At 37.6% G+C, this 144179-nt stretch overlaps 5 protein-coding genes across 9 annotated transcripts; 3 read left to right on the top strand and 2 right to left on the bottom strand.

Annotated features, from left to right (window-relative positions):
- The first annotated feature begins 1395 nt into the window (after positions 1-1395).
- LOC148078024 (radial spoke head 1 homolog) lies at positions 1396-5037 on the top strand. Its single transcript, XM_087793459.1, has 8 exons — positions 1396-1726; positions 2122-2235; positions 2657-2762; positions 2962-3052; positions 3581-3716; positions 3828-3899; positions 4072-4183; positions 4381-5037. The coding sequence occupies exons 1-8, from the start codon at positions 1676-1678 to the stop codon at positions 4428-4430; spliced, it is 732 nt and encodes a 243-aa protein (XP_087649585.1). The 5' UTR covers positions 1396-1675; the 3' UTR covers positions 4431-5037.
- A 1074-nt stretch (positions 5038-6111) lies between these two features.
- On the bottom strand, positions 6112-35416 carry dnah9 (dynein, axonemal, heavy chain 9). Its single transcript, XM_087794593.1, has 78 exons — positions 35054-35416; positions 34179-34375; positions 33953-34111; positions 33082-33212; positions 32752-32963; positions 32380-32613; positions 32127-32294; positions 31829-31933; positions 31560-31710; positions 31285-31399; positions 31123-31191; positions 30862-30988; positions 30531-30677; positions 30273-30381; positions 29559-29800; positions 29357-29492; positions 29020-29210; positions 28679-28935; positions 28313-28474; positions 27932-28154; positions 27634-27800; positions 27381-27524; positions 26616-26775; positions 26318-26473; positions 25978-26110; positions 25559-25836; positions 25209-25339; positions 24974-25100; positions 24588-24740; positions 24341-24466; positions 23989-24228; positions 23706-23866; positions 23136-23292; positions 22912-23016; positions 22552-22709; positions 22352-22490; positions 21927-22214; positions 21599-21809; positions 21398-21525; positions 21035-21143; positions 20805-20952; positions 20551-20725; positions 20297-20470; positions 19908-20115; positions 18646-18811; positions 18267-18369; positions 17903-18142; positions 17643-17804; positions 16619-16815; positions 16145-16307; positions 15866-15989; positions 15442-15584; positions 14977-15138; positions 14632-14865; positions 14482-14562; positions 14081-14260; positions 13728-13958; positions 13467-13661; positions 13252-13371; positions 12510-12698; positions 11354-11589; positions 11168-11290; positions 10879-11083; positions 10576-10740; positions 10363-10503; positions 9687-9857; positions 9469-9591; positions 9195-9388; positions 8963-9111; positions 8765-8892; positions 8299-8526; positions 8037-8228; positions 7784-7975; positions 7465-7635; positions 7225-7407; positions 6887-7140; positions 6675-6810; positions 6112-6395 (listed from the first exon to the last, which is right to left on the bottom strand). The coding sequence occupies exons 1-78, from the start codon at positions 35414-35416 to the stop codon at positions 6168-6170; spliced, it is 13383 nt and encodes a 4460-aa protein (XP_087650719.1). The 3' UTR covers positions 6112-6167.
- Positions 35417-36390: 974 nt separating this feature from the next.
- Positions 36391-39546, top strand: adprm (ADP-ribose/CDP-alcohol diphosphatase, manganese dependent). Its single transcript, XM_087794592.1, has 3 exons — positions 36391-37065; positions 38505-38630; positions 38736-39546. Exons 1-3 carry the CDS (start codon positions 36513-36515, stop codon positions 39026-39028), a joined length of 972 nt encoding a protein of 323 aa, XP_087650718.1. The 5' UTR covers positions 36391-36512; the 3' UTR covers positions 39029-39546.
- Positions 39547-40359: 813 nt separating this feature from the next.
- On the top strand, positions 40360-50790 carry map2k4b (mitogen-activated protein kinase kinase 4b). Of its 2 annotated transcripts, XM_087794591.1 has the most exons (12): positions 40362-40536; positions 41700-41735; positions 42755-42857; positions 43043-43217; positions 43441-43560; positions 43638-43757; positions 43829-43880; positions 46187-46314; positions 47998-48075; positions 48157-48305; positions 49163-49208; positions 49319-50790. In XM_087794591.1, exons 1-12 carry the CDS (start codon positions 40431-40433, stop codon positions 49430-49432), a joined length of 1227 nt encoding a protein of 408 aa, XP_087650717.1. In that variant the 5' UTR covers positions 40362-40430; the 3' UTR covers positions 49433-50790. The 2 variants fall into 2 exon arrangements, with proteins under 2 accessions (XP_087650716.1, XP_087650717.1); XM_087794590.1 differs by lacking the exon at positions 41700-41735 and having other exon boundaries at positions 40360-40536.
- Positions 50791-51625: 835 nt separating this feature from the next.
- On the bottom strand, positions 51626-69921 carry myocd (myocardin). Of its 4 annotated transcripts, none has more exons than XM_087794588.1 (11): positions 69429-69921; positions 63726-63791; positions 57748-57929; positions 57143-57247; positions 56778-57070; positions 56533-56686; positions 55656-56177; positions 54556-54822; positions 54289-54420; positions 54005-54062; positions 51626-53914 (listed from the first exon to the last, which is right to left on the bottom strand). In XM_087794588.1, exons 1-11 carry the CDS (start codon positions 69481-69483, stop codon positions 53307-53309), a joined length of 2442 nt encoding a protein of 813 aa, XP_087650714.1. In that variant the 5' UTR covers positions 69484-69921; the 3' UTR covers positions 51626-53306. The 4 variants fall into 4 exon arrangements, with proteins under 4 accessions (XP_087650714.1, XP_087650712.1, XP_087650711.1 ...); XM_087794586.1 differs by having other exon boundaries at positions 54005-54059; positions 54556-55023; XM_087794585.1 differs by having other exon boundaries at positions 54556-55023.
- Between the last annotated feature and the right edge of the window lie 74258 nt (positions 69922-144179).

Consider the following 144179-nt stretch of genomic DNA (forward strand, 5'->3'; position numbering starts at 1 on the left):
AGCATGTGTCCTGTTGCCATCTCTTCTGCACTAAGTCTGAGAGCCCAAAAATGAATTGGAAGCCTGGACTAGAACCTCAGGTGCTTGGTACGTCATGGTTCCACCACAAGTATAGATTGGCAAGACCTTGACATGAGTTGGGAATCCAAAGTTGATGATGTTGACCTTGATTGGCTTCTGGTTTCAAACCATAACCATTATAGTTTCCAGTTTAGGATCCCTGGAATACGACTGGTACAAGCTCGCTGATGGTACAAGTGTGTGATTTTTGTACAAGATACTCAATTACTCAAAGTTCATACAGAGCTGCTCTTTGAATTGAAGAAGAAGAAGCCCTTCCATCGGATGATGTTGCTGACAACTAGTTCAAGAAACCTGCAACATTTCCTTAGAGTTATTTGCGCTTTTGCTAACTGAAAGCTTTTCAGGTGTTTTTTATTTATCTTGATGGCCACTGTCACTTTATCCTTGCGTTTGGCGACCACACCAAACACACCCTCTCCCAGGGGAAGATATTACCTTAAGGCTGTTGCCCAACATATTGCCTTTGGAGATCATGTCTTGTAGCATTTTGGGTTCATGTTTCCAACTTGGTTGAGGAGAATTCTTAGCAACATGAAACCAGGAAATAGAGGCGTAATGTCTTAAAAGTCAGTTTAAGTAGCATGACTCTTATTTCTTTCATGCCCTTTGAACATAACATTTGCCTTTGATCATTGCTAAATTTCACTGAGTTGTGCTTGGGTGTGTGTGTGCCTTGAATGGGATGCCACTATGTTTTTAGACTGTTGAAGGAAACCGGAATGCCCGGAGTAAACCCACGAACACAGGGAGAACTTTCCAAATCCACACAGATATTCGCAGAAAATGGACAACTTTTTGTTGTTCTTCTCATAAATTAACATTTAAATGTTTTATAACATATTTGATTTCTTCTTACCTGTATACATATGGAATACAGAACATGCTTGGAAAAAAATATATATTTGGTTTTATATTTTTCATTTGCCTTCATCGGCTAAAGAAGTTGATTTAGTGAACTAGGTATCATTTATTTCAACATTTTTCTCTTATTTTCCTTGCTTGTGATGACAAACGTTCAACAACGTTCTTGTTTTTTAACATAGTTATCTGTGTGATAAACTAGCGGAATTATTCTAAACAAAAACTTTTTTCAAACATGGAAAAAGTGAAGCTCATATCATATTCTGTCATTTACAATGCTAAATTTATAATGATTTCCAAAATAGATTTCCTAAGAACATGTGTATATTAACAAACAGAGAACCGTGTGACATCAAAGGTAGTAAGGAATTGACCAAACATATAAAGAAGAAACCCACAAAATTAATTTGCATCTAAAATTAAGACACTGAAACAACTCAATGTCTTACGCTCGATACACAATAAAATAGTAATATAAAGATTTTAAAATATATTTTTCGTGTCGAAAAAAAACGTAATTTCCGGTGCCGGCCGTGCGACACGTTGACGGTTGTCATAGCAACGTAGAGGACGCCAGGTTAGAGCTAAGAAACAGTTTGCGGACACAAATAAAAGTTAAGAATTATCCGAATTTGAGAAAAAGCGTGTATAACGCGTAGATAAACGTCTGACAGGAGAATACCAGAAAGCCAAAAACCATTCTGACTGAAATTGACGGAAAACCTCCGACATGTCGGAAGCGAACTCCGAGGAGTTCGATGATAATCCCAACAAACTCGGGGTGAGTAAACACATGTCGTTTCAAATGATGTAAGAGGAGTCTATAAATCTTTAAATAATATAAACAACTTCATAAAGGCTAGAAACCTACAAGAAAACCTCCACATGAAAAGTTTATTTTTCTTAAAATGAAATAAAACATGTTTTCTCATGTAAATAAAAGAAGGTTCAATTAAATTGATCGAATTAGTTAATGTACCTGTTAAAATATTTATCAGCGTATTAAATAAATATTTGAGAAATGTTTGTGAAGGTGATGCTTGAAAAATAACAATAATAAATCAAATTAAATTACTATATATTATGTAAGTGTCAGTCAGTTTTTACAAAGTTCTGGAGAAAAGAAAAAGAAAAAAAAGTTGGAACTTTCTGTCCTAATGTGTTGTTGCTGCGCAGGAATATGAAGGAGAAAGAAACGAAGCAGGTGCGAGACATGGAGCAGGAAAAGCCATCCTTCCCAAAGGAGACATTTACGAGGGAGAATATGAGCACGGAAGAAGACACGGAAGGGTATGGATGCATCAATGTTCTTTTTTTTATACACGAGCCTTATTGTCCCAGACAAAACAGATTTATCAGATGAAAAAGGTTGTTTCAAATTCAATAAAATAATAATTATAGCATATTCAGCTTGATTTTATTAGATTATTTTTGTTGTATGTAATTGATTTTATTTGATCTTTTAACCTTAATATATAAAGGCTCTTCGCTCCTTCATTTTAGCTTGATGGCCCCTCAGTGAAGTCACTGTAAAAAATGAGGCCCCTGAGGAAGTTTAATTTTCCACCGCTGGAGAATCATAAATCTGCATTATTTTCCGAGATCAGTAGGTGGCGCTCTAAGCTTGTTTTAGGTTCATGAAAAGACAATGTTTCCAAAAGTTTCCAACACACGGAGACGCTGCAAAGCATGTGAACGTTCTTTGTTTCAGGGAATTTACTTCTTCAAGAACGGAGCCAGATATGTGGGTAGCTACGTTGACAACAAGAAGCACGGCAAGGGCACGATGTACTTCCCAGATGGCTCCAATTACGAAGGTGAACACACAAAATCTATTTAAAATACATTTAAAAGTGTTTAAAAAGTCAATTAAAGTAAATATGAATAAAACAACGAAATACATTAATACTACAAATTAATATGGTAAATGATCCAATTACTTTATTTATACTGTTTAAAAGTTTTTAGTCCACGCCATTATATCAACAAATCTGTGTCCATGTTGTCAACCATCAGGCTCCTGGGACGACGACGTGTTTCATGGCGTCGGGGTTTACACATATCCCAATGGAGACACGTATGAGGGCGAATGGAAGGACAACAAGCGGTAAACTTTCACTGATTCACACTGTTTGAAATCATTTTAAAATAATTTTCACCGTTTCTTCCTGCATTAGAAACTAGTGTTGTGTATCGGCAATAACCGGGTAATACAATAAGTGATACAGGGGCAAAAAAAACTATATTGAGATACTGTAGGAACATATTTGTAGAGAGTACTTGACTCTAGTATTGCAGAATTTAAAGCCCCCATGACTCTTGACAAGAAAACAAACTGCTCTTATTTGTTTTGAAACCAAAACATCAGCTTTTAAAAGCTGCTAGAGTAAACTGGACTGGAGTAAACTAATCCTCTAGTCCTCAGTCATCTCTTTGCATTTGCAGTATCCTACTAGAAACTGAGCAGCTGTTTCCTCTGATTATTTTCAGAACAGCCTTCTCTGTATCCAAGCAAACTTGTTTGTTTCAATTATCCAAGAGTGTGGATCGGAGAGGGCCACCTAATGGGCTCTGAATATTACTGCTACCCAACTGTAAGACAATAAATGTAAACCTCCATGTGTTTAATTGACAGGCATGGGAAGGGGACGTACAACTTTCTGGAGGCTGGCTCGAAGTACACTGGGATGTGGGTGAACGACAGCATCGAGACGACTGGAGACTACGTCCACACTAACTTTCGGTACAGAGGGAAGTTTGTTAATGGACAGGTGAATAACTTTATCCATTTTTTTCTTTTTTAAAGACATTTTTTTCTTTACTTTTGTGTGTCCGGCCAGCACCAAACATTTAAATGTTGTAACTGCATGTTTGTGTTCTAGCCCAAAGGTCCGGGGAAGTTTGTATTTGATGCTGCTTATGAGCAACATGGAGAGTACAAGCACAAGGAGAAGGTAACCCCACACGAGCAGATCCACCAGGGATCGTTCAAAAATGCATTTTAGACGATTATCGTGAGGTCATGATCAAAATGGTTGTCAAGATAAGCTTCATTTTAAGTCGCAGATCAGGTGTACAATTAAAAAATGATTAAATAAGAACTTAAATGTGAAACAATGTGTGCAGGAAGAAGAAGAAGAAGAAGAGGAGAAGACTGAGCAGGTCATCACATGGATTCCTAAAAGAATCACTGGCCTGACAAATACTATATTTCAGGAGATCTACGAACCCTTGGAATGTAAGTTTCTATGCTTGTATATGTTCAAATTGTGGGTGTGTTTGCTTCAATGCTGCAATAATGAAACATATCTTGACACAATCTTTGTATAAATATGGTAAACCTTTCGCAGAATGTTATTCATTATTTTACGAACAACTTGAAAGATCTATAAGAAAAAGTACTGATGTTTGCTCTTGTCTCCGTTTCTTTCTTAGTTGAAGAAGAATCAAGAGATGAAGGCGACACAGCTCAACAAAAAGACTAGTTGTGAATTCAAAGGAAGAAAAAGAGGTTTATATCTGTTAGATTGGAAATTATTCTACACTATACGTATACGCCATAAGTTAAATTAATGCTAAAAAGATGATCAAAATATAGAGTATAAAATACTAGCCTCATCTAAGAGCTTAAACGTTTAAATACACATTCACAACCAACATTTCACTTTCATACTGATATACACTGTGTCAAGGGTAGCTTGAAAAAGACTAGAGATTATTCAGCGATTTAATGAAGGACTGTCTGTCTGCTCAGTTCACACCTGTGGACGTGAAACAAAAGGGCAACACGGAACACACCCAAAAAAGGGGGGCTGGAAGACAAAGGAACTTGCCCACACAACAGGCAAGGAAGGAAGTTACTCTCCAGGTGACTCGAAACAGGAGTTAACATAAAATAACCACTGCCCCGGAATAGGCGACCCCCTGGACAGGAAACTTTCCCTTAAATGTAGAGACGACCCATAACCCAAGACCGTCTTTCCCGGAGCTATTGACCTGTACAGCTGCCGGCAAAGAGCGAGTCCGATCGATCGTGAAAGTTTGTATGTTTGTTTGTTTTGAAGCGGTGAATAAACGACCGTACACTCTGAATTGATCCTTTTTTCTCCATAAAGCAAAGTATTAAGACCCGGAGGTGACGTTGTGTTGGAGCGACGGAAACGGACTCCAGTTTTATCCGTTTTATATCCAACAAGTCAGCCACTTGTCATCGAACACTTGACTACCAGTCAGATTGAGCCCTGAGACCAATGACGACTTGAATGATGTCTCAAGTTTTATCCATAGGAAACTTTGCAAACCACAACTCAAGAAGACAAATGACGGATGATGGATGGGAAAAGAAGAAGAACAACAAAAAAAACAGGCAGGAAATCAAACACAATTCAAAATAATAGGTAGAAAATGAAAGAAAGTGGTAAGAATGTTTTTCTGTGTATATTTTCAAAATAAATATGTACAAATTGAATTACAAATAATAATAAAAAAAAAAAATTGAACGCAGAGAATGATAGAGCCTCAGATCTAAGGTTTTAAACTAAAGGAAGAACAGAGCCAAATATTATAATGCATAGAGAGTGCCGTCTAGTGGCCTTTCAAAAGTAAGCATCATGATACAGTATCAAACAAGTGATGCTGTATACTGAGGCCAATGAACAACCTATCATTAGTATTAACCAATAGCCAAGCTCGGTTAGAGGGTTGGAGTACTTTGATGGGTAAATCCCCACGTTACAGAGCTGCCCACCCTTTTGAGTCTCAATAGAAGTGCTGCTGCAGAAGATTAACCAATAGAGGGTTTCATACTAACATAACAGTAATTCACATAACCTGGATTACTTAAATAACTTGGGGATTTTTCTTCACGTAATTTTACCAATCCTAAAGTCAGCAATGATGCAGATTCATGAAGCCGTCATACAGGGTTAAAAAATGTCCAACTTGGCGGTTAAACATTGGGACACCTGTGAATCACTCAAAGAATCTTGTCGGATCACGTCCGCTAATGCACAAGTTCTTAAGTGATCCATTTGGAATTCAGGCATGATTGATGGAGGAAGTAGGGTTTGTGCAGAAGGGAAATGGAAAAAAAGTCCCTCCAGCTTTATAAAACATGTTTATTGATGTGGATTCAATCAGTTGGTGGACATGATCTTACCGGCTCAATATTGTACCAGCAGAAGTAAAACATAAGTGAGTGTGAAGATTGAAGACTAAAGGTGTTAGATCTGGAGGAGCAAAGCGACCCCTGCGAGGGTCCACTTTGCCGGGTTGTCTTTCGTCTTGAGATTGAACGTCCAGATGTAAGTGAAGCCTCGCTGACGTGTCTTGTAAACGGGACACTGGTAAACACATTTGTTTTCCACTTTGTCTGCTGGGATGGCTCTGATGAAGATGACCGGCATCGCCGGGGTCAACTCCTTCAAACGAGCGTCGACAATCAAGCCGGTCTGCACGAAAGATGAGACTCCACTGAAGCAATTGCTTTTGAAGACATTTTCAACAACTTTATTATCTATCTTTTAATCTAAACACCTGCTTTTTTAATGTTAAACGATATTTAATGTTGGCTATAAAGGGTATTTTAAGAAAACATTAAAAATTAATAAAAACCTTTTGTGTTTTTTCTGATTCAATAAATGCCAACATTATTTAACATCTCAAAAGCCATCACTTATACAAAAACTAATGTTTATGCTCATTGATAAACAATCAAATAATGATGGTACCTGTGTGTCCCAGCGAGCACCTTCCATGTAAAGACCATGAACGTAAGCCCCTTCTCGTGGCGGCCCACTAAAGTCCTCACGGTTCTTCTTGGTGACATCACACTGCAGGGTCATGCTGTCTAGAGGCCACTCATTCCTGTCGACCACATGGACAAAAGTCAACATAATGTAAGTGCAATTGTTCGTCCAACATGTTAGGCTGGAGGCCATACCTGCGAGCCATGGCCTGCATAATTGCTGTGAGAAAAGACTGTGGATTGAAGAAGCCTGCCAGCCACACCACTGGGGGCAAGGCAAAGTCAGTCGACCAGACCTCCAATTCTTTGATCCGGCAAATGAGGTCGGAGAACCAGACGGCCAGTCCCGACAAGGATGGGTACGCTCGCTTGGTCCAGCCATCTGGCACTTGGTCAAAAAACACAGCATTCTGGAGGTTTTCCATGTCCGTGGTCATTGTCAGCTCCCCCTATAATCACAAGTTAGAATATATAAGTCAGTGATCAGTAATTCTCTTCCTAGGATGCGAAAGAAAAAGTCTGTTGATACTGACCTTAAGTCCCAAGCCAAGCTCATGGAGGGAACGTCTGATCTCCTGAGTGAGGAAGTTCATTCTCTCACACTCTTGGAGCGCCACCACCTGGTAGGGAGTGCGATCCTCCGCTTTTTCTAACAGCTCCATCATGTTGAACTCATCTGGGAGTTTTCCCATGAGCTCCTCAAGTTCAGCTTGGACCTTGAAAAAATGAGATGTCCAGTTAGGCAGGAACTAACACCGGAACGGGAGACTCACCTTCTCCTCCCGCGTCATTCCTCCCCCTTCTCCCCCGCCTCCGTCTCTGGGCTGCATCTCCAGCAAGGTGCGGAAAAGGTTCTCTGATGTTTGTGTGAGGAAACCAATCTCGGCATTAGGATGGAGTCCGTACAGATAGGGCGACTCGGGGGGAAGGTTGTCGTCGATGTACTGTGACACAGTAAGTCCATGTTTATGAGAAACATAAAATAACATGAATTTATGAACTGAAATTATTTAAAGGATCTGTGTGGTTGGTGGATGGAGTACAGCTCAGAATATTTAAAGCAATCCTTTGGTATAGACGTGCGGTCATCACCTGGTGGTAGCCATTATAGTCAGTGTTTTCGGGGATGATAAAACCAGGAGCCAGGGTCATATCTCCTGACATCATCTCTGGCTTGATGTACTCCTGCAGGTAGGTGATGCACAGGCGGCGATCCCAGTCATCTGTGATGTGTCCTCCATACATGATCTCCCCAAACAGGTAGCGCAAGTCGTCAAAAGGCACCTGCCACACAAACATTTTCTTAACTGTCACAATCTCAGCTGTTAATCTAACTCAAATGTACCGCAGAGTTGGCCTCCAGGTAGTTGTAGAGGACGTTCACAGAGATTGTCAGATCTCCAGTGTTGAAGGGATAAGACCTGTTCCAGCCTTGAGGCCCGAACTTCCTCCTCTCAGCCACCACAGCGTGAAAATAGCAAAGAGCAAACAGAATACTCTTGAACTCATTGTCCCAGGTGCACTGTTCTAGGGTTTCCTAAAAGAAAGGGAGCTGTATTAGTATGATGATTAGAAGAAGCCACAGTCATCACATATTCTGGTGATACCTGGTTAAAGTTGTCCAGGGCCTTGTGCAAGTTGGCGTGCATGCCAGTGGGCGGTTCATTTGTGATCTTAATGGAGTTCTCCAGGATGCCTTGAGGGATGATGTGTGATTCAGGGGTCCCTGAGGGCTCGGCACTGACAAACACTCTAAAATCCGAGTGGCTCCCATCCACCAGCTGCTCCAGGAGCTTTTCTAGATTGCCAAGCCACTTAGCCACCAAGTGGATGTTCTGCATAGACAGAGGAGCAAAATAATTGAATTGAGTTACTGCTAGCTTCAATAGGAGAGGGAACCACCTTTCTGTCCAAAGCTTGTTTATAACTTAGATCTACTGAAGTTGAGATAACAGAGCAATTTACAGCAAATTCCATCATTTTGACATTTACATTATTTGAGAAAACTTATATAAGCAAAATAAGAAGATTGATGGCAGAATGATACTTGATCAAAACATGAACAAACTCTACCTGTAAGATCACCCAGTGTCCCTCTTTAGCTGCAAGTATGAGGGCTTGCTCTGCAACAATCTCTTGACCCTGACCCAGGGACACATTGTGAAAGTTCCTGTTGTCAAAAGTAAAACCAATCTTCTTCCCTGAAAGTACACACATGTTCAAATGTCAGCTGGTGTGATCACAAATGCACATTTGGTGAGCAGGAATTACCATGTTTCTCCACATCTTTTAAGGGATCCACTCCAGGGGAGAGAATGAAAAACATTGGTGTAGCTGGCCCAGACTCTTCAAAGGACACTGCAAAATCTAGTGATCTGCCAGCCACATACTGGTTCCCCAGTTTCTCCTCAACAAAATTACTGTTTAAAGATTGTCATATAGATTTGATCAACAACTGCACCTTAAAGGCGAGAATTTGACAGAGCAATTCATCCCCACTTACCTGACGGCATACATCATGCGATCAGGCCTCAAAATTCTCATCATGCACATCCTTTGTAGAGAGTTCTTGTTCTTCCAGTCCATAGGAAACTTCTCTTTTTCTGGACACTCACACTCCACAAACCTCTTCCAGCGATTGGCTGAGCCTTCAATGTCTCGGTCGAGGTTCCTGAATTCATCCATGGAACAGAGGGACTGATGTTGGAAGACAAAAAAAAAGGGAAAATCAGATTTGGAATCAATAGTTGGCTGCAATGTCCATTATCACATAATACCTTAATTCCACCCCATGCAAAGTGTGATAGGAAATCCACCGGAGAATCAACACCTGTTACTACTGGGTATCTCAGAAGGAAATCCAACTCCTCCGGGTTCAATTCCTTATTCATCAGCAAAATCTGGAGTGGTAGAAGTGATTTTGAAAAAAAAACAGTAAAACTTTTTCTGAATAAATAAAGGCGTTTTTTGATGAAAGGTTGAATGAATTAACTACCTGGAAGGCCAGCTGGGCGATGTACGTGAGCTTGTCACACTCAAAGAGTCCCCTGGTGGTATACTGGAAGACTGAAGAGGTGATGCTGTCAATGAGGTTTGCCACTCTCACCTTCAGTTCGTCATCTGGTGTTGCCTTCTGAACTGCTTTCTGGAAAACCACACTAAATGCCTGCAGATACCAAACATTCAGGATTAGGCAACATGTAAGTAAGTAAGTAAGTAAGTAAGTAATATTTATTTATATAGCGCTTTTCGAGACCAGGGTCACAAAGCGCTTAGACAATCAAAACAATACTCAAAAAAGTACATACTTTAAAGATCAAGATAATACTGAGAACAACACAGGAGTTCGAGAAATTCAAGGAAAAGCCTGAACAAATAGAAACGTCTTAAGGTGTTTCTTAAAGGAGTCAGTAGACTCCATCAAGCGCAAAGAGAGAGGAAGATCGTTCCAAAGCTTAGGAGCAACAGCCTGAAAAGATTTCTCTCCTCTGGTCCTGAGCCGTGTGCGTGGAACCTGTCCTATTCTCCCAAGCAAAGGAAGGAAGATCATGTTATTCAACAAATTGTCAAAAACAAAGTATGTTCACTTATAAAGGGTCCCAATTTACAATGATATTATACCTTTTATCATTGCAAAAACAACTTTAAAAGCGTTCATACACCCTTCATACCTTCAGAGAGAACTGGTACATGGGATGTATTTTGCATAGGTCATTCATGATGAAGTATAGTAACGAAGCTCGTGCTGCTGCTGGCCGGTAGCACTCCCGGGCATCGTTAATTTTCACCTCCGTAATCTTTGCCTCTTTCACCTACAGGTGAGACGAACAGTAACACATTTTAACAATCTGTCCTTTCACATTTCTGCAGAAAAACTCTGAGACCTTCTCTTCAATTTCAGTGGCAGTTCGTTTTGTCGTCTCCAGATTAGAAACCAGTTCTGTGTCACCCAAGAAGTTCCCAGAAGCTGCAGACAATCGGGACAGAAGATTGTCCTCAAGCGTCTTCAGAGTGACCTTGAAACCGTTCTGCTGCTTTGTGAGGTTAGCCTAGAAAAACATGCAAGCATAACTGAGCACTGAAAACAGATTAAAGAGTCTGATAGTATGATCAAATCTCATGAGTTTGTGGTTTATTTGCACCTTCCTTTACAGTTTCTAGGTCAAATCTTTCATCTAATAACTCACCTTTAGTTCCTCAAGGTCTGGTCGCTCCATGCTGACCACAGCTGCGAGCAACTGGTCCTCCAAACCGTCTCTGGTCACAGTGAAGTTGATCAATGTGCACTGGGCCTGCAACTCGGGTTGGTAATGTGGGTTGGCTAGCTTGGTGTGTAGGATAAGGCGAAATTTAGGATTGTATTCACACTCTTTGTCCCCCATCTTTATGTACCTGTCACAGACAATAAAAAACAATTACTGTAATGTTATGATTAAATAGTTATGACTATTTATTTACATTTTGTTTGACTCTTACCTTCCCTTTTTAATAGTTTCTCTACTCAACAAAGGACCCAGAACAGGATCCATACTTTCCTCCAAGTTTTCAATGAGAACAACATTTCCCTCACTAAGACCTCGCTCAATGGAATCCAGGTAACTTCAAGAAAACAGACATATTTATAAATGTTTAATTTCACCTATTGACCAAGAGTCAACTTACCCTTTCTGATCCATCCGGATGACTTGCAGATTCTCACTGTATCTTTGTTTGATCCACTTGATGCCCTGAAGTTGGGGGTCCACCATCAGCGGCCACCGCTCACAGGAAGTGAGAATGGTGGCATTCTCAGTGGACATCCTGTCAGCCGGCAGCCCTTCATTCTGCCAGGCTGCAATATCTGCATCATCCGTCAGCATCGTCAGAGGATCCAAGTCATCAGTGACTGGTATAGGAACCTTTAAAAAAAAAAAAGTGAGGTCATTCACAACTGCTTTGTCTAGATTTAAATAATCCAACCAAACAAAACCTTAAACCCAACATTCTGTTTGTCCAAAATATTTTATTTCATATTTCTGCAATTATTTTTTTTTTAAATTTTATTAATCATGACTGAAGTAGTAAAGACTCAAGCGTTTTGACCTCCGTATGCGTATATGTAGATGCAGATGTAGATGTAGATGTATATATATATATATTAGATTCAGATAAAGTTTCCATATAAAATACTAAGAGGCTATTTTGAAATTACCAGAATGATAAAACCAGAAACTGATACATCAAGAGCCTTTATCTTGTTTTGTAAACAAATTTACATGAAGTAAAAAAAATAATTTCATAATTTGTGTTGCTCTTTTCTGAAACAAGGTGAAGTCAGAAACACAATTTTTGCGCCTTAAATTCAAATTCCATTGTAGAAATAATCTTAACCCATTTATTAGCATCACTGCTTGTTTTTTTAAGAGAATATTACACACAAAGGTTTCTTGTGAGGCTGTTATTATACGTGTAAATGAAAAAGAAAAGAAAACATTATTAACTATCCAATATTTGAATCCACTTACTATTTGAATTACTCAAGTCATGTTGATATATCAGTTCTGTTGTTAATCATAAAACTCAGATCATAGTTCTGAGTTTTATGACGTTTATGAATCCCTTCATTTTTTAATTGTCTTATTTATGCCTTGACCAGAAAACATAATTTATTCCTATAACCAGAGTACATTATTGCTGTGCACATAAAAGCTTGGCCTGCTGATACCTTACCTCTGACACAAATTAAAGTTTATATTCGGTTTTAACCAGTTATGTTGAAATTGTCATTGTTGGTTGTGTACACCAGCAGTAAAGTTATCTACAGTCTGTATTTTCCCACCTCGAGTTGACTCAGATAGGGCCTCCACATTTGGTCCAGGAGCTGCAGCCTGTAGGCTTTTGTAAAGTAACCCAAGTAAGAGATGAAGGCAGTGATCAAGAGCACATCACCACACATAGTCCTCTCTTGCTTCCTGAAATTGTTGACAGCATCGGCCCATCGGACATTCTCTGACGCCAGACCACCGACCTAAAGGACAAGATCATCGTTAGTGACCTCATGAATTATATTTGCGATAAAATTGAACATATAAAATAATATTGAAGTCATTATTATGTCTGTTTTACAGATGGCATTGTTTATGTTTACCTGCAGTAAGGTCATTTATTGTGTTGTTTTCTTCCAACATTATTCTACACTTTCAAAGTGACAGCTTCTATTCAAAACATGAAAGTATGACTGACTTATGTGTAAATGTACTGTAAAACACCGAAATAACTTGATAATTCAAATATATATATATTAATTTAAGTAGATTTTTGAATTGGAAATTTGAATATAGCTATGAAAGAAAATGGATAAAAACCTACTTATTAAGATATTTTAACTAGTCCTAAGTAACCATGACTTCTGTCTTCTTATTATCTGAATTTATTTCCTGTCAATTGCTCCCAATTATAATAAGGTCCTAGCATACTTAACACAATGACTCTTGTTTTCTTTCCTCAAGTTAGTGTTGTTGATGTATGTTGGAATTAAAAAAAAAGAAGGTGTAATTCTGTGTTTAATTCGTCCTCCTTACCAGGCGATTGGCAAGGGAAATCGTGCCCTCGGTTTCTTCTGCTTCTTGCTGGCACTTCAGCTTGTCTGAAGTAGCTTTCTCAAATTTGGCGGTGAGCTTGGCCAAATTTTCATTAAGGCGCTGATCAGATGAAAACATCATAGAAGCACAAAACAAGACATGTTAATTAAAGCAAAGGGAAAGCTAGAAGGCAAGAATCATAATGTGCCACTTACATGAATCTTGCTCTTGATTCCAGCTAGCTTTTCTTGTGCAGCTGCATACTCGGAGTTGGCTTTGGCCAGAGCCTGACGCTTGGGCTCCACTTCGCAGAACACATTATAGAAGGTGACGATGTTGATGACCCAGGAGCACAACCCTGCTGCTGCACCTGATTTGGCCTTTATAATCTCAGGATTGAATTCTGCATCCTGCAAATATTGATTTATTAAAGCAAGTGTTGAGTTTTAAGTGACACCATGTGAACAATAACTCACAGCCAAGTACGGGTCAATTGCTTTCAGGCACGTATCTGGAATGTTCTCTTTGTCGAAGTTTTTTAACTGGTCCAGAAAAGCATCTACTTTGGCCATCATGATCTTGGCAGCTTTCCAACTGCGATCCTTGGGAACTTTGCCCTTTGGTGCCATCAGTACCATGACGGCTGCTGTGACGTTGGTAACTGCAACCACCGGTGATCCAAAAGATTTTAACTCCGTCAAGTTGTTCTTAAGTGGAAGTGACAACAAGGGGGAAATTATCAGTATCAACCAGTGTCAACACCTTAACAGCTTGCATCAGGGATAGTTGATAAATTATAACGTTTTCCCAATTAATAATCACAGGTTACCTTATCAAGAGTGTCCAGGGCTTTTTGTGCAGCTTCCAAAGCCGGTTCGGCTTTAGCCAAATCTCTCTCACACTCTTTCCGTTTGCCAGTCACCACAATGGCAAATTCTCCCACCTTCCTCTCCTCATCGTCAGCCACTGCCTTCTTCTTGGACACCTTGTCTGTTTCAACTCCAACAACCTACAGGGTATAAACATTAATATCTTTAAAACTTGGTTTCTTATCCGAGACGAAAACAAGTGTGTATGTCGCTTGCTTTGAAAAACTGTTGCACTAAAACCTCATATTTTTTAATTGGAAAGCACGTCGTTCTTAAGATGAAGATACTGCTTCAGGAAGCTTCTTCAGTCCATTAGGAATATTCTTCCCAATATAATGTCAGTCAGAGTGAAGGATCTTACCTGGATCAACTTGTCAGCGTCTTCATTCTTCGTCTTGAGTTCTACCTCTTGAGCAGCCAGTTTGGCTTTGAGGTCATCCACCTATCAGAGGATAAACGTATTTATTTTTTTTTCTCTTGAATTAGAGTCAGAGGCTGAAAAGGCTCTTACCTGAGCTGTGGTGCTGTTAAGCTTCTGCAATCCATTCTCTAGACGCTCCACATTGCTTGTGAGCTCTCTACTCTTCCGATCCAACAGACTACGATACAGCTTGATCTGCTCTAGAAAAGACTTAGGGGTGGTGTAGTTGTAGCGACGGTCATTCACCAGGTAGGCCTTAGACATCTGATTGACAGTTGTGTGGACGTATGCCATGAATTTACTGACTGAATCCTTCAATTCAGGCTGCAGAAAAGAGACAATTCTTAAAATATATTTGATGAACGAATGTCACTGTTCAGAGTTTCTTTCTGGAGTAGCGCTGCAACATATCAGGTAACCATATTATTCTCTTACCGCAATAGTTTCTACTTCCTGTAAAAATTGAAAGCTGACAGACTCCAGAGCATCTTTTGGCCACTCATGGAACCAATCTAGTGTTGCACAGTTGACCACTGCAGGGAACTTTCTACTTCGAACTCTTAGTGTACTTCCAACTGGAGAGAAACATAGAGCCACCTGCGTATACAGAACCACACTGTGAATGTTCATGTTATGTTTACCCTAAATTCCACAGTGTAACTACCAAACTGCTTTTCAGTAGTAGGGTGGAGACAACAGTTACACACATTTTAATTATTGCTGAGGTACTTTTTTAAACATTCAGGAAAATACAACCTACAAAATTGTGCTAACAGAAGGCTAGAGTATCAACAGTCTACATCGTTGCAGTCATACTGGAAATCACATTATAAGGCACACAAAACAATACAATTAAGATGGTAAACTTTTACCACTTGCTTCTTAGTTTGAGACAATCACCTTTAGCTGTCTGCGAACCCGATCGATAAAGAACTTCCAGCAATTTTCATTTGTGTCGATGATTCCTGCTCCTCTAACTTCTGACCTGACCCCGTTGATCATTTTATCCACGTCATCATCGGGGAACAAATCAGGAATCTCTCCTGAAATGTTCAAAAAAGGTATTACAGTAAATGTTTTTATATATCTTGTCCCAGTCTTATGAACGTTCATGTCAACGTAGAATGACGTATGATGAGAAGTTCTTAGAGAAACTTATGTGACTAAGTTTTACGAGTTTAGTTCAATGCAATTTATATACTTAAATATTAATAAGATGACACATATATTAACCCAAAATCTTATTTCTTTGTCAAATGTTCGGTATATATTTAAGTGACTTAAACAGATAATTCAAGGTTAAAGATTTGTTGTCCGTTTGTACCTGTAGCCAGAAGGTCATTTACTAAAACCAAGAACTTCTCTTCTGCCACTTGAGCATCAGTCACCAGAAATACAGTCCCAATATTCTTTAAGCCAGCCTTAACATAGAGGGCACCAATGTCGGTCTGATCCACAGAGAAAGAGAGAGAAATGCAATAGGTCAGAGGCAACCGACCATTGGTTAGATTTTCAACAAGAAAGTTAGGCAGTTTAACGTCACAGGTTTTACACTATGATCTGACAAGGCATCTTGAATGACAATTGGTGATACTGAACTCACCTTGAGGTCTGGGATACCATATCCTTTTCTCAATGTTATTTGGAAGACCTCCAAACTGGAGATGAAGGCAGCCATTCGTGTAAGGCTCTGTTTACCGCTGCCACCTACCCCTACCAAGAGTGCATTGCCTCGAGGAGACTCCAGTATTCGATTAATACGGCATCTGTAGGTAGAAGGTCAATATATATGAAAGGTCAATTTAATATATGATGATTTGCCATTGATCAGTAATATAATATCAGATAATTGGCTAGTAAAGTGTGTGCCTAGTACAGATAGAAATATAGAGTGTATAAAAAAGGAGGATATAAACATACATAGCATAAATAGAAACAGCCCAATTTGCTCATCTTTGTGATTATTAGACTACAATTAATTTTCATACGAAACACCTTTTGTTCATGTTTATCAAAGAAGAAACTCAAGAGAAATTTCTAAACTATAGCTAAGATATCGAGATACCAGATTCCTTACATGTGTGCCATGGCGTCCTCAAACAGCACAAGGTTTATTATAGCATTGACCTCATTGTAGGCTTCCAGCACCTCCAGCAAGTTTTTATTAAGACTTTCCCAACTATCCACAGGGAGGTATTTGGCATCTCCGAGTCCCTGAGCAAAGTGGCAGTACACGTTCATCTTCTTGACCTCCGCCAAAGTTTCATCGATGTTCTAGGAATAAGGGGGGTGGGGGTAATATAAATTATGTTATTCAGGATTCATGTCATCGTATTAAAAAAAAAAAGATTTGAGCAATCTCACAAACTGAAGGTACATTTTTTGATACCAATAAGGATATGATACCTTCACTTTAATACAAGTTCCTTAACAATACTTTTTTTCTGATTCCAACTTTATAAGATCAATAATTTAAAAAAGTGTATATATTGTACACATCTTAAGTAAATGTTTTAGCTTTGGTAAATTTCCACTCCAAGCTGTTTTCTTACAGCAAATGTATAACAATTCACTTCCAGTGCTGAAGAGGATAGAAGTTTATCTGATCAAGTTCACTCCCTTTGTACAGTAAAGACAAAGCATGTTTCAATACTTCTAGTACCAACAAAGCATTTAACTTTGTTCTACAAAAGAACCAAATCTCAATACACAGCCCTCCCAAAGACCTTTGAGGTCTTGATCCATTCCAATTATTTGTAAAGTAACAATTTAAATTATTTAACAGAAATAAAGGGTGAAACGTTAGCAAGATTAATACTTAAGTGGCCACCTGTTGTTATAAACTGCTTTTAAAAGTAATGCAAAATCCAGGTCAAGGTTACTCAGAAGAAATGTGTTTGAGGTATCTCTTGTTTTGTCTCTCTCTATTTCTGGATGCCACAGAGGTTGTTAACCTTCAACCAGAGGCAACATAAGGGATACCTTAAACACGTTTGTTTTCAGGCCTTCGGCTCACCTTGACCCAGAGATAACACAAGGGTTAAAATGCTTTATTATCTCACAGCTGCCCATTTATAAATTGAAATAGTATCTTCACGCACCTCATAAAACTTTTTCACTGTGTCAACCTGCAGTTTGTCAAAGGTTTCAAAGTCCATTTCATCAACCATATGGTCCCTGTATACACGGTTGGACTCGTGCAGGTAGACTTTTAATAGGTCCTGAGGTGTTTTCAGACAATCGGCAGTACAGAAGAGAATGCCCTGAGAATTAAAGAAAATATTGATGATTTACTTTAACACATAGTGAAATCAACCAAGGAATCTAGACATTGCAGATTGCAAAATAACAATGGATTCACCTGGAATATGTTGGAGAGATCTCGCAGGGTGAAGACATAGTGGAATTTGACTGCAGTTGGAAGGAACATAGTCGAAATCTTCTGGTGTATTGACAGGGCTAACTGCACCACGTTAGGGCCACTCTTTTGCAAGGCAGGAGGAAAACAATCATACTTCAGGTGCTGTTCCAAGATTGAGGTGTAGATTGTAGCGAGGGCCTCTTGGCCAGGAAATGACAGGGCAAAGACAGAGAAATGGCGCTGTGGAGAGAAGTTTAAGTGGAGGTGGAATTGGCAATATTTCAAGACCCCTGATAGGAAGTTTCCAGTTCATATCAGTTGAAAAACAACTCAAAATATGCAAAAGATAATGAAAGAAGTTTACCTGTAGACGGGGATTGATTGTGAAGCTGCCAGCTGTTGGGTTCATACAGGACACGTATTGAACACTGTATATGTTCTTCAGACTGAGCTTATAGCGGTCGTACCTAGAAACAGAATGGACAAGTGAAAAAGAGAACAGCCTTATTGTGTTCAAGCCAGTAAACCGCATGAATAAATAAAGACAAATCTTGATAAGTCATCCTTTTAAACAGAGTATCACAGCACAAAAAACTATAAAAGAGAGAAACTTTTGTATCATCTTCTTTATATTGTAGGGGGGCTTTTGCTATAAAGCTGCTAACTTTACTTATCCATATCATGTCAGTAAGGTCTCAATTAATCAAACACAATAATAAAAACATATCTGAATAATATTGTACCAGTGGCTGTAGTCCATGTGTTGGCGGAGGAGTGTGTGAGGCTGTACTGTGTAATATTCATCCACTTCAGGCATGTTCATGTCGTCAACAAAGTAAATGAGTTTTCTGGTTCCTGGCGGTCCATAGTTGCGTCCAGCTTTCTTTTCCAGGGGCTTCTCCAAAATTGCTATAGAGAAGAGGCATAGACCAAGCATTAATTTTTAGGACAGACTAAGTGAAAGGCAATCTGATTTATAAAGAAAACAAGCCTGTTTTTATTATTGTTATTATTATTGTTATTATTCAGATGCAATTACAATGGTCATCCCATTCCACACTAAAACACAGAATAGGGTTTGGTTAATAAAGAGTCAAGAAGCAGATAAACTATATTACTTTAAATACTTAGAACGTTACTAAATAAGTAACACAGTTGATCACAAGGTCTTGCTGACAAGACTGTGTACAATCGTTCTTGTCATGCCTTTTCAGACGCAGTTTCAGTGTGTCACCCAATCAAATAAGGTCTCAGCCGATCTGTTGTGTGGAATCCCTCAAGGTTCTGTATTGGGTCCTTTATTATTTTAGCTGTACTTGATTCCCTTGGGTTTAATCATTCAGATATTTCCTGATGTTTCTTATCACATTTTTGCTGATGACATCCAGCTCTACTGCTCATTTGATCCAACCCCCAGATCAAAGAGCCCCAGAGGCTGAACAGCTTAGTCAATTGTTTGCTAGAAATCAAACAATGGCTGAGTGAAAACACTTTATGCCTTTTAGAGTCTTTAAATGTATAGTTATTTTTAAATGTGTATCGCTTTTCATTGTTCAAGCACTTTGTGACCCTGGTCTAGAAAGGCACTTTACAAATAACTATTACTTACTTACTTACAATTACACACTTTGTGTGACCATAACATAAAACCATCATTTAAGGTTGGATAGGTGAAGTGGAAAACCGTTCAAGCAAGCTATATTTTAAATTAACGACAACCCCATTTCTTCAGACTTTTCCCTGAAGCCACACCTCCAGAGCTGTGCGGCAAGTAAATCGTATAATGATGGTGGGGGTGGAGCTTACTGCACCATTGGCAGTTGAGTTCAATTTACATATACTATTCCAAGCCTCCTATTGGTCACTTAAAAAAGATTGGACACCGATCTAACTGTACTGTCAATTTCATGGGGAATTTAAGTTTTGTTTTTATGCAGTTTAAAGGGGATTCTTTTGGACTAAAGGGTAAAGCTGTTCTAAAAAAAGTGTTTGATCAGTAACCTACCTTGAAGCATCAGAGATGTTGTGTAGAAGTTGAATGGAACATTTTTGATCATGTATTTCTCTTGGTCCAGCGCACCGAGTTTGTTTCCAACCAGAACAGACTTCCCTGTACCGGCATTTCCAACTAACATGACGGGTCGCTGTAATTCTAACAGGCGGTCCATGAAGTAGCGGACTCGGATGGTTTCAGTTGTGTGGACTAGACATGCCTATGACGGAAATTGACATTAAAAAAAATCAGATATCAAATTTACTCTCTATCAACAAATATATCTCTAATTTTAATTCAAATTAAAAGTTGGTTAAATGTAGATAACAACTCCTTTTTAAACAATTTATTCAATGCAAAATAAAATTTACTAATTTCTTATGTGGTCTGTTGCATTTTACCTGTAGTGGCATGTCAGAATCCATCTCAAACTTAGGAACCATCTTAGACCAGGGTTCAAACTTCTTGGTCTCAGGGTCAATGTAATAGTCAAAAATGGTGCCCTGGTTTGGAAACTTCAGGCCTTTGAATGTTGCCACCCACCACTTGCTGAATTCTACCCTGTAGTCGATAAGCTACAATAACACACATACATGGAAAGCTTTAAGCAAAAACACTTTACAAAAAACTTCATTGTAAAGTGTCATCAGCAGACCTGGTCTTGAAACAGCGCTCCCCCAAATGCCCAGATAGTGGCAAAGACAAAATAAAGTTCATAAATATCCTTGGGGGAGTCAGGGGGAGTGTGTTCTGGTGTCAGCAGACACTCCAGTAAGTAACACAGCATCTGCACCATACTCTGTTCTGGAATTGGGACAATCATCTTGAACCTAGGCACAGACAACCCCAATTAACTCCAATCTCACAGTTGTCCAGCAATACACTTTAAGAGCTATAAAGCTACTTCACCTAGACCGCAGGGCATCCAAGGTGGAGGGGAGGTACTTATCGAACAGAATGGTCAGAATAGCCTTTTCTGATTGCACCTCCCTCTTGTCAATCCAGCTGGAAACGGGCGGGTTCCAGCCAAGGTCAGCTGGGTTAATGTACAGGATGCCTTCAGGAGAAGAAGCAAATAATTTACATCTCGGTGAAGTTTTTGTCAGTCAAGTAACAAGTGACGTGAGGAAGTAAATTACCTGCTCGTGACACCGTGGCAGGTGTGGCAGTGCGCAGATGACTGATCTCAAACACCAATCTCATTGTAGGATTCAAAGGGATTCGCTCATTGCTGGCCAAAGTCAGAACCTAACAAAAAGACGTCTATTATGTTAACAGTGTTGAATCCCAACCAACTATTATTAAAAATAATGGGCTCAAAATATAATAGAACACTTTGGACTAACATTGAGATGATTACATATTTAGTGTCGTAGAGTTATCAAGTACTAACAAAACATTTAACCAAAATATTTAAATTGTTAAATACAATAACTAGTAATTTGTACTTATTTTCTCTCCACCTCTGATGTATTCATACTATAAAACAGAACCTGTCGCACCTTGTTATCATCCATGACTGTGTTGAGAGATTCAATCCACATCGGATCAATGTCTCCATCCAACACAATCCACTTCGGCCCGTTGTGAGTGACATTTGCCGTGTCACGCATGATACAGGAGAACAGGCCTTTTAGAACAGAGGATTGAATCATTATTCTACAAACTATGATTGTCAAACCTTTTTCATTGCAGAAAATTACCATCTTTCCACTCTCTTGTTGCTGGATTAATAATTCCAAACAGTTCATCGTTTGTTACGGCCTTTGGGTTTAAGTCGACCCACATCGCTTTACGTCCCATGTTCCTGTATGTCTTTTGGAGGGACTTCCAAACTTGACTCTTTCCCGTTCCAGCATTACCAATCACGAAGACAGAGTGGCGCACAGCCAGAAGCTCCTCCAATTGAACCACCTGGAAAAAAACAATGTTAATTCAATGTAGGTCAAATTTAAAAGCCACATTTCATTGTAACTCAACAGGTATTAAAAAACAAAATGTTCACTTGATAGAATCTAAATAACATCAGACCTTGAGGACAAAGTTGTCGTCAGCCTGTAGTTTCAGTTCCACCACCGACTTCTTGACTGTCTCCTCAAGGTCGAGGTCTCTTTTTCTGGGTACGTCAACAGCAGGAAACAAGTCCCCAATGAGACCCATGAAGACAGGCATGTCGTCTGTCACAATTTTTGGGATGTTGAAATCTCTCAGCGCTCTCATGAGCACTTGGTCCTCTGCTCTACCGGGATCTCCTCTTTTAAGGGAGCCAGCCACTACAAGCACAGATTTGATGGCACGAAGACCCCAATCGTAGTGGTCCTGTGGCAAAAAAGGGAGGAAAGAAAAAACCTTTGGTCATTTTTTTTTTTTTTAACTCAGATTGCACTTTATTTTGTTTTGGATATACCCTGTATACCTTTTCATGTTTATAACAAAGTAATTAGGTGATCATGTACCTGTTTGGACAGCAACTCTTTGCACAGTGTATAGAGTGTGATAAACTTCCGAGCTAGGACGCGGGCGGTAAGGAAACCCTCAGCCACCAGCATAATTTCACAAATCAACTCAAAATCCGGCACGACCATGGCACACGGTCTGTAGGGCAAAAGAAATACAATGACCTTTTTATAATCGTATTATTCTTTTGAACACAAACCTGAACAAAGCCTTGAGGTTCTCAGGGAGTTCTGTTCTGCCAGCATAGCCAGGATTCATGGTGATGAAGATGCCAACTGAGGTCACAAGAGCCACATCCTCTCCCATGAAATTAAACCTTTTCTTCTTATCCCGAACAGCATCTTGGATGCTTTTCACCTGCACACATGTATTGATAAGACAACTAACACACGCAAAGCACAATGCTTTATAACTGTTTTATTTATGTTTGAATGGTTTAGTAATAAAATGAAACATTTTTCAAACTATGCATGTCTTTAATAACAACCAAAATAATGGCACAATTTATCCAGTCCCAATTATTGCCAGTGAGAAAGTGATGATTTCAGATAGTGTTTACCTGCACAGCCACCACAGACAAGACCTCCACTGAGATCCTGTTGAATTCGTCAAAACATCCCCAGGCACCGGTCTGAGCCAAACCCTTGTAGATATTGCCACAGGACTGTTGAAGAGACAGAGACGAAGGTCAACAGAACATCGCTTTTTAACCCAAGTCACACTTTTGTCTTTAAATTAATCATCAAAAATGTAAATTGAAAACATAAATCAGAATATATTCACCTTGTAATCCATTTGTTCAGAGCAGTTAAACACATAGACCATGATCCCAAGTGCTCGTCCAAGATCTTTGGTAGTCTCCGTCTTGCCTGTTCCAGCAGGCCCTGCTGGAGCACCACTCATGGTCAAGTGAAGTGACTGAGTCAGCGTGATGTAGCATCTGAATTAGGGACAAAAAAAATAGGCACAACAGGAAAAGTTTAGTCTAGAGTTATGTCTTTAAACAACTTAATCCTCAGACTATACAAGACTTTTATTCGTGGTTATTTAGAAAGACCATCTGAACAACGAAAGGTGGCCAGGTTTAGGTCATATTTTATCAGTAGTGATGGGTTGATACACCATCAGTTGTTTGTTGTTGTATCACAAGATGTCACTCTCGGTTAAAACATTATACCATGTTTCAGAGTTAGTAGATCAGAGCCAAACATTATAATGCAGAGAGTGCCATCTATTGGCCTTTTGAAATTAAAACACTGCATAATAATACAGTATCAAACAACTAATGCTGTACCATGAGGCCTCACAACCCATCACTAACTATCAAGATAATAATAAGTTTCTCATCTGTACCTGTCTGTTAAGGGGGTGATGACCAAACGAGGTGTATTGCCCAGGTATTCGTAGCAGTAGAGGAACTCAGCATCACAGATGTTTGTATAACAATGCTTGCCCTTTTCACACCACCGGTGTCTCAATTGGGAAAGCCACAGGAAAGCTTGAGAATTGTCCAACTTAAGAAGAGTGTAGATAATACATTTTAATGAGGGTTATTTTTCACACATTTGTATTTAAACATAGCTGTTTTCTTATTATACTTTACTATTTACCTATTTTCTCTAAAGTTACAACTTACCTTCTGTAATATCATCTTGGCTACCACATCTCTGGCATGGACATCTATGGTACAGATAGTCATGACCTTCTGACGGTCACCTGGTGTGAGTTCACCAATTAGGAGACCAATAAGGGTATTTAGCTGGGTTATCTGCTTCTTATAATACTGCTTCATGGCATTTTCAAAACCCTCCTCCAGACGAGCAAAAGCCATTCCTACATCTGTGGTCCACCAAACTTGAGTACAGGTCAAAGCAACCTGAATTAGAAAACATGTTAAGAAACTGTGTTATTTATTAAAATCTTAAAGCAATGTTGTGTTTATAGCGGTTTCTTATTTTCTCATCATATTTTTGTTGTTGTGGTCCTACCTGTGCTGGATAGTCAAAAAGCCATTGCTCTCGAGGCTTGTCCTCATATGCCACCACTCCATCTGTCATTTCATGGCGAACAGTTGCACGCATTCTGTTCATGACCCGATTCAGCCATGCCTCAACCTAAGTTGTTAGTAAGTTAGTAAAATGTTGCATTGATGAGTTTTTAAAACCATCAAACAAAGGGCAATGTATGTTTCATAGTGACATGTATGCCTTTACTTGTATCAATGGGTTATTTTACCTGGCCAGTGCAGTCACAAATCTTGTCAAATGGGACATACTCCTCTTCTCTACTGTACATGCCCAGACCATCCTTAGTAAGGTTTCCATTTCCATCTTCTCCGAATTTCATCTTTAACATGTTGTCAAACAGTTTCGACAGATGTTTTTGGACCTGGAAACACACAATAAACATATTGAGAAAAATTCTGCAACCGCAAGTTCAGACCCAGACTGCCGTTACCGTTCGGTAAATCTTTTACTCGTATTCCTAATTCAATAAATGTATATTAGAAATAATTATTGTGCTATAATCATCTTGCTGTGTTCTACTCTGGTGCCATGTTGATAACATATAAGGTTTGATTGTGGTCAAGATTATTTCAGCTAACTCATAGATCGGATCACCTGATGTGGGTTGGTTCCATTGGACATGATGTCCAAGAGATCAGCCGAGGAAATAAAGTAAAACCTGGGGAAGGCCAGACGCTTTGTATCCAAATATTCTGCAAGGGCTTTTTCACACTTTGCAAGACTGAAATGAAAAATATTATACATTTATGGTTTGAACTCTGATATATCTCCAACTGTACACTTTTTAAAACTTGCTGTGTAGGAACCATTTGTCTTTGCCAGATCATACCTGTTCTGGATGTCATCCAGTATATCAAAGAGACCAGGTTTGTTGGTAGCTATCAGAACATTTGGTGTCTCTTCCATATCTGTTGCCAACCCTTTAAAACATGTATCAATGCCTTCAAAACACTTTGAGTCCTGCAGAGAAAAAGTACACACAAGGAATCCATAAGAGTTGTAGAGTCAATTATTTAAAAAAAAGTTTATATGGGGATGCCTATGAAAGTTTTGAGTTGGAACTAATGAAACACATCGGACTTACCCAGTAGCAGCACAAAAGTCAAATTAAGGACTTTTTTATGTCTTTATGTGTATAAAAGTAAACATAGATGTGGATATAAATTAATCATTGCTCACCTCAGGCAATTGTGTGCGGATGTCCTCTGATCCAATGAAGATGCTCTCAAGGTGAGTCCACGTTCTTTGCACCTCGAACCAGATGGAGATGACTGAGTCGGCAATTGACAACTTAGTCTGCCAAGTTGTCAATCTCTCTTCAAATGGACCAATGTACTTAGAAGCTGTGATATTCTGGAGTTGAACCTGGTTCTCCTCCAGTGTTTCAATAAGTTCCTCGTCAAATCGAAGTAGAGACAATCTTGTACGCTCGTGTGGCTCATACTTGAACTCCATATCTGAAATTTGATTTATTATTTAAGAGCAGCAAGACGTGTTTAATACTTTTACTAATCATAATAACCAACAGGGAATTATTTGTATCCATAACCAACTGCGACTGTGTTCTATGTGCAAAACAAATGAAAACTGCGTCATACTTGTCCATGTGGAGTCCAAAGCGATGAGAACTTTTTCCATGCCCATTTCTTTGACCGACTTGTCCACAATCCCTCTCACCTCCTCCTCAAAGTTGTGGAGGTTGAGCTGCAGCAGGTCAGCCAAAGTAGTATCCTAAAACAACCAACAGCATTGAAAACAGTCCCTCATGTCACCTGTTCCAGAACTAGATTGATAATTTATTGAGCATGTTAATACTACAACAAGTACAAACTTATTTGTATTAACCAAAATAAATGAATGTCACTGAAAGAACTTCTGAATTACACACAAACATATTTTACAAAGAAGCCAACAATAAGTCTGTCGAGCATTTCTAACCTTATCCATACTGAAGGTGACTCCGGTGGCGTCCATGAGATCCTGCCAATGTCTCGGTCTTATGGCTGGATTCTGAAGCTCTCCGACTGCACGCAGTGAAATAAGGAGGTTCTTCACCCTGCTGTCTAAACCTGTGAAGGCATCCCAAGCTCGGCTCTACATGAAGAAAAGTTCCAATTAAATGCAATGTCTATAGTTATTCATCACCACCAAGTTTTTCACTTCTTGAATAAAAATATATTTTCAAACCTATGGATGTATTAACACTTTCGTTTAGGATCTCTGACTTTTTTCTTACCTCCTTATCCAAACCACGTATATCCTTTGAGAAGTTTTTACACTCCATTTCCATGTCCTCCACATTGATTTCTCTCCAGCGGGTTTGCATCCATGCATTCATGGTAGAATCCACCACGGTTATCATATCCCATACTTCTTTTAGTATGACAACTTCCCGTCTAGTGGATGAAAAAAACAATCAATAAAAGGGGGAACTTTGGAGTCACTTACTGTAAATGGTCATCAGTAATTCTATTGGTTTGTCAAATAGTTCTCACACTCTCAAAGTGAGATTTTTGCCTCTGTAATCACTCAAAGTTAAAAATACTATCGTTTAAAAAATCTAAACTTTCCGTTTTACATGTTGTTTGTCAGTGAATCAACTAATTTCTACTAATTCATAATGGTTTTATTTTAAATAGTGTTCATATATTAGATACATACATTTGGTAAGAGAGGATCACATAGTACTATAGTCTCCTCTATATGGCCGAGCTAAGTACTTGCTTAACAGTGAAATATGTGAGTTGCTACCTTGTCACCAAATAACTACGTTGTCTGCTGGTGTTTTTGGAAAAAGTAAGACTACAATAGAAGTCCAAGTGGTTCGGAAGCGAAAGTCAAAAAACACAGTCTAGTTGACTTGCTATCAAACCACTATGATAATCATGACCTGGATGACTGAGAACCTTCACAGACTACTATAGAAGGACCTACTGAAATGGCAATGCAATAGAGTTGGCCTTGAAGAATTATATTAATGGTATGGTCAGTTCCCAGTTACCTGCACTGTTTAAGTTGTTTGTACTCATTAAGATTAATCTCAAACAGACTAGCAGATTCCACCAGTGAAGCCATGATTCCTTCCTGTTCCTTTATTTGCTCATGGAAATCATTCAACAACTCCATGGACTCCGGACAATCAAATCTGTATCAGAACAAACATAATTCAATGATTTATTTGGAAAGAGTGGAGTTATATTAAACATTTTCTGCATCGGTTGCAACTATAGAGATTAAATATAGATTAATTTTACCTGAAGAATCCTGTGTTGCGGAAGCGCTCTCTGAATGTGTGCTGCTGGACGTCGAATGAAGCACACTTTTTACGCAGGCTTGTCACTTCACTCTCCTGTAGAGGCGCAACCTGTTGTTTGACCTGCAATGCCTTTTTTTTCACGTTGAGCCACTTTTCTGGCAACTCCTGAAGACAGACAAAATACTGGGCACTTAGAATGCGAGAAGCGTTGTATACCCAAAAAAAAGGTCTAATTGACAAAATGTTGTGATTTTTTGTATCTTTTAATTCAGTATTCTGAACTTATTTCTACTAACCTCCAACTGGACATGAACTTCATCGGGTAACTCTTGTTTATAGGTCCAAAGCAGAGCTATGGTTTGCTTCAGTGGCTCAAACATTGTGTCAGTGGCTTTTTGTCTATCTTTCACAGCCAGCAGGTGACCCATTACACCCACCAGACCATCATAGTCACCCTCCTCAACTTTCTGGCCCAAGCCTTCATCTGTTTTTTTGATGAACTCTTGTAGATCTGAGAGACTGAAGATGGAAAAAAAAAATCCCATTTATACATGGAAAGTCAGACATGCTTTTAGCTTATGAATCATCAGAAAATGCACAGTGGAAACTCATTTCCATTTCTCTTCCCTGGCAGATACATGTGAACATGTGCCAGACATTGAGTGGAAACACCTCACCTGTTGGTTACACGATCTATTAGGTGCTGTTTGAACATGAAGCTCCATCTTTTAATAATGTTGAGCAGAGAACTCTTCATATGACGTGCATCCACCTGCATCCATCCTTGGAACACATGCAAAGGTTGCAACGCCTGCACCTTATTGTAGATCTTCTCGTACCTAAAGCAGAGAAAAGCCAATGGTTGCTAAGAAAATTCTAATCTATCATTGCATTATGCATTAAACCCTTGTGTAAACACAGGGTTAAGGTGACCCGGAGGCCTGAAAACAAATGTGTTTGTGGTAGCCCTTGTGTTGACCTACACCATTACAAATGTTCTATGTAAGAGCTAATAAAATACTAGTCAAGTGTATGGCACGTACTTGTCAACCTGCTCTTTGAAGTCATCCAGTGTTGGTTCCTTTTTTGGAACTTCTGAGTCAGAACCCAACTCACTGCTGGTCAGAAGACGACTATATCGAAGGAACTGACTCATGCACTCCTTCCTGCTATCCACATATAAGTAACTGTAGCACTCAAGAGAACTTCGGAACTTGCAGCACACTTCCATGATTTCTTCAACGCGTCGATTCAGCAGTTGCTTCATCTGTGCCAACTCTGAGTTGCTGTCCATATCAGCCTAGCAAGTAAAAACAAACATAATCAGTTCAGAGTTAATTGCAATCGATATCAGTAACCTTGAGTTGCTGTGACACGTCAGTACCTCGTAGTGGGGGAAAGAACAGTCCTGGTTGATGCGAGGCACATGTGTGGCGATGTTGAACATATCTGCGATGACGCTCTTCACCAGATCAGACAAATTGTCTCTGGCTCCCAAATCCAGAGGAGGAATGAAAACCAGGTTAGGCACCTGGAGGTCCAATCTTGCCTCAAAAAGAGCTGCTGACTTTTGTTCTATGTTCGGCAAAATAAAATAAGAGAAATAAACATTGCTTTTATTCCCACATACCTTATAATAAACAGCAATAGGGCATTCATACATCATCCTTATAATAGTTGGCCAAATAATTAATATTTGATGTATGTTGATTAAATCTTACCAGTATTGTCCTGGAAGAACTTGAGGGAACATTTAATACTTTTAGCAAATCCAATGATGATCATATTGTCAATATACTCCACATAGGCTTTCCATTCATTTGATGACGCATCTGCTTTAAACAGCTCCAGGTTGGTCTAAAATAATACAAAAGCCATCATTTAAAAGACATGAAAAACTTGGACTTTGACTAACTTCCAAACCTTAAGATAGGCATGGATCTTTTCTCCGGATGTGCGAACCAAGGTGTTAAAGCGTTCAATCCTCTCGGCACGATCTCCCAAGCTGAGCAGACTGTCTTTTTTGCCCTCTCTTCTTTTGAATATAGGTTTTGCCCAGGAGTTCATGCAACGCTTGATCAGTTCCACATTGTCTTTTGTCCTTTGGAGTCGATTTTCCAAGTCACACATTGTGTCTCGCATGTCTTGGATATACTGCCAAATGCCTAGCAAGACAAAAATCAAAGTTATTTTACTTTTCTTTCCTCATTTACCTCTACATTCAGCTTTTCCATATTCAATCCTGCTTTCATTTTTGATCAGTAGAACCATCACAGTCATCATTGTTTTAGACTGATTTAATAGGATTTTGCATGAAAGAAAACCCTGTTAGTTATATAGAAAATGTGACATTGTCAACAACATACAAAACCTACATTGGATATTTATATCTTTGATTTGTTTTTTTCAAATAGACTGTTTTTTGTTGTATAGATGGTGTATATAAGTCCAATGATTTTAGGTTTCTTGAAACTATTACACTAAACAGTTAGCAGAATTAATAAAACATTCCAATGTTAATAAAAAAAAAATTCCATATTAAATGTTATATATAACATACATTTCATTCCTGTATACTGTAACTTGTTAATATCAACTTGGTAGTAAAACAAAAAATCTACAAAATCCTATTCAGACCTTCACAGTTCCAGTTCAGATGGTTTTCTGCCTGTTCAAGTTGGGAATCAATGGAGTCCAGTTGGCTCTGAATGAGTGGGAGCTCCACGGCATTAACAGTCTGCATCACCTGCAGTCATACAGAGGAACACTGAGCCCTGTTTTTTTCAATGTGCCATTACAATTTGCACATTTTCCAAAACAGTTAGTTACTTTTTATTATCTCTCTCACTCTTACTAGATTGTATTGCAGAACCTCCTTATGAATAATAATCTGACCTTGTTGTATCTGCTCACAAGGATATCCAGGTTTGCTTGATACTTCCAAAGCTGGTCTCTGTTGGAGTAGATCTGCACTGATGTTTCAGGAATTTCTTCAATGTGCCAGGCCTGTAAGTACTTCATTTCCCGCAACACACACGCCAGCTATTGACACAAGAAGGTTGAGAAGCAACTTAATAAAATGCTGAAAGAAGAACAGTTTTCGTGTCCTGAATAACTATACATCTTCACCAGTTGTCAATACATCATTATGTCACAAAATAAAGCATGGTTTGAATTAGTGTCTGACTTATCTAGAATGAAGTTATAATGTGAGTAATGTAAGAACCTGTGGGCTGAAGTTGACTGAAATAAGTAGAGTCGTGGGATCTCTGCTAATAAGTGGCAGATTGAGGTTTTTCAGGGAAACCTCGCCGACACTTGCTGTCCACTGCTCATACAGGTTGTCGGAGTACCTGGAGTGTCAATCACAAAAAAGAGAATCTTGGTTATGATCGGACAGAGAGAAAGAAAATAATGAAGTGCATGTGTAGTAAACATATACAGTATAAGATATTGCTTAAATGTATTTTAAAGAAATATAGCTTACTTTTTCAATAGTTCAATCATCTCTTCGTATTTCCTTATGGCCCTGCATCCTTCATCAGACTCCAAACATCTGCACACAAGGTTACATTTTGCCCATGTTCAGGTGATATTGGATTAACAGGAAATTACTTTGCAACAATTCAGATGGACTAAATTAACTCACGGATAAGAGATCGTCTGAAACCTGTTGAAGTCTGTCTGAATGTTCTGTTTCAACTGCCTGGCCCACCTGAGTCCACCGGATAATGGCGGCATATTCTTGCCCACCCATGCAGAACCTGAAAACGGTTCATTACAGACAAAGTTAATAATTGACACACATAACACAGCTTCCCAAACAAACAAAAATATATATAGATTGAACTACGACAATGAACAAAACATAATCTATATATTAAATACATGAATGTAACAGTGATCAAGAAATAAAAAAATCACCATTTTCCTTTTCTTCCCTGATGTGGCAATTGTAAATGAATTTACAACAATCCAGGTTCTTGTCGAACATAGTCACCAGAAATGGGTATCTGTCCATAAATATTTCATCCACCAGTGGACGACTAAGCAATGTACCAAACATGTCCAAAACCTGCAGAGACAACAGTTAGAGGTTCCAATTGTATATTATCCTCCTAATTAATCTTATATGTTCATTTCTATATTCATGCTAACAAACCAGTTTATTGTTTTATGTATGTTTCTGTCACCTCAAATCCAGGAACATCGTCAAACGCTTGGCAGAAGACCGCTCCTAGTCGCCTGTCTATGTCGTCCACCTTGAGATGGAAAGCCTGCAAATCTTTTTCAAAATCCTAAAAGAATGAAATCTTAGCTTAAAAGACAGTGGGAAACAACATTTATCAGTTCATTTATTTTGTAACCAGGACTATCCAGCTACATATCATTGTTATTTGTGTGATAAAGCATGTTAGAGATCAATCTTGGAGACTACAAATAGAAAAAAAGCTAAAGCTAAGGACAAATGAGAATTAAGTAGGAGCTTACCTGGTTGCTAAGGTCTAAGCAATCATAGGGCTTCTCTGTCATAGCCTTGTAAATACTGGCAAACTCCAGGTGGAGGCTCTGCACTTGCTCGTTTAATGTTTGACCTCTCAGGCCTCCAATCTCAATTTTTTCTAGTTTCTCAAAGTCCACAGCAGTCAACAACATGTCCTGTATTAGGGTTACAAAACACAGGTTACTTGGGAAACACTGAAATATATGGATTTGGATTTTCAAATATTAGATCTTAAATCACCTTGATGGTATTGACTCGGAAAACAAAACTGTCCAGTCGATTGAAGATCAAAAATGAAGGAAAGTCCCAAGGTTTGACAGAGTTGTTGTTCTTCTTGTATTCGTCCAAATTGTTCTTTCGGTTGTCATAGGTGTCCCTGAAGAGTTTCAGAATATCCAGGCTTGTACCCACCTTTTGGAGAGCTTCAGCCACCTCTCCAACTAGGATTTCCTCTGGAGCAAGAAAAGCATGGGCCTGAGGAAAAAACAATAAAGATTTATTGACCCTCTGATAACTTCCTCCTGATTCGTGCATTCCACAGTGGTTGCAACCATAACTGTGTTATCATGAGGGTCAAGGCGAAGCTCTATGGCAAATAAAATGTTTGCCGACCTGCTGTATGAGAAGGTTGATGATCTCCTGCAGCAGAACAATAAGTCGGGCGGGGACGTTGTAGTGTTCAGAGTGGCTCCACACAAGACAAACTGTATGCATCAGTGGACCAATCTGCCGCTTCATGTCAGGGAATTCTTCATTTTCCATGTCATCAAAGAGGAACTCCAGAGTCTTCAGGTACTTGCAGATGTCCTCTGATTCTTTCAGAGCTGGTGAGAGGACAAATCACTTGTTTGAAGGTTTTAGAGATAGGTGGGCAATTATATTTCCTCATTGACTGTTGTTAGGGGTCATCAAGGTCTCGAGGTCTATCACATGAGGACTCACCAGCAACAACATCACGCCTGATGTGATTGAAGGTCGAGCAATAACTACTTGAAGCAGCATCCAGGAGGCCCTTCATCTTCTTCATGCTGGAAGATGTTAACACAGTGTAGATGGAATTCAGGTCGGTATTCCTTCAAGAGAGAATGGGGGTGGGGGGGTATATATCAAACAAATGTTTTGTGTATGTGTTACACTATAATGATTTCATGAGGCCAAGGCATTGTAGAAAACAGTCAGTAAAAAAAACCAAACCTTGCAAGATTCATTTAAACTCACTTTTATCATTTTCCCTACAATAAAGAACGTTTTCAACACAATAATAACATCTTAATCTTAATTTAATGTGGGAGAATATCTTCGCCTTACCCAAACCTAGTGCCGAAGTCATATCATTTAAATCCAAGATAACTTTTGGACAGAAATAATTCACATAGGACTGAGATTGTCACAGATATGTGGCCATTAAAGTAAATTCTGAAAAAATCTTCTTCGTTTTTGGAGTAACTTCTGGTGGTGATGGGCTGATAAAACTTCATGAAGCATTGTCCTAGTTATTACAGTATACTAGTCAGTCTTTGTTGACTTTGACCTATTATTTTAATAAAACTTCATGTTTTCAAGCTAACAGATGTTTCATGTAGCTTCATCAGCTAACACTAGATCATGGAGCAAGGTAGAGAGTCATTGTATAACTTGGTCTAAAATTAGTTAAAGTAAAATGCTCTCCATATTTTATTTTCTGTCTGTTGCTGAGAAATCAACAACAGTTCTGTTACCGCAGTAGTACATTGTCAAACCTTTGTCCCTTTAAATCTCAACGCATTGCTGGTGTTTGTCAGACGTTGCTACAGGATATTAAGCAATTATAAACCTGCTTTTCCAGAACTGAAGCTCTGCCTCTGGTGTGGGGTTCTTGCCTCCCATCAAAGCCTCAGCGGAGTCCTTTTCCAGCACCACGCGGATCTGATGACTCCACTCAAACACAGCCGACTCCATGGAATGGATAACGCCTGCATCTGTTTTTTTTCCACTGTGGAATTTCACATAAGAATGCAAAATAAATACTCCTCTTGATAATGATCAGAGTTGTTGTTTACCTTCTGATCATCTCCTTGACGATCTGTTCCACTCTCTTGAAACTTGTTAGAAAGGGCAGCAGTGGTTTACCCTGGACATGACTCAACACTTCCAATACACTTTTTCTGAAGGATTGAACAGCATGCTGGATTTCTTGAGACACCACTTCTGGCCATCCTCTTTGGTTTTTACGGTTTGACAATAAAGGATCTATAGCCTGCAAGAGATTAGAGAGGAATTACAAGGTCTTGTCACAAAATATAAATGGCTCAGATTTGAAAATTTTGCATATTACAATAATGTTTTTAGCATGACAACAGCTTAACTTATTTACTTAAATTATGATTTTGCAAAAAGGTTGTTTGTTGTGTCGCCCATTATTAAGGAAACACGATTGTCTATAAAAAAAATACATGTGAAATCTTTATTTGAGCTAGTTGTATATATGCTATGTATAAATGGTCCCACCTCTTCATGGTAAAAAAATATTTCTTCAAAAAAATGTATTTATCACTTGTCGATTTAAATGTATGCCTAACTAATTTTAAACTGTTTGTTTGACTAACTAAAGGGTTAACTTTAATCACTCCAGTTGTTTCTTTTGGTAATTAATAGGTGTGTGAGAAAATATTGATTGACCAACAGCAATGTATCAATGTTACCCCCCACCAAAAATATATATATATATAAAGTGGTAACAACTTCTTCAAGTGCAATATAACAATAATAATAATAATAATAATAATCTCTATTTATATAGCGCCTTTCTCTTTGTTAATACAGTATCGCAATACATCACAATATATTAGTTGTTATTATTGACACATGTATCTCTTGTTCTTGACCACATATTATAAAAATTGTGATTGAGTTGTTAGGAAAATAGGTAGCTTACCTCCAGAAATAGAGTGCAGAACTGTTCCAGAGGGGAGTCGGACAAGTCGCCGATGATAAGCTGGTTCTTATAAGTGTCGGGGGCAAGGGTTCCCTTCTTCTTCTTTATGAAGTACACACCCTTGCCATTGGTGGTGAGTTCCGTAGCAGGCTCCAGAAGTCCTGCCTGCGTCATGGACACCACCAGGGTCAACGGCTCAGGTTTCTCAAGGAACTCCATCAACACCTGCCGCTGATCCTCGTTGATCAAACATTTCTGCCATTTGTCCTGTTTTACTTTGAGAGCCCTCTGGACAAAATCTCCGAGGTAGTCCAGTCTCTGGTCCTGGATCACAGCCTCTTCCTCCTCCTTTGCCTTCCCCATGACTGAGGGAATGCACTGATTCTCTCAAGAGCTGAGGAGTAAAGTCAATGATTGTGTGACTGTTGCTATAGTGATGCTGTTACTAGGATTAAACAGACAGGTGCCTCACAAACTTTCAAATGAAAATGAGGAAATGCCATACAAAGCCCAGCAGTCTTAAACAGATAGTAGATCAAGTTACACATTTCAGGTCAATACATTACACAAGCAATACAATTACATTTGGGTACCACTTTAATTTTAACTAAGTATACATCACTTTAACTGATCATATGACTCATACCTGATTTATTGCTATATTGAATCAACAGATAAGTTCTTGGATGGTAAATACCCTTGTATTTTAGCTGATATGTATTGCTTTTAAAAGGTGCGGAGTGATCAAAGCTTAAAGTAATCAAAAGTAAAAAAGATGAAGGACAATTAAAAGTGGCTTAATTACCTGTACCAAAGCTAGTCGTGAACTTTCAAAAAGAAAATCTGTCTTATTATCTGATATATATTCCTTCCCTTATAGACAAAACAAGTACTTGTTTTATTTAGTCACATGTGAGATCGAGGGGGTTTGTTTGAACAAGAAAAATTGTAAACCAATAATTTGATTCTGTTAAATTCCATAAATCATAAATTAAAAACGAATATTCCGGATTAACTGAATATTAATTAGGTTTATGGCTGCACCCCTGTTTTCAAGCACGAACACATTAGGATAACCCACCTGTACATTTATTTATTGGAATGTCCTAAAACACACAGCTCATATCACAGTATTTTTATTTTTAAATAAATGTTTAAAAACTGGCATTCCGCTTCCTTTGGTGTGCCAAGTTTGTATGAGTATTTTTTCTTAAACGAGAACAAGAGCTGGTCATACGTCAGTGTAGTAAACCCTCCACATCAATAGGTGGCGGTAATAAATGTGTTTCGCGTCAGCGAGCATCAAAGCCAAACATAAAAGAAGAATGTAACCTGTCAAACCTCTATATCATAGAGGAAATGTCATTGTTGTGTCACTAAGGCATGTTTAAAGTATGACGTGTTTACTCGTTGACTCTCTTTACAGTCAGTCAGGTGCGCGAAGAGAAACACGCTAAACATGGGCGAGCGTCTCCTCCAACCGCCGCTGTTTTCGTTCGGCGTGATCGCGGACATTCAATACGCGGACGAGGACAACAAGTTCAACTACAGCAGGACTGCGATCCGCTACTACAGGAGCAGCCTGTGTCTCCTGAAGCACGCCCTTAAAAGTTGGTCCGAGACTAAACCCGAGTTCATCCTGCAGCTGGGCGACGTCATCGACGGGGTGAACAGCAGCAACCGTGCCTCGGGTCCAGCCCTGGCGTGTGTGACGTCAGAGTTCAGCCAATGTCCGGTACCGGTGCATCATGTTTGGGGGAACCACGAGTTCTACAACTTCAGCAGGGACGAGCTGTTCCAGTCCGGGATCAACAGCTCTGCGTCCGGGAGCCTCATGCCCGGAGAGCAGGTGTACGCGTACAGCTTCAGTCCCTGTCCCGGCTTTACGTTCGTGGTGCTGGACGGTTACGATGTGAGTCTGTTGGGCCGAGAGAAGAGCAGTGTCGAGTACAAGTCCGCCCACAGTCTGATCACACAGTTCAACCACAACGAAGATCTCAACCGTCCACCAGGTACACTGTTTTTGTTGTTTTTACTCATTTACTAGCCTCTATCAAAAAAGAAAATCAGAAAAATAACATTAACAGCCAACAACATTCAATTTAATTGATGACTTCCAATCGTTTGCAGGTGTGGGTGGGAAATAACATTTCCTCGGGGGCCACATTATATACTTTGAGTATGATTTAGGTGGGCAAAGAAAATGAAGGGACAAATAAAGAATATACTATGATAAAAATAAATTAACTCTAAAATGGGCCTGGGTTTTAATTTACTAAAAAAAACACCTATTAACATAATATTTTATCAATCGAGTGATATTAGACAATGTATTTTAAGGTAAGGTATAACTTTATCCCTCAGAAGGTCTCCTTCAGGAAGTAGTTTTTTTTTTTCCAATAGCCACAGCAAATACAGCAATTTTTCCCAAAAAAGAAATCAAAATAAAATAAGAGCAAGAACAAAGGGAAATAAAGAGAAATAACAAGATGATACAATCTAAGTCTAAAGATAAAGAACATAGATCAAAGACAAATAACAAAGACAAAGGATACAAAGATTAACATAGAAGAGTCATACTTTAGCAAAGACTAACGTCGAACAGAACATCATGATGCTTTTACTCCACTCCTGCCCCCAAACTCAGAATTGTACAATCGAATAGCCCGAGGAATGAATGAGTCCTTGAGTCTATTTGTTTTGCACCTGGGAAGGCGCATTCGTGCACTAATTCTGCTTCTCTGCTCACTGATGACAGAGTTCAGAGGATGACTGTCATCATCTATAATGAACAGTAGTTTGTCCAGTGATCTCCTCTCCGCAACTGTCACCAGTGAGTCCAGCTTCATGCCAACCACAGAGCCAGCCTTTCTGATCAACCTGTCCAACCTGTTGACACTCCTCTTGGACACATTTCCACCCCAACACACCACAGCATAGAACAGGACACTGGCCACCACAGACTGGTAGAGCATGCAGAGGAGCTTCTTGCAGATGTTAAATGATCGAAGCCTCCTCAGAAAGTACAGTCTACTCTGAACTTTCTTATATACATGGTCTGTGTTGAAGGACCAGTCCAGTTTACTGTCCAGCCACACACCGAGGTACTTTTATGTCTATAAGACTTTGATTTTAATTTAAATTGTATGAAACATTTTGTTTTGTATCATTTAAAAAATACTGTTTATAGGCAATAACAAAACCAATACATATAAAAAGAATAAATAAAATGAAGAAAAGTTTTATGTAGAGGTCATAAAATAATTGTTTGATTGCCTGCAGAAACATTGCTTTATCATAGATTTCTTGCATGGATGAAGTCAGAGGGCCGCGCATGTGGCCCCCAGGCTGGACTGTGCCAATAGCTGTGCTAAATCTATTATTTTTTAAATATGTAGCCATATCCCATCTTTTCCAAATCTTTCACCCACTGATTTTTTTTTTTCCCCAGGAAGGCCAGAGGACCTCAAGCAGAGATTCAGTATGTTCAACGGTGCTCTGAGTAAAGAGCAGCTGGACTGGCTCGATTCATTATTAACCTCTGCTGATGAGAAACAAGAAAGAGTGACTCTTGTGTGTAAGTATTGTTTATTTTCATATTGGAACCAATAGAATGAAAGACTGATCGTATTCGTTCCTCAGTGATATTGATAGCAGGGCCTTATTTTTGTACTTTGTTCAGGTCACCTTCCAGTCCACCCTCGATCCACTTGCAACTTGAGTCTGGCCTGGAACTACGATGAGGTCCTTGCCATGATCAAGTCCCACCACAGTGTGGTCTGCTTCATCTCTGGACATGACCACGATGGAGGATATCACTGGGATAAAGACACCGGGGTGCACCACATCACTCTCGAGGGCGTGATCGAGACCCCACCACACATCAACGCTTTTGGAACTGTTGCGGTGTACGAAGACAGGATGGAGCTAACGGGGATTGGGAGGATCCCAGACAGAACTTGTCTGTTCCGATGACACTGGCACAAAATGAGTTGATGCCCACAAAGTTTTTTGTTTTTTTTTAATTTTCTGACTAATGTCACTTTTAGGTGGAGAAAATGTGCCTCTATTTTTTTATAAGGAAATTATCTTCCTATCAATTGGAGAAGTTATTCCCAAAGATATAAAAAGAGATGCTTCGGTAACCAACAATATTTTTTGCATATTTTCAGACGTAATATACCTCAGACTTTATTTTCTGTTGATTTTAAATATGGTTGCAGGAAGTGAAAAAACATGTATTGTTTTATTTGTGGTGATACTATTTATTTCTTCATGTCTGATTAATTACTACTTACTATTTTTTTTCCACCTGGCAATACCCATCAGAATCATTGAATTTATTAACTGTGTTTTTCTTTTAACTTGTTATAGAAACAACCATGTCAGTCAGTAATCACTCACAATTTGATAGTACTATAAGATAATTGTGAGGTTTTACTTTAATCTGTTGACCGCATATGTTTAATGAACCTCTGGAAATAAAACCGTCAACTGTCTTTGTGCAATGGAACATTGTTTTATTTAGAAAATTGAGCATCTAAACCACTTTCTGCTCAGCACTGAGGAGTAAGGTGAGCTAACTAAGCTGTGCCTAGCAGTAAACGGAAGTCAAGGCAATGATTTGCAGAAACAGGATGAGCACAAAGGAAGTGAGATTAAATAAAAAATAAATAGTATGCATTAAAGCCAGTCATAGTTGGGTTTTTCACATTTCCTACGAGATGGGGTCATTGAGTAACAAATGAATGACTGATCAGGATTATATGAAATGAAGGAGGAAATCCCCTACCTATTTAACAGCAATAAATAATAGTAGTAGTGGTATTTTGTTTTATTTTATTGTTTGCCTTTGTTAACTACTCAGGATTACTTTATGGAATTAAGTTAAACAAGAAACAGATCCACGGCCCTTTGTATGTATGTGGCCCCCATGAGGTGAAGAGCACATGGAAACTAACGTTTCATTTAGTATTCTTTTAATTTTATTATGCATTACTAGTTTAACTCGACTATAGGGTTTTTGGGAGGGACATTTGACCTTCACTTCTATCAGTATATGTGTGCTTGTATGTTAGTTATTTAGATCAATTTTATGCTTTTCGTTATTTTATTTTGCTTGAAGGCCCCTCACAACTGTATAAATATATGCCACCACAGAAACCAAGATTCAACGTGATTTGATATTATTTTTTATTTTGTATATAAATATAGTAAATCAATTCCTCTATGGGATTTCCGACTGCCTGTGAACGCAACGCGCGGTGGTGCAGCTGCTGCGTTCAAGTGTCGCAGTGTCCCGTCAGAGCAGCAGCACAGGAGCAAGTTTCACTCTCGACCGCAGCCTCGGCGCTGCTGCTGGACTCACAACACAACAATGGCGGCCTCCAGTCCCGACAACACTTCCAAAAGCTACAGCATCGGCTCGATGGTCTCCACGTCGCAACATTCCCAGCACCTGAACCAGAGCAGCAGCTTCCAAGGTCTGTCGCGCGATTGTTTGTTTTTGTATCGTAACAAATGGTCACCAGATGGTAAACAACGCTTAGAACGCTTTCCTGTAACACCAGCCTCGTCAAGTCACCTTATCCGACACGGAGCGTGTCGTTTTAGATGTCAAAATAAAGCAATATTTGCGCAGAATCGTTACATTCCCACGGGTTTTACGTAACAACGATGACGGTATGATAATAAATGTATGCTTGAATGCAAAGGGAGTGACGATTACCTATTTCTCGAAGGTTTGTTCACGAACACAGCCTTTGTTTTGCAATTAAAACAGCTGTGACATCCGTTGTCTTCGCCAGCTTTACTCTCCGCAGTCGCTCCAACTCTTGTGCTACTGCCGGCTAGCAGAGCTAAGGCCCGTGAACAATGATCGGATTATTTATCATGTGAATTCAGATGCATTAGAGTAGATATTGCGTTACATTTCCTCCTTCATATGATCTGCAATAAAGACTACGCAATAAAATACCCACTAGCTGTAGAGTAAATGACAACATAGGCCCACTGGGTGATTTAAATGTCTAAACACACTTATTTTATTGTTACATCCGTCACACCACCTAAGTCTACTTTACACAACCATCTTCTTTTTTTTTAAAGTAAAACTGACTTTGCCAGGAATGCTATTGTAAATTTGAAAACAACAATGATCTGCTTCTATATCTGGTATTGATGAAGTTGATTTTAAATCAGTTTTAAAATATGAAAATGAGGATAAAAAGTGAATAAAACAGACATGTTTGGTGGAAAATAAGAAAAATCGGTATGTTGCATGTAGGAAGTGGAGTAGAAAAAGGGAAGTGACTGCAGGTTCTGGTATTTTAATGTTTTAACTCTTGTCCTTCATTGAGTTTTGAACAATATATATTATTATTTCCTTTTAACTGACATAGATGGATGGATAGATAATTTATTGACCCCCCTGGAGGAGTCATTATTTTATCCAGCAGCAATAACACCCATCCATGAATACATGAAAAACCAATCAGATAAATAAATACAAAACATGTAAACCCTTGTTGCTTGACGACACACTAAAGGTACAACTATGAAAAATATACTTTGGGGAAATTGTGGCTGAATCTTTGTAAGCAAAATCAATTTCATATTTGTCAAATTTGTTATCTAAACCTTACAGAGTTCAACAGCTGCTGGAGATGTCAGAATGAAGCAGGTATTTGTATTTACTTTCCTAGACTTTTTTTAAATGTAAATTTGTTTATCATTTGGCAGTAATTCCTCTTGCTGTTCTGTAATTTGATTTTGAAGTGGGTTCATGATTCATTATTCTGTATTAGCATGTCTTCCCCGTTGACCGTTCCATATCAAAACATGTTTGTATTTTTGTATTTACCAGTTATGTGTGCTCATTTAGGGTTGGCTGTCAAAGAAATCCAAGCATGTACCACTACTTTCATTGCTTGTGTTAACTTGAATCCATTTTTTGTTCACATTATCCTAAATTAAATCTGTGATGAATATGAGAGACAAAGAATATACTTGCTAATTTATCCATGACTTTTTCTTCTACTACTTTTTTTTTTTCTTATTGATGTTTTTGCAAATTAAGTTTGTTTTAAATGGAGGATACAGTACAGCTTTAATATAATTGGAGACAAAAGAGAGGGTTGAATGTTCACTACTTCATTCAATGGGTTAACTCTTGTCAAGGACAGATGTTAAGTAGCGACTGAAACTGTTGGAGTGCGTCTGCATGTGTGAATATGTGTGAAATCAATGAATCAGTGTAAGATGAATGAATGAACCAATTACCGCCCATCTTGTTTCATCTTTAGAAGCTTAGAAAATATTGTGCTAGGTGAAAAGTTTTAATTATTAGTTTATATTATATTTTTGTCCAACAGAAATGATGGTTTTATCTCTTTGTGGTGCTATTTTTATTTGAACAATTCACCTGGTTATAACGTCAACATGTATTTTTTACTTTTTAAACAGGGCTTACCTTTAATTTTGGTCACCAATGTGTGTAACATACTTATTCTTTTTATCTCAAGCATGAAAGTTCTTTTTACATTATACATTCCAAAGTTTCCATCAAAATTGTCCAGTCTTGTCAGTCCGTGTAAGAAAGTATAACATTGTGCTTTATTCCCCATCTTGTTTGCCTGCATGAGCCAAGACTTGACGGTTTATATTTCCACTTTTGATTTGACCCTCTTTTTTGTTTGTCAGGTAAACGAAAGGTGTTGAAGCTGGTCTTCCCTGAGCCTCGAACAAAACCATCTTCAAGACTCCCGCTCCACCCCGCCCCGCCCCCTTTCCAGAACCCTCACATGTGAGTCATCTTCTTCCTCCTGATGCAATTTATTGTATTCCCAAACTCTCACCCCACTTTCTACAAACGCACTTCCTTCTACTATGACTTGTAAAGAACAGGGGACTCCTTTTAAACAAATAATATTTGACTAGCATCTCTCTTTTGTACCCCCCAATCCCCCATCTTTCCATGCTCGCCTTCAGAGAGCGGCTGCGGACACACAGTATCGAGTCATCAGGGAAGCTCAAGATCTCGCCAGAGCAGCACTGTGACTTCACTGCAGAGGACTTGAGGGATCTTGGAGAGATTGGCCGCGGAGCTTATGGCTCTGTCAATAAGATGGTTCATAAACCCTCTGGCCAGGTCATGGCTGTCAAGGTACCATCTTATGTAGAATATTGATATTGAACTGGATCTTGTTTATGAAGTTTGTAGGACAATTATATTATAGTACACTTCTTGTCAAGACATTTAATGGTTTCACTTTTTTTTTTAAATACATAAATTAGAAAAGTAAATTGAACAAATGGATTGATTAAGTAAAATGTTTGTCCTGTGTCTTGCAAGTGACTGTAAGTCGTCATGTATTTGTGTCTGACAGAGGATTCGCTCCACTGTTGATGAGAAGGAGCAGAAGCAGCTGCTGATGGATCTGGACGTGGTGATGAGGAGCAGCGACTGCCCCTACATTGTTCAGTTCTATGGTGCTCTCTTCAGAGAGGTGTGTCTCCGATTCATCCCATCAAACGCTCCAACAGTCGTCGCATCTCTCATGCTCGATGTTCTGTGTTCTTTCAGGGAGACTGTTGGATCTGTATGGAGCTCATGGCTACCTCATTAGACAAATTCTACAAATATGTCTATTGTTCTTTAGATAATGTCATTCCAGAAGAAATTCTAGGCAACATCACGTTAGCAGTAAGTTGATTATATCTTCTCTGCTGAATCAGCCTTTTACTAAAGTGGATGTTTTTTTTCCCCCTCAACAGACTGTTAAAGCATTGAACCACTTAAAAGAAAGCTTGAAAATAATCCATAGAGGTAAGTTAAAATGAATGTATTTAAAACAAATTCACATTCAACCCTCGATACTATACAACTAATGTTTGTTGTTTAATTTAAGTTCTCAGTTTAAGCACTTTCCGCTTTTTTGTTGCTTCTTTTAATTTCTTCTCAAAACAATTTGCAAGAATATTGGAGAAACTTTTTTTTAATTTTCTTTTATTTATGTATTACTTTTCAACTGTTTCTTTCAACAATTTGAACTCGTTAAGCTGTATATTATATCTTCATCATTTGATTTTCCTTTTTTTTTTTTTTCCAATAAGGTAAGTGTACTGGAAAACACAAATGGTCTGTATTTTCTTGCTGCTAAGCTTAAAAAAATATATATATATAAAGTTGTATAACCTAATAATAAACTCAAAAGGTCATAGGAGTCATGTTGATGGGTTCAACATTAAAAAGGCAGCTGCTGTAGATGTTCAGGTGAACTTAGTTTAACTTTTTTTTTTTTTTTTAATAAATAGTAAGCGTATATCATATGCAGTGTTAAATGAAGACCCAGAACCTTAAATGTTTTCATGTTGTTTACAAATGGTATTTTGTAGTTGTATCTTGTATATTTATCTTTTTTTTTTTTTACTTGGATTGTAACTGTGATCATTTTACTTTCAAACAATTTTGAAAATGTGTACAATTGACATGAAGTATGATATGGCAAAATAAAAAATAAATCGGTAATTACTATTAGAAATACAATCCCTGCTCCTTATCTTCACAGTTGTGCATTGTAAACAGGCCAACAAAAAGTTGCTGTCCTTCCAAACACATGGAGTCTCGTCATTGTGTCTGCCAGCTTCTTGTGAAACTCTTTACATATGTAGGAAAAAAAGAGACACTCCTGGCTGCCACTTGTGCTAGTAGTTATTTCCAAATTCCTTCACATTGTTTTAACGAATGCCTGACAAAATGAGACTTGATTGATCGCGTCTTGGGGTTGTTCTTGTTTTTAAAGAGCAGCTCAGGCTTGAACTATAAGAATTATCATAAATAGTCTTTAATTTCATGAACAAGTTTAGTAATCGAACACTGCAACATAAGCCGTAACTGTCTTCTTGGATTTGGATTATTAATGATGACATTACCAATCTGGGTTAGTTTAACAAAAAAAAGAGACTTTTTGTCCAAAAATGTAAACAAAAAGGATTCATGTATTGTTCAAAATAAAATAATAACTTTCATAGTGTTTCCATAATAAATTATTTTGTCTGAGTTCTGTTTTATCATTGATATTTGGGACTAAATGTTTCAACTTAAGAATGTATCTTTTAACTTATTCTACCTCTCTTAACTCAATACTTGTGTATATAACTAATAATAATTTATTTTATTTAAAAAGGCACCTCAAGGAAGCGTAAACAAACTATCGTAACAAACGATAGTTATAATGTGTCAATTTAATTGTGGGGCTAAATTGTGTGTGTGTGTGTGTGTGATAAGTGTGCATCAGGGATTTTGCCAGGAGAGTTCCATCTTTTAAATATATATTTTAAATCTTTTCATTTTAGACAAGAATATGTATTGGTTTCAAATGTATAAAGCATCATAATCTGCTCTGCTTTTCAGTCTTGTAACTCTGGTTATTCCTGTTCAAGCCAGAACTGTTGCCACTTACTTAAATTATGAATTGTTCTACCAGTTCTTGCTTATAGAGAAACCTTTTTTGAAGTTACACAAAACAAATCAATAACTTTTAAAGTGTTTTTTTTATTTTTATTGATTTCTAGTCAAAATATCTTGTCTCACTTACTATAAAACACAATCACACAAAGAAACAATCTATAATTCTATTTAAAATGCTAAGCTTGTCATTGGGAGTATTAGACACAACATGAACTACGTACAGTAGATCTAGGTTACAGCTCAAGTGGAGAGACAGTCATGGAGGTCAAACCTCCATGAATTGGACGGGCAAAGAGAAGAATCAAGGGCAATGTTTGGATGATACATTTTAAAAATGGAGGTATCGGATGAAGAAGATGACCAAAGAAAATCATGAAAGTGCTGATAGATCAAGATGGAGAAGACTATAATGACTTTGGTCAGAAACTACACTAGTGTGCAGTCTTCTCTTACACATTCTACGTTCTATTGTCCGGCCACTAGACATTATTGCACAGCCTAACAACTCTTTCTGGACTTGTCCACAATCCTGTAGTCCAAGACGTTGTATCTCTCTGATCGAGCATGTATTGGTTCAGGTGTTTAAATGTCAACTACATCATTGTTTAGACTTCATTCCTGATTCCAGTCATCTAAATTAAATTGTATTTCTGTCATTTCAGACATCAAGCCATCCAACATTCTCATGGACCGAAGGGGAAATATCAAGCTTTGTGATTTCGGCATCAGCGGCCAGCTGGTGGACTCTATAGCCAAGACCAGAGATGCAGGCTGCAGACCTTACATGGCAGTAAGTAATGTGCAGTAAAGTGTCTGCAGGGGAGACTTTTCCAGCCAGTGACGCTGGAACTTTAGCTCTGTAATTATGAGCTCAAGTTGTTTTGTGTGTCCCAGAAAATGTTGCTTTCAATTACTGGCCTATAGGTCATTCACATGCATTTCCACCACCTGCTGGATCATATGTCGGTGCCTGGTTCGCTGACACAACTACTGTACAGTGAACCTTGTCCAGAGGTGTCTGGCCCAAGAGTTCCAGGAAGGGTCGTGGCCTGTCTCCGAGATCCAAGGCTTCGTGGTCTGTTCCATCAGACATGGTGAAATTACTGAAACATTTACGTCCCCCAATAGTGCCAAAATATTTTATTGTACCTATAAATCAATTACAGCATCCAACGTTACTTGATGATGGACGAGCAAAGCCCGATAGATGGTGCACTGTGTTTTAATAATAAGCTTTAAATTGAACAAGAAATCTCAGTGCTTCATTTTTTTTGTATTTATTCAGCTCCTGTAGCTGCATCGATCATTTTAAGCCCAGGCTACTGCAGACACCAACGGACTTGGAGGCAAATTCATGACTTGACTATGAATGTGAAATGAAATGTATTTCTTAAAGCTTTATTCCTGATGTGAAAAAGATTGAACTAACTTTAACTCTTGATAATTTTCTCTATCAAATACAGGCACACATGTTTTAATCCCCTGTACAGTTATTTCGTTATAGATAATATTTATGTTTCCTTTTAGTGATGCTTATTAATCAAATGTATTTATTTATTTATTTTTGTATTTGAATTATTCTCTCCTTTGCATGATGACTATTAGTATAAGTTACTTTGTAAAGTGCATGCAAACCCAGAGAAGCACTAGCTGTCTTCCAGTTCACTCCAGAACCAATTTTGATTTTCCCAGAAGGGGAATGTCGATGTAACTTTGATAAGAGGTCAATGAGTAAATTAATAATGGTAAAACGGCAGCGCCTCAACTCTTATTAATTTATTTAGACCTTTTAACCCTTGTGTTATCAGGGTCGAGATGATCCGAAGGCCCGAAAACGAATGTAATAGTTTTATTCTTTGTGTGGCTTCTGGGTCAAGGTCAACTATCTCATTGGCTTCCATTAATAGATATGCAGTGGTGGAGGTTGTGTAGCTTGACCCAAAAGCAACATGAAAGATAAAACAATTACATTTGTTTTCAGGCCTTCGGGTCAACTTGACCATTGACAAGGTTTAAAGGGAAAATACAACAGTTCTTGTACAGTTTCTCTGGCTCCCCCGTGTGTCGTAACAGTGTAACTGTATTGTCCTTATTCTACATTGTCACATAATGCATGTTCATTTGTTTACAAATTGAAAGAAAAGCTCTAGTTGTATACATTTATTTTAAAAACATTTTTTAATATTTGTGCTCGCATTAAATACTCTCTCAGTACTTTATATGAAAACACTGTCTCTGTCCCACTACTGTAGCAGTTAATAGTAAGACAAGTCGTATAGTGAAGAATGTTGATAAATAATAGTTTTTCTACATGAGTCATGACTGTTCAAAAATAAACCCATTGACATGGAAAAAAATACTTGTGTCAAAATGTTACATACTGTTGCTTTAACATGCAAGATTTACATTTTTAGAAACGGACATCAATATTTATTCCACTGTTTATTCATGTGTGTGTGTTGTGTGTCTGCAGCCAGAGAGGATAGACCCCAGCGCTTCCCGACAGGGATACGACGTGCGCTCTGACGTGTGGAGTTTGGGAATCACCCTGGTAAGATCAACACTGTCGCCGACTTCTCTCCCGCGCAACATAAAGACATCACAAACATTCCACACTCTTGTTTACTTTCAGTACGAGCTCGCCACGGGTTGCTTCCCCTACCCGAAGTGGAACAGTGTTTTCGATCAGCTCACGCAAGTGGTGAAAGGAGAGCCTCCCCACCTCATCAACTCTGAGGAGAGAGACTTTTCACCCATGTTCACCAACTTTGTGAACCTTTGGTTAGTCTGAAATGTCACATCAGCATTTCTGACAGATGCCACACAATGTTATTTAAATCAATTGCTTTCTATAAATGTATTGTTAGAATCTTATTTTTCTTTTTCAATTTGTCTTTATATCAGCAAAGATGGTCAAATGATTAAAAGGCACCTGCCGTATTTATTTGCTAGCAGTTAGATACAACCAAACACTAAAGTTGTGTGATTTAATGACTAAGTATACATAATTACAATGAATAACTGTAAAATGTACAATGAAAACTTTATTACCAGACAATACAATTGTTCCACATGCCTTCTTCTCTCGAAAACCTTTACTTGATTTTTTTTTTTTTGTTTTTCTTCAGAAGCCACGTACCTTAGATTTCTTTTATTAATTTATTTTAGCTGATTGAGCAAGATAAATAATTGCTACAGTGAATCCTAAAGTCTTCAGGATGGAGCAAACTTTTCCAATCTTTTCAAGATTCTTCTCTTACATGTGCTTAATATATTAATAATTATCTAATAATATATGCTTAAAATCTTGTAAAAAATTGAACGGAAAAAAACAGATGAACCTTTACGCTTTGTTAAAAAAAATGTTTAAGGTATATTTAATGTATGTCTCTACAAATGTTTGTTTTTTTTGCATTCTGTACTCCAAAGATTAGCATTGCATAACCAAGCCTGCCACAAGGTGGCAGCGTAAGAATGAGAGGTTTGTGGTTGTGTTCACGGAGCATAAAATAGCTGCAGCGTTAAGACAAACGCAATTTAAAATAATTGGAACCATCTAAGGATCATTTCAATGTTATATTAAAGTCACACCAACAAAGCAAGGTCTGTGTGATAAATAGCCTAATTTCTCATTTCAGCCTTACAAAGGAAGAATCAAAACGGCCAAAGTACAAAGAACTTCTGGTAAGTTTCAATATTTATTTTATTTATAACCTTTTTCCTATTAAAAAAAAAAAAAAGAAAAAAGTCTAAGCTGTTAATCTCTGTCTTAATAACCATCACTCTTCCCTCAGAAACATCCCTTCATACTCATGTATGAGGAGCGTACAGTGGACGTTGCCGGATACGTGTGTCACATCCTGGACCAGATCAAGGACTCTCCGGTCTCCCCCATGTACGTGGACTGATGCCTCGGTCAGCACTCACCTTATTAGATGCTTTGCATCTCAAGCCTCGGAGGGTTGTAGGGTTCACAACAAACTATCAGGTGCACGGATGTCGAACATTCTTATTTAGCAAAATGAAAAAGAGAAACTTCACATTCCATCACCGCTATTTTTTTTTTTTCATAATCTGTTGTTAATCTGTGTGCAAGCCTTTAAGAACAATGATCTAGTAAATTGTGCACAAACACCAGGAGATTCTATCTCAATAGTGGATTGTTAGTATTTTAAGTTTGTATGCTGAGGTGACACTGGATATGCAAAAGGTCTATTTTTGGAGTATATTGAGAATTTTAAATGTTAATACCACGTCTAGCTATTCCTTCTCTTTCCACATTCAAAACACTTTTTTTGTCACAATTTCATAAATGCTCTTTAATGTGAAAAGTAAGCTGTTATGCAAATACAACACTTCAACAGATGCATTTAAATGATCAATAAATGATTAAAGGCCACCTACTCTTTTTACAAATGAACGTATCTAGTTTTAATAGCTACTCCATATCATAGTCATTGCATTTGTTTGGCCAAGATTCAGACTAGCAGCAGATATCGAGCCCTCTACGGACGGTGAACATTTCTTTTCTGTCGCTCCATGCAATTGCCCGTTATTGTGTCTCTGTGGTGATAGTTGACTACAAGTGTCTTCGCTTACTGTCTCTGCTTTTCCCAGTGTCACTTCTCACTTCTCTTCGATCAAGGTGTCTTCACAGCAATCCAAAGATAGTTAGAGAACAACAACGGCCGCATCTGGGATCGAACACGTCACTTCTTAGACGTTCAATTGTTTGCTTGAGCGCCTCCTTTTCTGCTATGAAGTCAAAATAATTGTTAGTCAGGCGCCCTTCAGATGTGATGTTTTAGAGTAAGGATATTTTAGAGATTCACAGTATTGTAACAATAATTGGGATGAATATACATGTATATAGGATGTGTCTAAGCTAAAAGGTGCTTTCTACTGGATGCTACTGCACTTTAAATATTCACATGTTGATTTAGAAATCACAGTGTTATAATGTTGATCACAAATCAAGGGTCAATTTTGGAGAGAAAACTCTTTACACTTCTTGACACATTTTGTGTTATTTTTGTCTTATGTTTTAGTAAGTTACACATCCAAAGTCTTATCACATGCTGTATGATGAAATGGTTGTAGGTGATTTAATGGTGATTTTTCCTCTACAGGTTACAAGTTGTACAAACTGCAACTAAAGAGAATGTTCTTAAAAGATATGTGAAATTCTATAAAGGGCGATTCTTATTTTATTCTGTATGTATGTATGTATGGAGGGCCAAAAATAAAGTTCCCACTAAAAAGGTGAGATTCTGGTTTCTTTTGATCATTATAAGCAGCTTACGACAAATCGGTTGCTCACGTTGATGTTGAATTTGATCAACACTTCAATAACAATTGGAGGATTCTGTACTGGAATATGTATATGTAGGTCCTCTATGACCAGTACCTGCTTACATTTTGACACTACACTGAAGACTTTCTGAAACGCTTCCAAGCGAGCATTCAGAAAATGTTAAAACATCATCTCCAGATTGTACTGTACATAACATCCATTTACAAATTGACAAAGTATTGCAGTCTTATTCTGTACTGAGGTAAGGAACGAATGGCACAAGCACTTTAGTCATGAGGAGGCTGTGTCGACCACTATGGTTACTGGGTGACGTACACACCAGTGCTCATCTGTGGACACGACAAGATTGACCCTAAGAACATTTGTGATGAATCCTCAGACGGAAGATATGCTGGAGTAGCAATACACTATTCTCAAAATAAGATTTAATACTATAAATTCAGGTGACAATACAATATATTTAGGCGCACTTGCATACTTCTGTGAATGATTTTATTGGACACTGAATTGTAATTAAACCATAATAATAACTATTGTCATCTAGTGGCCTGAGATTTATTATATTTATTTTTTACAAATATACAAAAACGCTGTGAATTGTACATACAAAAATATTGTGAAAAGATGTTGATATATATCGGTGAATTGATTTCCTTTTTTTTGCCAACATAACTCCAAGCTGGAGAGACTTGGTCTCTTAATTGTCCTTGATTACAATAGTTGACTTCACAAAACAACAAACAGATGTCAAATAATGTGCGGGCCCCAAATCGTTTTAAACAATTCCAAGTTTATTGCGCATGTCTCTGTGGTATACATTGCAGCACAAATGTTTGTACAGTATTAAGGCAGTAATCGGTGGTCAAGCAACATGGAAGCTTCTGTCAGATACGTTGTATATTCATGACATTTCTGGTGATAAGTGAACCTCAAATCGGTTGACCATATAAATAATGTTAAAGTTTTAGTTTTTTATTAATTATATTTCAATGACATCAAGAACATGTTTCTCAAATTATGAAAATAAAATATCCAAATACACATTTGGTTCACTTTCCTCTCTGATATCTGATACACAGTTTCGGAAATGTTTTCTTGGAATGTTGGAAAGCAGGCTGTAATGTGTCCATTTGGTCGAAAAACAAAAAAACAAATTATTTTTTGGCCAAATCAAGTAGCTGACCCAACACCAGAAAAGTGTATAAAAACATGTAGTGGTACACAGACGATCTATACAAATGTTTTGGTTTCATAAGGTGACACGTATGTGTAAGCTCTGCCTCGCCCAAAAGCAGAATTCACAGTAAAAATCTGAGTATATTACATTTTGGTATTCACAAGCCTGAAATGGACCTTCTTGGCATCATATATAGGGGTGTATATAAGGTTACTTTTTCAAAAGTAATTTCACATTAATAAAGTGAGACTATTCACTCAGAATGTCTGTGTAGCTAAATTATCAAAAAGAGCCGTAAGAAAGGAATGTCAGTATAAATACAGCATATAGAAGTACATATATGAATAGAATAAACACAGAATAAATATCTGTGGTTATTGGTCAAAGCATAAGAAGGGTGTTTAATGAAAAGGAAAATATTAAATAGTCAAATATTCATTTACACTTTTTTGACAATATTTTGGTCAACTATTAAAAGGGAATTTATTTAAAAAAAAATTAATACTTTAATTAAGATCTTTTATCCATATGAAGGAGAAATAGTAGCAAGATAGTGAAATGCTTTCCTAAAAAATTGCCATTTTTTTCTACATACCAAGCTCAAGCAAACAGTGTCAAATGTGTTTTTAGCTAAAGGTGCACTGTGTTTGTTTTTATTTACATCCAATAACACATTTGTTGTATAATACAATTTAACGGTCCTCCTTTTTCACTCAGCATGGTTAATCCAATTCCCCTTGTTATCCCGTTTCCAGTAATACATTAGTACAGTCGGGAGACTCGCAACAAGTGTGCCATTTGGATTCAAGGGCATGACTGACATGCTTTGACTGATTCTTGAATGCCAGCTATGTATGAGGCAGTTAAATGACATTATATGCCAGACGTGGGGGTCCAAGGGAATTTACAATGGATGAGCATGTGGTGCACTTGTTACCTTGCTGGGATTCAAGCCTTATATTTTCGTCCATAGTCGATGTTGCTAACAGGTGAGCTAACCAGCCACTCACTTGCTTATTGAACTAATATTGCATCAGAGCAGGTGTAAAGAATAGAATTAGAATATAGGATGTAATTGGATCTGGTAAGAATGAGGATGTTTTATAGTTCAACTGGCTCTTATATTTGATTTGGGTGACAACTTAGTAGTGAACTTGACGACCAGCATTCCTAAAGGCTTGGTGTAATCTAGGTCAGGCACTTGGTGATATCTGGTTTTAACGCAAGGAAGTTCCTGCACCATAATGAATCTCTTTGCATTGTGCTGTCATAGTTCTTGGTGTAATTTCTCTCACCAGTGTTCCAGGGGAAGGTCCATGGCAGAGTTCCAGTTAATGTCTTTGTCATCCAAGAACTCTGGGTTAAAAATGCCAGGAACACTGGGAGGGGCAACGCTGAACGTCATGGCTGAACTGAGTGGCATCAAGTCAAGCCACTCCATATTCTCCCATGGCGCCTCACTTAAAGTCATGCTGACCGTGCCCTGCAACTCTTGACCCGTTGGCGAATGGCTGATGGGCGAGAGAGGCGTGTCAATCAGATCTCTATTGGTCAAGAGTTTGTCCTGTTGGGAATGATGAGTGTGTCGACTACTATACGACCCACTGTACCCATTGGTATTGTTCCCTTCATCATCTTGACATCTACTGCCTTTGGACAATTTATGAAGAATCATATCCTCTCCTCGCACTGTTGGGCCACCCAACAAAGTTTGGAGGTGACTTTCAGCCACATGGTTGCCTGAGTGATCATATGAAAGCTGTGCTGGGGACAATTCCTCATAATGTTTGTGGAATCTTGGCGGAGGAAGACAGGCACACCCCGGGAACACGGATGTGGGGTGTCCGACTCTGGCTCCAGAAGACCTTTCCCTCTCTTCTCTGACATTAGGTGGCATCTCTTTGGATTCAGGAATAAGGAGACAGTCGTCAATAAAGTCAAATTAAAGCTTAATGAGCATTTAGGTGTAGCAAATCTCTTTTCACTTACCTCCAGTCTCTATTAGTACATCTAGAAGTTCGTCCATCTGCTGACTTCTGATCAACTGCTGAAACAAAGAAATCCATATTCAGAGATTGGCGCTTTCATCACTACAAGTAAATAGGTAAAACTTAAAAAAACAATGGTTTCATTGGTAATTAGAGATAACCACCCTACAACACAATTCATTAACTGTGATTCAAACGTCACCATTGTGTTTAAGTGTGTACAACAAATTGTACCATATTGTGACAAATCCAAGACACAATTGAACATCATTGAGAAACGATTACCTTGGGTGGCAGATGTGAGTCCTCAACTTTGGCCGGATCACAATCAGGTGTGTTAGAATAGCTATCCTCAAGTCCCTTTGGCTGAGAGGGGTAGGAGCAGTTCTCCCGGGTGCCAATTCGTTTAGGCAGCACCTGTGAGCAGAGCAAGTATATAGGAAATAAGCAACACTATATTAAAATGCAAACCATTTCTTCCAGACCATAAAATAAATAGTTGATGGCACAACAAGCAAATAAAGACATAAAGAAGCAAAAGCAAAGCCATACCTGTATGCCACATGCTCTGTTGTTTCTCATGGGGTGGTGATGGTTATGGCTGTCCCTTCCCATTCCGATTGGAAGAAGGTAAGGGGTATTTGGAGAGGAAGATTTGGGGCTACTAGATGGTTTGGGTGAGCACTGTGGACTCAGGAACGAAGTCATAGTAGTAGTGCTCTCCGATGAAGACGTTGGGTCTATGCTTTGCGGCCCACCACTGGCGCCCATATCGGACAGTAGACTGTGGCAGTGTCCCACGTTACCGGGGCCCTTGATCTGTTTGGGAGAAGAGAAAGGGCATGTGGTGGAAAGAGGCAAGGGCTCTTTCTTGACAGTCACCCCATAAAAACGCTGGTCCATGATGGCTGGTGCGTGGTGCATGGAAGGCTGGTGGGACTGAGATGATGGGATTATTGTGTCCTCTGTAGCTCCATAGCACCGTTTCCTTTTGTGAAGCTGCATCTTAAGCTCTTCAACCTAACAAGTATGGCCATATGATCAAATTACCAACAGCTGAGAGAGTGAATATTTTAAACCTGTATTAAAATCTATCACATTATAAAACCAATGCAATCCACAAAAGTTTTGAAAGATATGTTTGCATTATGTCTGAAATGGATTTCATCTTGTTGCTATGCATTGAAACCACAGTGTGTTGGGGGGTCACAATAGAAATAAATATATACATATGCATTTATGCCTGGGGTGGGAAATGTTATTTTTATTTGCAGTGATATGTGTTTTACATAATGTGAATCCCTTCTAGATGATTTTATGAAGCAATGGTGCCAGTTTGCAGAACAAGGGTTTCATGGGATCACCAACACATCTATGTTGACTTTTTAATTTTTTTTTTAATGTGTTAATGTATATAATAATATATATGGGATCAATCAATCTGGGCATAATCCATTTTAGCAGAAAGATGAATTGGTTACCTAAATGTATAGCTTGCTTTCAGCTGTAGTCATAAAATATTTATTATAACCAATCATTTTCCACAACCAATTTAACAAAACCTAAAATTCTCGTCCAGTCCCTTGTTTAGGTAGATGCAGCAATAATCAATTCCTCATAATTTAGGTAATATATATTCTTATTTCACCCACCTGTCTCTGCTCTTGATGCAACTTCCATGTCAGTTCCTCAATCACCTTCTGTTTTTCCACCAGCATTTTGTCTTTTACTGCGTCGCCTTCCTCCATTCCTCCACACTCGCCTCTGAGGGGTCCTCCTCCAGTAAGACCGCCACCTTCTATGCTGAGCTGGGCTGGTGACTGTTGCAGGACAAACTGCGTTGGTGAAGACATGGGCACATCACTGAAGCTTTCAGGCAGAGAACCACTGAGTGATAACTCGGATGAGGCTGGTGATATCGGTGGAGTAGAGGAAGTACTAGGGTAAGGGTAGTACCCTCCCTGCGACAGTGCACTGGAGGACGACGGAGATTGGTATGAAGACATAGATCCTGACGGAGTCACTGGGAATGTGACTGTCGTGATATCAGAGGAGCCTGAGGGGGACGATCCTGTGTTGTGGTCCATGTGGGGTCGAAGTCTTTCAATGAGAGCGGTCTTTGTACCGGAAACGGGCAATCCTCTTATGCGGAGGTGTTGTCTCAACTCTGCAACCTTTAATAGGAAATAAAATGTAATTTTATTCAGAGTTATAGAATAGGCTTGATTCCCAAAAGAAACGTGTAAACCATATAGATTGGGTTAACATTCCTGCATAATTCTGTGTGGCTAATTGTATGCTTTTGGCCAAGGGTCCCTAATGCACAACAGAATGTAGAATATGGTTTACAGTAATAAAGAGCTCCTCTTCTTCTATTTACTCCTTATGCATGAACGTGTATGATGTACCACATTATTGTTGACATGCATCAATTAAGAACCCATTTTGTGCTCTCATATTTGGTTTGGTTGGTCAACGGAAGTCAAACAAAACATGGATCTGTACCAATTAAGTAAACCTAGCACCAACCTTTAGGTCATCTAGATTTGCTGGCAGTGGTGCAGGTTTCACATGTGAGATGCTGCTTTGAATATACGAGTTCTTCACTGGTGATGGTATGCTACTGTTGATAGTGTTGGAAGGAACCCTAGAGCTACGACCGGAACACTGATCACCAATTGACCTGTCATTTAAAAGAAAAGAAGAATGAATGTATCTTTGTCAGGGAAGAACAATCAACACACCAAACTCTGGGAACCATAAGTAGGACTTACTTGTGCAGTGGTATGTGAGGCTGGTAACTGAAACTAGGCTGCCGCTGCCGTTGAGCCTGTACCTGTGACGTGTGAGAACGTTGCTGTGTATGAGCGTGTTTCTGCTGGCTGAGAATCTGCAGCTGAAGGAAGAGCTGTTGCTGCTGGACGAGCTGAGCATAAGCCGAGTCCATCGGTGGAGGAGACTTTTCTGCCTTCTGGTGTGGAGGAATGTACTGGTGGTATTTGAGTTTTTTCACTTTAGGTGTTAAGTCTTTTGGCTTTTTGTGCCGGTTCTTGTCAGAGGCCTTGGACTGTTAGAAATGAGAAAAGTGTGAAAATGGGTCCAAAAAGTCAGTGCTCCGAGAACACGATGTTCTGCCAACCTTGACAATAGCAGGAACCTGCAGTGGAGGAGTACCCTGACTCTTGTGGACTGAACAGAGGCCTTCGTCTGGGCTCTGATCAGGGGGGTCTCCGGTTGCACCAGTCTGCAGAAAAACAAACAAATGTTTGCCATTTTACTGTCTCTGTAATTGTAATGAGTTTTGAATACCATGATGTGTATGTTGATATGTGGATTGTGATTGGTTGGTTTTGTATATCTTGGCCACAGGCGTTCTTTCTATGCATACATGTGGAACAACATCGTGGTGTTGAATGAAAACACACATGTCCTTGAGGGTTAAGGCGGATGTCTGGTCTTTCTGAGTTATTTTCTCGACTATATATTTTTGGAGGTTGTGATTCTGGGCTGTTGTCAAGATTCATGGTTGAAAGAACTAAGAAGTATGTTTACTATAATTACTTTAATGAACTTTGTATATGGTCTGCATTATTTACATTTTTGTATTTAGATCAAATAAAATATATGGATCCATTCTAGTGCAAAGCAAACAAGTTAATAAAAATAATAAAAGTATTTCTGCATTCTATTGCCACAAGATAGAAAAAAAAATAGATTTGAAATTAAGAAAAAAAAAAGTTGTACCTTTTGTGGGCTTGTGACAGCTGGTGACGATGAGGACGAGTGTGCACTGCCCACAGCCTCAGATGAGGGACAAGCAGAGCCTTGGGACTCATCGCTGTGATGATCGGGAGACAGACTTTCACTGCTGCTGTCTTCCTCAAAAGCGTAGGAGTCCTCTTGCTTTGGAAATTTACCTCGGTTAACTGTCAAAATGAAAGAAATAAACAGATATATAAAACTAGCACATGAAGTTAATTTCAGATACTCTTTCGAAAATATGTTTTTGTACAGCTGCAATAAGTGGATTTCAATTTCAATCATGGTTACGTTTAATATACGTCTACACGGAATGCGTCAGAGACACTCTGACCTGAGGTGTTGCGGTGTGTGAAAGAGAAAATGGGACACACTCAACTTCCTGATTGGCTACACAGATAGTGGCCACCTTTGTGATTGGAGGAGCCACAAGAGTCTATCAGTCTGGGCTGAGAGAGGTGGCCAAGTGTGTGTCTGTCCCTGTGTGTGTGTGTGTGTGTTGTAGAAGTTAAGGGATCTTGTTTGTATCCTGTGCAACATGTGACAACTCTGAAGAGGTCCTGGTTATACTCACAATAGCAGACTCCTTTTGTGGAACCCAATGACCTGCTAGTACCACACTCTTACAATAGCAGGTGAAGATGGTGAGTCCAAGAGTAAGGAGACGAATCTAGGATTTGCTTTTCACAACCACAATTTCACCAAATTGTCACTGAGTTAAAACATCAGTTGATAACAAATATGCAGTTATTTAAGTGGAGATTTTGAAAACAAGGCATTTAAGGTCAAGCTATAGGTCACAGTGTAAGACAGAGGTGTGCGTATAATAAAGGCTTTTACGTTCCAATTTGAATTTTATTTAAAGTCTAGATTATTGAAATTTTCAAATATAAAACATGATTAAATGCGGCAAATTGTTTCCAGGTCTGACTATATTTAATGATTTATGTTTAAACATATTGTGCTTAACAGTAGTGATGGTTTGATGAGGCCTAACAATACAGCGTCAATTATTTGATGGTGTATCATGATACAGTGTCTTAATTTTGAAAGACCACTAGATGGCACTGTCTGCATTATAATATTTGGCTCTGATCACTAAATCAATAAAGTGGCATTCATTTTCACACTAAGAGTGCCATCTAGTGGCCTCATCAACCCATCATTTGTTTTGGTTATGCGTAACAGAACAAAGCACCATATGTTAGAGCTTCGTCCTCCTCGTCCATATGGACATGCTTCAGTGACCCTAAATAAAATTTTATGTCTTACATGATTGAGCTCCAAGAATATATGTACATTTCCGCTTGTCAAGTGCTTTGCTTTTGCAGCATTCCAATTATTTCAGATTGACCGACGGATGAGAGGTGATGGTCTGTGGGTATGAGTGGAGTGGGACAGCAGCAGCTGGGCTCCGTCACACCGCTTTGTAGGTGGCATTTTAGAGACGCCAGTTAAATGTGGGAGAAAAACAGAGCTATTTTTACCATGTGACCTGGTGCACCGATACACAGGAACGCTTATTTCCAAACAAGCACGGGTCTGAAGATAAAGGATGAACTTAACCACAGCTGCTGTTCATCCCAATAAATCCCATCTTCATCAGAGGAACAAGTGATTAACTTGTGCAACTTGTTTACAGGAAACTTCAAGAGCAAACAAACAAAAAAAGTACTGAAACATCAGAGCCACAGTTCCAAGAGTGATGTAGTCAGTGTGAGGAACACAGAAGGAATTTCAAGACAAACACAGGCAGCCTTTTGAAGTTAATTGTTTAGTTATTTGTCTTAGAATTCAAGTTGAATTCACACATTATCGAAAAGGTTTATGAGGTTTTGACAGAACTTGACTGAGTGTCTGGTAATTAAAATGTTCCTTCAGAGTCACTTAAAAAAAAGAGAATCAGAATCTTTTTACAAATAAATCCAAAGGGTAAACTAACTGCCCGATCTCATTAAAAGAGTGGATGTATCAGTATCAAATAAATTGAACACTTTATTTTTCATCATCTAATTTGCTGCTCCTCTGGATGAGATTTTAGATAAAAGACATCAGAAATGTATCATTTTAATTTTAGTAGCCAAAATGAAATAAGCCATCTGTGCGTCCAGCTGCTGCGAGCCTCGTCCAGCCAGACACTTTGAGTGCTAGAAAAATAAATCCAGTGGCTGTAATTAAGCGGCTGCGAAGGACAACCTCGCGCTCTAGGATCTAGAACAAATAATCATGGCCAGTAACCCGACAGTTCTTCACTTATTAGAGAACCCGCCAGAAGAGGGGGGAGTTGAGTCAACTGAATTTTAATGAACGAGACAATTTCTCTCTCTTTTTTTTAGAGAATAGATTCTGTTGCTATTTACAAGTCATCACTCTTCACATCTTCACAATGTTCAAGTCATTATTTAAAAGTATAGAAGGTTATTTTGTCCAAGAACACTTTTTTTATGATATTTAAAAAAAAACATGTTGATATTTGTAAACAATATAATCTTGCTTTAACCAGATTGCGTTAGTCGATTGTGTCTATTTCACTTTTCAGAGTGTAGATCCTCGTCAAATGTCACTGTAACTCATTTAAGATGGTATTTAAAGAAAACTCTGGTGCCAAAACTTAAAAATTCTTGAATACCGTCCAGCAAGAACCAAAATTAATTAAGCTAAAATAACTTTTTTTTTCCGTTTTAAAACCAAAGTTTCTTCAAAAGTGCTCCGGCCCGGCAGCACGGACACACTTGCATCATGTAACACGATCCAATGAAGCGTGCACACACACACTTCTAAATACAATGTAGAAGCACTAAAAAGCAACAACACATTCCAAACCTTTATATACCTGATTGTATGTGCAGAATATAAACATGCCGCAGAGAGGTAAGACATGTGGTGCATTAGAACAGTTGACTTTGTTTTCATGTGCCGTGGGCAGGAAGGAGCCTAGTAAAACCCGCAGCTACGACCCCATTATCTTTATGAGGAAATATTAGATTGTATATGTGTGAGGAGCCAGTCCTGTGGCTGTAGGGGAGATGGGGAGCCCCGACATAGGCCACACGCCAGTCAGCCTCGAGAGGCTGAGGCAGAATCTTGAGCAGCCTAATAAACACCAGATGTTCCTGGGATAACATATACACAGACCCTGCGCCGTGTCCATCTCAGCAGGGGAAACCGTCCGGCCTCGTCCCGGGATGACAGGATCGGAGGACTCATTGCTGCTGAAAACATTTGATATGTCAAAGCAGCAAAGAGGCTGACGGATGGCTACAAAAGCCGCCTGCTAACATCTGCACCACGCCTGCAATCAAGAGATAAACAGCCAATTGAAATGTAGTTTCTAAACAGTCGCTCGGAGCCACACTCGCCCACTCTCTGGCTGAGGCCTTATCGGCCACAGACTCAAAACGATAGGATGTCTTTGACTCTGGATTCCGTTCCCCCCCACACTAACCAGCAGTTTATCTGGTGGATGGAGACTCTGTGAAACAGCAAACAGTACCAGAGATGTCCCTTAAAAAAATCCCTGCCCCAGTGGCAAATCCCTTCTCTGGTGACTAAGTGACTAAAACACACTTGTGGCTCAAGTTAACTAACTTTTAAATACATTTTTAGTTCACCTCTACGACACATGACACATCAGTATGTAGGCCAAGATCTTCTGACCATCCTTCCTAGTCATCATTGAACATTCCTCTTCCAACTCAAAAATAAATCTTGTTTTCAAATATTAAAATCGAGACACTTCAACTTAACACAATAGATACATTAATGAAAGAGTCATGACAGGTATGTTTACTATTGACTTTGATGGAGATCAAAGATACAAAATTGAATAAACAGATGTTAAATCCAAAAAAAAACATTCCAGTGATGGTCATCGATCTACATGTTGAGTTGTTAACACTTCACTGCCAGAATGACCGAAAATAGGCCAAATACTCTCAGGTTTGGTTAAAAAAAACAAGCAAAGAGAATTTTCCTTTACTAAAATTCTTAAACCATTAAATTGAGAAGTAGTTTAGGCATTCTTGTTCCGCCTGACTTAAAGGTCATTAAGGAGAGTGAATGATCTGAAAGGTATAGCTAAGATTCTGGCATCACCAAGATATTGAGTAAACAATGGTGTTAAAAGAATTCATGATGTGCAGAGATAAAAATAAGATTTTATTTTTTCACTCACATCTGATTTATTTATTTATTTTTGCTATTTTTTACACAAATATTTAGTTTGTGAAAGAAATGTGGACTGTGGATACGTGTAGTCTGGCAGTCAACACTAAACAAGATGGCTCCGTGCAGCCACAATTCTGACCTGAAGAACACGAGGAGCAGTTAATCTGAGGAGTTAAGAGTACTCCCGGTACAGTCTAGTCTCAGCGTCTTCCACACCATGTCTCATGTGACAGTAAAAGTGCAGCGTTTTGGGAAGAGCAGCCTTGTGGAGGTCGCTGTGGCTCTGCTTTGAAGCTGCTGTAAACAGACAACGTAAAAGTAAAAAAAAAAACTCTTCTCACTTGTCAGCATCAGATTTGTCTACTTGTTTGAAAGCTTCCAGTTCTACATTTTTATTTTTTGGAAATATTTCTCTGGTGCAATCAGAACTGTTGTCTCACCTTTTTTTTACAAGAGCTGGAGAAGAGTCGGCCACAAATACACTTACGCTCAGGTTACACTGGTTTACTGTTGTGCGTCATCTTCGTGTGTGTCTGTTTGTTTCATCCGCTTTTTTTATAACCACCTCACAGAAGCAACTTCAAGTTTCTTTAGACTTTGCTAAACCACAATATCCACTTTTTATTACAATTAAAGAACACATTTCTCCTCTTAACATTTTTTTTAATTTAATTTGTCTCACATCCTTGTCATGCTCCATCAAAACCAGAGAGATGCAATAGTTACTGAATGGCTGTAGACATTTTTGCATTTACTTGTGAGTTATTTTTTTTTAATAAATTATTCTAATAATAAGAATATATATATTTTTTTTACATTAAATGCATTCCTTTTTTCACATATACTTCATTTCTTTATCCCAATGATTGATATGAGAAGTTGTTATTTAAACAATATATTTAATTTATGGTTATTTGTTTATTGTTAATGTTTATTTCCCCCCTCATCATTTCTATTTCACATTTAATGTCGTGTATTAGGTCTTCTGGATCTTAGCAGAACCTGTGGTTGAAACCAAGAATTGAAAATATATAGAACATCAAAAAATATATATCATGCAGAATTAATTGTGTTATATGTTAATGTATTGACAGTGTGAGTCAAGGTTCATTATATACTAGCTTTTATTATTGTTATTATTAATACTAGTTCTCCATGAATAGACTTTTGTTGAAAACAGTGGATATAAACACTGGTTTTGGCAGTTTATTGTGTCACAACAATACAGTTTAAGTCTGTTCACATAACCTTGTAATATGGTTACACATGAAGGCAGGCGAAATCAGAGTGCCAAGAGAGAGAGAGAAAAAAGATTCTAATGAAGCATGCCCAGCTTTGTAAATGCTTGACAGCACCGTTTCCCTCAACAGAGCACTTCAGGAGTTGGGGAAATTGATGGGGTCTAATCATCATTACCAAAAATAATGGTCCTGTAAAGCAGCGCAAAAGGAGATTCAACATATTTTTGTTTTTGGCTCCCTCCACAGTTAGAAAAGTGTTATTGAAAGAGTGAAAACTGAAGCGTCTCTGGCCTCACCGCCACACTCAAACATTTGTTTAACATACAAGAGAAAGACTCTTTTTAGGTTCCACCCAGTACCAAATGGTACTAAAATGACGGTTACAGATAATAAACAATAAAAGAATCAAAAAGCAACATATGCTTTAAAAAACGTTCATCTATCAAGAGCCTAAACTCACAGTTTTTTTCCTCAGGATTTTGTGTTTGATATATGAAATGGTTGTATGCGTGAGGCAGCGTGTGCAGCATCTGGTCAATGAATGTCACTACTCACAAGGCATGATGTCTGTGTCTGCCAGCTGCTCACGAGTCCTCCTCTGCTGGAGTCTTAGCTGCAGGACTGAAGAGAAGAAGGACAGGAGGAAGTGGGCGAGTGGACAGTTGACGCAGAAAAAGATATGGAAGGAGAGACAGAAAAAAAAGTAGGAAGAGGCTCAGAATACACTTTGATTAAGCAGCTTGACGCGGAATCTTTATTGGAAGATATATTATTGAACTTAAACACACGTGGACATGGATTGATGCGGCACACTGGGACTAAGAAAGATGCTCGCCTATGAATACTTCTGTGAGCAGGATGTTAGGTTTGATAAACACGGCTCCTGGCTTTTAAACAGATCTGCTCAGCAGTGTGTGGTCCCCGAATGCGAGTGTCTCTTTTTGTGTGTGTGTAGTGCTCGGAATGAGCCACGGTGGGAGTGTGGGGTCATAAACATGGCCTCCCCCTCGTCTGTTGGTCCGAGATATATCGGTGGTGTTGTGTGTGTGTGTGTATGTGTGTGTGTGTGTGTGTGTTTCTCTTCTCCTATGTTATCGGAATGTCTCGTTCCAAGATCCTTCATCTGACACACGGGTATGAAATGTTCCCTCTGATCATTTTTTTTTTCTATGGATCGGCCTAATTATCGTCTCAGGTGTTTCTTACAGCGTTCACCCCCAAAGTTGTATATTGCAATGATTTCCCAGGCCCCTCTGTTATGCAACAACATGCAGTTGCGCTGACATCTGCGTTGGTTTACAGTGAAGGGGTCACAACCTGCAGCCCGCAGCATCCCAGAGCATGCAGGAGGTGGACGTAAGCTAGAACTGAAGTGAACTCTGTAATCCATTCACCGTCCTAGTCAATGCCAGGATTAAGATGGTGCTGGTATGTCTTCTTTTTTTTTTTAAACTTCTCCATCAGCAAATATTGCGAGTGGCTTAACAGTAGAGTTCAGTTCAAATACGGTGAAGGGACAGCAGTTGCTTACCAGCTTCTGTTACTCAAAATATGTTTGATTTCTTCATGTTGCTAATTGCTACAAAGGTAAAAGCACTTGAACCCCAACAAGTGCTTCAGTGTTTATATGTATATCATGGAAAAGATAACATTTTTTTTACCAATATTACTTCTTAAATGACCATAACCGTCTTTGAATTTGTAGTTTTTGTCTTAGGCTTGTCGCCGGGTAAGACACTGGTTATAGTAGTTGCATTTTGTTGCAACATTTTCATGTCTTAGCTAAGAAGTAAGTGGCTCATACTTTATGTACCTTAATCCGGACAACATTGAAACTATACAGATGCTGGTTTTTCAAAGTTTAAAGTCAAATATATACCGTAAATTCCGGACGAAAGAGCGCACCGGATTAAAAGCCGCATGCTCTTATCTTAGAAAGAAAATCTATTTTGTACTTCTACAAGCCGCACCGGATTTTAAGCCGCATATATCCCACGTTGTAATATTAAAAATTAGCTCAAAAACATTCATCATATCTTCTGATTGTAACAGACCGACTCAAATGACTTATCGAGAGGAAGTCACACATGCATTTACAAGGAGTGGAGCTCTAGTGCGGACTCAATGACAGCTCCGGAATGACAGCAGTTATTTTATAAAAACAACAGAACAACCACCCAAAGCTGATTCTGAAGTAAACCAAAACGTATTTACTCGCTATGTAATTGTTGCTTAATCAACAAAAGGCGCTCCATGAAGGAGGAATAAACAAACAGTTCTTTAGAAAACACATAAATTAAACAAACAACCCAAAGACAAAATAACAAAAATCCCAATGCTCCAAAAGAAATCCAGAAAAGGCAGCGATCAATTTTGAAGTCCCATAAATCCAAAGGAAAATACGCTCAACTCTGAGTCTGCCTGCAACACCTGCCTGACGTGAAGTTGTGTCTTCATGCGGCAATCACGAGTACAAATGACTGATTTACAATAGTTGTGAAAGTGCACTTGATTAATCATAAAATTTCATTGGACATCTGTGAACTACTCATCAATTTTATTTGTAGACTGTTACTTGGCAAAATGCTTTTGGCGCCACGTAAAAAAACAAAAAACGCACCGGACTATATCCCGCAGTGTTCAAAGTTTGGAAAAAAAGTTGTGGCTTATAGTCCGGAAACGACGGTACTTTATTCTTTATTATTTATCTTAAAAATTCAGCACACAATTTAAGATCAACACGTAAATTATTGAATTATCTATGCAGCGCTGCTTTGTGGATCAGATATTGTGTGTTTCATTCATTAAAAGCAGTGCTATTATTTTTGCTCATTGTGTTTGATCATTGATGGGTTGATGAGGCATCATGAAACAGCATCAGTTGTTTGACGCCGTTTCATGATGCAGTGCCTTCAATTTGAAAGGCCACTAGATGGCACTCTAAATTTGAAAATGATGCAAGGTTTCATTGTGTTAGTAGATCAGAGCCAAATATTTTAACACAGAGAGTGCCATCTAGTGTCCTTTCATAATTAGGACCCTGTATCATGATACATCATCAAACAACTGATGCTGTATCATCAACGCATCACTAGTTGTAATGTTTTTATTATATTTATGTGGCTTATCTATTTAGTTTAGATATTTTGAACTAGTAAGAAACACAAAAGAACACTTTCAACAAAACAAAACACAAACCAAAAATTTACATTTTAAATGCATTAAACCATATTTAAAAGGCACAGCAGCTCCATCCATGTCCCAAATTCCTCTTTTTTTATCTGAATTGAAACCAATTAAACAACAATGTGGTTTGTTTGTTTAGCTACCAACCTATTTGAAACAACTCAAGTACTCCACTTGTTGCTGTTAGAGAAAATCAACTATAATCTTGAAGAAAATTAATGTTTTGCTGACTGAGGCCCTAACAAACAACCTGGAGAATTTATTGTAGACTAAGAATCAACTCAAAGCACAATCCAAGTTGTTCATCCATCGTTTGCGTCATCCTTGCAAGTAAATTACTGGACTTTTTTCGAAAGCCGACAGTTGGATGAACATTTTTTTGTCTTTCATGAAAGAAAGCATGCTCAATTCGAGACTAATCATTTAGTAAATTCTCTTTTGCATTTGCATTGTTTATTTTACTTTTGTGTGGGTTCCATCAATGTAATGTCAGCCTGTTTGGTGTGAGCTTCTTAATATCGGCCGAAGCTGAACATGACTTTTTCTTTTTCAGCTGTCGAATAGCCGACCTTTGGAATTTATTTCCATCTTTGGAAAGACTATCTCTAAAAAATATTAATGACTTAAAATAATAAATTGATACATTTTAATGACATAAATTATTAAATATCAATAAATAAAGTTACTTTTTACTTTTTTCATTGTGTATGCAAGTGTAGTGTTAAATGAAACATGTACATCTTAAACATTTAAATTGATTATACTATCATACCTTTTAATACTTTTCAAAAGGTTTTGACATCACTTTTCATAAAACACATTTAGTTAACAACTGTACTATATTTATTAATATATACAATACATGTTATATTGCATAATAGAATTATTGAAGCGCACTAAAGCAAATGTTCATCAACATATTTACCGGTAGCAAAAGAAAAAATAAATTAAATTAAAAATGTTAGATCCATTTCACGTAAACACATCCAGCCAAGAGGAACTTACCCCTATTTAAAAAAAATAGAAATTATTATAATTGAAAATAAAAAGAAAACATGCATCTTATCTATAAAGATTATTTTGGGCTTTACATATATACTGAATTAAATTAATCTCCATATTTTATTTTATTACTTTTCTATTTAGACCTTCAGGAAAATATGACTCCACTTAAAAAAACATTAATTTATTTGTTTAGTCTTATATATATGTTTTTTTAAACCTTGATTTTCATTTAACTGAGAACATTGCATAGCCAAAACTATGTTGGATGCGAAAAACAAATTCTCATGAATGACAAATGTCTTCCCAAATGTAAACTACAAATTAAAAGTGTTTTCCAGTCGTTATAAAAGTGTGTCTGGACATTGGTGAAGTGTTTCTTATCTGGGCTGATAGAAAAGTGCAGTCTTTCTTCCCCCAATACACTTTGAAAATTGAACTCATTTGTTTTCACCTCCTACTTTCTTGACGACAAAGGATACACAAATGCAAAATCTATTTATACAATTCCAGATTTACTGCGTAAATAAACTTTCTTGGAGCCTGATGTGTGTGCCATTAGAAATGTGGCTGGTCGGACACTGTGATTTACGTCGCCTCACACACCTCCAAAGTGCCACACAAGAAATACAAGCTAAAAATAACACGTTTCTCTGACATTTCCCCGAAATTTTCCCTTAACTCACGCTGGAATGTATTTAAAAAAAACTTGAAGTAAATATTTTTTAAACCAATATAACAAATGTATTGCTCACAGACACTAAATATGTTATTTGTCTTGAAGAAAGAAAAATAATAAAGCTTAAACCTTGCAAAACAAACAAATAAACTAAACAGTTTTTTGAGTGCTGTGAAAATGTGAATTTGGCTGTAAATCTATTAAATACGGCCGCTCTTTTCAAGATGATCAAAGATCTTATTAAGACACAAAACAGCGTGAAGTAAATGTCATTACACGACATGACTTGAAAATTGTGATGATGTTGGCTGCATTTATTGGTATGAAACCTTGATGGATAAATGTGTTTCACACTGTATGGCATCGGTTGGTTTGTCTTTGACGCTTCTTATGTAATTACAAACAGTCTATCGAGCTGAGAACCAGTCACAAACACACACACTCAGCCTTTGGGGAGCACTTAGCTCCGATGGTAATCTCCCGCTGCCGCTGCAGCCACGTAGTGGCAGTTCCCATGGCTTTGTGTTGTGCTGGACTATTCATTTTCTTTAGTCTTCCAGCTCAAGAACAAGTGTAAATCCTTGACCCCTAGATTGTCTTAGACATTGTCTCTTGCTTCAGGTTATGACAAATAGATTCACCTTCACATGCTGCACACTTTTGAAAGAGTCAAGCATCGGCATGACACTGACCAGTGCAGGCACGTGGGTACAAGAGAAGGACATCCCACTGTGCTCCCAAGAGTCAGACGGGTCATTTCCCACCCTGGCAACATCATCTAAACAACCCAAAGGAAAAGCATAATTTAGCCTCGTTATTCCCAGAACATGATCACACTGTTGATAGACCCGCTGCTGCTCTCTGTCATCTGTTTGCTCACCATGAGTGTTGTCTTTTTCACACAAAAGTTAAACTAAAATCTCAAATCCTCGGGGTCCCCAGTTTCTCTCTCCTCAGGGAGGTGGCAGTGTTTGACTGCCGTGGCGGCGGCAACACAAACCCACGTGGAAATGTGTGGAAGTCAGCTGTGAGAAAAGTGAGCGCGGTGGATTTCAAAGCGGCAACAGCTGCTCTGTGTTAGTTTGAGTCAGTGCTCCAGTCCTCCCTCTTTGATATACTCGTGCACGCAGCTACCTCCAGATCGCTGCTCAACCATATTGAGATACCCTTTTGACCCCACTTCAGAGTCTAATCTCTCTTAACAGCATGAAGAACAAGACCGTCTCTGGCCTTCCTCAGCAGCAGCAGGTAGATAGCGGGCGAGTGCACTGACACCTCAAACCCAAGAGGGTGTTTGATTGAGCTAAAAGACAAAGTGTAAGTCTGCACACGTGCACCTGCCTCGCTGCTGCTACAACCTTAGAAAAGACAATATGAAGAGGCTCTCTTACCTGAGCGGAACTTGCTTCGTATCAGGATGGAGTGATCGGAGCCCAGGAGAGTCATTGTGCTCTATAGTACAGTTCAGTTCCAGTGTAAAAAAAATATTTTAAAAATGATTGCGGGAGGTCAAAGACCCTACGAGATGTGGGGCTTTGAGTTGACACTTGCTAACTCATGAAGTTGGAATTTGGAAAAACACCAGCAGCATCCCTCCCTGCTCCCTCGCTCTCTCTCTCTTCCCCTCACAGGAGCTGATGTGGATGTGTCTGACGGCTTCTGTGGTTTGATCCCATCTAGCCTGGAACTCTGAAGAGGGCCCGGGTCTGTACACAGAGATATGCCCCTCTCTGGGAGGAGCCAGCCTTGTGCACATGAGGCACCGCCTGCTCCAGAGGCAGGCTGCACAGAAATTTGACAGATGACTTCTTCCTCTCTTGTCACCAGTGTAACCATATCCTCCTATCAGCCCGACTCACTGTCATTAGAGTGCTGATATGCAGTGGGAGGCAGAGTTTCCTGTGATGTTGTGCATACTTGAGGAGGAATTTAAAAACCCAGTGATGAAAGTTCCATGGAAAATGTTTTAGAAAACACTTTGTACACAACTGTATCGTTGACACAACAGATATTTATGTGAAGTTTTGTACGTCCCATCCGTCTTCTTTCAAGTAATAACATATAGAGGTTTTTAAGGACCAGAAAAAAGATTTAATCCCATAATATCTGATGGAGGTTAAATATCTTTTAGAGCCCAAACTTAAAATGATGTTTCATAGCAACTGATTATTAAGCTGAGAGTGCCATCTGGTGGGCTCTGAAGATACTGACACTGCTTCATGAAGCTTCGTCAAATCATCACTAATAAGTTGTTTTCTTAGATAAACATGCAATTTGCATTTCTTATTTCCTTTCTATTATTTATAAAGTTATTTGGCAACTTTAAATAACCATAAACTGTATATTATTATTATTATTAATAAATATTATTATATTTTAAAATAACTTCTTGCTAAATTGATTTCTGCTTTTTAGTCCAGTAGTTTCACATTAACTTTTCCAAATTTCATCTTATATTTCCATCAATAGTGTACATAATGACTATTTGAGTAAATATACGATGCCTTTATTTAACCCTTGTGTTATCTCTGAGACAGGGTGACCCGGTGGCCTGAAAACAAATGTGTTTGTGAAAGGGATACCTTAAACAGATTTTTTTTCGGGCCTCTGGGTCACCTTGACTGAGGGCTAACACAAGGGTTAATGAGGGGGTAGTTCATGACTTGAATGAGAAGATGTTTTTTGTTTTTTGTTTCTTAATTTCAATAGTTATTAATGTCACACTTGAATCTACCAATCGTCTTTTCACAGAGTCAAACAGTCAGTCAGAGTTAACCAGTACATTTGATTGTCAAACACATTTTTGTCAGACCTTCTTCTTATTACATGACAATGTAATTGTTGGTAACTATTGTGTAGCATTTTTAGGAGAACAAAACTTTCATCTAAGAGTTGCACACAGCATCCACGTTGTAAACTTCTTATTTTACAAATTCTACACTGATGCCTTTTTGTGTACATTCAACTCTGACTAGAGAATGTCAAGTGTGTAAACCTGGAAATTGAAGGCCTAGAGAGAGTTTTTAATCAACTGTATATTTGTGCTGAACCACAAGAAATCTCCAAAAACATTGAGGCCAGCGATTGATAGAGACGTCACACCATTAGTCCTATAAACAGTTTGTGTTGTGGAATTCTGTTTTTGCGCAAATGTAGCAGCTTTGAGACTCCCTGTGTACCATTCTTCTTATAACTGTCGTTACAAGTCACTCTGTTACATTCGCCTTCTCTTAAAAACATGTGTGACTTTATGCAGTTCAGATGAGACTTGTCACGTCTTGTCGTTGGACCCAATTAAAGGGGAGGATTAAGCCAGGGCTGGATGACCCCTTAAGGAATCTCTCAAAGACATTGTGTGTACACTGTCAAACCCTGTGACGGCCCTTTAAGCACTTTCTGCTAATTAATACTGTGTGTGTGTAGGTGTGTGTGTGTGTGCATGCGTGTGTGTCTCAAATATGAACACATGTATGTGTGTATTCTGGATGGAGAGTCATGAATTTGCAGATGCCGAGGCTTACATATAAATATTTGATTTGAAACAGCATCCGTCAAGAGTGTTTTTGGTTTGTGCATCCTACATTGCTGTGTGGCGACTCCTCAGCTGCTAAACCAACTGGTGTTTATGGTGTCAGGAGATTAAATAGGAGACACACATGCAGCAAGTTTTGTCTGCATAGTGGAATAGCTTGAGGAATCATCATCCAACAAGCTAAAAGAACCAGTTTTAAAATGATGGTAATACTGATCAAATCTGAAAGTGTACTTTTTTTTAAAAATAAAATTGAAATCTGTAAATGTGTCACTCTCTATAAACTTCTGTATTTATTCATAAAAGTAAGTTATTATTAAAATATCTGACTGATGTTTTACATAGGATTGTATATAATTAATGTTAAACTAGATTATTATATATAGAGACTCTTCAGGTGTTCTGATGACAATAATAGATATATCTAATGCTCTAAAATAACTCATTGCAAAAGTTGTATTTTAACAACTTAATTTAATAAAATACTTGTAAAAGCAGTAAAGCCTCTTGAACCTGCTTATTTGTGTTTTCTTTTGTAAAATGTGTGTTGCTGATCTGATCATTAATGAGGAACAAATCCTATTAAGGATCCGAGTAAGTATTTAAATAATATTCTTTCATACTTTGGTACTTCATTCAGACACTGTTCAGATTATATTACGAATTTTTACTATATTTATTAATACTTTTAGTACAGCAAACTGAATAAAATATTTACACATGATTTCATATACATACCATTTCCAAACATAGTAATATAATATTATGGTCAATAATTAACTTAAAAAAGAGCTATTTGCACAGTACCTTAGAAATCATTCTTTTAAATGATATAGTATAGGAGGATAGTAAATAAAATTGAAATCTCACCATGTATACACATAGACATTGAAAAATGTAACGATGAGAAAATGTATTACCCTTCATCCCAAAATGCTTGTATTTCAATATGTTTTCATAGTCGCTCAATAAAACAAATTCAATTAAGTTGTAAAATGATTGTTTAGACTTCATTACTTGACAGCTGCTTTGACATAAAGTGAATCTGTGAACTTCTAACCATGTATTAAAGCATCAAATCTCAGAAAATTGAAACTGGATTAAGGAGGTCTTTGAGGTAATACAAGGTTACGAGATGGAATGGATTCATAAGCAGAGAGACTTGAGAGTCTTTTATCAGAACATAATCAGTCTTATCAAAAAACAAAGTGGTTTCTCATGACAGAGAGACGATTGAGACAGATAAGGAGAGCTGGTGTATTTTGTAAAGTTTTTCTTAAAATAATAAATGGAAGTAGAAAATGTAATGTAGAGAAATTGAGATTGCGTCATGTCCAGGGTATTTGTGTTGCTTCTGAGCCGTCGGTCAAAATGACTAAGTTCTAGAAACAAATCCAAACTTATATTCATAGAAAAAGAGAGCACAAGCCAGCACACACTCCTCTTATATTACTCCAAGTCTGTCTCTCGCCTCGTCCATCTGCGTCCGGACGAGTGGGGTCAGTGTCACTCGTCTTGTTTGACCTCACAGACCTGATTTGTCGCCATTTCTGAATGGAATCCCAAAACAGAGAGCAAACATTGGCGATCGCTGGTCTCCAGCATCATGCAAAAACCATAAACCACAGGGGGAGACACTGTTTTATGTTCTCTTATGCTTGTTTAGATTTTAGCAATTGCCTTCGTCTTGGCAGTAGTCTGCAAGAGCTGGCCAGTGGCCACGAGAGGAGGAGGTGTGTGTCTGCGAGGCTTCAGCACAGAGACGAGCCTGCATCACCACAGCTTAGCTCCTAACTCCTGCCTATTACCGAGGGCTACGTGCTGGCTTTGTGTGGCATTCCTCAAACTTCGCTATCAGAAATTTAATAACACAAAGTCCATTTTGTTGTTGTTAATGTATGCGTCCGTGACTAACGTGCCTAGATGAAACAGACACAGAGGAGTGGATGCCGGCCAGAAAAGAGAAGAACCGATCAAGAACAAACTAAGAACGAAAAAAAATGTGTTTGACTTGATCAATATTGATAAAGGGGTAGCTGACTGGCCATCACTTATTTATTGGTATCTTGGCGATAATATACAGTACACATAAACAAACAATTTTTCATTAATAATTATGAAACATACTAATTGGAAAAAAAATTAAATTCAATAAAATGTGGCCACTGTGATATCAGAAATGAATTTCATCACCTGCAACATCTGAGATTGGTCAAGTTCATGTGTTCAGTGTAGCTGAACCATGCTACTCCAGCTGTACTTTAAAGTTCAAGTTGGTATCAGTATTGTTTCTGTAGTCATGAACCTAAAGCATGATAGCATAATTTTAAGATGTGGAGAAGAGATCTTTGGTTTTAAATCTCTTACATTGCCATCTAATCAAGGTTTTCAGGAAGGCATCTGAGTTTGCAAGCATTTCAGTAGAAAAAGTAATAGAAAAACATGAATACACAATAGATTCAACATGCAACGCACATATTCAAAAACAACAACAATAACTGTAGTATAACTTGAGTTAGTAGAAAACTGGCAAAGATTATAAAGCAGAGAGTGACATCTTGTGGCCTTTCAAAAATAAAACACTGTACCAAGTTAATGCTGTATCATGATACAGATAATGCTGTTTTTAATAAGGCTTCATGAAACTATGATTACTGAGGAACTCCTTCTTGCACCTTCTTGGATAAGTAAAAAACTAAAATAAAACTAAGAAAAGATCAAATACGTTTCGAATGTGGTAATATTTTGATAATGACACTGTATAATATGATAATAATAGTGATGATCCTAGTGAGACTCATCAGAATTCCACGCAGCTCCCTTCGGCTTAGCAGAGAATAACGGTAAGTTCCTGATTTAACTGTCCACCCTTATATGTCAGGCGAGCAGTTTTTACCAGAAAAAAAGCTTCACGGCGTCTACTGTGCAATACCTGCTTTATATCAAACCGTTCATACTAGCATTTCAGTTGTAAATGTTTATATGAGCGTGATTGGGCCTTTTTTCTTAGATTAGACCAAAGAAAAAACAATGTAGGTATCATGTCACGGAGAATTCTGTACAGCGACTGTAAAAATGTTTTTCTTATTTATCTTTACCTTATTTATGTCCCCTTCTCCAACTACCAATGTGGAGGGGTTTGTGTCTCCCAATGATCCAATGAGTTTTTTTTGTCGCCAACTTCATGGCCCTGGTTGGGTCATCCAAGGCTAACAGGTCCTGGGAGAGGAACCAGACACAAATTGCTTAAAACAAACCTTATAATTAAGAAAATAGGAAGCAAGTTTGCCTGGTAAGAGGGGGGTGTAATAGGTGACAACACTTTGCTCCAAGGCTTAGCGTCCCTCTTTTGGGGTTCACCCTGTTTGAGCACAGGGTAGTTTTAATTGGCTCATTATAGAGTTATGATTAGGGGCCTTTCTGACCTCAAATGTAAGATGTGTGTATTCTACTTATATATCTATATACTGTATATACTGTATTGTTTATCTTGTTTTTGATCATTAATATTATTTAAAAAAGACATTAATAGAGAGATATGGACATCCCAGATAAAAAGGATTGATAGAACGTCTTCATCTGTCACTTCCCCATCAGTGGACGTCGTCAGCCAACTTTTATCTTTGACTTCACTGTCAAGCAGAACTTGGTGTAACTCTTTATCCGGTTAAATTCAGGTGCCAGAAGGCTTCCTGCGTGGTTTCTGGAGATTTTATCAATCGGGGACATTTTGATTGTATCAAAATGATATCTGAGAACTAGGTAAATAGTCTGAGACGAAATTGTTTTGCTAGCTAATGAGAGGGTTTCGATTACCCTTTTCTACTTTAAATTTGAAAATGATGCCAGGATTCAATGAGTTAGTAGATCAGAACCAAATATTAAGTTTGGCCTCAAACCTCTGAAATAACTTGATACATATTATTATATCTGATAAATTACATCCCTCTAATATGCTTATACATTTTTGATTCTCTAATAAATACCAAAATGGCAACAAGCAATGAAACACAAATAAACATTTGAGATGTATGAAAAATACTTTTTGAACAGGCCTAGGGGCGACTCCTTCGGTGCCCGCGGGCAACACGTTATACCTGTGATACAACATCCAACTGATGAAGATGTGTCATTAGGCCTCACAACGCTAATTTAAAATCCTAACCTGGATTCAATTTAATTTAAAAAATATTAAAACAAACTCATCAATTATTGAATGGATGCTTGAAAAATATATATAAGATTATTTCGTTAAGATCCATGACTTTTGAATCTACTGTTGTAGAGATTTGTTTTTATATTGAAATGTTCCAGAAAAGAAGAAACAATTTAATTAATCCTGTGAATGCTTATGCTTATGATGGTGATTGGTATTCTTTCAAAGTGAAATGTAAATTATTTAATAAGAGTCATGTGCTTATAGTGAAGAAAATATTTAGTTTGACGCTTCAACTGTTGACTGTTGAATTGTGACACGAGATGAAAAGAGGAACATATTTAGAAAACCACTATTTCACTGAGGAACTTCTAAACAGTCTTGCGGAAATATTTTGTGTGAGAGAAAATTCTTTCAATAGCCATGTTTTTGTTGGTATCACCCTTAGTCCCACTACTCTGCCAAACCCTGTTCCCCCCACCAGTGGCTATAAGCCTGAAGTAAGCAGGCGCTGATAGCAGGTCTTGTAGGAATAGCTGTTTTGTTGAGATACAACAATTGTGTAACGTGATCTGCAGCTCCAAAGGTGGGTGACAGATAGAGACCAGACACAAGAGTTGCCATTGGTCACAGACTGAATCCTGGCACAGGACTCTGTTATCTCCAGGACTGGACTCCACTTGACCCTCCAGCTTTATTTTTAGGAACCAAATGCTGGCAGGTTGATTTGCATGTGAGCACGCGTGTGAGGTATGTGTTGGTACACTCGCCCGGATGGCGGTCTTTCTTATCAAAACCACGTAGCATTAATCAGAGGTGGCATTTTTTTTGCTAAACGGCTTTCAAAGCAAACACTGGGACTGTGTTGTGCTATCTCCACGCTGTGGGACGTTGAGAGGTCTGACTTATGCGACTTGTCGGGAACAAAATTAGCCTTCAGTCATGCTTGCCGTATGTTTCCTTTTTTCTTATTTTTCCTGTGATAGGTAATTTGGTCAGACAAACCTCCCTTTCTTCCTTGCCTGGATCTCAAAGCTGAAACAACAACAGCTACACGGCTGTGCTTGGTTTAAAAACCCAAGAGACATCAATGGGGTCATAATCACATGTTGTTACTGGGCTCTGCAAATGTTTGTATATGTATTTGTATATAACCCTTTTCTTTTTATAGTATTTTAAAGTATTTTCTCTTTTCTTGCAGAAAGTTTAAAAACACATCTAATGTGTATCGACATATCTTAACAGGCTTTTTGATACGTAGTGAGGTATGCGCCTTGACTATAATATTTACACCGTTTATTTTTACATCCAGGCTAGTGGCAAACTTTTTGCTCCACAATTTTCTCTTCCATAGACTAGACTTTACCGTACACTTGTAGTGCGCCAATTGAGTGCTCATTGCGCACTACATTTTCACACACTGCTCATTAGGACGCACTTGTGCACTCAAAATATTAAGTGTAAGTGCAGAAGTGCACAATTTTGGGACACCATCCTGTTCTTTTTAGAGAAAGAAAGATTGTGATTTGTTAACATTCTTATGTTATTTGTTTAATTAGGATCATCTGCCGGGATTAATGACAGTAGGCTTCACATAAAGCACAGGTGTCAAACTGGTCCAGAAAAGGGCAGAGAAGGTGCAGGTTTTGGATTAGTGAAGTACATACAGTATAGTTGAACCAATCAGGCGTCTGAAGACAGTAATTGATTAATTGTCAGTCAGGTGTTGCTTGTATAAACCGATACCTGATTCGTTAATTCATGTGTGCTTGACTGGTTGGAGCAAAAACCTGCACCCTCTCTGCCCTATTCTGGACCAGTTTGACACCACTGACATAAAGTTCACCCAAAATTTAAATTTCCTTCATTTTTATCTAACTATAGGGTAGAAGGTTTTCAGAGTAATCTGTTTCTTTTTGCCGTTACAGGCTGAAATGAATGTCAATATGATGGTCCCGAACAGGGATCGCTTGTGTTAGTCCTCCTATTTCAAAATGACTCACTTAAAAACCTCCAAATACACCCATACTGCTCACCTGTAATGTCCTTGTATTGAAGCCTCGACATGAGAAATGGTTCGGAAAACAATTGTACAAGTCTAAATATAGCTTGTTTGTAGCAGAAGCTAAAAGGCTAACATGCTACACAGAAAAGAAACACTCTGGGTACATATCGCGTAAGCTCCAGTTGTACACAGTGGACACTGGGAGCTCGCACAAGTGTTTCCTGTCTGTGTACCGTTTCAGAGCAATTTTTCATGTCTGGGCTTCTATACAAGAGGGACATTACAGACGAGCAGTATGGGAGTATTTGGATGTTTTCAGGTGTGTCTTTTTGGACAAAGAAAAGTGAGCTCTGGTCATGACCAATAAATAGTGCTGGTGTGATTTCTATTTAGAATTAAATAAAAGTAAATATTAAGTTGTTTTAACTGCTAAAAAGAAAAAAATACTTCTGCCTATAACTCTTAAATAGGAACAGGTTACTTTGATAACAATGCCAACCCTTAGTTTTTTTTTTTAATTTTGGGTGAACAAACAAGGAAAAAAAAAGTAATGCGTTAGGTCCTTCAGAGAGAGTAGAACGACTCTGCTGTTGAGAACAAATTTAAATTGTATGTATTAGGTATGTGGAGATTTAACGATTTGCATTAGTGCATAGATTCAAATACAGACAATGCAGCATGTGAAACCTTTTTTGTTAATTAAACCCACTCATGTTAAATAATATACATTTGCAAATAGATTAGTTTAAGTTTAAGTTTAACAATATAGAAGCTCAAAAGTGTTTGCATATAATCCAGTAGTGACAGTAGGTGGTGGCAAATCTTGAGGAGATGTGGGAAGAGTTTCCCTGGTCATTTTTGCAGCATGCACTGGTTTAATCTTTCCACAATTTTGGAAGGACCATCCTTCTGATAACAGAAACAAATTAAAAAAGCATGACCAGCAAGAAATCCATATTGCTGAGACACTGGGAGCCCGGGACTGGTTTCTCCATAACTAAATGAGCTTGTGTTTTGGTCATTTCCACCAGTTTTAGGTTTAAAAAAAAAAGCAAAAATTGCCTTGCAGATATTTATCGGGGCCCAGTCTGGTGTTTGGGAACCATAGAGATTTGAACTGATGGGATTCTGCTGTGATGGCTTGATGTTAAACCTTCACATGGCATTCATGATCGTGAATAAATATTTATTCTCAAAAATGTTGAACAAGCATGATAATCTGTTTAACGTTTGACAAATATGATTTTTTGGGGGTAAACACATATCACCCAATAATCCATCATTGGGCTCTTTGTACTGGTTGACAAATTTAATCCAATGTTGTATACGTGGTGTGATTTTTATCAACATCTGTAAATGTGAAGCACAAATTCAGGCGGAACACGGTAAAGAGATCATCTATTGCTGATAGATCATCTACCCTGAATGAGACACAAGGTTTGTTAACAATCTTAAAATCGATGGTGATTAAAGTCATTCCAATCATCCCATCATTTTGGAATATTGCGTCCGGTCACTGTGTCCGCACAGTTTGTTTAGAGCACTGTTTATGTATTTGATCCAATAAGAGGTCAATAAATCTAATTCAAAATAAAATGTCACACATGAAAATGAATATGTTGAGTGATTTCTTTGAAGTTTGAGCCAAGGTTAAAAAAACACAAAAAACAAGCAACATTTATACATTTTCATGTATTTTATAATACGTACTGGATTACACGTTCACAATTACATTTGTTATATTTTTTTTGTGTGTGTCACAATGACCAAAGTGTCTTACTCACATTTAGATGGTCCACATGACGACATTAACTGTCTGTTGTGAGTTGTGGACCCACGCCATGACCACAGGCTGAACGACTCCCTGGCTGCAAATGAGCCGGGAAAGTATGTGCAGACAAGAGGGAGTAAATGTCTTCATCGTGTCCTTGTCTGTGGAGCGGGAATCAGAGACCTTCCGGGTCTGTGTGTCCTGTGTCTTGTCTTTATTCACTATTTCTGTGGATTTAAAGATGAGATATTACAAGATGAACAAAAGAAATCGGTGACTTCAATATTTTTTCTTTCAAATGTCTCAACATTTTTTCTCAAAATGTTATCTTGTCGATATTGCTGGAGACATTTTTTTCTCCCATTTTAACACAATAAATGAACACTATATCTGTTTGTGGGTAAACCATGAGCAAAATTAGGCACATTGAAATGTTAAAAAAGGCCTCATAATGCCATACAAACAGCGGTGGACTTTTAATCAGGCATCCCTTACAAAAATGGCCGTCATTTAATTCACAGTTGGCTGATCCAAAGACAACCTCCTGTGCTTTTACTAGTTTATCAAAAACAGAAAAATATGCTTGTCAATCTCCTTATTTTCCTAGCTTCTGTCCTTCTGTCACTTCATGGTGTGTCGCCACTCTAGAAATTGTTGATGTATACGTGTTTTACTTAACAGATAAAATAGCTTAACAATCTGATTGCAGCTGCAGGATGTGACCTCATCACTATGCGACAGCCCAGAAACGTTCCGTTCTTGGACACTTGCTGTTCGGCTCAGAGAATGTTTTACGTCAAAGAAGTTGTCAATTTCAAATTAACAGAATTAATGCTGAATTCAAAGCACAACTGAGGTGCTGGAAAAAGGACTGCAGAAGAAGAAGAAAAAGATAAGACATTCTATAGCACATTGAGTCATTGCTGGTGTTTATATGTTAGCAGGTGTTTAACAGTAGCAAAGTAGGACCTCCGACTACGGAACACATTGCACCTCTTAATAGTTTAATAAGCGTCGCTCTGTCCGGCATTTCCTTACTATAAAGCTTTGCAAACAGTGTTCCATAAGGCTTGTTTGTTGTCTCCAGACAGGTACATCAAGTAGACAACACACTCTCACAGTCACACGTTTGCATCATGCTGATGGTGTTGTGAGAATCATCACTAAGGCGTCGAAAAGTTTGTCACTGTTTACACATTTGACATGAGCCTGTGAGTAACCCTGCCAATGACTGACGGCTCAAGTATGTCAGGGCTGCTCGACATGTCTGAGGGCCCAATTTGTCAGATAAACGACCCAGAGAGAGCCACAGGCTTGTCAGGCACGCCGAGGGAAGACAGCACACCAAACAAATTGGACGCATCCGTAATAACACTGTCACTATGACCTCTCTGAGAGTCCAGAGAGATTATCGCTGACTTCTGCTGCGATGAAAACTGCACTGTAATGAGATGGAGAACTAGGATAGAACTAAAATAATCATTTAAATGAAATCACACATAAGCATTTGCCTGGACCTGTAGTCAAGTCAGTTTTCTTGTTTCTTATTGTCCATGGCTCTCGATGAGATCCATGAGAGACAGGGTCCGTCAGTTTTGCTACTAAGACAACAAAGTCTGGTAAGCCGACCTTTTTAAAGAATCTTATCATGCCTGTCAGTCAAAGAGTCTGTTGTTGGCTCATACTTGACTGGTCAGGGGTCACACTGGCCACTGGCCTGCATACCACAGAGACAGGTCAGAGGCAGAGAGAGTTGTACTACATGACCACTGTAATTAAGTTATCGCTGAAGATAATTACCGTCTCTTGCAAACAGAGGTGAAGAAAATGAGGTTGTCAAAATAAAGTGGTAATTGCTTTTGTGAAGTATTCATGGTGAGTGTTTTTATTTTGAAAGGCTTTCACTGATGGTTATGTTACTTTTAGATTTAAGACTGATTCTTATAGATGATAACAAATGAAAAAAGTAATATTGGTTTCAAAATATTGAAGTTCGAGTCCATGCTCTTGATTTTTTTTGTTTTAAGTCAAGGCTACTAATATAAGCTTCCTTCAGGGCTGTCTGCTTCTTTTTAAAATGAAACTTGCCTGTATGTTTTGGGAACATGCTGTTCTACAAACCGTCTCAAATCTCCAGTTTTTGTCTACATCATAGTAGAGAATGGTCATTCTCAGGCATGTTCGTCATCCACCATTATCTTTTTATCACCTTTGATTTTGTTGATTCATTGAGAAGGATCAGATGATGCATCCATGTCATGACCATCACACATCTTCTTGCCCATCTTCCCCTTGATAAAACCTTGGTTTATAAGAAACAAATGATTGGCAAACATGTTTGATGTCAGGAACAAGATGATGGCACAAGAATGGTAAAGTAAAAAAGAAAAAAACACAAGTGTTTAAATATAAAAAAGTGCAAAAGATGTGAAATAACAATCATTTGATCCAGGGAACAAAAAGGAAGACAGTAAGAGGTTACAAAACAAACACTTTAAACTGTGAAGTTGGGTAGAAGTGATCAACAAAAATATCAAACGAACTATATCAATGTTCAAAATAATCAAAGGATTATAACTTTGTTAGTTAAGTTAATTTCGGTGTTTGATCCTTCATGTTCATGTTTGCAATGCTCATCTAAAGCCAACAGGTTGATATCATTCCCCTTGCACTGGCAGTACATACCCGCAGCCAAGGAGCTCATTTCACAACTGAAAAAACCAAAACAATAAAACCTTCATGATTCAAGAATTGTGTTGGTTTATAGCTGAGGGACATATTCAACAGATGACAGAACAACAGAATCAAGAGATGTATATGTAGCATCATGACCAATTTGCCACTAGTGTTCCAGTCCAGTGAATGAACTGAATCCAATGAACTTTCAGAACCTCAACAAAATATCACTACCTTCAAATTAGACCATTTGTTATTAATCCTGCCATACAACCAAACAAACACAAATACTCAAATACTATATTGCAACTGCATCATATCCTGTAAAACACATGGTAAAAGTCTGAACAGAATCTGAACAACTTTTTGGAAAATAAACTTTTACTTCTAGTAAATCCCCCACTTCTACTCTAATTGTGTTTTTCTGTGATTGCATCTTCCTTTTAGAAAGTTCATTGAGTTAGAGGCAGTGAGTAATGCAGTCATGTGAGTGAAACAAATAATCAGTGCTGATAACATAAATGGCACAAATAGAGATGCTAGTATAAGGAAGGTTTATTTATTTGATTGAAAAAATTCTCTCTAGGAGTTTACGTCATGCAGTGTCTGAATGATACTGTAAAAATTAAAATATCTACATTTTGGCAGTAAATTGTGATATCTTTGATAAATAAAAGGTTTCTACAAAGGGAATTAAATCAACTTTTGCTGTGTAACTGATCAAGTCTTTTGAATAAAAGCAGGCAGTGAACTTTTACGTCCACACACATCTTAACTTGCCTGCCAGTTTTTTCTCTGCTTCATTGGAACTAAACAGAAGATCCTGAAGTTAATAAAGTCTATCAGACTAAAGATAAAATGATGCACTTGCTCTTGATAAACCACTGACTTCTGCTGTAAAACCCAGTGAGAAAACATCAGCAGTCTCCTGCTACTTTGAAGTGAATCCAGACTCTACTTGAGCTTGTGTGTCTCGAAAAGTTTACTGAAAATCTGAAAGTAGATTTGCAAAAGTTCAAAAGGGGCCAGCATGGTTTTGCATGAACAACTACTGTAAGTACTAAACTGTCACCATGGATTATTTGAAATAAACACGCAGTGAAGCTGTACAAGCACTGATGACAAGCGCACTGGAAAGAATCCCTGGAAAAAACAACGCTGGCTGACACCAGATTCATCCAGATTCCATAAGAAGAATCTAATCTGAAATCTATTTATTTTTCTTGAATGAATGCTAAATGTATAACCCACACATCTCTGCTCTTTTTATTAGATGCAATGACTCCCTTAAACCTCAGTTAAGACAAGTAGCACAATGCTCAGTATCAGTCAACAGCTGTCCACATCAAACCAAAGCAAACAAAGCCTCAGCGGCCAGATACCTGTTCTAGCTCTTCTTCATTTTAATGAAATTTCCAACATCTACTGAGAGTGAAGAAATGTGTACACAAACATGGAATGTGGATCTTATGTGAGGTGTCAACTCAAACGCATCTACAATGATCATATAGTCCTGATAATAGCTACACAAAAAACAAAACAGAACTTCAACGTTTTATTCTCTGAAAGGGAAACATACATTCATTCATTTTCTGTACCACCTTATCCCTTATGGACGCTGCGGGGGGCTGGAGCCTATCCCAGGTTCACAGGGTGAGAGGCAGGGGACACCCTTGACAGAATGTCACTCTGTCGCAGGGCACACAAAGACACGCAACCATTCACCCAAACACTCATACCTAAGGACATTTTCCCCAAGTTTCCAATCAACTGTATGGTTTTGGACTTTGGGAGGAAACCAGAGTGCCTACAGTTAACCCACGTTATACAAACTCCACACAGAAAGGTCACAAGTTGGCTCCCTTGCGATCTGGAAGTGAACCGGCAACCATAAGTTATCAAACCACCAAGGAGGGAAATACACTTATTTTAACAATGATAATTTAACAATGTTAAAAAAACATTGTCTTTCCAAAATAGGTGCCACGATCCCTGTTTGTGACATGAGTCACAAAGAGACTTTGTTGAAATACTGAGCGTCTCTGGTAGTCCACTAAACTTGAGGTGCACAGACTTCACCTCAGTGATCAAATGAGGTCTGAATCGGCAGATTTGTTGTGTGGAGTCCCTCAAGACATGTCTCTTGTTCAACACTGCAGAAAACTGACCAGAAACTGTTTCCTTCAACTGAGAAAAATCTCTAAACTTAGGAAAATGTTGTCACAACATGATCTGGACCTTATAATCCATGCGTTTGTGTTTCATCTTCTCGCCTGGACTTTTGCAACAGTTTATTTTCATGTCTTAACAAGAAGGAGCTGTCTCGCCTGCAGTTGATTCAGAACTCTGCAGCGAGAATTCTGACCCGCTCTACTAGAAGAACTCACATTTTTCCGATCCTTAAAACTCTTCTCTGGCTTCCAGTTTCTTTCTGGATCAATTTAAAATTCTGGTTCTTACTTTCAGAGCTATTCATGGTCAGGTTCCTCCTTACATCACTGATCTGATCTAGCCTTACACCCCAGCTCGGGCTCTGAGGTCTGTGGATCAGAATCTACTGATGGTTCCACGCACATGGTTCAGGACCAGTTCCAGGCTGTTGCTCCTAAGCTTTGGAACAATCTTCCTCTCTCTTTGCGCTTGATGGAGTCTACTGACTCCTTTAAGAAACATCTTAAGACGTTTTTATTTGTTCAGGCTTTTCCTTGATTTTCTGGAACTCCTGTTGTGTTTTTAGTTTTATCTTGACCTTTAAAGTATATTCTTTATTGAGTATTGTTTTGATTGTGTAAGCGCTTTGTGACCCTGGTCTGGAAAAAGGCTATACAAATAAAAATTACTTACTTACTTACATCTTATTTTGTATGGACACTTACTTTTCTGCCCCTTGTTTATTGGCAGTTTACAAGGCAGTGCCAAAGAGTTTTGGCAGGATCTTCTGTTGAGGCACTGCTGTCGCTAATCTCCAATTTGCCTTCCCTTCAGGGATTTATCACAGGCCAGTGTCAGCTCGTCTTATAGTTCTGCCTGTGGAGTCCAGAAGCCACTACGTTTCCTCACTTGTGTGATTAATTGGATTGAAATTAGATTCTATCTCTCTTTTTAATTATTGCTTAAAGCACATTTGTGGGATTCTTTTTGTATTTTTTGTATCTTACAGCATCCGCTCCTGAGTCTCCTTAATAATCTCTTCTGACAATAGGGTTATAAAAATATTGGAAAATCACTTCATGATTATCATAGTGTATCAGCTAACTGTGGTGGGGAGGCTGGGGAGTGGGCTGGCTGGTAGGGGGATTCATGTGCGCCAATGATCGTACCACCTTGTTGTTTGGAGCTGTGTGCCCTTGGTAGGGTCGCTAATGGCAAACAGGGTCATTGGGGGAAGAACCAGAAAAATGATAGGAGGGCTGGGCCCAACGGGGCCTTGACCAGTACCCTGGCTCAACCTGAAAATGGCACATGAGAACCCTTTCCCATGGGCTCACCTTATACAGGAGGAGTCAAAGGGGCAGGGGGCTTTTTAAGCCAGGCTTTAGCTGATTGTATGGCTTTGGCTATCTAGGCCCCGGCTGTAGGAGATGTAGCTGTGGGAACATGGAATGTCACCTCTCTGCCAGGAGCCCAGGCTGGTGCACGAGGTTGGAGGTTCCAGATAAAATCAGAATTGCAAACAATTATTCCCAGGTAACCAAAAGAGGCAAGAGGATTTGAAAACAATAGTATTGGTTAAAACACATACTTTGAGTAAACAGACAAAAAGTACATAGAGGTATCAGAAAAAAAAATAAACAAACACGAGTTCACGACTAGGTTTTCACTCCAATGTTGAATGATCGTCTTCTATTTAAAAGTCCTTGAATATTGTTTTCCAGTATCAAATAATTGATCAACTGTAGGGAGCTCAATCATTTTTAAATCAATGATTCTGTCTAAAGAACAAGGGCCGAGTAATTCTTTAAGGCTAAACTATAAGCAGACATAACAAAATACATCATAGTTTTCAGTAGAGAGTGACAGAGCCTGGTGATGGGAGGATGGAGAAGGATCATCCTGGAACACATTAGCGTGGCATATGACAGCTCGGGTTAGGCAGGACGGCGGAGATGCGTGGTGGTCTGGCCCTTGACTCAAGCACACAGGTTTTATTACATGCACAATGTTCTCTCTGACTTCACAACGTCTGGAATAGATGATCCAAATCTATTCCAAGGTGCCCATGCAGAACATTAATGCCAGGCAAAAGAACACTGAGGAAAAATTTTAAATGAACCAAAATAATAAATCTCAGGGAATTGGTGGATATTCAGTGTTGCCCGTCATCTCTCTGAGCTGCTCATAAATACAGAGTAAGCCAGACTATCAGCCTGTTCATTAAAATAAAGTCTTCAGATCTTTCAAGTGTTTTTCTTCCCATTTGAGCCAGTCTTGTCCCGTCCATGGAACTCTCTCCTGGCTCGGTCTGGCTTCTGCATGTTCTCTAATCGCAACCAGGTGCCTCCCAATCAAATTAACATGGTTCTAAATGTTCCTCTCCTTTCAATAATACATACTGAAGTACAACGGCACAGTTATTTGTGTTTTAGCCAAAGTAGTGCAGTGTTTCATTTCACATTTAAACTTCAAGGGTATTTTATCAGAAGAAAAAAATAATAATTTAATATTCACAAAAGAATAATATAACCATGGAAATAACTTGAAACTAAAGCCATAGATATGATGGAAAGCATGGAATGTTCTTGTGTTCCGATATAAGAAACTAAGCTAAGAGATGGATGAGCACTTTATATATTGTGTGTCTGTTCATATTCCTACTGTGAGGATTTCATGTCCTGGTGAAAAAAACACATTGCAAAGCCTTTGTATCCACAATACAACACCTGGAAAAAGAAAGAGCTCATTAATCTCTGCAGCCGCTGGAAATCTGCGGTTTTGAGCACAAACCACATGTGAGTCTTCAAGGTGGCTGACTGGCAGAGCCTTTTTTTTTAACAAAAAATGTGGGTTATTATTAGGTCACTGTGGCCGAGTGATCCCTTAACTGAATCTTAAACCGTTCACTAAAATATGCCACATTTAAAATCTTGAAAATACCCAGTGAAGGTAATGACCTAATCTTGACAGACAGTTTGTCCTTGAAGTTCTTCCTCAAGAAGGCTGGAGACCAATTGGATTATATATATATACATAAAATACCAATATATAAGATGAGGGAAGTAGCCTAACAATTGATGCAAAAAATGGAAATCATCTTTATTTAATATAAATTAAATATTGTATATAATGTAAATGAAATGGGCTGTCTATAGATTTTCAGTTAAAAGGCAATTAATGTGAAAACCCAACTCTACATGTTTCTAATGTTGAAGTCTTTCTCTACAATATACACTTTTCAGACTAATCAACTCCCCTGTAGATGCAATCGTTTTTAGAATTATTGTTTATTGTATTGTTATTGATTATTGTTGCTTTATTGTTGTTGTTGGATTCACAACATTACTGTGTTAGTAAGGCAAAATACAAAATACAAAAATCCAGGAAAGACCAGGAATAGAAAATTAAAGAACACAGGCACTTACCATACTCAAGAATAATTTATAGTCGAGGGAATATATACTGCAATATTACAATTTAGGGCAGATACTCCAAAATCCCAAATTAAAATCTAAGTGACAAACTATTGTGTCTTCATTTAAACTACCTGCTGTGAGGACCAACGTCTAGAAATCTCTTCATACTGATAGAAATATTTAAAAACACCAGAGTAGATCCACGAATGCTCATCCCCAGATGCAACACTAATAGACTCAGGGACTCAATCATTCCTCGTGCTATTAGGCTGTTTAATTCTGAGTTCGGGGCACGAGCGGAGTAAAAAGATGATGTTATTCTATGTTAATCTTTATATCTTTTCTTTGTGTTATTTTCTTTGATTTATGTTCTTTTACTTGGATTTTGTCATCTTGCATTTGTTATTTTTTATTGAACTTTGTTCTATCATCTGTGTTGCTGTATGCTGGAAATAATTTCCCGAAAGGGATCTCCAGAAGGAATCATACATTTTATCTATCTATTGATATTGTGGCAATGTACATGAAAAGATGAAAAGTTTTAACATTACAAACTTTAATTTTTTAACGAAAACACAAACCCACACATGAATAAAAGCTTTTTATAAACTTAAAAAAAAAAGTATCTTTACATTTGACTTTTCAATATATATATATATATATATATATATATATATATATATATATATATATATATATATGTGCAGGCTATCTTGGTGATTCAAGAAACCTGAATATTTTCCCTCAAACTAATTTACTCTGTCTGTGATGGGAAGCAGACATTTATTACGACTGCCTTTTGATTTGTCGGACATTACATATGGTTTATATACCATGAATGACAAAGTAAGTGATACATTTTTAAATTGAAACATTTAAGGTAAACAATACAGAAAATAAAATTTAAATCAATATACAAATAAAAGTACACAAGCATGAAAGGGACACGGCTCTGTGATACACATGATAGCCATCAACTCTAATGGACAAACTTTTTCCAAACAGAAATAAATAATAATAAATAATTCCTAAATATTATTTCTAACCCAATCAACTTTCATAAATATATTATAGTTTCATCTAAACCACACAACATAGAAAAGTGAAGATAGTTTTGAGTAATGAACAATATTTATGAACTTTCATGTCATTACGGTGTTGAATAATAAAGCTATTTCATTAGATTTTTTTTATGGCTACTTACATGCTCTGCCACACTTCATAAAGAACTATGTTGGTTTAAGAGTAGTTTTATATTGGTTGACTGGACCATTGACCCAAGGGGGCTTTTCAAAAGGCCTTCTTATAACCAATGCTAAAACCTTTTAATTTATTTTAAGTGTTTCCCAAAACTGAGACAATTTTTTTTAAAGGCTTTGTATTTTACGCTTATTTAAATAGATGTGAGCCTTGCAGTTCAGTATAAAATTAGTGAAATTTAAATTTTGGTTGAACCAAACATTTAAGTTCCCACTTTCCCCTTCATTTAGGGCTTTATTGTGTTTGTTCTTTTGGTACCAGTCTAAAATATTGCCCACTGCTCTAGACTCTAGAGCAACACACACCCAGCAGGTGTCAGTGTGTCACATTTCATGGGTGTGGTCGACACAGTGACATCATTTTTTTTTCTCTCTCTCCATACTCTCTGATGTAGGTGGGCATGAACAGAACACACACGCTCAAGATATATCACCCTTCTTTAAGGAGGGGAGTCGACACGAGCCTGCCGTCTCTCCGCACTAACAGCCACTATTTATATTAGCAGCTGTTGTAACTGTACATTCCTGATAGGTGAACCGTTCTTGGCAGAAGCATTCGAATATTTCAAAGCTTAACAAAAGAAAAAGCTATCAATGTCCAGTCAACAGAACACTTGGCACACTGAGATATACTGGATTTTCAAACAAAGATTTATTTATGTGTCTGAGCTCACAGTCCATGGTATACCTTTCCAATCATTGTTGCCGTGCTGCCCCTAAATATGTAACCAATTACAAACTGGGGTTGGCACGACAGACGCAGAGTTCATATATTTCTCATATATTTGTTTCATACACTCCCCTTTAAGTGTTTCATCACATCACACAAGCTGGTTTGATCAATAATAAATAGCTTTATTGCCTGAGTGTTGGCTGATGTAATATTTTCACTCAGAAATGATCTATTCATCCTCAGACTCTCATCTCTACACTCGCTGAATTCAGCTTTGCAACAGTGATGAATGAACATACGGGCCATTTCACGGATGAATTATAGGCAAGAAACAACAGTACAGAGTTTCACCTGTTCCTGACACACACGCTTTTTCTGTTGTTTTCTCTGAAACAGCAGTACGATTTGCAGGAACATTCTTATCATATCTGCTCATTACAGTCGTTTAGACTCTTGAACTAAGCATCCAATTTTCGAACAGAGGAAGGGATTGAAAGCTTAATTTCTCCTGTTGATCATAAACATGTGTGCAAGATGTTTTCTCTCACTCATCAGGTTCAACAATTTAAACATTCCCGAGAAAATATGGTGCTTATGAAGAAAACATTATGTTACCTCACAATGAAAAATAAGATGTTGATGTATGCACATAAGAGATGATTTCAACCAGCAAAGACTTGGACACAGTTTAGGATTAAAAAAAAAAAAAAGTTTTATTGTTGTGAGGTCGCAAAATAAATTTTGAGGCAAGAACCCAGTCATCAGAGTTTGAGGAATGAAAGGGGGTTAGGGTTGTGAGAATTGTATATTCCACCCCTGATGTTTACACTGTCTTTACACTGGCGTTGGTAAGTTTGCTGCATATTGGTAATACTTGTTTAATCATTATGAGTTAAGTAGAGTCATTCAACCAAGACTAATATAAGGGAAACATGTCCCAGCAAATCAGAAGAGCAACACTGGCAAACCTGGCTCTTTGGCAGGAACCTCGAACAGAACCAGACTCTTTTAGAAGACATTCTGCTGCAACTAGCTGGGACAGAAGTCAGGAAGGAGAACAGGAGGAGAGGAGGACAAGGAGATCTTGTGAACAGTGGGAGCCGAGTATTAGTCTAGACAGTTAGAGGAGAGATCTTAAATCCAGTCTTGTCAAGGGACTTGAAGATGACTGCAGAGATAAGGATCAGAATTTGAACCATGAAAATTGAAGGTGTTTGGGGTGGACGAGCAAAACGTTTCACGTCTATGAGAAAGAAAGCTGGTGACACAGATTTAAACTCGACAAAAAGTGATGATTGGTCTACGGAGGGGCTGTGATAGTGTGATTGGATGAGGAGGATAAAGTAGCACCCGTCTGCAGTTAGAGAAAATGAATGGAGAGAAAGTCTAGGCTGAGAGTTATAAGAAGGAAACACTCAAGTATTACCGATTGAACTATGGCTTAGCTTTATATCTCGGAAGGGGTACCAGGAGTAAGCAAGCATGAGGATGGATACAAACTCTAAAGAGAAAAGATGCTGCTCGCAGCAAACTTTAGACAAGTGTTAGTGGCTACAGCATATACAGACTCAGTCTCCTTTACCTGTCGCTCAACAAAAAATCGAATAAGATTGTAATACTAGTTGATGTTCACAAACACAATAAATAAATGATAAATAAATGGAGAAAAACTTTTGAAACTGATCTTAAGATGGCCAGAGATTTTATTTTGCACTTTTTTTTTTTTTATCATTCATTACTATTTAAGCTATTATTATTATAAATTAATATATCTTTCCATGTTTGCCCTTTTCTTTTATATTCTTTAGGATTTTTTGTCTCTCAAAATAAATGGAAAAGGATGTAAATAAAACGAAACAAGACAAACACACATCTTTCATTGTATCTTGTGGTCACATATTATCAATATAAAATGAAACGATTCACATTCAAACAACAATGTTATGTATGACTTTATGATTTTAATTTTTTATAATTGTTTTAAGTTTTTGCTTCAAATAAAGCTGCAGATGTTTTAACAATGTACTGATATAAAAAACAAAACAATATATAAATCCATTTAAATTGTTCATTTAGTGATGACCAGATATTTCCTTGATTGTTTCCCCCCTCATTGGACCCCATTAATACGGCAAGTAACTTTGGACTGTTTGAGCCAGTTGTCCTTTAGCAAGGAGACTTGGACAGTGACCTAGTGAGACTGCATGTTGAACAATAATTTTAACACGGTGTTTCCACCCAGGCAACCATTACTAAGACGATCAGTTCAAACCCAAAATATCAACTTTCCATAAAGCGGATTCATCAATTTAATTGTTCTCCTTCGAACCAGTGAGACGGCTTCAGACCGACAGGCCATTTTCCAGATCAAATGTGGGATCATAAAACTCCTGTTGAAAGCGTTGGCTTCTTTCTTAAGCAAACAGTGTAAGTATTTTCATTGACCTTTAAATCAGACAAAGGTTAATGTGTCAACAGTTAAAAAGTTTTTCCTTTTTTATGTTTATCCAGACTTTGGCTGAGACAATAGGAGCCACAATGGATATCATTTTTCTTTGTCTTGTCAGGAAGACCATTTGACACGATAAGGGATTAACACGTTTTGAATAAGAGGAGATTCCAGTTTATATTCTTCTGCCTCCTCAATTACACTCACTCCCGCGCCACCCATGACATCATGGAAACTCTGTAAAGGTCTAGCAGAGTACAGGGAATGCTGCATAGCTCTGACTATTCTGAGGGTCTGCAGAGATACATCAGTCTAAAAATAGATATTTGAGTCACATGGCCCCTATGATTCTGACACCTTTCCCTTGTGATGTTTTTTTTGTTGCATTTTTTAACAGCAAATGCACAGCAGTCAGTGTCATAATCATCAGTAATCAATGTTACTAATCAAACATCAATAAACCATTTTTCGTGGTAAGCATCACATTTATTTCTAAAATTGATATTCCTCTATTATTCCCTCAATGTGGAAATTAGTTTTTTCCTGCATATGTGAAAAAAAAAGTGCAAATTGTTTTCAACAATTAAGTCCACGTTTAAGTACATCGCAACAATCTGTTCCAAGAACTGAATTTCCGATGTGTTAAATTCAATAAGAATGCAATTATTGTAAATAACTATTTGTTTTTAATTGCTTTTATAGACAGTTTGGTAATAGGCCTGTAACTATAAGGTAAAATAGCAGTGGATAGACATTCATATTAAACTCTAAAGTTCTTTATGTATTAACAAACGTTTTCTCTTGTGTTGTATATTTGTCATGTTTCATTTACATTTCTTCCATCTTCCCGAAGCTCCTCGCATCTACACCTTGTTCCTGTTTGTAAGTTAGTGAGTTTAGTTAGTTACCTTGTGTTGTTTAGTTTAGATGTGCCATAGAAGAAAACTTTTTTAGTTTTTTATCCCGCAGCTTTGATTTTACTTTTATACGTCTCATGCCTTTGGTTCCTGTCGCTGTGTCTAAACAGGATTTTCCAAGCATTTGTTCTCATGCAAGACCAACTTTTGAACCAGTTCAAAAGACTATCATGACAAATACTAAAATCTCCCGTAAACCAAAAAAAAATAACAACAGTCTTATATAGTTAATATATCTGTGCACATCACTACTACAATTTATTGAGTCACACCAAATCCAATCTATAAATACAGTTGTAAATAGTTGAAATATCTTTAAACAGAAAACATTAACTGTTCATGTTTGTACAAACCAAGAAACTTTCCTATTTTTATCTGTTCAGCCGTATCTTCTAAACCAGACAAACAGAACTCTATATTCAGTAGCAAAAAGAAAAAGTCCCGCCCCACATGGTGTTGATGTGAAAAATGAGCCTCTTTCGGCAGGCTGCTGAATTCCAATTTCCAAGGCAGCATGGGCAGCAAAAGCATAGAAATAGTGTATTTTTACAAGCCCCACTTGGACTTGAATGTTTCGCTTTGTACACAAGTGTGAAATGCACTGTTAAACCACACACAGTTTGGGCTGTTGTCAAGTTTTTATTACAAAAGCACCTCGATCAAAGTCTATTGATGGATTTATACACTTGGGAATCTGGAGGAATTATGAGGTACTTTCAGGTTACAATTCACACTCTTGTTGACATCAGGAATCAGATATTATCCTCAGAAGAATTGTTAAGATATAATTTACCTCTACAAAATTCACATTGATTGTGTTGTATTCTGCAGTGACAGTGGAATGGAGCAACCATTAATTAAACCGTTTGTGGTCTCTGGGTCAAGGTGACCCTGAAAGCCTGAAAACAAATGTCTTTTGTGGTATCCCTTGTGTTGTCTCTGGCTCAAGGTGAACGACGTCCCTTGCTTCCAGAAATACATATGCAGTGGTGGAGGCTGTTCACCTCAACCCGGAGGCAACACAAGGGTTAGGAATTAAAGTTTTTTTTGTTTGTTTGTTTGTTTCAACTACCATCTACATCTCTATAATGAAGGTTTATTCAACTTCATTTTTTGGGATGTTTTTCAGCTTTCATTGTGTCTTTTTCCTCTGTTTTATATGATCCACTTTTAGTTTGGTGTTGTTTTAAAAGGAATATAATAAAATTAAATAATGTTATCTTACAGTATAATACTATACAATATTGGTGTTTTTTATCCTGCTTTATGAATTTTAATTTTCTGATCAATGATATTTTACCCAGGTATTTGAAAACGTCTCAAAACAAACTGCCTAACAGTAGGGGGTCAAATAAATTGTTTTAATATGAAGTACTGAGTTACTCTTAGTAACCGGGGCGATAAATAAAAAACTAAGTCTTTACCTTGTTTAGCAAAGAAACAGTACAATTATAATGCCTTTAATTATATCTATAGGGCGTTTATTCTGTGTCACGTTTAGCGTAACTTAGACATAATTTCGTATGTCATCATTAGTTCCTCCACATATCAGATTTGACCGATCTACTGTTCAGAGAAAATTGCAAACATCTCCAGTTGCTCAGTCATTCGTCTCTGCATCTTTTAATACCTTCGTAAAGCTGATTATTTTATTTCCTTAATTAGGAAATGAATATATTCCATCTCCAATGGCATGTGTTATTATTACCAATCTTTTTGTGGGTATTTTATCAAGCTAGTTTCAGGCAGGTTCACGCTCGACTTGCACTATTTCAAGCAACCTTTTCATACCAAGATCATGATACGAGCCTCTAAGTAATGCCGTTTATGCCTTTATCTTATAAAAAGAGAATTTTCACCATCATTGCACCAATGCTTACATTTTTCTAAATAATCCCACTTTTGATTTATGTCTGCTGCGCTCCTTATTACATTTTTCAACCCACTTCTAATAAAAATTTATGCATGGTTAATAAAGTTTTATTCACTTTCAAAACTTGGCAGCTGAGACTTTTTATCAAGCTAAACGCTTTATGCGAGCACAAACTTGTCAAGTGGCTAGTCTTATTATCTGAAATGTTGAGAAGTGTTCGCTCATTGACTTTTGGATATTATCATTTTACTTCCCAGAAAAGTGAAACAGTCCATTATTTTATCTTCAAATTGCCTGTAAATAACACTGCGTATGTGGCAAGTGTTTTGTTTTCTTACTTTGGGCTTTACACTGCCTTCCCTGGGCCAGAACACCGAGGCCACTGCATCTACTCAACCAATATCTTGACACAGAGATAACAAGCAGTGGGATCGACGTCATACGGTTAATAAACATCAGCTAGACTGAGCAGTAATGTGCGTTTACCTCAAAGACAGAACAACAGTCAGAATAAATCAAGGTATGTTAAAAGGCAAAAGGAGTTGAATCTGGTCCTCGCAGCATCAGGAGTAACCACTTTAATGAAGCCTTAACTGATGGGCCTGGTTTAAAAGCCCACCCAGAGACAGATAGGACCCTCTTGGACAATTTATACCATAGTGACAACCCCTGAAGGAATAAGTGCAGATAGCCCGAGGAAAACGGCACCTAAAAGTCTCATAGATGCCTGTGACTGCCAAGTTTATGATCAGATGTCATATTAGCTCATCACGAAAGCTATCAGGGAATCTGTTGCTTTTAAAACTCCAGATCATCCGATGAAAGTGTCTGTTTGCTGAAAGGCAGGAGACCAACGGTGGAAAAATAAAAACAATGCCGTCTTCAAAAGAAGAGATTTTTATCGGAGAAGTGAATGGTGACTTTTTCATCCCTGTGTCAACACAATAAGAGGCGAGACACGTGGCAGCTCCGTCGAGATCGACTGATAACAAGGTTCACGTTACAGTTGTCTTCTTATCGGGTTTCCTCATTTGAGTCAAACTCATGTGTTTAATCTGCCCTTTACTCCTAATGATTCACAGATTCAGGAGTGACTACAAACAGACAGAGCAGGATGTTTATGACCCTCTTCTTCGACGTGCGATGTTAATCTTTATTGTCTGGTATGCGTTTAAGTTATTGGTCACAGAACTTGTTCGTGTGATGTAACACTTCAAGATGTCGTGGAGGAAACGACTTAGCTGGAAGAGAATAAGCAACATAAAGCTTTTGACTATTTAATTTACTTTTCTAAACGATTTAAAGAACACAAAACATTTGTGTTTATTATGGTTAACTAGAATTCAAATGATACTACAAATGACATAATGACATGCATTATTATCTCATTCTCAATTATAGTTAATTAAATGTTTAAATTAAAGTTACAGTATTTTAAATGCTTATCTAGAAGTTTCTGAGCTACTACTAACGATGTGTAAATATTTTGAAGGTATCAAAATTTGAGTGGCATTTCAAGTTATACGAGAAAAATGTAGAATATTATACTTCACCAATGACATTACTCAGTGTAGAAGTCTTCATATTGTCTGTAAAGGACACTCATTTTTCAAAGAGAAAACTTTGTCTGGAGTTTGTATTATCTCTTCGTGCTTGTCTGGTTATACACCAGGAACTCTGGTTTCCTTCTACACTCCAAAGACCTACAGAGGTGGATTCAGTACTCTGAGGTTCGTGTCTCTGTGTGTTCTGTGACATCTTGGCGACCTTTACAGTGTGTCCCCAATGTCTCACCCTAAGCAGCTGGGATATGGTACACCCCTGCACGTACTAATAAGTAAATAAAAAAAAGGGTCTTACGTTGATCTTGGACATCTATTGTACTCATCAGTATGTGTCTGTTTGTACAAAACTCTCTTTTATTGAATTAATTTCTTATATATTTATATATATTCATATCATCCATTATTACTTCATAACGGGCTTCACTCTCGTAACCTCTGGTTCGCTGATATTTCAGACGAGGGAGAACTTTATAAAGTAATTACTTAAAAACATTGTCACAATTAGGGACTTACTGCATCTTGAAGAGGAAGACTTCAACATGAGTAGCTCTCTATGATTTAGTTTAAGATTTACGGATTGTTTTTACATTCGTGGCATAGAAAAGTGATGTGAACTTTCTGAAACTGTAGTCTAGTGCTGCAAAGTGCAAACTGCAATGATGAACTATATTGAAAGTGAAAGTTTCTGGATTGTACATTTGTCCTATGACCATGTTTAACCCTGGAGAAGAAAGGACCGATTTCCAACATCTATCATTTTATAGGTTGATAAATACACCACAGCAGTTGTACAGAGGGTATAACAGGATAACTCATATTATTGGCTGAAATGGTGCTTTTCTATGGGAACAATAACACAGAGGTTTAATGATTATTACAAATGATCAGGTTCATAAAAATAAAGCAACTTCTATACATTAGTAATCAATAAAACAGAAATTCTATGACCTTTTTCTGTTTGGCGAACCGGTCCACAAAACGAGGGTGGGTGACCACTGATCGACGCCACAAAACTTTCCGTTCACTAATCCGTTTATAAAAAAAACAGAGTTTTGGAATTGAATTGATCATCTACTATAACAAATGTTTTTGGTTTTTTTGACTGAACCATTCGCAGACTATTTTTTTGTAACACACGCAGAAGCAAAAACATCCACATTGGCTTGTTAGTGATGCAGAGAAATACATCATGTTTAAATTCATGTCAGCTGTTCCTCAGAGCACATAAAGCTTAACAGAACCTCCGGATTGCACAACTCAGTGAACAGCAATTAGAAATCAAATGAAGACAAATTAGGGGATGAGAAGCCCTCAGGTGACTTCATGGACTTGGCAATGCCACAATTGAAGGAGATACATTAAGTGCCAAAATAATGTTTTCAGCAAAGGTGGTCTTCTTCCTATTATAGCCTTGTTATACATTAAAATTGTTGTTATACAATTCCTAGTGGCATTCATTAGCAACTTCATCATTGTTTTGAATCGCTAGTTTGACTTGAAATAGCCTCAGTTTCACAGCACATGACGGTGAGTTATTACGCTCGTTCTGTTCACAGATTTTCATCTCTATGGCCAAAGGTTGACATGTTCAGCCTTTACGGAATCTTTTCATCAGTCCCGGTCTCCTCTCATTGATTAATCATTCTTCTGAGCGGTCACATCTGGCAGCCTTCCTCTTCTCTTCTCCCTCTGCATTTTCTTGTTGGTTGTCCCGCGATTTCCAGACGACCACCAGTCGAGCTCAGAGCAGAGCCAACATTTCAGGAGGCTTTCGTGGCCTGTGATATTTATATTGGAGCTAATCCAGGAAGTCCACTGATGACTATGAATTAATGTTGCAATCGATATGAGGAATCCTCCAGCTGAGCTCATTGGAATAATTCTTTCAAGAGATGTCCTGAATACAATTTGCTTCTCAAATTTTTAATATGAAAAAACATTTCTAACTTTTGTGCTGATTTTGGTCGGACTAGAAATTAAACCCTACACTTGTTTTATTTAACGTGTTTATATTCTGTAGTGGACCTGTGCAATCATTCACACATTCATTTTTTTTATTGTTTGTCAACTTTGAAACAGGACCAAAGACAAAGCAACCAAAGGCATACAACATTTAAATTGTGTGTTAGTGAAAGGCAAAATAATATCGTTTAAAAGAAGGAATGAAAAGTTACACAAGATGTGGTAAAACTCAAGCATTCAGATGAAGAGGAATTCAAAAAAATCACTAGTCACTGATGGTGGTGATGTAATGTTTAATTTAATTCACTTCTATTTATATTGCAGATCCATATCTCAAGACATAGTTTAAGCTATGCTTTATAAGAGATGAGGAGAAACACATCCAGATAAATGACAGTGAGCAAAAATTTGGCATAATTGACAAATAAAGAATTTCTCAAGTTTTCTAAGAATTTCTAAGTTATTTGATTTCATCATGAACCGTTAATTAAGGTAAATATTGTTATTAAAAAAGTATTTATCTTTAGTTAGGGTAAGGGTTTTTCCAAAATAAAAGCCTTTACTTAAGAAGCTGTTGATGTTGTTATAACATGTTCAACTGATCTTATTTTGTTTGTTTAGTCAAAAAAATATTGTGCCTCAAAAGGTTAAACCATATCTCAGTATACAGCCAAAAATGTCTACTTGTAAGCGCTTGGCTCTAATATGAGCTTCGACTCACTCACGCTGTTGAAACAGGTGGTGTTTCTGGATTTGTTTGAAAGTAAAAAAAAAGCTTCGAATGATAGCAGGGATATATGTTCTTGACTCCAGACCAGCCCATATTGAATTATTTTCTGTTTGAAAGGATTTTGGTTGGGTTTAAACTGTTTGCCAGCCTCTCTTATACAATCGCGTGTCCATAATGGAAATATTTAGGTGAGTGACTTATGGTAACTTTGGTCACAAAGTCACAAGTGTTATGGCGTCAGGTGCCACAGTTTGTATAAATACAGTGTGTACACTTGTTTATGGGAGGGGAAAAAACCCAGCCTGCTAGGAAATAGCAGTCAGACACACTGGTGACCCCAGGAATCCTTCAAATGGAAAATATAACAGGAGTGTTTGCTGAGCAGGGGGGGTGGGGGTGGGGCTGCACTGCAGCAGTGGTCTGTCAAGTGACAGACAGGACAGGGTTGTAAAAGATTACAGGCTCCGAACGGCTCAACCTGTAAACACAGATCTTGGCTTTTGGAAAAGTATTTAAAAAATGTTTTCTGTCCCCACTTTATGTGATTTAGAAATGATAACCTTGATGCAGTTCATGTAATGTGTATGGAAAAAACAACACTTCACAGGCGTTGAGGTCTAACTTTGATATCATACTTATTTAAAGTTGCTATATTTAAAAATGTATTTTAATATTTGTATTTGTCTGGTCCTGTTTTAATAAAGACATCTATCTATAAACCACAAGTGTTTTAACAGTGTATCATGAGATATTAACAAAAATATTTATTCCCAATTTTTTATTTGAATAAATGCTTATTCCGAAAGTTTTTTCATGGTGTCTATAAGTCATGATAAAATTACAAACGCCGCACCTTGGTTAAATAGATTTGGTAATAAGGCCGTAACAAAGTATCAACACTGAACTCAACAGGCAATGGATTGTGCTTGAGAGAGATCCACTGTATGTTGTAACAGACACATGTTGTATACATTGGGATATGTTTTGATTAAGATGCTCTTAGAAAGTTAAATGAATCATGCTCACCTTTCTTCTTGTCTGTTTTTTAATGTTTCTTAACAACAATTGCTCCTGCACCTTTTAAATTAGGTAATGGTTAGTTGTTAATTTCAGTCTCATCTTATTAGTTATCTTACTAGTTTACTTATATTGTATGTATTTTTGAGTACAGTCTTACATCATTTCCCAATGAAACCATGGAATATTGTAGAGATGGAAGAAAGAAAATAGAACAGCAGTTCTCATAATGTTTGCCCCTTATTCCTGCTTTTAGTTTTTAACCAAACATAAAATAACATCTCAGGAATTATTAAGGCTGTTGTTGATCATACGGTCTTTGTTACTGTTGATGTTCTTGTTGTTGTCATCCTTGTTGTCATCACAATTGTTTCTGTCATCATTAACAATGTTGTTGATTTTATTTATTGATCAAATGTAACTTTTCCCTCCTTCTGCAAAGGCAACAGCTAACACACACTGGAAGCTGCTGTAACACATGACAGAGAGACTGTCAGAGAGGGTTCAAAGGTCAGATGTTTCTAATAAACAAGAGGAAGCTCCAGTTGCTGCTGCAGATTGAGAGGATTTTTGAAACGTTTTCATTAATGTGTCTACGGCTTGAGGTCTGAAATGTTTGGTGAACACAGAAGAAGAGTCATTGACACAGACGAAGACGTCATCTCTAATACCTGCTCCACATTGAAGAGTCTTCCTGGAAATGAGATGGCAGCACATAGTTTACACTTGAACTTCCTGTTTGACATGCCCTCTTCACTTCTGATGGTGAGAGTGCTCCCCCTGCCACACATGATTTCGTACTTGAATCAGATACCACCTGGACAATTGTGGTAGAAGGAGCATTTGGACCTGTTGAGCAATGGATTATATATAAAGGCCTTCAATCGATCACTATAATACTTCAAATATTGAGCATTACAATTTAATAGCCAAGTGTTGTAGATATAGTCAAGGATGTAATAACGTCCATCAACCATCGACCATGAAATGAAAACATGACATGCCTAACTATGCAACCAATTAACCACATTTATGATAATATTTGATCAAGCTATATTTACACACACTCCAGACGAGAGTTCAAATTTAGAAGGCTGTGGTGAGCCACTACAAAAACAATACGTTTGTGATCAGATGCGTCTTTATTAGCAGAAGGTAATCGTATCAAAAAAGAAAATGATGTCAGATGTTACAAATGTCTCAAATGTTGAAGTCTTCCTCTCCAAGATGCAGAAAGTCACTCATCACGACCATGTTTTGAACCTATTAATTCATAAAGTTTCCCCAATATGAAATCTCTGCGAACTAGATGTTATGGGAGCAAAGCCCATTATCTCTCTTCACTTTGTTTATACAATAAATTCCTTGGAGGTGGAGAATTCCGGAATTGATGACACTGTGTGACAAACTTTGATGCTTGACCAATCGCAGCACAATATATATATATATATATATATATATATATATATATATATATATACAAACATACCAATGAGTACAATATAGGTCCAAGATCAATTCAGGAGACAGCTAAGTTTCAGTTCAGTTTCAATTCAGTTTATGTTTAGGAGAATGTGCAGTTAGATTAAAAAGATGGCTCAACATATAAATTGCCCCTTAAAACCGTCATAGTATATAAGGTATCCCCCGATAAATGTAATTGCCAACCCCTGTTTTAGATCTATTCTATCAAGTTGAGTTAAACTTCTGTTTTATATATTCAGCAGTTTCATTGTATGACAAGTCATTTTTATTGACAATTACTTCCTCCTGATCAACTGAAATTTCTTTGTTTGTACTGCTACTAAGCTTTGGAACGATCTTCCTCTCTCTTTGCGCTTGATGGATCTACTGACTCCTTTTTTTTATTTGTTCAGGCTTTTCCTTAATTTTCTGGAACTCCTGTTGTGTTTTCAGTTTTATCTTGCCCTTTAAAGTATATACTTTATTGAATATTGTTTTGATTGTTTAAGCGCTTTGTGACCCTGGTCTGGAAAAGCGCTATACAAATAAAAAATACTTACTTACTTACTGTTGATACAGTTAACACTTATATCTATATTTTTGTGTAGGTAAGTAAGTAAGTAGTTAGTAAGTAAAGGTTATTTGTAAAGTGCCTTTGTAGACCAGGGTCACAAAGCGCTTTAAAAATCAAAAAACAATATATAGTGTAACTTCTTTAGTCTGTTTTTCCAGTTTAACATCCAATTCTTCATCAAATATATATTAAACTACAACTTTCATGTTTATGTCATCAAGCAGGCTAGTTGTAGATGTAGCTTGTAAATATATGTTGGAGCTCATATGTTTTCTGGACAGAAAATGCTGAAATTAACAGCTATGTCCAACACTTTTTTGACTGAAATGAAAAGGGACATTTTTCCTGATCAGAAAAATAAGTTTTGTGTGTAGAAAATATATGGGGAATGATTGGTGTCTGTGATTTAGGAGCTGTTATCGTTGCACAGTGGTTAGCTTCAGTCGCTGCAGCTGCACTACGTTTGTTCCCCTACTTTAAAATGTTTAACTTGACAGAGTTTATCTGCATCAGTCATGCGAGGACTTGAGATGTCAAAACTTTTCACAGTAAAAACCGTGGAAGATGTCCCAGAACCTCTTGTGCACACACTTGCAACATTAATAAAGTGGACTGCAGAAGTAAGGACTTTACGTAAGTGATTTTAAATACCAGGAATTTTATCGTTGCTCATCATTTTTTAAAGAGATTGTTATTGCAGAGTGGCAAGGTCAAGTGAATACCTCAGTACAGAGAAGAATCCACCAGGCCATCTTTTCAGTAAAACATCTAAACAAAAACGTTGATCCAACTGAAAATTGAATTGCTCAACATTTCCTAATCAATATTTCCACAATCTAAATTCTGCACACTAAATAGGATGTGTAAGTCCTTTCCACACAATCATCTGACTGTTGGTATATATGGAGGACTACATGTAAAGAGTGTAATCCTCTGATAAGTAAGTAAGTTAGGAAGCTTTATTTATAAAAGTAACCATTCCAAGCAATTGTTTTGGAATCACATGATTCTTATGAAAGTTATTGAGTGTACAACAAAAGTCACCTTTTCTGCAATTACACATAACAGAATGAAAGGTCTAATTACTCAAAGAAAGCATGGCCCTATACTGTATGTGTGAAACTTTTTGTTTAATCTTTTTGAGTTTAATATTTATCTTTAAACAGCCTAATTGTTGATGTATGACTACACTTAGTCAGGTAGTTACTTGATATAAACAACTAGTATTCTAACTGTAAACTGCTGATACAAGTCAAGTGATTGTGTGTAAATCTGTCTGGAAAAATGTGAGAAGTGAAAGAAGCCATTTATGTGAACTTGGGCTAAAATGCATTGAGTGTGTGTTTAATGTGATCATTGAATGTAAATAAATTGAGATGGAACTTGGGTGAACGACAAACAACAACAAACAGATATTTGCTATGTGGTTGACCACTCTGGGACGCATAACAGTTACATGCCCAAACCAATCCTTCATGAAATCATCTTGAAATTGTAAAAATATTACCATCGTTGCCTTTTTTTATGTGTGAAAAACTATAATGAAGTCCCTGTGAGAGACAGTGTATGCAGCTTTGTTTTCCCAGATATACTTTCAAGGTACATCCAGAGCATTTTAATTTTCTTAAATTTAATCAGTCAATTGGTGCAAGTAAAGTGATAAGATTTTGATGTGTCAAAATTGCAATAGAAACAGGGGATAAACCGGAGGAACACAAAGTCCAGTGGCCATGACCTGTTCTGACCCAGGATTTAAATGAACGACAAACATGATGACAGTTCTTCCCAAAAGAGGCTAGAAAAGAAGAGAAGTAGATTTTCTCAGCCTCACTGGCTAAAAAGGTGCAGGGTTTCATTTTTATGTATTTAGTTATTTCAAGTGACACTTTATTTTTTCTTTTCAGTTGAATTATGTACTACATATTACATTTTCTATAGATGAGCCATTCTGTGAACTCCACAAAGAAAATGTAAACATCAAATTGCATAATTTTTTCAATCGGATATGTCACAGTTACCCTAACAGTTTGACCGTACTGCACACAATATTATGTCTTTAGATAAAAGCATACAATTGCAGAGGCAAAACTAAAAAGTTGTTCCATCAATTATTTTACCTCCTATTTGTATAAAAAGCAATTCTATGTAATGATTGGACATTATTTAAAAAATATATTTTTTTGTATATTGTCTATATTATTTATATGTTTTAATTTGAAAGAGTCTTGACTCATGTAGTACAACTTTATTATAAAGATGGTCTTCAGTACATAACTTTGTCAGGATGACCCAACTGGAGATCTTTACAGCAGTGGGTCGGATACAGTGTTTTTTTTATTAAGTACTAATATACCTTTTCAAATCAGCAGGAAGAAAGCAGACCAGGGTCACAAAGCGCTCAGAACAATAACCCAATAAAATATATACGTAAACGGTCAAGACAACACTGAGACCAACACAGAAGTCTCAGAAAATCAAGGAAAAGCCTGCACGAATAAAAATTGTGTAATAGTAATACTCTTTCAAAGCCAGATTTGCCATTTAAAAAACAGATACAACCTTTAAGGAAGCTGTTGTGGTTCATTTGCATCGCTCAACTAATTTCCTGTTCTTTGTATTTATTTTTTAAGCTTTATGACTGAACAGGTATAAAGATATCTTAGGTTTGGAATGGGGCTGGTAATTCTAGCCAGATACTGGGAGGTTTTTATTGCAATTCGAAGATACAAAAAAAAACACATTAGGCCTTCCTACAATAACTTGTGTGACATCACCGTTCTCTATCAAGCAATCTCTGTGTTTCTGAGCAGACTCCCAGCTGGCAACTTGAATAATGACCTGTGTGTTTATCTCCCTCAATACAAAGACGCTTTGTAATCTAAATACATAAGGTAATATAAATACAAAGGAGCCGTATAATCTGACACAATACTGCTGTAAACCTGGGCTCTGTGTTGACTTTGTATGTGACATTCTGCCTTTGCCCCTCTGCTCCGTCTCTGCTCGGGCACGCTGGCACTCTCTGTGTTTAAAAAATGTCCTGGAAAGTTTACAGAGAGTGTACTTCTGCAGGCTTTTGTGTGACAAGCTTTAACGCACCATACCCATCAGCAGCAAAACAGCCACAGACCTCCCTGGAATTCACTCTGCACTTTCCATTCATGCATTTCCATGCATTCCTCACCTTCCTGCAGTGTGCCATCCCAGAATTGTGGTGTTGACTATTAATACCAGCTTTGTTTGTCAGGCTACAGGGCTTCTACGCTTTCTTTGTCATTTAATCTACCTTGGTCCACCACACACCAAGCTTAAGCAGAGTCAGGTTGTTGCCCAGATTTTGATCTCCCGGCAACTTTGGTCTTCCAGTGGTTTGACATGTCCTGAACACCAGACCAGCGAGGTGTTCAGGCGGCATCCTGCTTGTACCCATGATATTGTTCTTTACATCACTACCAAAAGCCATAGGTCAGGGTAGGGATGTTAATCTACTGGTATTTCAAGAGCTTTGGCTTTTGATGGAACCTGCTCTTCGCCATGACATGCAGTGTTCAAAATTCCTAAATTATAAATAGCACAAAAAAAGGCACTATTGTACTTCAGGACAATATGTTTTAATCAATGCATCTAACAAAACCTTTTGGAGAACTCTGTTCTAAGCATATTAAAGCTATATACAGTGTTCTCTCCTGCATGATCTCAGTCCGTTTCACTTGTATGTTGGACCTGTTGCACTACGGCTTGTTGTTCTCAAGCATTCATCGCAAAACAGTACAATGACAAGACTCTGCCAGATATTGCAACTTCTCATCATATCTCTAAGAGAAACACTTTTCAGGCATTCATGGGATTCATACATCTTAGATAGCATGCAACCATATCAGCTACTAGGATGCTAGTCTTCTTAGATTCCGACTTATTGCTCATACTACGAATCTCCAAATGAAGATATGAGTCCAGGGCTAACATTTTCTCTGTGCATCCTCTGGACGTGCTACTTGATCCAGTATCTTCTACACCTTGCCTTGATCCCATCCGATCCATGATCTTCTCCATTACCCTTTTTAGACTTTGCTACCCCTGCCATACACCGTTCACTCGGTCTTACCGCTCCTTCTCTATCCCAACTGGTTAAAGGAGAAGGCAACCACACACTTGGTTCTGCTCAAGGTTTCTTAAAAAAAAGGTTCTCTCTCTTCACTGTCACCAAATGCACACCCATTGGGTGTCTTTAAAAACCTATTATGAATCTGTATTTTTGAAATTCAATTTCAATTTCAATTTCAATTAACATGTGAATCAAGAGCTATGCATTTTGGCGAAGGCTTACGTTACATGTCATCAGCATGATGTATCAAACAGTAAGATAAACTTGTATTATATATTTTGTAATGTTTGTCGTCGAGTCATTGTGTCTGAGCTACTGTCTGAAAAACATCAATAGCAATAAACTTTCCCTTTTACTCAAGCTACTACTTTTGTCACAGATTACGACTCCTAGTAATTTTACCTTAACCTTATTAATTATTGTCTTTGGTTATATATGTATTATTGTTGAAATAAGATGTCAACTATGCTCACCAAGAGTTCCTTGGGTTTGAGCCTAATGGCCTTTTAGACAGATTAAAAAATATATATTTATTTAATATTTCCAAGGCGATACGAACATTAACACCTGCAAATGTGGATTGCAAGGAGGCGGATGATAGACAGGGTCAAGGTCTCAGACGGATTACAGTTTGTAGCCAATCACTGTTTCAGCACTACACATGATAAATGATGAATACTTTGACTTCAGCGTCTTGCAGAGTTCTTCTATTTACACCCAGTATAAATATGGCTTCTGGGGAACGTGCCTTCCCAGAAATGAGATCACGCAAAGTTGTTAGCATTAGAAAAATCTTCAAACAATAGCTGTGTGTCTGTGTCTGTTTGTGTGTATTTTATCTATGCTTCTATGTGTGCTTAAAATGGGATTGTCATGATAAGCTTGAATATTTAAAATGAATTAAACTTTATAAAGTAGCAACCTATTTTTTTGATCACCTCAAATTTTAAGCTTTGATATTTGAGCCATCTGTAAGCGTGAATGTAAGGGTTAGGGAGAGACAGAAAGTCTGATTTATAACTCTCTGCAGTCCAAGTTTTACCTCTTCCCTGTGACATCAACGTAAAATTCCAGACATGATGTAAACATCTGCTTTGTATCTTCTCATTTTATAAAATAGACAACAAGTCTAAATGTACATTTCTCAGTGACACCCAGATGACAAGATCGGTAGCTGCCGGTGATGAATGGCGAAGATTCTCAGCCTCAGTCGTGTCTTTTGGGACAAAATTCAACATCAATTTGGCTGCAACATGAAAACAGTGTCATGTGTTCTGACCTCAGTACATTTATTCAATCACTGCAGAAACATGAAACATGTGCTGTGGAGAAGGTTTCTGCTGGAGCTGGTTTAGCTCCTCTGAAATGTATTTAGAGAGAAAAAACAATCTCAAGTGGTTCAGGAAATGGCAGCCGTGTGGTGACATTAATGATGATTGGCAGGAGAAAACATTTGCCACCTGCTGAGGTTTCCTCATGCGGTCCCATTGTGAAACAATGCTGAGCTCAGATATACGTACCCATTTATCTCGTAAAATCTTTTTACGGTTTGTGTTTGTGTTTTCTGTTAATTGTTACATGTAGAAAATTCTCATATAGATTCTGTGAGTAAATGCTTCTAAAACAGTGAATGCATAATTTTATTGATGGGAGTTTTGTTTTATGTCAAATAGCAGAACTATTTAAAAATAATTCAAGCTATTTCTCCCAAAAAACGATTGACCTTCACCTCGAAACCATCTGTCTCCACAATCACACTGATCATATTTTTTCCCACTATATTTGGTTATTTTGGTTTGAAAAAATGTTGTCACTTTATTATGCAAGGTACAATTTCTCATTGTATATGCATACATTTTCTTGTTGTTGTTGGAAATGTCCCTTATTTTTTAGCTACTTTATATGGAGCTCAGGAGGTAACATTAATGTAATTATAATTGTAATTTAATTTAATGTAATTTGATCTTGTGATATCAGTGTCTTCAAATATTAGTATCTTTACTAATTAACTAATTTAAGGAGTGTTTGTGCAAGACTTCAGTGTCCAGGATTGATGCAGTAAGATTATCATGTCGATTTATGTCACGATTCATCATTTAACAGCATTGACTTCATTCTTTCGTCAGTAAGTGTGTGCGTGTGAGCATCAGTAACAGGCAGATGAAGCTTCATGAAGTAAGTAAGTAAGTAATTTGTATTTATATAGCGCTTTTCGAGACCACGGTCACAAAGCGCTTAAACAATCAAAACAATAGTCACTAAAATATATACTTTAAAGGTCAAGATAAACTGAGAACAACACAGGATTTCCAGGAAATCAAGGAAAAGCCTGAACAAATAAGAATGTCTTAAGATGTTTCTTGAAAGAGTCAGTAGACTCCATCAAGTGCAAAGAGAGAGGAAGATCGTTCAAAAGCTTAGGAGCAACAGCCTGAAGGATTTCTCTCCTCTGGTCCTGAACCGTGTGCGAGGAACCATCAGTAGATTCTGATCCACAGACCTCAGAGCCCGAGCTGGGGTGTAAAGCTGGATCAGATCAGTGATATAAGGAGGAGCCTGACCCTGAATAGCTCTGAAAGTAAGAACCAGAATTTTAAAGTTGATCCTGAAAGAAACTGCAGCCAGTGAAGAGTTTTAAGGATCAGAGAAATGTGAGTTCTTCTACTAGAGCAGGTCAGAATTCTCGCTGCCGAGTTCTGAATCAACTGCAGGTGAGACAGCTCCTTCTTGTTAAGACATGAAAACAAACTGTTGCAATAGTCCAGGCCAGAAGACACACACGCATGGATTACAAGCTCCAGATCATGTTGTGACAACATTTCCTAAGATTTCTGGTCAGTTTTCTGCAGTGTTTAACAAGAGACATGTTTTTGTCCAATACAACACCAAGGTTTCTCAGGCTCAGTTTGACAGACTGACCAAAATGAAGGAGTGTCTTTTGTCTAGAGCTTTTGTGTAGTGCCTTTGATTTAAAAATGATTCTGGTTTCAATAAAGCAGCTGTTCAAACCAATAGAGCAGAGAGCACCATCTAGTGGGCTCTGAAATAGTTACACTGCTTCATGAAGCTTTTCATTAGCCATTCTGGAATACAAGGTGCTTCTACTACCAAGAGGTTGTACTTTGCTCATTCACTTTGCCAGGGAAGCTTGAAAAAGGCATCTTAGAAGATGCAAGCCATCTTAATAGGCTTCATTAGAAGGATGAGCGTAGGTTCCAACCTGAGCACAATCTCCTGTGTCACTAATTTAGGACGATTTTGTTTTTGGCAATATTACACACAGATTTAGGCTGCTTGTGTTATCATCACTACCCCAAGCTACCTTCACTACCGTCACTAACACGTTTTTAAACACATTGAGAAGTGTCCCAGACAGTTGGAAAGCAGCGTGACAACCTGGACTACAGTGCTGCAATTATCCCATTCCAATCTGACTTTTTATCATCAGCAGAGCAGAGGAGATACACACCAGCACATTCTTTCAACCAAACATTTGAAGTTGACACGCTGCAGGAGCACCTCGCCCTGACGCCACACTGTGTAGCTGCCTGACAAGGGCCATGTGAGGAATGTTTCTTTTACTCCAGCCTGAGGGGACTAAGAGAAGTGAATGATGAGCGTGGTCCATGTCCGTTGGTTATTGGTCAATGTTGCTCAGATTTAAAACTCAACCACAGTCGTGTAACATAATTTTCATGTGGCACCTCGCCTCCTTCATGACCTGTATTATTCAACCGAAGAATGTAAAGCACACAAATTTTTCTAAAATTGTAAAAAATATATATATTTTAATTTCATTCAAGCCCTTCACGGCAAGCTCACAAGTTAAATGAAAATACCAAAAACTGATGCAGCTGTTGATAATAATTTCCAAAATCTGTCTTGTCGTAGAGAAGGTGTAAAATGTGTGTTGATTTTATATTGAAAAGTCTAAACAAGACAAGGACCGGTATGATGTTGCTGTTAACACTAGTTTTATTTTGATCAAATGTGGCCCTCTCTGTTCAATGATGTGAGCGATGCCTAAACTTTTCCAAAGTTAGAGCCAGTCAGAAAAAGTTGTCTGCATTTTGTCAGAACATATAAAATGACATTAATTTGACAGACAGATAATTAAACGGAGCAAGATAGATGTAGCTACACTCTACAAATATAAATTAATTACTTACTTGTCTTTCCTTGTAAAAGACACTTTTTAAATATAAAATAGTTCATTGAATTGAACTTGTTGCTAAAAAATAACTCCTACAATGCACACAACAAATGTTGCATGGACACAGGGAAAGGAGAAGGTAGTTTAGTTATTATATTTGTACAATTTTTTCACCTAAAATTCACTATGAAATAAATGAATGAGGTGACTTAAAAAACAAAGCGATGCCAAAACCTCCAGAATTAATTTGACAGACTGATAATCTAAGATTCAAGACATAAAAACAGTAGGAATGAATGATGTCATCTGCTACACTTGTGTATGGTGGTACAAGAGAAATGGTGTTTCTTTGGAAGGAGAGCAACAAAAACCATCAATGATTACTGATTAGTGCGGACAAATATGACTGTGTTTTGTCTAATTGTTAAGCCTCTGGCTCCTTAACTGCAGACTCGATGGTGTTTCCTGAAGTGTGTGGTTTCATGTAGCTCTAATAAATGACAAAAGTCGGCAGATAATGCTGGAGTGCTGATAAAAAGATGCGAAACGACAGGCATCCCAGAACATGAGAGTCCTGTTTGGGCAATGAAGTTACATGATGTGAGGAAGGACCTGACTGCATTAAAAAAAAAAAAGTCATAAAAAGTGCAGTGAGCACTGTCACACATGTTTAATGACCTTCTGGTGTTTGGAAAATAAAAGAAGAGGTCTGACGTGTGTAACATCTTATCTCCTCTGCGCTTTTTCCTTTGTGATTTGTGTTCTTTGTCCAAGACAAGCAAAGCTAGCGCCAGTGGAATTTGATGCAGCTTGGATGGGCCTTCTTGGGAAGCAGCACCCGAATAAGCTCGTTGAGCTCTGAGGTGGCAGGAGTTTGGCCCTGAATGCATCGGGAGGGGAGACAAAGTGGGAGGTGTGGGGGGAGACAAGACGAGAGTCAGGGAGGTGACCACGGTGATCTGATTGAGTGTCCGAATGAAAGAGAGTCATTTCGTAGATTTATGGTGGGACCTGCAGCCAAGGTATTTTGGTGTTCTCATCTTCCGCACTTATCTGTTGCCCATTCACCCAAGCAGAACTTCACAAAGTTGTACATTAATTAACTTAATGACTGGATGACAGGGATCCTCTGAACACTGTCATCAGTGAACAGAGAAGCAAATGGAGTAAACGGATGCTCCTCCTCAGATGCAACACTTATAGACTCAGGGACTCATTCTTTCCTCGTGCTATTAGACTGTATAACTCTTGGGGGCAGGAGCGGAGTGAAAAGATGATTCTATCCTATGTTAATCATTGTATCCTTTTGGTGTCATGTTTCTTTTATCTATTTTCTTTCTACTTAGATTTTTGTCATTTGTCTTTTTGTTATTTTTATTGAACTTTGTTCTTGTTCTTGTTTTTATGAATCTATCGTCTGTGTTGCTGTAGGCTTGAAAAACAATTTCCCGAAAGAAATCTCCAGAGGGATTTATAAAGTTTACCTATTCATATATTAATCTAAATATCATGAGAAAAATCCACTCCTACCTGGGCTTCTCAAACCACTTTACGTGTAAACACACATTTTCTTTTTTGAAAAGAGAATCTGTTCAAACATCACAGAGCTACATTTCCGTGTGTGTGTGCTTAAGTGTGTGTGTCAAGTTAAGGCCCCTCTGTGTTTACAGGGCCGGTGAGCAGTGATCCTTATTCAGACCACGGACACTAGTTCAGGAAACAAACACTGGTGTCAAGGTGAAACCCCGGCCTCTAATTGGCTGCTAATTAGAAAATGAGTATGACCGGCCGGCTATGACTCATCTGGTGGATCTCACTGATGTGAACCCTTGAAGCCTCCCTTTGTTTCTTTCTGTTTCGTATCTTTGTAAATTTAAACAGAAGTGCATCAAAATGTGTCACAACTGCGAGAGACACAAGTTTTCGAGAACAATGTCGTCATGACTGGGCTTCTTAAAATATACAGAGATCAGATTTGTAAGCTTGTTGGAAAACACAAACCATTTTATGTTTTGCGCCCAGGCATTTCAATTCAAACATTTTCCAGGAGTTTGGCCCCAATAACTTCCTTAAAAGAGTTCCATTGCCAACACAAATTACTTTTAGTAGCTGAGATACTTTTAAAATGTTCAACAACGCCAAAAATCGTATCTTCAATCAATCTGATCTTTTTGTCTTATTTGCCCTAACGGATAATAAAGATTACACATTTCTTTATACTCGTACTCAGCAATGAGTTTCTATCTAACAATACCAAACTTCTCACTCTTGCTCTTTTGTTCCAAGTAAAAAACAGCAATATTGTAAACAAAAAATAAGTAAACAATGACACAAATCATCATCATCATCATAAAGTTAAAATATAACCCTCTTTAATGTTCTTTTAAATTATTTAAATATTATTTTATTGATTAATATTTAAAGACAGATTGTCTTTGTATTCAAAACATAGTATGTGACACACTATTTAAATCCATATTAAATAGTTATACTTTGAATTGCTTCTGGTCATTATTCCAACTCTTATTCTTGGTCACAAAATCCAACTCTTTATTTATTAAGTGTCATTTTTTTTCAAGTTTCTTTTCCACGTGTAAAGGACAGGAGCTGGTAAAAAATGCCATTGGACTTTCTTGGTGGTATATCCAGTAACTGTCACACAATACCATTACAGAGGGCATTCTTGCATGTGTTTTCATTCCAACAGCTTGTTAGGAGAGTTGAATGTCTATATGTTGAGGAAAATAAGCACTTCAGCAATTACCAGGCTAATTCAATAGTACTAATATTCCTTCGGTTACTACGAGTAGACAGATGTGCACATGTCAGACCCCATGCGTGTGACATGAGCCGTTATTGCACAATCAAATGTATTTTAAAAGGAAACCAACAATCTTAAAGCAAAGATGAATGTATAAATATTGTTTGTAGACTCTTATCTTATCTCTATCATGCACTGTAGTTAGTTTTGCTTCATGCTTTACCAAAAAGCTAAATAAACAGCTCAAATGTGAGGCTGCACACAGATACATTCTGACAATGAGAACTTCAGCTTCTGTATGTTCTGGGACGATGAAAATCAAAAGCAACCGTTGATCTTGATTAATGTGTAGTTTGAACGTTTATTTGCTCTCAATCTGAGTAACCAAACAAAGAGATTCTGTTCCACTTCGTAAGAGTGGAATTTGGAGGAGTGATGATCTGTTTTCAAATTTGCTAAAATAAAACATGTTAGTCAAGCATCATGTGAACACATAAACACATTTGACGTCCCTCTGTTGATGAGTGCGATGAAAAGAAGCGTGGAAATACCAGAAGGCAGAATAATTGTATCTTGTTTCTGACTGCAAAATCAAATTGAAACAGCATACATTATTTTGAATGTGGAATTTGATCCGAGCATCAAAATAGTTGAAGAAAAAGTGATCAGACTGTTTATTTAGCAACCCAATATGGTTCCAGATAAATGTTCTCACTGTCCCTCCATCCCTGTAGCCCAACGTGACACTTATATTTTGACAGTGTCCACTGCGGCCTGCTGCATGGGTAATCCCAGATTTCCTTTGGAACAGCTCTGAGCTTAGCAGAGGCCTTGACTAATAGCTTTCTTTTCAAATGATCGCTTTGCTACACGACTTCAGAAGAGGGCAGTGGGCGTGAAATTCAATTATGGTGCACACGCTCCGAAGCCTCGTCCAGAGCTGTCCACTTTAATCCCTCTTTTGCCCTTAAGGATTCTCAACCTCAAATTCTTCTTCTTTGCTGTTGGACCTGTGTTCGGTCGTCACCATGCCTCAAACATCTGACATTGCCTCACCTTGTTTTTTGGCTTATGATGTTCCACGCTGAACTTTTGAACCTCCACTTCCCCAGCACCACTTTTGATTGGCATCATAATCGTACATTCTCATTGTGAAGTCCAGATGACCTGGACAACGTCTGAACGAAGCTGACACCAACATTTACTTTTTAGTTAATGTGTATGAAGTTCACATAGGGTTAGTTGCAGCGATTATCTAGAGATTGAGTCAAGTTAAATGATCACGTGTGCTCTTCAGTGTTTTAGTTGTTTGCTTGACGGAAGCCAAAATATTGATATCAAACCACTAGTTACCTCATTCAGAATTTCAACATAAGTGCTCAAAATTCAACACACAATTGAAAACTTCTTCATGAACAATTTGAATTTAGGAATTAGTGTCAACATTTGATACTTTGATGTTTTTTCCTTTGACTATTTACTATTTACTTTATTCAACCTCTCTGGTTGAATAATACTGTTTACAATAGAGACCATAGGCTGCATGAAACATGCTCAAGGGCTTAAAATTGGCTCGTGCCCAACTTAATAATGGTACCACTGGAGATTCTCCAAATATAATGACCTGACAATGTAGGCGTTAATAACAGCGGCATTTCCTCGGTGAAAAAAGATTTGTGACTAAAACAACAGCTAATGTGAAAACTCTCGTCCTCTCGTCGAAATCCTGGTGAATGAGAGGTTACGAGAGCAAGAGAGAGAAAGTCCATAATGATGTAATGATGGCTTCATTCCTCCTCCAGCCAGCTGTAATCACACCCGCTTTGTTTATACAACGAGTCCCTCCTAGGGGGAGACTTTCAGGATTGACGACACGCAATAACAAACCCTTATGCTTGACCATACACAGCAGAGTCGATGTGGTTATGTTATGGTATGGTAAGATTTTATATGCAGCAATTTTTTTCAGTGTAATTATTTCTATTAAAGGAGAATTTTGTACAAACAGACACATACTGATGTGTACAATAGTGGTCCAAGATCAAATTAAAAGAGACTTAAATCAACATATTAGTTTCCCTTTCAGGTTTCATGATAACAATAACATGCATATGTAATGGTTTAGCAAGGTTCAACAACACAAGGGGTAAAGTTTTGGACCTCGTAATGAGCCCTGTGGACCCCCAACAATCACAGAGGAGGTTCTTTCCATTAAAGCAGGCTGGGAAAAATATACCCCCTTGAGAATAAGAGAATGAGCTGTGATGTGTCCTGGTCCGAAAATACCTCAACTTTTTAGAGTTGGCTCTATGTCTCAGTTTCAGATGAATGCCCTTGAGAATCTTTTTTGCCGTCTTAGGTTTTGTTTTTTCACTTTTCATGCCTTGACTTTTGAGTGTGTCTGACTGGTACAAACAAATAGAAGTGGCAGACAAATTAAGAGACCCCTTCTCAGGCATAGTGTTGAGTCTGTGTCTTCGATGTGCATGACGTATGGGCATAACACTCTAGACAAGCAAGCGATTAGAGACCATTTCATTAGATTTAAAGAAACCTGCAAACGTGGTTTACCAGAGATAGATATTTGATCTGATCTGATAGGGTCCTATAAAACAATGGCATCATCCAAGTTCCGTAAAATCAGAGTTATTCTTTCACGGAAGACAGAAATACTTAAAATATATATAAATAAAAACATAAATATTAATTTTCTATTGCATATTCCCTTATCAGGTGTCACTGGGGCTTGGCTGTCTTGGACAAGAGTGAACCGGAGTGTAAAAACAGACGCATGGGGAGAACATTGAAAGTTCACAGACACACAGAAAGAACATCTTGACGTGAGATGGTGGTGAACTGAACCAGTCAGAACAAATAACACACACAGGTTTGTGGATTAAGCCCATCATAATTTTATTTTTAATTTCCTAAAAGGAGATGAATGTATGGGAAATACATTTTCTACACACAGACAAACATCCAAAATGAATCACCACATCCACATAAAGACAGCAAATATGGAAATACAAAAACAGAAAACCAAATTGATTTCATTCAGACTGTGTGATGATTAAAGGACAGATATAAACTGAGAGCCTCTGGGCCGGGGGCCGAGCAGAGGGACTCCCATGGGGGTCCGAGTGTGAAGAGAGGAGGCGGAGGTTGGATAGAAATAGCCATGCTGACCACAGGGAAAGCCCCCGTATAACGATGGGACACAACCGCCGTCAGCGATGTCAATACAGCTGAGATAGCGCCGTTGTTAATGGAGTGACGTAGCCGACTTTTTTGGCAGCACAATGCAACATACTTTGGTTCTGTTTGTGGACATGTAGATGGGAAACAAGTAAGGACCATGTTCTCGAGGGATCCTTGGGGAGTAAAGGGAGACGATTCTGCCAGAATGCTGTGTCTGCGTGGTATGACCACAGCAGACAAGCATTACCACAGCTTAGGCTGTAAATGTAGTCTGCAACTACTGGGATACTTCCAAAAGGTCATGTTAACAAAAGCACTTTAACACAGGTTGATTACAAATTGAAACAAAAAGGGAAAGCGTTTCATAAGTGTGAGAGTTTTGAATTTGTAATGGTTTAAAATTGGAAAAATGTACAAAGAAGGAATTCCTCACTTCCTTCACATCAAAAAAACCTCATTGTCATATAATATATATTTAAGGAATATAATTTCATGAAAATATGCAGTAAACAGATTAGTGGCTTGCCTTCCTTAAAACATGGTCAAACTATTGAAAACAAAATATTAATAAGCAGGTGAAAACCTCAACTGAGAGTGACTCCTATGGAACTAAAATAAACAAACACTGTATTGTAAGACCTTATCAGCAGAAAATGCAAGTAAATGTATATCTGAAAAGTAGTCATGCTCAGTTTTCTTCTTCATCTTCATCCAAAAAGACACTTGAAAACATCTAAATACCTCCATGGTTGTCTGTAATGTCTATCTTGTATGGAAGCCTAGACATGAGTGTGTAGACAGTAGACTGGAAGCGCTTGAGATATGTAGCCAGAGTATTTCCTGTCTGTGTAGCATGTTAGGCTTCTGCTATGGACAACCTTAAAGTGTAGACTTATGCAGGTTTTGTTTGGAACATTTCCTCTTGAATACAAAAGGAATTGTATTCTTGAATGCTTCAATACAAGATGGACGTCACAAACATTTTTGCCTCTATCTTTAAAAGGGAATAATCCCAACACTTAGTGAATATGACTTTGGGCGAACTATCACTTTATCCATTAACATGAACTGTTAGAGTGACAGTTCAATTTATGGGGCAGCATCTATCCACCCCTATGAAGTTGTACAGTCCAAAACTTTAAATGTACATAAAAAATAAATTTAGCAAGTGTTTTTATGTTGTATTATGGCTAAAAGCCTATTGAAAATAATGGTTGACAATGGAAAATCACATTAGCTACTTTTTTCTTTAATTCCTGTTGTTGAACATGCTTCAGTCCCGCAATTTCTGTGACAACACAGACTTGAATATTCCTCATTTAAAGACAGTGTTGTGTAATTCCCACAGTCTGTCATAAAAAGTACCACATATATGTACATCTAAATGTGAACATAAGCAATGGATGGAAACGATCTTTTTGACCCTCAAGCGTTTCAGATATTATGACGAATTAAATGAGCGTTGTGAGAAAGTCATGTTGATCAGCAGCAGGAGGAGGGGAAACGATGCCATGTGCAGCACCATCAGCACACACTGTGCCCTCCACTGAACTATGAATTATAAGTATGGGGAAGTTTGCAGACATGACCCCTGTGAACGTGAATGCGATGGTGTGGATTTAGCTCCGGTCATGTCAGACTGTGTGGGAAACACAAAGAGGGGCAGGCAGAGAGTCAGATGGGTCGTGCTACTCCCAAAGACATGACTTTCTCTCCCTCTCATCCCCATCCTTTCTGGATCCCTCTTTCCCAGTTTGAGTCTATCGATCAGTAAACCTTCAGTAACCTATCGAATGATTATAAATTGTTTCTTTTGAAACTCCAAAGTTAAACCTATTGATTGACAGGGACCCAGCAGTAGTACCTCTCTTTATAAAACTGACTTTTTTATCTGTGTTCGTGTGGTGCTCCATCATTATATGGTGCAGGAATCACAACATTTAGTACTATTTTAGTACTTTATTTAATTCGCACTATGTCCAGGAAGAAGTTGGGATCAGGGACTCAACCATTTATAATCCTGTGTTCTGTAAAATTGGCGAAACATTACCTAAACATGAACATTTTATTCACCTTTACCCTGAGACACAAGGGTAAAACATGGAAAAGCATAAATATGCAACAAAACATTAAAATACAATTAATGTACTAACATGTGGGACATTTGTTTTTTTATTTCTTTAGTTCTTTCAAATACAATCTTTATTCATACTTTTTTGTCCAGTTTCCCCATCTAACTTATGTTTAATTGTGTTGCCCAAAATACAAAATACAGCAACATGGTAAGGGTAAGTTTTTTATGCAAGATTTTATCTGATCACTATAATGCATTAATAAACCAAGAAACTACTAAAGAAGAAAAAAATAATAAAATAATCTAAAACATGTTAAAAAGCACTTTTTTCGTAAACATTCCTATTGTTAGAGACCCGAACCAAATTAATTGAGTTTATTTTGGGATAAGATACAAATAGATTTGATTAAGTGGTTTGGTGAGTCACAGCAACACATGTCTCACTGAGAACCAAAGTATCCAAGGACAATACAAACCACATGATATGGCAGATGAGTTAAAACTTGAAAACAACTCTAGCTACTGAACATCTTCAGGCAATAATGGGACCACAAGGGCAACAGTTCATTTACTTCTTGAGTAGATTTGAAAACCTCCCACATATTAGTAAGGGACACAAAACAACCACAGAACTTCTCCAATGGAAAAAAGTTGTACTGCTTCAAACGTACATGAGCTTGTTTACTATTAATGCTGTCATGGTGTATAGAAACAACAACACAAAGCTTGTGAAAAATGCGACTCGATGGTCTATGTGTTGCCAATGATGCATTCAAAGTGTAGTAAATATTTACAAAGAAAAAAAAAATCTATTTAAACGTCTTTCTTTATCAGTGCACCTGCTAACAAACTGTTTCTGGCTCTCATTCTTGGGGCAACAGGAAAAGGGCCTGAAATATCTTTCCCATGAGTCTCTGGTCTAAAATAAAATAAAGACCCTGGCAGTCGCACCCACTTGCCCGGGTGCGACTGCCATGGGAACCGACATCAACTGTCTGAGGAGAAATGAGCAGAATAAATGAAACAGGGAGTTCCTATGTTTACATCTCATGTTTGAACACTCGTTAGTCTTTATTAGACACATTTTTTTTGAGAGTGTGAGCGTGTGTCTTTGTGAAGATGTTTTGTGTTTCTACCTTTTGTGTTAAGTGGTGTAATTATGCACGTTTGTGTTGACGTAAATGATTTAAATGTTTATATGAGCAGTACATGTGTCGGTGTGTGTGTAGCCATGTGTGTGTTAGTGTGTGTGTGTGTGTGTGTGTGTGTGTGTGTGTGTGTGTGTGTGTGTGTGTGTGTGTGTGTGTGTGTGTGTGTGTGTGAGGAAAGGAGGCACGGTTGCCGCTCCTGCCAAACTAAACACGTGGACACACCGTGCTTGAAGAAAAACATTTACATTCAGTTGAAGAGAAAAGAGCATTTATTAAAAGAAAACAGCTTCACAACTCACCACGCCGAAGCATCTCAGAGCAGCAGTGAAGAAGCTGGATTCCATTCAGATGAATCAGGATTTCGAGGGCCAGGCTTAAGCACAATCAGATTAAGCAAAGTGCATGAAGCAGCCGCTCACCTTCCTCTGATTCATACTCAGACAGGTCTATTTTTGGGACTTTTCCACTTTATAAAAAAAGAAGGAAATCATAACCTGCTCTTAAGTCGCTCTTGTTTGTGCACAAGATGAAGACTTTGAGTGATTCTCTGTAGAGAACAACTTCCCGCTACAGGGAGGCTGTTTACACGGGGACAGCTCTAAGATGCAAAGAAGAGACAATGCTCCTGGTGTCATAACTGTAACTCAAGCCTCTGTGGGTGGGCAGCATGGATCCATCATTATGATCCCACAGATGCATCAGAAGAACAACACTCGGCCAGATTCTGCTGAACAATAAACTCAAATTATTTCAGTCAAAATAGCACAGATAAAGAAAAGGTCAGAGATTGAGGGGAATGGCAAAGTCGTAGAGCATTTCTGGGGCTACAGGAGGGCAGGGTAGAAGTTCAAAAGGTCAAAGGTGAGGGTTATGAAAAACGAGCTCAAGAGTGCCGCACTCCTCTTCGTCATGTGGGCTTAAACTAATCAGAAACACAACTTAGTGACTCACAGTCTAATTAAACACAGACTGACCCAAGATTGGCCACTTTTTAAACCAGACTTTTATCGGGTTACATTAGTTAAAATATGTTTGGACCAATATCTAACCTTGCTAGAGAATAACTAGCTAAATTCCACACATTGCTTTATACTTACGATGACAAACTTGATATTAATCTGCTGTCAAGTTCCTTTTAGCAACAATAGACTTTGACGTAAATCAACAATAACACTATGTATCTGTGCTTGTTTTAAATATTGGTTGTAAAATTAATGCATTTTTCATTAAAAAAAGTACATATCCATGTATGTTATTTTGGCTGTCAGGTTGATCCATCAAAATGTGAATTGAGACATTTGCAAAACTTCCTTTGACAATAATGTTTGGTTTTATGGGGCTACATTGATTTCATGATGGTCAGAACACATTTTAACAAAGAAATGATTGTTGATTTCTAGTTTGATGAATAATTGATACTGAAAACTTTTGAGTATCATATACTCATATACTCATATGCAAATATGCATATTTGCAAATATATATATATGCAAATATGCATATGCAATACTTATATGTAAATATGAGTGTATTGTGTTCTGTTATACTTAAGGTCATCGGAGCTTAATTGTTGTATTGTAACATACTAATTGTTGTAGGTTTTGATGGTTGTACTCATAAACAGAAGAAAAAAAAATCGTAATACTTTTCTCAAGTACAGTTTTTGAGAATGGCTGAAATCAGACTTGATTTCTATAGATTAATTGACATGAGACGAGCTCCGTTGTAAACGTTTATATTTTACATACGGGTTTATTGACACAAATACTTTATTTAAATAAACATTCATGGGCTTGTTTGAAACATCTCAAAATAGGGTCTGATCGTCTCTGTGCTTCATTAAAATGTGAGACTCATCTGCGCAACACTTGCACATTTTATTCTTATATTTATCAAATAAAAGTTTTTTGTTAACAAATCATGTCATGTGATGCCGCATTAATTATTTATGTGTGGGTTTTTGAGGCGATAGCTGCGATCACGTAATAGATAGATAGATAGATAGATAGATAGATAGATAGATAGATAGATAGATAGATAGATAGATAGATAGATAGATAGATAGATAGATAGATAGATAGATAGATAGATAGATAGATAGATAGATAGATAGATAGATAGATAGATAGATAGATAGATAGATAGATAGATAGAACTGACGTGATGTTGTTTCACAAGAACGTCTGTGACTCTCGTAAAACTTCACTTCAAGAGATCGAATGTGAATCATTTTGATCAACATGTGCTGTAAATATGATTTAAATCAAGGTGTCAAACCTACACGTATATGATAAAAACTCAAGTGCATTGATAATATTTAACATATGTTGAAATTTAACATCAGCGTACGAACTGAAATATTTTCCATTGGACTTGAGATGTATCATGCAATTACATAATTTGAATGCAAGCTTTTTAAAAGAATCAAAAGTGTTTTTGACATGGATGGCATGCTGAGCAGAATCCTGAGCTGTTTGATGATCTTCTGGTGCAGCGTCTTATCTTCTCCAGCAGCCTGGCTGTGAATAAGCTGAACTTCTGCATGACTTTTCCTTTCAACAAGGAATTTACAGGCATGAAAGTGAAACACTTTGTTCTACACGCAACCTTCCATCTCTGTGTTTCCCCCAAAGCTTAGGGAGGAACCAGAAGCAATATCTTGATCCAACCACCTGAACTTCATTATGCCCGCTAGCTAAATCCTGGATCATGAGGGTTTTTTTTCCTCGCAATACAATTTACTGTGTTATCTTCACTTGGTAAGGTGATTAAAAATGATGGAAAAAAGACAAGTTGCTACCCTTAAGGTTTGCACTTGTGAACGAAAGTAAAGATATTATTGTAATATAACTGTAATTATTACCTGTGTGTTGTCAATAGAGCAAACCGAGAGGTTTTCAGTTTTAAACGAATCATTAAAAATTGTGTTTCTTAACTTTCATAATTTGTCTTCCATAATGAGGTTTTGACTAAGCTAATATTACAGCCATCAATATCGATCGATACAACTCTGAGAAAACACTACAATGGAGACTGTTGGAAAAGTGTGAACTTGGTAAACCCCTTTTAGCTGAGATATTTAACGCTCATATATTTAATCTCTTCTGGAACGCCCCCAAATACAACTTGCTCCACAGCTTTATAGGTGATACAGTGCATTCTTCCTTAGCAAAGCTAAAAATAGAGGGGTCTGTTTGGGAGAAATGAAATATAACCTTGTGAATGTCCCTAATGTATGGACCCTATATTTCAGTGAAGATCTTCCATTTATGGCGCTTTAGCAGCAATATTATATAATAGTTCTGAGTTATTCATTAATAATAGTGTAAGTACTGATGCATCACTTAATTTCAAATTGAATTCATGAACTAGTCACACACACGCACACACAATATTTTCACTTTTAATCAAAATGAAACCAAAAATCTAGATATTTTTAAATTGACTTTTGAGTTGGTGCTCAGATTATTGGCCCTCAGGTAATAACTTTGTAACGTCAGAAATTATTATTTTTTTTACATTTTTATCTGTTTATCTGTTTTGCACCATACAACGCAAATCCACTGAAAAAAAATATAAAGGCAACACTTTTGTTTTTGCTACCATTGTTTTATGAGATAAACTCAAAGATCATTTTCATGATCAACAACATTTTCTACACACACAAAATAGCTTTTTCTCTCAAATATTGTTCACAAATCTGTGATAGTGAGAGAATCCATCCCACCTCACAGGTGGGAAGATGCTGATAAGATAACATGATTATTGCACAGGTGTGTCTTAGACTGGCCACAATAAATCTCAGGGAAGCTCATCTGCATGCTTGTCATCCTCATTGGGTCTCGATCTGACTCTAGTTCATCGTCGTCACCGACTTAAATGGGCAAATGCACACATTAGATGGCGTCTGGCGTTCACGGTTTTCACTATTCAGGGCAGATGGCAGTAAGCGTGTGTGCCGTAGTGTGGGTGAGCGGTATTCTGTTGTTAATGTCGTGGATCGAGTGGCCCATGGTGGCGGTGGAATTATTCTATGGGCGGGCTTGGGTTATGGACGAAAAACACAGGTGCATTTTATTGATGGAATTATGAATGCACAGAGATTCCATGACAAGATACTGGGGCCAATGGTAGTGCCCTACATCCAAGCCCCATGTTGCAAGGATCTATACACAATTGGAAACTGAAAACATCCTAGTGCTACCGGACATGTTACCCACTGAGCATGTTTGGGATGCTCTGGATTGGCGTAAACAACAGTGTGCTCCAGTTCCTACCAGCAACTTATCACAGCCATTGAAGAGGAATGGACCAAAAATTTGGTAAAATTGCTATAGCTGCTCACTAATTATGCTGTCTAACCAGCATCTTGATATGCCACACCTGTGAGGTGGGATGGATTATCTCGACAAACAAGTGCTCACTATCACAGCTTTAGAGAGATTTGTGAACAATATTTGTGAGAAATGGTTATTTTTTTGTATGTAGACTATTTTAATTTTTGAGTTAATCTCATATAAAAAACGGCAGCTAAAGTGTTGGGTTTGTATTTTGGTTCAATGTATTTTACAAATTGTATTTCCAAGTTTACAAAACCTGAAAACAAAAAAAACAACTAATGATGAGACACTTTTTTTTGGCATATGACAAAAACAATTAAAACTCACAAAACAGTGGAAACAGTTTTTTTTCTTCAATAAAGTTTGTACATATGATTAGAAATTCTTATTCTTAATGCTCTGTTTGTGTTTTTGACCTCTATTTATCAAAAAAAATCTGATTAGAGAGAAATCCTTACCTGAGTAGAGACTTAATGCAGTATTATTTGATAAATGGCAGATACTGTATATACTAAGAAATAAGTAAAATAAAGTTGCAGGTAAATTATGACGTGGTTATAAGAATTTGCAAAAAGCAAGTACATTTCAGTCTTCACCTTTGGCCCCAAAGATAAGAAAAACCTGCAGTAAAGTCGGTGAGATTCCCTCTTCAAGTGCCTAGAAAGGTGTCGTTAGATGACCCCGGATATTAGACCTCGTAAAGGTCAAGGATCTTCTCCTCATGGGCTCAGCTCTCAAGTGTTCTTACCTCAGGATCTTTCCAGGAATACGAGTGCAGGAGAAACATTTGATTGTAAAGTCCAAGAACACGAACCAGAGAAATGTTTGAGTGACACTGGTTTGATGTTGGAGGACGCAAGACACATGAGGCCGTTTGGAAATAATCCCCTTACTGCCGCAGTACAACGGTAAAAGAGGCTGTAATAACTGTCACAACCGTGAACTGTTTTTCATGCAGACACAAGGCACGCCGTCAGGGAGGTTACACACACAGGGCCTGCATGACTGCTACTGAGAGTCAAACTAAACAAAACAGCTTCTGAAGGTTGATATGGAACTTTTTATGAGGTGGAAAATTGTACATAGTCGCTTTTCATCAGTGACAGTATTGTTTAAAGCGAGCAGAGCAGTCATAAAGCAATCACATCCCTCAAGTGTTTCAGATCTTTATTTTGATATAACTTACCAGGTTCATTATAGGTGCAATACATCAGCATTTGTATAATATAAAGTTATATAATCACTTTTTAAAATAATTATACAAATATTGCAAGATTGATAATTATTTGTTTTATTATATTTGAAAGTTAAATGGATTGAAGTAGTTTTCCATTTCCTAATTTCTTTTTAAATGTATTAAATGTACCAACTGTACTGCCTTTAAAGTGTGACGAACAAATCCAACAAATAAAATATGACTGTCGTAATAACTGTGATATTTTATGAATCTAAAAATAAACCTGAGACATTGTGTACTTTTACTTTATTGGCAGTGTCCTTGTAAAGTTGCGATGACAACATATCATTTGGTCCCAACACTCTCTGGTCCCTATGGTAAAGTTAAAACCTGCCTTCAAAATGAGATACACTGCACAAATAAAAAGGGCATTCTTGAAATTCATAGTCACTTCCCCTCATTAGCCCTGATATATTATGTGACAAACACAAGGGTGGGTCATAGATGATTGTACTTAAAAGAGAAAATACATTTCTCTTACTTTTCCTAAATTCTTACTTGGTGGCCCGGTACTAAAGGACCCGAAGTCCATTTCTGGTCCATGATCTGAACCATGTTCACACGCATGCTCACACGTAGTTTTTTTGCGAGTCCAAGTCAAGTCTCAAGTCCATTGATTGGCATAAACATTACTTTGAACAGTATTGGCTCAGTTGACTTTAAAGAAAGGAATTTCAATGTACTGGTGGAAAATGTAACATTTTCAAAAAAATCATGATCAATTAAAACTGCAATCAGATCATATTACGACTTGAGATATTGACCACATTATTTTGAGTCTTATATATAAGACAGCTCAAGTCGAAGTTGCAGACTCAAGCCCCTATCTCTGCTAGTGGTTAGTGCTACTGAATTTACATCAAGAAGGCTGCAGGTTCACTTCTGGGAAACCACTAATAAGGGGAAATCCAATCAAAGAGCCAAAATATGCCAATCTTTTTAAAATCACATCAAAGCCAATCAGATTGAATTTAGAAACATGTTATTTTAAAAACATAACATTTATGTAAATGTGTTAATCAACTCTGGCAGGAGACTTTAGTATGTTAAGATTAAATCAAACCATTATAAGTGTGAATATTGTTTGTTGGCAGGTGGACAGGTTGATGTTAAGCATCAAAACTTTACAGTTGCTCTGCTTGTCTGTTATGAAATTGTTTGAATGTGTTTAAAAACAAACACTATTTCCATTTTAACAACTTGATATATTTACATGCACTGTCTTGTACATTTTATACATATTGACTGTAACTTTACGACTGTAACTTTACGAGGCTGGCTCTGTGTGCCATATTGACACATTCCATTTACCCAGTAACATTGTGGAGATGATCAATCGTACTGTTCACGAGGTGGTCTTATAATCCTCACGGCTGCTCCTGTTTCCGAGAACACTATGATCTTGCACAGCTCCCCCCATACCGCACCCATGACTTCAGCAGCAGTCTGTGTCCCAAAGTGGCTGTGTCCCTGATCACACCTTCTGCACTTATTTTGAGTGCACAAGTGCGTCCCAACTAGCAGTGTGCGAAAATGTAGTGTGCAATGAGCACTCAATTGGCACACTCAAATTGAGTGTGGATCGATGGACACTTTCCACCCTCAATGGCAGCCATCTTAGTGACGTCACTGACGACGCATCTTCTGAGCAGATACCAGCGTAAATGTTTGAGAAAAGAAATTTACCAGAAAATAACAGAACAATGATGATTTTGTTTATGTGAACCGTAAAAGTTTCCACTCAATTAATGTGATATTGTTGCGAGGTGGCCTGGTTCAACGCATGATTCCTACATTGTGCATAACAGCATGTTGGGAACAGACCACAAGCTGGTCTTGTGCCTGATGGTTGGCTTCTTGGTGAGTATTTATATTTGTGTAACTGATTCAAAATAATTTTAAAATGCGTGATGCGTTTTCAGCGTGTGCGCTTACAAATGTAACATTTCATAGTCACACAGATGGCGTTTAAAGTTAAACTTTCCTTGTGTTCTTTTTTTTGTGTTTTTTGATTCAAATATGTAGCGAATAAAAGTATCGAGTGAAAGTTGTAGTTTCATTTCTCTGCAGATACCAACTGAACAGCTAGCTGATGAGGCCTCTTAGAAACCCTCAGACTGACCAAGAGCGGAGATATAATGACCTTCACTCTCGGACTCGGTCAGTTGTCTAAATGAGCATCGGTCATCTGAAAGGGACAGTGGCTCTGCTTGGACAGGACAGGAATGTGGCGTCCTCCACAATGTTGCACTCACAAGCAGCCCCCCCATTCACCAGACGTCCCAAAAGCTGGATCCATGCATGCACAGCCTTCCCAGGAGGCCATTCAGGCCTGGTAACCGTTCATTTCCACAATTTAAAAGAGGCAAGTATACACGAAATTTACTTTTTTAAACAGTCAAAAATATTTGTAATGATGCCAACTGAATGGCGTGAATTCTTATTAATTTCACCCATGGCAATGACAATTTCCCTCTGTGACCTGGACACAGCATGGGTGAGAACAAGGTCAGTCAGAGGGACATTTTCATGAGTGGCCACACAGGCAGCAGCAACCTTTGTTTGTTGCGTAGTCGTGTCCGAGATGCCAGGGATGTTTAAGGAAGTCACAGTCGCAGTCACATGGCTGCAGTTTGTAATAAAGTTATTATTCAAGCATGATCCAGTCTGATTTGCTTGTATATTAAACACAACAGAATATACATACAGCATTAATGCAGGAAGTGAAATAGCTTAAACGGATCTAAACAGGCTAAATATGAATGCATTTACCTTGGCAGTAGTCTAGGTAGACTTGTTGTTGCTGAATTCCACGTTGATTGGGATGAACAAAGAAAGAGTGCCTATATTTGTGTGCATGTGCAGATTCATACATCTGAATCTTTTTGCACGTGCACGTTTTCTGGATTTGACTGTGCAGCCGTCTTTAGTAGAAAATCCACAAACTTCTTTGTACATGAGGCCCCGGAATTTTGTTATCCGTATTTTATTGTTCTGCAATTCTTCTTCATAAACCTGCGCAGCAGCCATGTATATGTTGTTTTTGTATGTGTTCTCATTGTTAATTTGTTTCATGTATTGGATTTCTTTCCTTCCAATTGTTCATGTTTTTACTCACGGTTTCGACGACTCCTCGATTCTACCTTGTTTGTCTGCTATTCATTTTATTAAACTGATCAATTTTACCCTTCCTGTGCAAGTGTCTCTCCAACTCGCACAAACCACACACACTTGGCTTCCACCCCACTCTGTGTACAACAACCTTATATTATTCACCTCCAAAAACAAAGCAAACTCATTATAAGAAATGAAAGTCAATCATCCATTGTGTCATATTTGCTCATCCCAATCATGTTTCCAATCTCATTTTCATAACTATGGTCACTGAACTACACCTGAGCTGTCGCCAGCTCCTGTTTTTGATTGACAGCCCATCAAGGAAAAGAAGCGAAAAACAATCCCAAGTGATCCTGGTGGATTATGTTGCGTTGAAGGATTTTTCTCTCAGGCAGAGCAACAAACTGCCAAGTAAACTTGCATGCAATCAAGCCGCCAATACATACAGCAGAACAGCAAGAATGTTCACACAGTGAACATGAATCCACAGTGGACATACAACTCAGCACATGACAATGAACTCTGTAAAAGTACGAAAATGACATATCAGAAAACACTGAACTTTGGACTGAGTACTGAAATATTAGGATAAAAGATTGTATACAAGTGACTGATTGATAATGTTATGATGCATGTTCACATGTATTTGTTTGCTCCAAATAGTGATTGGATTAAAGACATTTGATAACACAGAATTGATTCCTTGTAATAATCAGACTATTTTATTTGGCATACTTCACGTTTTCTGAGGCAATTTTGGAATTACTGAAAGATTTAGTACTTTAGTACTAAAAAAGAATTTCCACAGAGGGACAAAGAGTGATTTCATGAAAATAATGCAATTTCCGATAAAAAAGATATTGTGCATTAGTAAGTGGAGCGGACATAAATCATGTCTGCCTCTATCATACAAAATTGAGTCTATTGCCAACAGCTCAGAATGGCAGATGATATTAAAAGAAAAACATCTTTTAAAAGTGATTTTGAGCAAAAAATAAGGAAACATTTTTATAATGGTCCATCAAATCTTATATTATTCTTAAAAAAACGATTTTAAGGTGTTAACTGCTATTTAAGCTACATCTAATGTCGTGATCTGTGAGATTACAGTCAGCCGTGTGGACCGGTCAGTTTGGCCATGGATAATAGCGGTCAGGGTATTACATGTACAAAGATAAAATTCAGTTCCAGAGAAAAAAGGCAGTATAATAAGTTTTCTGCAATCTTCACATTGTATCTTCTGTGCTTTGTGGAACAGTGTTACACTATCCAAAAATATATATGATTAACTATGATAAATTTACAACACAAAATTAGTTATTGTTTTCATTCTTCACTTTGAGATCTAAAACTTTATGAAACTGCAGAGGCATAACCCTCTTTTTAAGGATGTTTAGAGACACTGATTTTGATTCTGATTCTGAGCAGAAATGACACTCGACTGCTTGGCTTAATACATCTTGTAAACATAATCCTTTCCCATGTGATAAGAAGACAGTGGAGCTTCGCCATGGAAATGATGCCGACATGAAGTAATGCTATTTTGTCCTGGCCATTTCAATGACAGAATCAAGATTTCAGCCAACAATAATACCAAAAACTGATATTTAATTATTTCACTGGTGAGCTGTGGCCCAAAGCTCACATGGTACCACAGTCTGCAGTACACAAGTGGAAAACATGGATTTCAATAATTTATAAAAACAATTTACGTATAAGCAAACCAAACATTTTTTGAGACAAATCAACATTATATAATATATATAACTTACATATAATGTAAAGACACATTTGAGAGATGCAGTAGGAAAAAGTTTGTCTTTTGGTCAGTTTTGACTGATTTGTTTAGGTCTTTGCCTGCTTTCTAATAATAAGACAGTTAGAGATAAATAGATAGAACATTGAACTTTGTTGATCCCTTAGGAAAATTCAACTAGGTATTTCTGAAACCAAATGTAAAATAATTAAATGAACCAGATAAATCTATATAAGGTAAGGTAAGGTAAGGTAAGGTAAAACTTTATTGATTGTTTTTTTTTCCAATAGCCACAGAAAATACAGCAATTTTTCATAAAAAATAAATAAAAATAAAATAAAAACAAGAACATAAAGAGAAAGAACAATATGATACAATCTAAGTCTAAAGACAAATAACATAGATCAAAGAAAAACAACAAAGACAAAGGATACAAAGACTAACATAGAACAGAACATCCAGATACTTTCACTCCACTCCTGCCCCCGAACTCAGAATTGTACAATTTAATAGCCCGAGGAATGAATGAGTCCTTGAGTCTATTTGTTTTGCACCTGGGAGGGAGCATTCGTGCACTCATTCTGCTTCTCTATATTATATTATATTACATTTTTAACAAAACCAAATGAACCAAATTTGCTCTATGATCCAATCAGTCACTGATTAACGTTGCGTGCAGGTATTAGTAATCTCTATGTTGATTTTTAAATCTTAGAATTGCGTGATTCATGGCTTTAACTGTTTTGTGGTTATACTTCCAGAATACAAAAGCACCAATGTAGTCATCCTGAGCACTACACCCTTAAAAACTGCCTAATGGCAGTTTGTTTGTTAATCTGACACCAGCAGTTACATGCAACTTGTTTACACAATCTAGTACTAACATGTATTTGAATTGTAAAGGGAAACACATGTAATGAGGTCATGACTCATTACCAAGGCTTATAGATAGAATTTTTAAATTAAACTATTAAAAATCAACATTGGGCAAATGTAAGAAACCTATGAGCAGATATCCCATTGTCCAAATGTTAACAAACAACAGCAAACTAAGAAACCAATCCAAGAGGAAGGATTAGAACAAGATTGAAAACATCCAACCTGGCACAGCCCCTGAAGCATGACAAGGTTTAAACCATCTTTAGACATCTAATACATGCTGGAAGACTTGGTCAATCATTATACCTTGGAAAGACACAATTCTAAATGTACATTGAAAATGTATACTAAGCGGATGAAAGGTGGAGTAAACCTTGATAGTAAGAAAAGTTTAACGAAACCAAACAAATCTCAATGACATTTCAATATCATTGAAATGATAAAGTTTCTTATTTTAATGATCGTTTTGATGGCAGATAGTCAAGGATTATTTGTGCTGAAAATATTTTACAATACTTTGTTAATAGCAGAAGGTTTTATTAGTTCCATTGATGGGTTCCCAGAAACAACTCTTTTTGGATCCGAACAACAAGACTCCTTGCCATGATAAACATTTTCATCCTCATCCATTCATCCAGACCAATGCCTGAGCCTGACATTTTCCCTTTGATCTATTTTCAACCTCTCCTGGTCTCTGTATGCAGCCACTATTACTAAGAACTGACCAAAACAACACATGATTGCTAAATGTATATTTTAAAACTCACTTAATTCATTGTATTTCTTATTTTTACCTGCCTCCTGTCTGTGAAGAAAAGTAGCAGCTCTACCCCAGATTTTGTCCTTTATTCTGTTTATCTTTGTAAGGGCAAGTAGTAGTAGTAGGCAAGTGGTGCGGGCCAGTAAAAATACAACAATGCAGTGTTGATGATGGACTTTTTAGGTGTCTAAGGTTAAGAAAAGAAGCACATTTATTCCGCCTGTAAGTAAACTTTAGTGATCCCACGACCAAATTTTGTGAGATGACAAGATGGCAGAAAACATGTTGCTTTGACAACAGATCAGGACAGGAAAAAAAAAAGTATGCTATACAAACTTGGAAGAGCATATAAATGTGTAAGGGGATTGTTCTTTTCAAATTGCAGTATTCTGATTGTTCTATCTTGACGATTGAGCTACAGCGATAAAATGTCCGATAAATGGAATTCCATGTGGTACAGATCACCGCTTTATCTTCTGCTGTATGCCATTGTTTGTGTCTGTGGTTGGAAAAAATGACAAAAAGAAGTTGATGTTTTTTTCCCCTCAAAATTCAGATGACAATGAAAGCTCTGTTTATCCAAGTCAGGATTTATGTACTTAAAGATACCACGATAGCGTGTTCAAAAGAACGCCATCACCATAATCTAAAACAACGGAGTTCATTAGCTTCTCTGGTTCATGATATGACAGCTAGCATAGCATTAACCTGCAATTTGTCATTAGGAAATCATTTAACTATTGAGCCTCAGCTATCTTATAATCAATTGCAGTACATCATTTGTAGGTTGTGACTGTGTCCCAGACTAAGCAGTCAGAAATTAGTACATCAGACAAACTTCACATGTATTAACAATCTTGTGAATGGGTTGCTATGAATATCATGGAGGGGAGAGACTTCAGATTTTTCCCAGAATATCTCAAAGTATGGCTATTTCTTTTCGCAAAAGAAATGTACTGCTAAATATTTTGTCCGGATCACTTTGCAGTGACATGTCAAGGTGTAGCTGAGATGATTTTTAATGCCGGAAATGGGTAGTAAAAGTATTGGAATAAAGAAAATGAAAAAACAAAAACTATGTTTTCGAGTTAAAGATCTATCATCTGCATTTAAACTATATGCATGACTATTTAAACTATATGCAAACTAGCATGACTAAACCAACACATCCCTCGGTAAAGAGATCCAATAAAATATAATCAGAGTAAATGTACTTGTAATAAAGTAATGAAATACAAGTCAAAGCCAAATAGGTAACATTTAAGAAGAATGTTAATAAGTAAACTGAAATTTGCGACTTCATCACTCCCTGTGACTGGTGTGAATCAACGAAAAGTGGTTCAGATTAATAGGTTATTATCTGAGTTTTGGCGTTTATTTAGAAACACTGGCATCTCTAAACTGGTTAGTCATTAGGATAAAACGGATACAATTATTGCTAATGTTAAGAATTTATATAAAATCATGGACCGATAAATAACCATACCATTCTGACTATTAAAATGTAAGAAAATATATAATGTTTCTACCAAACTGCAACTGCAGTGTGACCCCTCGAGCGCTGCACAAATACCAGTCTCAGTGGCAGCAAGAGCGACCAGGTGTGGAAGCCACCACAAAAGAACCATGTTGCATTCAACAGGAAATATCAGCTTATCCAATTACCCATGATCTCATGTGTTGCCAAAACAGACAATAATCCGAGTGGCCAACGAACGGAGGGCACTGAGTCACTTCAGGATCCTCTGCTACGGGTGACAGATGGGGACCAAGAGGCAGTTGTGTGATATGCCGAAAAAAAAAAAAGTTTCTCAGTTTTACAGCTTCAGTTTAAAATAATCTTTGATAACTAGTGTTTTCACTTCTTTAAAAAATGATGGCTTGAAAAAAAGTTTTGTATAATTTTCTTAAATGTTGTTGTTCTGGTTGCCTTTATATTTTTATCTCAATCCTTGAGTCGTTTTGTGAAGTGTCAGCCTATTTGTCTGTTCCATGTCCTGGTAAATATAGCTGAGGATATATGAATTTCTACTCAAGGTCAATATATTCTTTATAAAGGCAACAATTGGTTAGCATCTATTTCAGGTCAAGTGCTCACACATGAACTTACACAAATACAACACAATAAATATGAAAACCTAGAACTCAAATGACACTTTGTGATTTTCTTTTAAAGAAAAAGCAGGAGAAAAAAGAAAACTGATATCAAACATGGCCTTGGCTGTCATGAACCTTCCCAAGGTATGTGTAGATGAAAGATGATGAAGGTTCACGTATAAAAAATGAACAGTATATATAAGTGAGGTTCTGCAGACTTCTAAAAGACATCTCACATTCCAGCTTTCAGAGCAGGCAAAAAAAGAGGGAAAGAAAAATGACAGGGACATCACTTATGTTGCACAAATAGCTTCAGAGCGTCAGATCCCACATGATTTTTTTTTTTTACTGATGTTTAAAAATGTGTCCAAATTCAATAATTGTATAACTTGGATTACAAAAAAACCCCATAAAACTATGTGACCTAATACGTTATTAGTTATATCATTTTTCAACGTCACAACAACACTGAATGGTTTTTCAGCTTGAATAGATTGAACAGGACTTTCTCCCACATATTTCTGGCCTGAGCAGCCTCGTTTCCCAGCTCAAGGCTTCAGAATCCTTCCAGACATGCTAATCGTACTAGTTATTCCTAACTATGTTCAGCAGGGATGAATGTTCTGCTTTCAAATGCATGGATAATAGAACACGGTACTCATAATCTGCTTTCATGTAATTTTAATTAGCTTTTTTTTATTCCCACGTCGTCTATTTAGTAGAGACGTTGTGCTGTAATCTGTAAAATAATTATTTTAAAAACCATGTCAAAGGGCAACTAATGTGTTGATGTAAGTGTCTCTAAAATTAATCTTGGACCTCTATTGTATCTTCAGAATGTGTTTGAATGAAGCTCTCTTTTTATTGAATTATTTACATTACAAAATGTTCTTAAGTGGCCCACTGAAAACACTTTATTTTTCTGGAAATTAAATCTTGTTTACCATAAATATACCCACTCTGCTGTTATTGGTCAAACATCAAGGTATGTTACAGAAGTCATCAATCAGTAAGTAAGTAAAGTAATTGTTATTTGTAAAGCGCCTTTCTAGACCAGGATCACAAAGCGCTTTAACAACATAACAATACACAGTTAAAATATATACTTTAAAAGGCCAAGATACATACGACAAACACAGGAGTCCTAGGGACTCTTTGTATCAACAAAGCAGGGTGTGATTACAGCTGGCTGAAGGAGGAGTGAAGCCCATTGTTATGTCATAATAGACTCTGCTATCGTAACCTCTTGTTCACCAAGATTTCATAAGGGGGAGAATTTTATGGTAAACGGTAAAACGTGGTCATGAAAAATTAAGAGGATCTTTTATTTTATTATTTCAATGAAAAGAGAGTTTTGTAGAAACAGACACATACTGATCAGTCCAATAGAGGTCCAAGATCCATTCAAGAGACATCTAAATGAATACAGACACACACGTCAGTTTCTCTAGAGTAATCCAGTTATATCCAGCTATATATAAAATAGAAATTTACACTTTTTGTTTTACAATCATTATCCTTTTTTTTTTTTTTGTTATCAAAACTTAACTTACAATATGAATGAGATGCATTAGCAGCCTGTTGACAGATGATGTTGAGTGTTAGGGACATCAATTCTTAAACTTGCTACCAAAAAGAAAAAAAGGAGCAGTGGTATCAGATCCTGCAGACATTCTGGGAAAAAAAAAACATTGTGGAATTCTATTAGCATGAGATCATCAATGTTGTGTAAAACAATATTACACTTCATAACGTTTTTCTTTTCTACATTTGGCTCATTATTGCATGCTGATACGATCCACGATGACTTCATGGGTCAGGTGTGATAAACTCTTTGATGTGAGATGGACGATGGAAGGAATCACCATCACTTCTCAAACTATTTTGGCCTTGTTCTTAACTTGTTTTCCTCAAGATTATGACCACACATTTATTCTATTGTTAAACATAATGTTGATTCCTCTAGTAAACTCTTGATCGATTAAGCCAAACCGCAGAGAGTAAAACGTCCAGGGCGGAATAATCCTCTTCACCTGTCCTTAAACAAGCTTCAAAAGCCAGTTGATATCGAGCAGCACTTTCCAGCTTGATGTTTATTAGCCAGGGGTGAAAAAATATGTTTACTTGGTTGGATACGCAAGATGTTTAGGGTGGGATACAGAACATATCCTGTTTGTATATATGTGTGGGGTCATAAATATTTGCTTGAGTGATTTGCTGCAAATGAGTTTATAGACATTTTCTTTTAGTGATTTTTACACTAAACACTCGTAAGCACATGAAGGCTGCGAAATGAAAAACAACTGAAAATAGTAAACACCGAAAAGCAACATGTTTATGCAAATGCAATTAGCAATGTGATGGAGCTTCACATCAACACAAACTGAGTGAGAACATCTGTTTGCTGTATGAGGTTATTACATTCTTCAGCAAAGGTTGCATTCCACTGGTGTAAGTTTAATCAGCCAAGTGAGCGTTGAGCTGCCAGAAGAGTTTTCTCCGATTAACTCCAAATGATGTGAGCATCGGCTCACAGGTTAACCCGCCACCAAACAAACTGAACACATGTACATCTCAGTGTGTTTGCCATGTTTTTTTGGCAAAAAAATAAAATAAAACTGCACAAATTCAAACTTTAATACGAACTTGAAGAACTTTTTTTTACACATTTTTTCTAATAGTAATGAAAAGTAGTAACTACAGATTATGAATAGAATGCATATCAGAGTCACTTGGACGTTGGAAACTTTTCACAATTAGGAGTTTATGTTTGTCACTTGTCTTACAGCATGTTCAGCTCCAAGTGCAGTTCTATTTGTGTCATAAAACCTTTTAATCGAGTTCACAAATTGTGGAAAAATACATTTAATGTGGAGCTGCGTATATTTTTTCACACTTTTTGATGTCAATGCTAATATACTTAAAATAAAATTAAAAATATTTGTTCAAAATACATTTCAAATGTAATAAATGGCAGAAAAATTGTAAATTGTAATTGGATTTACATTTAATATGTTATTCTGTAATGTTTGATGTTGCACAGTGTAACATAATAAATTCCAAATGAGTGGACCCTAATAGTGGCATTATTAAAGAATTCTGATTCTAAAAAACCTTTATTGTATTTATTAAACGTGTGTGTAGCAAAAATGGAACAACTCTAGATACATTTTTAATATTTGGGGTGAGATTTACACAAGTGTGAGCATGGGTGTGCTATTTAGTAGGCACAGAGTAGAATTGGCCATACAGGACTGAACTATTATAACATCTGGAAATTATGGCTATTTATTTCCAAGTTTTCTTTTTACATGGTTTGCGAAACATGCTGCAACATAGAGGGGTCTGACTTAATAAGATCAGTTCACTTCCTATTACACATGGCAACTCAGATCAATTTGTGTGTGTAAAATTAAGTAATTCATGTTACAGTATAATCCAAAATGTTAATTGGAATATCAAAGCTTTTAGAACTTGCCTATGGGGCCCATACTGGTTAACACACTGGAATTAAAACCCATGGTTGCCTGTTCCATAGTTATTTCTCTTACTAAGAGTTCTAACAACACAATTGTTTACCTCACAAAATTCACCATTTAGTTGATTTGTATTGGTTGCAGCAAATATAATGTTATTATCTCAATATACATATGGAAATAACAATGTTAATCAAGTTATTTTGCTTCTACTTAATACAACTTTAATTAGTTTAGTATGTAAAGTGCACACTTTTTTTCTGTGACAGATTTTCGAGTTGGTAATGCTCAAAGGCTTTTTCAAGAACTAAGAAGACCCCAAACAGAGGTATGACCTTACCCTTCAGGTGAAGGTTGTGAAAGTCCGAAGTGTCTCAGTCTGTCCACGGATTACGTCTCACATACTTAATCCCTCAAAGCCATGTCACACATCCACTTGAGCATTAGACAGATGCCTCTGCAGGAATTCTACATGACATCCTTAAACCATTTTGAGCACAGCTGCAGAATAAAGTCATTTATGTTTGCTCATCTGTTACCGGACAAATGTGGCTGTGTGTTAAGCTTTCTGAAGCTTCATAATAAACAAATATTGTCCAAAAGAAATCCTCATTTACGTCTATTGCATTAGTTTCAGGGCCTACATGTGTACCCTTAAAACATCGATTTTCACATGTGTACATTTTTAACATTCCAGTTCTGTTCTGAGTGCAATCTTAAATGTGACCACAGACCTCATGTTTCTCTGCTTCCATTTTAAACATTCGGACACGTGGAACATTCTTTTTAATGTTTGTACTTGACTAGGCAGGTGGTATGCGTTCCTCTTTACCCCCAGCATGAATTCATACTTGTATTTCTTTATTATGCTGACTCAGCGAGAGCAATCACGCTGCACATTTGCTCAATAGTAAGCTTTTCGGCAAAATGTAAAATGTGCGGGTTTCAATAGCTGGTTTAAAACATATGCTGCACACATGTTTGCTTTGATTTCAAGTAATTTGTTATTACCACAATTACTTTGAGGTGATTAGACATCATCGCAAACCACAGGTTACAGGTTAAATTCAACTTCAAGTGCGAGCATGTGCAAGACGTCAGATGAGTCCGTCCGAACATATTAGATAATTTGTAAATGAAGGCAGGATGAAACAGAAATGTGGCTGGAATATGTTTCAGTACATATCAACATACACTTCTAGTCCATAACATGATATGAGAAGAGAGATTTCTAGAAGCATCACCTGATGATGCCATGATGGCAAAGATCAGCATCTGCAGATGTCTCTCTCTCTAAAAGAAAACTTTGTTTAGAGACTGAGATAAACAGGAACGGGTTAGTTAACTAACAGATCATTGTGAGCAGCAAAGAAGTGTTGACCGTTGACAGTCATTGGATAAATTCTGAAGAAGAAAACTCTTTGAAACACGAGCGCAGCACTCAGGCTGAGCTCTCGTGGCTGATAACAAACCCTTCGATGATTTGTCTTCTTGGCATCGTAAACCTTTGCCTCCCCGTGAAACCTGACACAGCATCTTGTACATTTGAGTAAAGAATACACTGACACTAATGTATTGACTTTACCAACGTGATCAGAGCAAGGATAAACTCATTTTATTTCTCAAGTTCAACATTATTGTATTTATTTATTCCTTTCAGTTAAACAGTTGCTTTCGCAATTGCAGTTAAATGTGACCTATATGTTTTTTAATGACCCATCCTTACAATCCATGCGAGGGATTTAACTGATACTGAAATAATGTGGAAAGAAAAGATGCATAATGAGCATCTTTTTGGCTACCAATTTAGGATTTTTTATACAGAAAAAAACCCAAAAGGAAACTGTAATTGTGAACTGTATGTGTCTGCCTTTGCCCATCAGATGGATGAGGCCCACTAGATAGAAGAGTCAGCTAGAGCCAGAGGTGCTCGTCACGTCTGAATACAGTGAAACCAAGGATTGGTTCCATATGACATAGTGATGTCACGATTAAATAACCAGATACATTTTCTAGGGTTTTGAGTATTAAGTAAGACAAAACTGGTCCATTCTTGTTTTTCTATGGAGAATATGGAGAAATTGACCCATTTTTTTATTTTTTACTTTTGGTATTCAATCGATTAAAAACTCTTTTCTATGTTCTTTTTAAATTCCAGAACATTTTTTCTTATAGCTAAAAGATTTTGCTTTAAACTGATTATAATTCGGCGGACTATTAATATTTATATTTATACTTTTATATATACATTCACTCTGCTGTGTTTTTTAACGGTTTCCAAGCAACGGAATTTCGTTGCCAGTTTCATTGCTGTGTTCTCTTTGCAATGACAATAAAAGAAAGTCTAAAGTCTAAAGACTAAAGTATAGTGTACATGATGATTATAAAAGACTACATTGACTACATGATGCTCATAATTCATTTCAATACAGCGAAGGGCATCATCATTTATCTGCTGCTTGGCTATCCTAGTTAAAACTTTTGAGCTAGAACGCTTCCTCATTGGAATCTCTCTAAATCTTCCAAACATCATTGTTATCATTTCTAAATGGTCTTACCCCATACCCGCAAAAGTAAATAAACAGTTTGTGATTCTGTGTAAACAAATGAGAAAAGCTGAAGATTAGCACACACTGCCATCCAGCAACCCTGTTATTAATGGACGACATCAGCTTGTTTGGATATCATATCCCTGCCATAATTAAATCCAAATGTTTTTGAAATGAAAGCTTATCCAGGACACGACTGCTGGCTGTGTGACAGACCCGTACAGACCTTATCAGCCTGTTTATTGACATGCACTGAATCAATTCATCCGAGGTGAAAAAATCACTTTGTTTTTCTGGAAAGCCGCAGAGGACAGTAATGCTCCGATGACATCAGGCATGTGATATAAGTTAATCGAGTAGAGGGAAAAAGCCTTCTCGATCCCGTCAGTCCGATGATCCTGCATCTGAACACATGGAATGGGGTGTTTGAATTGTTTGGGTGTTCTGCAGACACGAAGGGCTCTGGACATGGACATCGCAGCCTCACTCACCACTTCAACATATGCCGTCCAAGCCAGCTGCCTTCCATAAACACTAATCGGATTCACATGTTTTAATTTGCTTCACTACTGTGGGTTCGCTCCATGACTCACTTCAAAAACCACATTGTTCAGACTTTTACAACCAATTTAAAACGCTGTAATTATCTACAGGGGAGCTTTCTCGGATTCCAAGATCTGCTGCATACATGCAGGTCATTGACACTCGCAACTCAGGTGATGAAAATGATATTCAATGGAAGACATATATAGTACAAGAGCTTAATGAGATGTTCTAATGAACCAAAAACACTTATCTGACATGAAACGTGAAATATTCCAGTGTATTTCAAAGCAGGCTCGTCTAGAGTCAAAGTTTGAGGATCCAGGCCACAAACGTTTTAACAAATGTGAGGTCAGTGTTTGGAACTGTTCTTCACTTTACAGATGGCTGCTGGCAGCCAACTATAAAGGGCTTTTTAACTTTTTATTTTATTTATTTAGTCTTTGTTTGAACAAAAAATCTGGATGGAACAAACCTTCATAAGTATTAGGAATGTTTTATGATATGTATGCCAGTAGAGCTTTTTTAATATTTGTATTTTAAACATGGCCTTTTCTACTATGGTCGAGTCAAAATGAAAAAAAAAGAAAAAAAAAACTTGTTTTATCTCTCGGTCAAGGTGACCTGGTGGTCCGAAAACAAATGTGTTGTGCTAACACAAGGGTTAAATATTGTTTAATACCATCTAGACCAGTTAAATCGTCCTTCAAATAATTGTTTTGCTGGTGATATGGAGTACGATGAAGATGAAGTTGTAATTTTAAGAAAAAAAACCTGCAGACCTAAGAAAAAAAGGACATATTATAGAATAAACAGAGCATTATTGTTCAAGCAGGTTAATGTAATGTTTGTTCTAAACATGATGTTTTTCAGTAAAAATACTCAAAGTTAAATAAGGCACTTCCAATAAAGGAGTGCATATTTAGGGATTATTTGGTATAAAAGGTTTGATTTGGGAGTTGGAATTTGAAAGATTTAAAAGTGATTTCTGTTTAAATATTTTTAATAAAGAGGAAAATCTATTGGTCTCAATGTAGTTAGTACAAGAAAATCTAAACATTTTCTCAGAATCTATAAACGTGCATATTTGGCCTGTCTACCTGTGTTTTATAGTTACAGAATAACGCTTAAATGTTCAGATGTGTTGCTTCTTTTGCCTCCACTGTACTTTTTAACCCTTGTATTATCTCAGGGTCAAGGTGACCCATAGGCCCCAAAACAAATGTGTTTGTGCTATCCCTTGTGTTGTCTCTGGGTCAAGGTCACTGCATATGTGATTCTGGAAGCCATGGAGGTCGTTCACCTTGACCTTGGTCATCTTAACCCAGAGATAACACAAGGGTTAAAAACAATCTCACTTGCTTCAACATTATGAATTTCTTAATTTTTTAAAGTGATATCTATTTAACTTGAATATAAAAAAAATTATGTGTTGATCTTTACCACCAGGTTTAGGATTTGCCAAGCTTTCTGTTAAAACACTTGACTACTTGGATTTCTCTTGGTTTGTGTTCACCAATAAGAAATGACGCCTGCTCTTTTAGTTGGAGGCATGGAATGTGTTTTTACAAGTGTGCAAAGGAAAACTCAACATAACATTATCATGAATAAACCTATTCTATTAGTCACTTGTTTAAAAAATGTGAAAACGAACTCAAAGGCAAACATCCCTTCGCTGACATTAAAAGATCTGCCAGGAAACCTTTAGAAAGAAGATTCATTATCATCTTTTATAGCCACTTCAAACACGGTTTATAGCCGCGCCTTTGATTTGGAAGACTTTTACCTTGCTTTGTTTCAAACATTTTTTTCTCTCACGTTGAGCTCCTACTAATCCCTCTTCTTTCTTCATTTAAAAAGCAACAGCCTTCTCTGTAAACATGGATGTCTCGGATTCATTCTCAGTGAAGTCATAATCTTGATGCTGATGTCATACAGTTTAGGAACTTCCATATGGTTATCAGCGTCACAGTTTTGTATTTACACATTACTGACTGCAGACAAAGTCAAAGAAAACATGTCTTTATTTTATTAAACTGGCATTTGAGAAAAAAATAAAACACTCTTGTGCTTTATCTCATTCACATCGCACAAACAAAAATTATGATGTGCTGTCAAACGCAGCCTACAGAGTAGACGTCATCGCCTCGCTTCTAGATGGGCGAGCATGAATGAGTCCCATGTGAGCACTGACGGCTGGTTGTACCTGTACGCTGGTAACATCAAAACCATGTTTCAAATAAGAAACAGACTCGTGGCGAGTCTGTCCTCTTTGATTGAATCAGGTCAATGAGGTGAACATCAAATTCTTGATCTGAACAAGCGGGTAGACAATATTGAAGTAACGTCACCACATACTTTTGGTGAGTCATAGTCTGGAGTGCGAGAAAGAAAGTAAAGTTGGGATTGAGGGGAGGATGGGGGGTTACATGGTGACCTAATGATGGTGTAATTTAACACAGATCATGTCACTTATTCTAAAAATAACACTTCAGTTCAGACTGAAATAGCAGCACTATTTCTGTCTGGTGTTTCTTTTGGACATACTTCTAGCCAGGAGCATGTATGATAGTACGAGAGTGGAAAAGTGTGCTCTTGTTTTCTATTTTCTTTCTTGGTAAAAAAACGAAACAAAAAACACATTCACTCAGTCATATTATGGACCAGCATCCTCGGTTTTCAGGTTAACAACTTCCTAAACAGTTACAACGCAAAGTATAATTATTAAAACCACAAAAACTTGTTCCTCTGTTTTGGCTCAAGTAATCAAAGGATATGCCCTGTACAATGAGTAGTTGGGTTTAGCTGAATAAAAGTTCAATCATTTACGCAAGTTGCTGATAAAATTGCTAACTTTAAACTATGAACTTGCTATGAAGGAAAAGACTACAACCACGGAGGATCTGAAACATTTATTGATTCGAGGAACAAAACAGACCGGATTAATCTAATCCAATCTTGAGACAAACTGCCTCCTGCATATCATTTCTTTTACACACTTGAAACAAGTTTGTGTGTCTCCAAAGCTCATTTGTGTTTGGAACACCCTGTTAATTACATCTGGAGGTAAGTGAGGCATCCATTGTTCTGGATGTGGAGTTGCTTGGAAACTTCAGATTGGAAATTGTTGTGTACCTGGTTCTTAACACCTGTTCTTGTGAAAGTCGTTAGTGTCATTGAAGAAATTCGTAGAATGTTCTAATTTCATGTGTGTGTGCGACCTGGGTGAATGAAGAGAGAGGCGGTTGGCAGTGACGTACGCAGAGTTCAGACTTTTATTGTTGGACCGTAAATGTGCATTTTTGGTTAAATTGTTTAACGATACTCCACAAAATTACTTAGCTTTGTTTCTCTTTACTCTCAGCGGCTTTTTAAAGATTGTGAGTTAAGTCCTCAAGTATAAGTAGAGAGTAAACTGGACTGGTCCTGCAACACAGACCATGTATATAAGAAAGTTCAGAGTAGACTGTACTTTCTGAGGAGGCTCCGATCATTTAACATCTGCAGGAAGCTCCTCTGCATGTTCTACCAGTCTGTGGTGGCCAGTGTCCTGTTCTATGCTGTGGTGTGTTGGGGTGGAAATGTGTCCAAGAGGAGTGTCAACAGGTTGGACAGGTTGATCAGAAAGGCTGGCTCTGTGGTTGGTATGAAGCTGGACTCACTGGTGACAGTTGCTGAGAGGAGATCACTGGACAAACTACTGTCCATCATGGATGATGACAGTCATCCTCTGAACACTGTCATCAGTGAGCA

The sequence above is a fragment of the Callionymus lyra genome, chromosome 6, assembly GCF_982586985.1.
Source record: "Callionymus lyra chromosome 6, fCalLyr1.hap1.1, whole genome shotgun sequence".
Lineage (NCBI taxonomy): Eukaryota > Metazoa > Chordata > Actinopteri > Syngnathiformes > Callionymidae > Callionymus > Callionymus lyra.

What these genes read in the sequence shown, in the direction of transcription:
- LOC148078024 (XM_087793459.1), top strand. Translation starts at nt 1,676, where the DNA reads ATGTCGGAAGCGAACTCCGAGGAGTTCGATGATAATCCCAACAAACTC. An exon ending in ATAATCCCAACAAACTCGGG is followed by an intron (nt 1,727 to 2,121) that starts GTGAGTAAACAC and finishes GTTGCTGCGCAG; the next exon opens with GAATATGAAGGAGAAAGAAA. An exon ending in GGAAGTTTGTTAATGGACAG is followed by an intron (nt 3,717 to 3,827) that starts GTGAATAACTTT and finishes TTTGTGTTCTAG; the next exon opens with CCCAAAGGTCCGGGGAAGTT.
- dnah9 (XM_087794593.1), bottom strand. Translation starts at nt 35,416, where the DNA reads ATGGGGAAGGCAAAGGAGGAGGAAGAGGCTGTGATCCAGGACCAGAGA. An exon ending in GTCAAGGAGATGATCAGAAG is followed by an intron (nt 34,112 to 34,178) that starts GTAAACAACAAC and finishes GAAATTCCACAG; the next exon opens with TGGAAAAAAAACAGATGCAG. An exon ending in CAGGCGTGATGTTGTTGCTG is followed by an intron (nt 32,964 to 33,081) that starts GTGAGTCCTCAT and finishes TCCTCTCACCAG; the next exon opens with CTCTGAAAGAATCAGAGGAC.
- adprm (XM_087794592.1), top strand. Translation starts at nt 36,513, where the DNA reads ATGGGCGAGCGTCTCCTCCAACCGCCGCTGTTTTCGTTCGGCGTGATC. An exon ending in AGATCTCAACCGTCCACCAG is followed by an intron (nt 37,066 to 38,504) that starts GTACACTGTTTT and finishes TTTTTTCCCCAG; the next exon opens with GAAGGCCAGAGGACCTCAAG. An exon ending in AGAAAGAGTGACTCTTGTGT is followed by an intron (nt 38,631 to 38,735) that starts GTAAGTATTGTT and finishes TACTTTGTTCAG; the next exon opens with GTCACCTTCCAGTCCACCCT.
- map2k4b (XM_087794591.1), top strand. Translation starts at nt 40,431, where the DNA reads ATGGCGGCCTCCAGTCCCGACAACACTTCCAAAAGCTACAGCATCGGC. An exon ending in CCTTTCCAGAACCCTCACAT is followed by an intron (nt 42,858 to 43,042) that starts GTGAGTCATCTT and finishes GCTCGCCTTCAG; the next exon opens with AGAGCGGCTGCGGACACACA. An exon ending in CTTGAAAATAATCCATAGAG is followed by an intron (nt 43,881 to 46,186) that starts GTAAGTTAAAAT and finishes CTGTCATTTCAG; the next exon opens with ACATCAAGCCATCCAACATT.
- myocd (XM_087794585.1), bottom strand. Translation starts at nt 69,483, where the DNA reads ATGACTCTCCTGGGCTCCGATCACTCCATCCTGATACGAAGCAAGTTC. An exon ending in ACGAAGCAAGTTCCGCTCAG is followed by an intron (nt 63,792 to 69,428) that starts GTAAGAGAGCCT and finishes TCTTCTCTTCAG; the next exon opens with TCCTGCAGCTAAGACTCCAG. An exon ending in AGACACAGACATCATGCCTT is followed by an intron (nt 57,930 to 63,725) that starts GTGAGTAGTGAC and finishes TCATTTTGACAG; the next exon opens with TTAACCGAGGTAAATTTCCA.